The sequence below is a fragment of the Diplotaxodon limnothrissa genome, linkage group LG16, assembly GCF_057381915.1.
Source record: "Diplotaxodon limnothrissa isolate DT_005_m linkage group LG16, D_limnothrissa_male_GT1.1, whole genome shotgun sequence".
Taxonomy (NCBI): domain Eukaryota; kingdom Metazoa; phylum Chordata; class Actinopteri; order Cichliformes; family Cichlidae; genus Diplotaxodon; species Diplotaxodon limnothrissa.
In genome coordinates, this window is record NC_140611.1 from 10350347 (window position 1) to 10494525 (window position 144179).

At 40.6% G+C, this 144179-nt stretch overlaps 5 protein-coding genes across 6 annotated transcripts; 3 read left to right on the plus strand and 2 right to left on the minus strand.

Moving 5' to 3' along the window:
• Positions 1-3235: 3235 nt before the first annotated feature.
• LOC146615769 (GDP-Man:Man(3)GlcNAc(2)-PP-Dol alpha-1,2-mannosyltransferase-like) lies at positions 3236-8471 on the plus strand. Its single transcript, XM_085374363.1, has 6 exons — positions 3236-3298; positions 3578-3799; positions 4106-4308; positions 4676-4844; positions 6025-6644; positions 6805-8471. Exons 1-6 carry the CDS (start codon positions 3249-3251, stop codon positions 7086-7088), a joined length of 1548 nt encoding a protein of 515 aa, XP_085230489.1. The 5' UTR covers positions 3236-3248; the 3' UTR covers positions 7089-8471.
• A 689-nt stretch (positions 8472-9160) lies between these two features.
• On the minus strand, positions 9161-30864 carry nek5 (NIMA related kinase 5). The gene is made up of 24 exons (XM_085374618.1): positions 30849-30864; positions 28067-28194; positions 27422-27518; positions 27245-27342; positions 24267-24350; positions 23440-23510; positions 20322-20408; positions 18409-18463; positions 18034-18147; positions 17566-17652; positions 16837-16933; positions 15540-15652; positions 15142-15200; positions 14122-14286; positions 13337-13415; positions 12966-13079; positions 12728-12808; positions 12475-12576; positions 11408-11488; positions 11118-11216; positions 10695-10869; positions 10484-10594; positions 10242-10380; positions 9161-9455 (listed from the first exon to the last, which is right to left on the minus strand). The coding sequence occupies exons 1-24, from the start codon at positions 30850-30852 to the stop codon at positions 9161-9163; spliced, it is 2535 nt and encodes an 844-aa protein (XP_085230744.1). The 5' UTR covers positions 30853-30864.
• Positions 30865-31573: 709 nt separating this feature from the next.
• On the minus strand, positions 31574-52763 carry itm2bb (integral membrane protein 2Bb). 2 transcript variants are annotated; one of them, XM_085373923.1, is made up of 7 exons: positions 52532-52763; positions 36401-36532; positions 35208-35276; positions 33991-34134; positions 33505-33615; positions 32658-32808; positions 31574-32407 (listed from the first exon to the last, which is right to left on the minus strand). In XM_085373923.1, exons 1-7 carry the CDS (start codon positions 52613-52615, stop codon positions 32319-32321), a joined length of 780 nt encoding a protein of 259 aa, XP_085230049.1. In that variant the 5' UTR covers positions 52616-52763; the 3' UTR covers positions 31574-32318. The 2 variants fall into 2 exon arrangements, with proteins under 2 accessions (XP_085230049.1, XP_085230048.1); XM_085373922.1 differs by having other exon boundaries at positions 36374-36532.
• Positions 52764-55279: 2516 nt separating this feature from the next.
• Positions 55280-58777, plus strand: med4 (mediator complex subunit 4). The gene is made up of 7 exons (XM_085373924.1): positions 55280-55407; positions 56129-56195; positions 56791-56961; positions 57316-57373; positions 57479-57565; positions 57650-57781; positions 58160-58777. Exons 1-7 carry the CDS (start codon positions 55337-55339, stop codon positions 58330-58332), a joined length of 759 nt encoding a protein of 252 aa, XP_085230050.1. The 5' UTR covers positions 55280-55336; the 3' UTR covers positions 58333-58777.
• A 1375-nt stretch (positions 58778-60152) lies between these two features.
• sucla2 (succinate-CoA ligase ADP-forming subunit beta) lies at positions 60153-90386 on the plus strand. The gene is made up of 11 exons (XM_085374118.1): positions 60153-60245; positions 63139-63334; positions 66304-66403; positions 67733-67895; positions 71999-72127; positions 76301-76439; positions 81613-81774; positions 82900-83042; positions 83179-83299; positions 86785-86873; positions 88165-90386. Exons 1-11 carry the CDS (start codon positions 60162-60164, stop codon positions 88237-88239), a joined length of 1401 nt encoding a protein of 466 aa, XP_085230244.1. The 5' UTR covers positions 60153-60161; the 3' UTR covers positions 88240-90386.
• The last annotated feature ends 53793 nt before the right edge of the window (positions 90387-144179 follow it).

Here is a 144179-nt window from a genome sequence, read left to right on the forward strand (position 1 = left end):
GCTCATTTCTTTCATTTCTCAATAGATGAGATACATTTATAAATCATAAATTAACTGCAAGGCTTTGAAATTTCACATATTTACAGATCCTAAGTCACAAGTAATTTTTGCATTTGTATAAATGTACAACCTGGTTTTGCTTGTTCACAGGCTGCAGTGCAGGAGGGGCACAGTAAGTGTTGGTTTTTGATCACTGTGGGGTGCACACAGCTGGTATTTTTGAATCTACTCAAGCATGAGCGACATTGCTTTTTGTCTCCTACATGGCAGCAGGTGCTTTGACACCTCTGAATGTGAGTGGGGCAGGTTTGAGGGGATCCGTCAGGCAGCAGGTTTACACCCGCGTCCGGGAGCAGCCCTCGGGCCACATTTGCACCCTTCTCACAAACAGAGTCACTGAGGGCTTCCACTACAAACTACTGCAAACACCCTACCCCCACTCCTCCAAAGAACAAAAAACTCAAAGTCAAGTGTCATTGCAATGTGTCGCTTCCTGTTATCCTGATCTGAGAAGGTGTCGGTTGCTAGTAACTAACTAAAGTTGCTGTTTTGCTAAATTATAATTGCAAAGATGCTCGGCTCGGACCCCAGAGATTTTACCTACAGGAAAAATCACCAACATAAACTATTGATTAATCATGTTTTGTTAATTGGGGTACTATTTACTAAATGTTTATCAAAAAAGGCTAATTTGCATCATATAATATGGACTGATCTTGGATAAACATGCAGCGAACCAACAGAGACTCATAGTCCATAACCAGGAATAGTCCTAACCTTTGTGCTGTTTGTGCTTCCAGCTTACATCATGACGTTGTATTTACACTAATATTCTGATGGATTTGAATACTGCACCTTTCATAAGTAGGCCCAGACTACTTCACCCACCAGGGAGTCAAATTTGTTCACGGTGCCCCAAATTAACACTTTATATTGTAAAATGAACAATATGTGTTTGATTAATAGTCTATATTTGCCTTATCTGACTTAAAAGCTCCCTCTTATCTCATCACCACCACCATCACACTGGGATTCCCCTGGAAATGTCTCAGAGTAAGCCTACTGAACCTCTTCAGTAGAGGCACTTCATGTTTCTAACAAGTTTTATGAAGCCTGTGTCGCCTCAGGTCTGACCTCGCTAGAAAAATTTGGACTTTCAGGCACAATATCCCATTGCCTGTTAGTATCACATTAGCAACTCTTTGCTACATTCAGAACGTACTCTACACCCAGCTGGTAAACACTAATATGCATTCATAATCAACTGACAGTTCATACTACATACTACAGTTGTAGGTGAAGACACTGGTTTCTCTTCAAGACATTCTGTTCAGCCTGTAGTAGTGTCAGATTTTATACACAGGTTGTTTTCATGTAAGATCTAAACCTGGAAGGTAACAAGTATCGTACGACTTCCAGGACTCTGATTATAAATATCAAAAACCATATACTGATTTAAATTTGATATCTCCCTTTCCAGGTTGGCTCCTTGTGCATCTCTTGACCACTTTCATTTTAGCTGCACTCGTGGGCTTCAAACTTGCGCAGCATGGAAACATGGGTTTCTTTTGCAAACTGACCCAGTTCAGTGTGGAGGAGCATCACTGGTAATGAGACTGAGATCTCTGGCTTGAATCCTGAAAACTAAAAAGTCTGCAGTGGCCAGAAGGAAGCAGAACAAGTCAGAAGCATGACTGGGAGCATATAGGGAGAGATGATCAGTGTGAGATTCTACTACTGTATGATCCTGAAGCACCTACAGCAGAACGCTGTGAATTTTATGGTCCTCCAATAATAATAATGTAAGATAAATGTGAAATCATTAAAGCAGTAGATTAGTGAAAGCATTACATTCCTTCACACAAAGCAACAAAACACAGAAACACAGCATGTTTCCTGTGTCAACAGCAGGTACCTATTATCCATTATATAATCATACAGTATGATTGTCACCAGATTGGTTCATATTTTTTCTACAGACACAGGAAGACGCTCCTGGTTTTGAATGCAAAACCCAATCAAATCTGTGTTTCCTCCCTTGAGATGCTCTGGCAGGCCTTTACTGCTTCTCTGTCTGCTTGTTTGAAGGTTTTGTTCTTAATCAAGGGAGAAATTCTCCAATCATCCCCTTTAGCTGTCTTCTGTGCTCTTTCGCACCTTTTGGAGTTGCTGAGTTAGCCTGTTCAGAATCAGAGTCAGAAATATTTTGTTAATCCCAGAGGAAACAGCATGGTCACAGTTGTTCCACAACAGTAAGAAGAGTAAGAAATATTATTTGCAATAGTGATAAGTTAAAGTATCAATATTATATATAATACATTATACTATAGAATAGCTTTAATGTCTCTAATGTCTCTAAATCTCTGCCTAAATAAATAAATAAATCTGGGTAAATTCCCAGATGATTCCAGATGACCCCCCTTACCCCCCTGGAAATTACACCCCTGGCATTGATACTCCAATCAATACTCTAAAATCAAGTTCAATATATAGCCCACTGAATTTTGTAAATAATTAATTTTTGGGGTAAATTAAAAAATACAAATCAAACACACACTATGAAATTTGTGTGCTGTAACATCTACTAAAAAAAATCTCTCTTTTGATCTAACAAATTATTGTAGAAATAACTGTAGAATGAGTAATCACAGTGATTTAGTGGTCATTAAATTGTGTTCAGAATTTAAAAATACTGATTTATATTTATATTTATCCGGTCTACATAAGCTGCCTTTCTAAGTTAAAAGTATTGGTATTGTTATTGCCAATACTAGCCCTGTAGTTACTTGGTATTGGATCGATTCTAACCTCTGCAGTATCGCACAGCACTACCGACTGCTCTCCCAGCTTTAATGAAACTTTGAAGTGTATCATAAACAGGAAAATGATATTAGCCTTCAGAATAAAAGTTGTGCCTAACTCCTGCACCTAACAAATTTCCAACAGGTGCGACTTTTACTTTGAAGGACAACTTTAATGGTTTCTCGTTTGCGGGCACTCTTCACAGTTTCCCTCAGGGAGAAGCGAGTCCCTCTTTACTCACAAAATATGAACTCAAAGTTCACCACCCAGTGTTTAATGGTACATTCATTATACCCGCGCAAACTCCCCTCCTCTGACCTCCGTTGCTACTCAGGAAAGTCACGTGTCGATGACGTGTACGTAAACAAAGGCTGAACCAATCACAGTCGGTGAACTCCGGCAGCTGACAGTTACTTCCGCTAGTGTCACGGAGTTGTGTTGTCAAAATGGGACACGACAACCACCACTTATCTCTGTGTTTTTGCGATTTAATGAGGTATGTGTTGCTTTATTTGCAGTTCAGTGATAAAATGGTGTACAAAGAGCTGGTGCTAAACCCCCCAAACAAACAGGAAAAGTATTGTTGAGACACGCGACAAGCTAACTTTTGCTTAACTAGCAGCTAGCTGACTTATCATTAGCCTAATCAACAGTAATAACAGATTTACTGTCGCCTGTCCGGTTGTAACGATAGTAACAGATTAATAATTATCTTGAGTAGAGCTTGTTTTTAGTGTCACACATTGCCAGTCCTCTTTTTTCCGTCCCTCCGCAGGCTGCTGTGGTCGCTGCTGGTGCCATGCCTCTACCTGAGCCTGATCCTGACCCTCGTCCTCCTTCTGCTCCTTTTGGGGGTCCGCATGTGGCTGCAGGGGCGCCGCAAGGCCCGTCGGGCTCAGGATGATGGCCCGGCGGTGGCTTTCTTCCACCCCTACTGTAACGCGGGAGGAGGCGGGGAGCGGGTCCTCTGGTGCTCCCTGAGGGCCCTCATGCACCGGTAAAATATTTTAAAATAATTTTAAGGGAAAGTATGTTTCATGTTTGTTGTTGTTTGTAGGTTGGCGAGGAAGTCACTTCTCTTCCAGCTCTGTCCTTGATTTCACAGCTATGTTTGGTTGAAACTACCTCTACTATTGTCTCCAAGACCCACAGACCATCTAGTGAGACCATTAGATCAGCTTCTTTGCTCTCTAGCAAATAGTATAGTACAAGTGACTGCTTTTAAAAACATAAGCTGACCCTCAGACCACAGAGATAAACCCTAAGTTTAAACACTAATGTAGAGTTTCTGCCTTTATCCCAGATATCCCGGCGTCTCCTTTGTGGTTTATACGGGTGACCAGGGAGTGACGGGTGAGCAGATTCTGGAGGGAGCCCGGCAGCGATTCCACATCACGCTGCCTCGATCAGTCACCTTTGTCTTCCTGCGTCACCGTGTACTCGTGGAGGCCAGCTCTTACCCTCACTTCACCCTGCTGGGTCAGAGCGCAGGCTCAATGTTCCTGGGTAAGATCTGGGCTAAAATGGAGAGACTAAATAAATTCAAGTACTTATTTATATTACAGTAAGATTTTTTTTCTTTGATTTAATATATGGGAACAAGATGATGTATATTTCTAACATTTTCTTTGTAGTCTCCACCCTATTTTGCTAACGTTTCTGCAAACATGAAACACATGATGTGTATGTGATTCCTTCATATAGATGTGATCCAGTGCTGTGGATCATATGTCTTTAATTTTACTGAATTTATTCTTTTCTGTGGGATCAACAGGTTTGTAAGTTGAAGTGACGCAGTGTGTGTGTGTGTGTGTGTGTGTGTGTGTGTGTGTGTGTGTGTGTGTGTGTGTGTGTGTGTGTGTGGTTTTTTTAGGGTGGGAGGCACTGACGGCCTTCATTCCTGACCTGTATGTGGACTCGATGGGCTATGCCTTCACCTTGCCGATCTTCCGCTACCTGGGAGGCTGTAAAGTGGCAAGCTACGTTCACTATCCCACTGTCAGCACCGACATGCTGTCTGTGGTCAGAGAAAGGAACCCAGGGTAAAACTGCATTTAGACACAGCTCCATTTAATCCAGAGCTTCCCAAAGTATTAGCGCCCACACAAAGGCAAAGCAGGAGATGAAGCATAGCTGAATGTGTTTCCAAACCACCTTCATTCTAAGCCAAAGACTAGAAAATATGGTGAAGCATGTCTGCCCTTTGGTTTCACCTGCACAAGTGCCGAGGTAGGTCTCCCTGCAGAATTGGTTTTCCCTTCGTCGGGAGCAGCGCTGCGCTCTTCAAATCACGGACAAACAGTATTCCACATTCTTGATTTTTAGTTCACAAACACTTGTTGTAATGACTAACTACTCCTGACATTTTGGAGATGTTAGCTCTGTATACAGTAAAGTTACAGTGGGATACAAATAACATCAGGCTGATCCTGCCACGATTTCTTTCCCCGGTTCAAACAGTATCCCACAGCTGTTGATGTTTTTAAACCCATTTTGCACAGAGAGGCATTTTTTGAGAAGTGTATTGATAGCAATGTTGAATATTATTACACAGGAACTAAAAACAACTACACGTAAAATAATCACACCGTGACGCCTCTGCCTTTCTAAATGGAGGGACAGTAACTGCGTGTGTGTATGTAAGCGTGTAAAACCTGCAGATAGTCAGATTAACATTTTGTCTCTATCTGCCATTCTGCAATTCATCTCATGTAAGCAATAACGTGGCGCACAGCGTGACGTGAAAAAAGGCACATACCTTTGACGTTGCGTGAGGAACTCAGTATTCCTTGTCCACACTAAACGCAAAAAGGGAGTTTTGAAAAAAAATCGCAGTTTTCAGTGATTCGAAACGCTGTTTACGTGTGGACGGAACAGCTGCGTTTTCACAAATACCCGTGTAGGTGTGGACGTAGCATAAAAGAGTTAGTAGTTTATTTCATTGCTACCTGTAATTTGAGTGGTACTCATGGACAGAAAGAGTAATTGAAAAAAAATCATCCAGCCTTTCTGTAAAATGAAAACAGAGAATTGCTACGTACACGATGTGTTCAGTGTGGAGTGTGTTACTAGATTTGCCCTAAGCTATTCAGTTGTGCTGTATGAAAGCGTCCCAGGCATTTGAGGCTAATCCAATCCTGACCTGTAAATGTTCTGTTGTGTGATTACTCTTGCCCAAAAAAAACAAAAACCTTACCTTTCATCTTCGTCTTTATATTTCAGATTCAACAATGCTGATTTCATCTCAAGAAACCCAATCCTGAGTGCATTGAAGGTGGTGTACTACTGCTGCTTTGCTCTGCTGTACGGCCTGGCCGGCTCCTGCAGTGACGTCATTATGGTGAACTCCACCTGGACGCTGGGACACATCCTCGCTCTGTGGCGCTCTCCGAGCCTCACCAGCATCGTCTACCCTCCCTGTGACATCAGGGCCTTCCTAGATGTCCCGCTGGAGGACGAGGACGAGATGGAGGGCTGGGAGGAGCTTGGAAGAGAAGAAGAGGACGGCGGCAGAGGGGACAGGAAGCGCCACTCCATTGTGTCGGTGGGTCAGTTCAGGCCAGAGAAGGATCACCAGCTCCAGATCAGAGCATTTCGCAAACTGCTAGACAGGAAAGGGGACGGCCCAGGGGGGAGAGAGTCTCTACGGCTGGTGCTGATTGGCGGATGCAGGAACCAGGAGGATGAGGAGAGGGTGTTGATGCTGCGGGGACTCTGTCAGGAGCTGGGCATCGCCGACTATGTCGAATTCAAACTTAATATCCCCTTTGAGGAGCTGAAGAGAGAGCTGGTGGACGCCACCATTGGTCTGCACACAATGTGGAATGAACACTTCGGCATCGGTGAGGACAGCATGTGTTACTAAAACCGTAAAAAGTATTTCTTTTTCAATAGTACTTACTACACAGTTTTCCACAGAAATGACCCAATGAAAAACTTAACAGTACGACTTTTGTATCAGATCAGCCGGTCTGAACATTAATCCTCCATCTTTGTCTCCAGGTGTGGTGGAGTGTATGGCCGCAGGCACCATCATTCTTGCCCACAAGTCTGGAGGTCCAAAGCTGGACATCGTGGTGCCGTACGAAGGCAGGCAGACGGGCTTCCTGGCTGACAGTGAGGACAGCTATGCAGCTGCCATGGAAACCATCCTGTCGTTGTCACCAACCGCTCGACTGGAAATGCGCCGTAACGCCAGGGACTCTGTGGAACGATTTTCCGACCAGGAGTTTGAGTCTTGTTTCCTGGCTGCCATGGAGCCTCTGATGGGTACTCTAGAGCGATGAGTTAAAACAGATGAGGTGCCGAGTCCACCAGGGACCAGAACGTTGTTGGTCTTTTAAATAGTGCTACACACATATATAGGATTGAACAGTGAGGGTCATGTGTATGTTTAAAATGGCTTAAGCTTGAAGGTTTAAGTGTGATGGGGTGGATCATTTTCAGCATAATAATCTCACAAAGCAAGTCAACATCATCAAGACACATTCGGGGTGGACACCCAGAGAAATAATTGGGATGAATAAACAAAACCAACAAAGAGTGTAGGACTGTGCGTGTGTCAAACTTGTGTGAAAGTCTTCAGTGACAGCAGAGCTGGAAGCACGATGATGGGAAAAAAAATCGGGTGAAAAATCACATTCTGTTCACCTCCAAACTGAGTCATGTGTTCATATGACTTTACATAAAAAATTACAAGACACCTTGAGGTTCAGGAAATATCCTCTTTAATCTCATAATTATAGCTATTATTTATGTTCTCTGTCATATTTGCTCCAGGAACAATTTAGGCAATCCGGAGATCACCTGGGTTTTGTTAGGATGTGCAACAATGGACACTCATAAAAGCTAAAAAAAAGACAACAATAAGGTGAGGTCATCGGAAGGTAAAGCTAGGTAACAATGAAAAAGAACATTAACGGAGTTCTCACATAAAGACGAGAGAGGTGTTAACATTCCCGGATGAACGTTTAATTCCCGTGATTTATTTTCATCCTCATATCTTTACAGTTTCAGATTGGATGTTATCCACATAACTGCTTCGCCCCATATGTGCTAACAACCTTTTGTGATTAGTAAACTAAAAATACAGATCGAATCTGGTAGATAAAACTCACAAGACACATGCAAATCCAACAGCTCTAAAGAGCTTTCACTGTTGGTGGAGCTAAGGCTTCTGTGTTCGTGCTAAGCTAAGCCACACTTGCTGCATCTCTGTGCTGAAGAGAAAACTGATTGTGAGAAAGACCACAGGAACACTCACGTTTCTCAAAATGTATTTCGTTAAATAATTTAATATTGCGGGGAGAGTGACATTCCAAGCTCCAACACTTTTAAGCGTGTAGAAGTGATTTATGTCCAGTTAATACTGATATAGTTTGATTTTATTTTTTGCAGTGGCGTGATGTTAGCAACATGCTTGTAAATGTACGTGAAGGGAAGGGTGGAAATGTTGTCTGATGAAGAATTTCTTGTAACGCTTTCTGTGTGCACAAGAAGCACTTAAACCCACAGGTTTGTGGTTTTAAACCATGGCCAAAGCACTCTTAATTTAAATGTTTTTTCAGCTGTTGTATTCCTGTTTGTGATGAGGTCCAGGCATGGAAATATTATTATATGTAAAAGGCTGACTAACCTTTATTTTTAAAGATGAATTAGAACTATTTAAGTCTGTCCATGTAAAAAGGCTGTTTGGAGTTTGTTTCACTTGCAAACTGCAATTAAATTAAATAATGCTGCAATAAACGAAACACTTCAGATTTGTTGTGTGCTGCCAGCCTGTTGTAAAAAAAACACACATGAAATAAACGAGACGAGATATCGTGCGCAAAAGTAAAACATTACCAAACATGATTAAAAACTCATCTGTTAAATGTCATATATGAGACCTGTACTATGAAGCCAGTTTAGCTGCTTAGCTGAGTCCTGCGGTCCATCACCATCAACCAATAACATGTCAGTGAAATAATGTCATATTATAGTATCATGGAGTGTCCGATAATTCCCATTTGTATTAATTTAGTAGTGCTTTTCCCCTCTTACAAGCCAAAGTGCCTTAAATTTCACAAAAACTCTTGTGCTTTTAATAGTGTATGTTTCCTCACACACACATTCACGTAACTGCACATTATTCAGGCTTAACATCTTATTCCACTGGGCTATTTACTGGAATAGGTTAAAGATAACTGAGAAAGTGTGACTTGTTGTTACGCCAGATAAACAACCTAAATTAACAACAATCCTTCACAGAGTCATGTATTCACATCATGAAAACAATCACTTTTTATTATCAGATTCCAGTTACTCTTACATTTTTGTCCAACTCTCACAAAATCAAAATGTTAAAGTTTGCAGGCGGTTAAGGAGTCTGAGGCTGCTCGTTTGAAGCTGTGGTATGTTGTCTGTGGGACTCAGGCTCAGCAGGAAATACCTTGAACGATCCCGCTTCTTCACTTGAATTCTGGACCTCTGCTTGGATTTGTTGAGGATCTCCAGAGCTCACTGCACCTTCATCCATCTCCTCCTCCATCCGATCAGCTAGTGGTTCGCGTTCCTGCTCCTTTTCGTCTGAGCTCGTGTCCTCCATGACAAACAGGTTCCTCATGGAGTCTGCCACTGCTTCTCTCAGCTCATCCTCTGACTCCTCAAAGTTCCTAATGAGAAAGAGTGGAAAAAATTAACACTTAATGACATGTAAGAGTTTAAAAACAAACACACATTGACCAAAATGTTTGATGTAATTAAGTAAGATTTGTGATGTTGCAGAATTGTACACTGCTGAGTAAAGATGGGTAGAGGCTTTTCGACTCGCTGCACATTGTGGCTCAACCTCTGTGTAGAAATGTGATTAAAAATATGAAGCATTGCAAAAATCATTGCTCAATGTAAAAAGTAACTTTGTTGTCTATAATACATTCATATCTTATATATCTGGTATTGTTCTATTCCCCCCTCTGAAATTCAGAGACATGTAAAGCTCCGCGCTGTTACATGACGAGCAACACTGACGAGCAATTTTTGGTGCATTTTTTCACTAAATTGTTCTGGAATTTATGACTAACGTGTCCAAAGTTATAGTTGACAATCTGATTCTCTTTCATTTAATCCTCTAATTCAGGGGTCCCCAATCCCAGTCCACGAGGGCCGGTGTCCCTGCAGGTTTTAGATCTCACCCTGGGTCAACACACCTGAATCACATGATTAGTTCATTACCAAGCAACTGGTCCATCAGCTGTGATGGATCAAGGACACATCTAAAACCTGCAGGGACACCGGCCCTCGTGGACTGGGATTGGGGACCCCTGCTCTAATTTCTGTACAATACTGTAATAAACTGATATCTGATAACTGTAACTCCATCTGGTTCAGCTCACTGTGGCAGCATGGAGTAAAAATACGCAGTATATTTAGAATGTGAACAGAAGGAAGTGTTGACTTACGTGTCATCATCATCTGACCTCGGCTCCAGACGCTCTTCATCCATCTCCACATCAGACTCCTCCTCTCCTTCACCATCCCTTTCCTCCACTTTGTCCGGGTTAATTTCCTCCTCTGTTCCGTCCTGCTGTGTCTCTAAATCTTTTTCACATTATAGACATTCCAGGACCACTGAGAACAGCACATTTCACCCTTTACACTGCTGGTTTCAACACCCATCAGATGTGAGTGTGTGATGTCTCACCTGTGGCCACTGAATCTAGAGTTGATGATGTGAGCTCAGCCTGAGCCAGAGCTCTCAGCAGGGTGTTAGGGGGCTCGTCAATCCACTGCCTACGACCTGCCACTTCCTCACCTTGTCCAATAGATCGACATTATTCAGAGAAGCAAAAACCGACTAATTGTAATAAACATTTTGAGCATCACCACCCAGCTGTTCTGTGGGTATGCTGCACCTTGTCCAGCCTCGACCGCCGTGTTGTAGACTGAGTTGATGTCCATGTTGCCGAGCGCGTTCAGCAAAGTCTGAGGAGTCCTGTTGCTCCACCCCCTCCTCCCCTGTAGCCAATCCTTGAGCTTCAGCTGTGCTCCTTCCTGGAAGGACAGAGTTCGATTCAGTGGATCCACTTCCTGCATGGAAAAGGAACGTAAGAGTGAGAAGAAGATTGGCAGTTAGAAAGATACTAAAGACTATATTTATTATATTTATATTTATTTAATTAATTATTTCACCTTTTCTTTCATTTGGCTTTGATTGATATCTTGTGTAATTTTATTATATAGTTCCTATGTACAGCACTTTGTGTCAGCTGTGGTTGTTTTAAAGTGCTTTATAAATAAAGGTGATGATGATGATGATGATATCTTCTGTCTCTCACCTGGTCATCCTGTTTTCTTCCTTCCTCTTCTTTCTCCTCCTCCTCCTCGTCATCCCTTAGCTTTTCATTATCTAATCGGATCTCAAACATGATTCCCCTCTGTAGACGTCACAAACCCCCAAAAAGAGCAAAAGATACAGTAGTCTTCAGTGCTTCAGATGTGTCAACAACTTAAATGCCACTGTTGAATCTGGAAAGGTCTTCAATATTCAAATAGTTTGAATGCAGGTATACAAGTAGAATTACTGGACTAAACCTCTGCAGAATTGTTTTTGTTGGTATAAACTCACTTTGTCTTTGTGTTTTCTCTCCAAAGCTCTCATCTGGTCTCTGTTCTCCTCTCTGATCTGCCTCAGAGCTGCTTCAACATCCTGCAGAAACCAGACACAGAGAAAACTACAGTTATGAATTCTTCTGTAGAATGAATATTGTATCCCTAAATATGTGTGCAAACACTACAGTGATTGCTTTAAAAATAAAGCAGAATATACTGTCAGAGTATGGTTATAGGGTTGTAATAGTTCGTGAAGATAATACAGGTATATGCCATGCAGCCACAGGGTGTGATTTGCAAGGAGAATGGACCTTTAATCGATCTACAGTACAAACAACACTTTGTGCACTGGCAACGCTTTGATAGTTGAAATGATATTGCAAAGACGTGAACAATCTGGATTCTGTTCTGTTCCAACTTGTTGTTTCAGAGTCAAAACTATTACATTATTAATATAAAAAATTAAATAAAAAGATTTAGAGTGTCACATTTTACAGGACATTCAATACAAATATTTACAGTGGGTGTCCAACGCATGCCTGGTCATCTACATCAGCATTCCCTAAAAAGGTGAGATCTATAGTCTCGTATTTCATTCCATTGTATTCATTCAGTTATGCACGGTGTCTGTTGTCTCACATCCTGCAGTTACAAAGCCTTGATGTGAAGAAAGGCTACAGTTTGTTAGTTTGGCAGCTGATGGCGACGCTGCTGCGATGGGCTGTTAGAGAGGAACGGTCAGTGGAAAGACCAACCCTAACTTGACCATCATACACTGCATTCACAAGTTAGAGCCTGCAGTCCATGATGGTGCAGAACATGTTACAGAGATATTTTCACATATTTATGAAGTGTTTGTTGCTGGTCTGAATAAATGTAAAGCCTTGCCCCTTTTCCTCTCTGGAGGTTTGCATATATGAGTAAAAGAGGGGCACTGCACTGCAAATATCACGCTACAGGAAAGCAGAAAATTAACTGGCCTCTGAAAGAAATTAAATTAGCTTTAGAAAATTGCTTTATATTACTAAAATATCATCAATATGAAGAAAGTATTTGTGATTCCTATCCAGTAATCTATTTCACCAGTGCAGGTGCTGCTTCCTGGGGCTCTTTGTTGTCGACAGATGGTTCTATGTCCTTGGATTGCTCCAACACAAAGGTCTCGAGTTTGTGTTGTGGCCTGGCCTGAAACATGACAGGATGAAAATATGTTAATGCTCTTCATTATTGACTGAGAGTTGCTATTATGTGTATTTTCTGCAGAAGGTTGATTCAACCTTTGAAGTGACCCAAAGTGTAAAAGGGTAAGTTCAAGAGTTCAGGAGTTTGTACGTACCTCTGCTTCAGCTCTCATCCTCATCTGTTTCATCTCCAGGTGATATTGCTGTCTAATGAGATCGAGCTGACGCAGGTACTCCTGCAACCACACACACACTCTAAAAGCTACTAGAAAACATTCCTAGGAGAGTTTTTCTGCATTTCTTTATTTCTGTAAACACATTTTTGTCCTTCATTTAGATACTAAACATAACTGCTCACTTTAATGGCTGCTGTGTCTTGTGAGTGTGTCCCACCTGCTGACCCCCTTGTCTCTTGTCCAAAGGCATATGTTGGTGTTCAGGTTTGCCCACCTCCTGCTCTTGACCACCAGGCTTGCTGTTGCGCTCAGCTGTACATGGACGCAGACCCTGAACAACAGAAAAGCGAAGGCTAAAGGTAAAAGTGGCTAATCGTTGTGAAAACTGTGCCACTTTCATTTCTTACAGTATAGTCTTACAGGTAATAAACTCTACTGTGCATTAGTACAGTTTAATAGTGAACAGTTTTGATGTACTTGTGTTCCACTACACTAACCACAACACTACAGCTCCGCTTATAGTTAATACACTAATAGAAGAGTAGATATTCCAGCAACAGTGTGTGGAGGCACAGAGCTTAGTCCTACCAGCTGTTTCTCTGCTCTCAGCTTGTAGTCGTTGGCCTCCTGTCTTCTCTGCAGGTATTCATTTCGAGCGGCAGCCACACTGACAGAAGAAGATTAACTGTTACTTTAGTTCAATTCAATTGTATTTATATAGCGTAAAATCACTGAACAGGTGCTTAAAGGTATTTTATATTGAAGGTAAAGACCCTACATGGGTTACAGAGAAAACACCAACAACTAGATCACTGTCTTTGAGTAAGCCTTTGGCGACAGTGGGAAGGAAAACTCCCTTTTAACAGGAAGAACTAGGCTCAGGGCATCTATCATGACCTGTTGGGGTGAGAACAGGAAGACAGGGCAGGACCGTTCTTCTCCCTTGCAAAAAACTCTTATCTACTTGAAAGCTGAACAGCTGCTGACTGTTTTTATGAGTCGCTGCTATTTACATAAAGTGTGCTGCTAGGTCCTAGTATGAGTGCAGTTCCAAATTTATGGTCGTCTGGATGAAGGCTGGTCTAGTTTTGGAGACTTTTCCCTGATGCTAGGGAATCAGAGCTAACCAAGAAGATATTTTACCGTTTTATCCCATTTAAGTACTTAAAAAGAACCTTTAATGGCTGTATGTACAGCTGAAACAAATCATCCATTAATGAAGAGGAACTCAATTGACAGCTATGCTACTGTAATGATAGCTGGATGTACTTTCTATCCTATTGTTTTTATTGGTTGATTTAATTTAAAGTTTTTACAGAAACTGTTTCCTGAATAATTGTTAGCTACAGGTGTACTGGTCTTTGGTCACTCACAGCTGATATGGTTCCACAGAACAAGGAGCAGCTTGGTCTTCACATTGCTCCTTTGGTCTTTCCACAGGAGGAAGAGGAAGAACATCCTCTTTGTTCCTCCTCTGAAAGGCATCCAACTGGGCGTGGTAATGCTGGTAATGGCTGACAGGCTGCTGACCATTAAACCTGTAATTAATATTACATATTATACATGCATGATAAACCATCATCATTAAGTGAAGCTAATGGTTGATTAACCAAACCTGAGATCTGTATCTGTATGAATGATAAGAAACATACAATAGAGGTATAAGAAAGTACATCCTTTCAATTCTAAGGTTTTACATATCAGGACATAACTTGATGAGCTCTGGAGACTTGATGATGATGATTTAAATCAAGCACATTTGATTAGCAGCACATGGCTGCTACTTACCCACTTAATTCCCTCTGCATCAGCTAAGGGTCTACTTTGTCATACACTGCTTCTGCATTTTGGCTTAATTTTTGTTAAATATATAATGACATGGTGTAATTTGTCTATGTTCAAATCCAGTCTGGGGACTTTCTGTGCAGAGGTTACATGCTTTCCCGTGTCTGTGTGGGTTTTCCCTGGGAACTCCGGCTTCTTCCCACAGTCTAAAAACATTCTTGGGTTTAGGCTAATTAGTGATGCTAAACTGGCCATACATGTGAATGTGAAAGTGAATGGTTGTCTGTCTCTCTGTATTAGCCCTGTGACAGACTGATGACCTGTCCAGGATGTACCCCAGCTCTCACTGTATGAAGCTGGGATGGGCTCCCCAGTCCCCCAACCCAAACTTGAACTGGATAAGCAGAAAAAGGATAGATGGATGTAATATGTCATGTTCATATGAGGCTGCGGCTAGCTATTATAAGCTCTAATTTTTTTTTACAGATCATCTTGAAATAAGATGCACTTAAAGCTGGTCAGGTTACACAGCTGTAAACAGAAGTGTCAATATCAGGCGGGAATAGGACCAAAGGAGTTACTATGCGTTCACATCATTCTGAGCAAACCTTTGGATCCCTGGAAACTCTCTATTGGCTGCTAGTTGTGCTTCTCTACGTTGAGGAGGCTGCAATTACAAACAAATGCAGTATTAATACAACAGAAATACAAGAAAAACTAAAGAACTGTATTATACCGACTGAGCTGTGCTTCCATTGCTTTACTGCAGCTTTGTTAAAAGAACAAAGAATTCCAGTAAAGCAAAAATCATGCTTGGGTGATACGAGCTCTACTCCAAATCTGAAAAAGCACCTACTAGCTAAGTACAGCAGTTCCACACCACTGGAGGTACAGTAGTTAAAAATAAGCTAGCAAGTCAAGCAAGTCATTAACCGCTGAAACTTACAAAGTTACTTTTTTATGGTGGTAATCAGTGAAACTGTGGATATTGTTTCCATGTTATTACTTTATGGTGGGTGGGTGTGTAGGCTTTGAGAGGGACTTTCCAATCTGGTTTAGCAGGCACTCGCTTGTTGGCATTCCCCGGCCTCTCGGCTACTCTAGCCTTCTGAATCTTACCTGGAAAACATGAGAATCTTGAGTTAGAATAACAAGGAGTGGGCTGTTTTTTGCTGTCTGTGAGCACAGAGTCACACGCTGTGATTGTTGTTGATGGTCGCTGTCTCACAGATAAAGTTCACTTTTCTTGGTTTCTGTGTTTTTAATGTGTCACTTTCACACATGACATAAATGTAGGTTTATACGTGTATACAGTGGGGGGGGGGTTTACTGCTTTGACAGTGCATGCAGTTTTTCATGCACTGCTTTATCGATTAAAAGAAAAAGACTAAACCACTCACACAACAGGTAAAAATAATGTGCAAGTGTTGAGACAAATAAGTTAGGTAACCATTGTGAAGGAGAAAGTGAAAATAAACACCCCCTCAGTGATTTGTCCTTGGGCTGTGCGCTGATGTTATCAAAACACAATGTGAGCCAGAATGTAAGGTGATTACATTTAGTCCAATCAGGTTCCAGCTCTTCCCCAACAGTTACTGAGTGATACGAGCGGACAGGAGTTTCCCTGCAGCTTATCAGATGTGTTGAAGGACAGTCGTGGTGTGGGTAAGCTACCACTGGGTGTCACTACAGTATACACAATTGAAGACTCAGAACAGAACTGAAATTATTAAGAGATTCTCTTACTGCTCTTATACCTGAAGGCTCTGCTGATGTTTATCTAATACAACTCTTAGTGCTTGTACTATAAAAAGTAATGCAAAAAGTTTTGGAAAAAAACACTCCTGCATCATAGACAGTGACTGGAAAGACACCACAGGGAATTATGTTTGATATGTGCACACAGCATACAGAGGCATCCCTACAGCTATGCTTTATGTTCTTTAAATTATTTTGAAAGTAAATTAAAACATATAACCATCAATAAACACATCAGACTAACATCTGAAGCCCCTGAATTCGATCTGCACCATAACAACATGGTCCAAGTCATAATGAACTATCTTGAGCAACACAACAGAAAAAGAAGTACAAGCAGAAGTATTGCAGCAGATGGTCTGGGCTGTAAGGAGTCTTGACCTCAACATCATGGACACAGTCTAGGAATAGAATAGGCAGAAGACACTGACAGAACCTAAATCAGAAGGGGAAAAAAAATCAAAGCATGTTTTCCAGGAGATGTGTGAGGGAAAAAAGCTGCCTTCCAAGTAATTTAAAATTTTGTATTGTAAGTCCAGCTGCACCTGGTGTTTTTGCTGCTCCCCCTCTTGTTTTAACTGGTTGAGACCCCACAGCTTTGTTTCTATGCAACACGGTGTGGCTAAACTCCTCTTGCATCACCTGCTCACACACAAGAAATCACAAAAACAGAAGCAAACCTGCACATTCATATATGTATTTATCTGTCAGAGATTTTTATGACCAAGTCAATACCTGGAATTTACAAACATTTAAACTAACACACTATATCATTTTATGTAATGTGAGATCTGTTTGAATTCATGACCCGTGAAGTTCTGTCTGAAAAACAAAACAATTCCTGAAATCTGAATTATCTAAAATCTCAATTAATCTCAATTAATATTTAGTAATGTTTCAATCTGTTTGACAAATATATTGGGCACTGAAAAAATATTTTAAAATATTTATAACTAAGTAGTTGTTTAGTATTATGCCCATATAGTACTATTTTTTAAGAAATTTGTTTGCTGTGCTTGTATGATCTTGATTGATTGATTGATTGATTGATTGATTGATTGATTGATTGATTGATTGATTGATTGATTGATTGATTGATTGATTGATTGATTGATTGATTGGTTTATGTGTTTGATTTTGTTTCATGAATTAGTGACAGTGCTAATATTATCTTATTCCTAAACTATCTTTTTTATGTTGTAAACATGAACAATTTCCTTTTACTGAGACGATTTGATGACATCAATAATCTGTGAACCAATCCGATTGCAAACCTGAGTATCCAGGTGTTTGCTGATATGTTTCTCCAAAATAGGACGTCGGAGGACTGAAGTGACTGAGGGACGGTCTCGTGGGTTGACCTGAAAAAGAAAGAAAAAAAATGTTTGCTTTCATGTGTATGCACAATTAAAGTACAAACTCAGCGCTTCCTGGGAGATCCAAAGGTATTTTTTAGCAAAGACACACCATCTCGGTCTACCAATGCAGTCTCTTTCCTGTAGGAAGCATCCAGACTAGCTGCTCCAAAGTGACATCTTGGTCGCATGACCAAACCACTTCAGATATTAGCCCAAAGGAGCAGTTGTTCTACTCCCTGCTAATTACAGTCTGACTCATTACTAATTAAGTCTGAGTCAAAAGACCAGCTTCATGTTCATACTTGTTGGTTTTGCACACTTGTTTATCTAACTCATATCCACAGACCAAATGAAAAACCTGGAAGTGACATGAGAGTGTCTGACCTTAAAGAGCTGGGTGACCAGCAGGCGTAGGTCGTAGGAGTAGCGGCTGGGTACTGGGCTGTAGCGCCCCCTGCAGATTTTACTGACAAGCTGTCGCAAGCTGCTGGCCTCAAACTGCAGGAGACAAGTCGACACAGGCACACACAAATACCCCATGGGATATATATATGCAGCACACAGAGAGTTCATGTAAATGTCTCTACTTTGGACGACCAAAACAGATTCTGTGTCAGTTTCCTATTCGGTCTAATTCTGATTCTCTTACTGCACTCCTACACAGAGGCCAGCATTGGCGTAAGTGTTAGCATTAAGACAGCATTAGTGAAGCTGAGTGTGTGAAGCAGCTTTGGGTGTGCAGGGCGTTGGGCATCTTACTGGATGTTTTAGGGTACAGAGTTCATACAGGACACACCCCAGAGACCAGATATCCCTGCAGGAAGGAAACACACACACACACACACACACACACACACACACACACACACACACACACACACGGACCAAGGTTAGAAGGAAAGATTTCAAAAGCAATCGGACATCATTTTAACCACATCAACTTTCTAGTGAGACATAGACTTTATTACAAACCACTCTCACCTCAGTGTTGATTTTTGGGGGTTTTATTTACTAAAGTGTGTTTGCAAAGCATGTTAAATTATTATTTCTGATACACCTCACCTGTATAACTCAATATTTCCTTGTGAAACTTAAGTTTCCAGTCCGCTTGAGCTGAACAACACCACAATCTTAAGAGCACTGAAGCAGCTAATCAGAGCATAGCTGCCAATAGTAAAAATTCTTTTCAGGCATTTGCTTTCTTGGCTCAGAGCCAAGCGTGGGGTGTTTGTCCTCTCGCAGTTTGGTGGGACCTTTTAAGCGTTGAGAAGTTAAAGGCATTTCTGTCTTCTTCTGAAAGGACAGCTTAGGAGTTTGGAATTAGTTCATGTCAGTAGGGGTGTCAGCCATGAAAACTGTGTGTGTGTGTGTGTGTGTGTGTGTGTGTGTGTGTGTGTGTGTGTGTGTGTGTGTGTGTGTGTGTGTGTGTGTGGGAAAGAGGAAGGAACTTTGACCTCAGTTGTATCAAAATAAGACTGCAGAAGAGTGCAGCAAAAACACAAAAAAGAATGGAGGAAGGACGAATCATCAGCTTGAGATGTTGCATGTGTGAGTTTGCTTTTGGCAGGCCTGTATGTGTCTCTCTGTGTATGTGTTTCAACACATTGACACGAGTGAAGGTGCTGCAGCCTGAGCAGATCATGACTGGAAGATTACAGCACCGTGCTCTATTATTACACCCACAAAGCTAATCCACAGCCACAGGTTCTAGCAGGGAACCTCCTCATTCTGGCCTCAGCTATTTGTTTAAACCCTCCCACATCCAATCACAGCTTAGTCCCCAAAAACAAGGTGTAGCAGGGATTTCAAGATCACAATGATTTCACCAATGATTTCCTGGAACAAAAAAAGGTTTTAGGCTTCAGTGGCTGATTCCGTGTGATGCACGCTGCATACTTGTGTTGCGGTTTCCTCAAGATAAAGATGTCTTAAAAATAAAAGTCAATTTTTGAGACAGTAAATTTTAAAACAGAGCAATTTAAAAACTGTGTTCTTCGAAAACTGTGGGCCTTTAAGGATAATAGTTTTAAGGGTTAGAAGGATTTTTTACTTTCAAGAGACTGAAAAACATAGCAGAGGACTGCAGGGGACTGTACTATGAAGAAGGAAGTTTGTACTATGAGGTTTTCCTGTACTCCAAAACAACTCAAAAACCTGGGACCAAAACTAAGAAAGATGATAAAAACTACATTGTGACATACTGTTTCATACTACAACATTTAAAAAAGCAAATATTCACATATAAATTATCAGAAAATTCTTTTTATGTAGTTTCCTACATAAGCTGCTCCTAATAAACAGACTTTACACTCTGGCTCCACTGCTAAAAAAGATCAAAGTTAATGACAGATCAATTTATTTGTGCAGACATTTAGATGTCTGGTTTCAGAGCTGAACACAACTGGAGCTTCAGCCCCACACATGTGAGGTACAAAACAAAAACACAGTTTTACCATATCTGCTCTATTTTTGTGCCCCTCCTTTAATTGGTTTGTATAACTTTTTCTTTAAACATTAAATTGTGGGCACAACAAGCCTCTGTAGCTTATCATGGAATAAAATAAATATCCAAAAAGAGGTTATATTATGGAGCTTACTGGTTGCACAGGTATAACAGAACAATCTGAACAGTACGATATATATATATCATACTGGCAACCACACATACATACGTCTTGTTGTTATAGGGCCGATTCTCACAGATCTCTGGGGAGAGGTAGTACGGTGTCCCAACACAAGTCCTGGCCAGCTCCATGGTACTACACAATGTACAGAAACAACACTATTAGGATAAATAAATTAACTGTAAATACAAGTTTATATGCATGCTATCAAAGAACATACACTAAATTACTAGTGGTCTCATAAAGCAATATGGGTGTTTTTCATACAAATGTTTTTTTAGTAAGGGCACTCAGTGAAAACAGTTGGTTGAGGCAAAGTCTTGAAGGAAGCATTTGTTTTTGTTTTTTTGGTCAGCCATGTAAGATGGAAGTCATCATTAGTGGTGACGAGAAACATTAAATATATGTTCTGGAGAAAAGCAAATGAAATGACTTTCTGGAAAAATGTAAACACAAACAAGACCAAACATAACTTTAAACTGAAGCTCCTTTTGTCAGTGAGTCAAAATGTAAGAACATGAAGCTATGAACCTAAGTGATCAGGAAAATATGTATCATAAGTTATCTAACTGGCTAATTAGATTGTAGAAAACTTGTTTCTCTTCTTTACAAAGACTAACACGTAAGTCTGGTGTTTATTTTTTAGCCATTTTCACCTGCTCACTGGTTATTTTCTCTTTTATGAATTGTTTTTATGGGAAAATCCCAGTAGATCATCAGATTTTGAGGTGCACCTAACAAAGTGGTTGGTGAGCGTATATTCACCAGTAATTGGGACACGGTGTTTAGACCAGTGTTTGTGTGAATGGGTGAATTTAGCATGTTGTATAGATTGTTTTGAGTACTCCAGGAGAGTAGAAAAGGGCCATATAAGAATAAGTCCATTTACCGTACATTGCCTGCACTGAGATCGAAGAACTGGATTATCAGAGCAAACTCTGCTGTTAGAAAATAAATCATATGTAAATGCAAGTTTTGCAAAAGCTTTAATATAAGAGCTTTTAGCCTTCTCCCCTATCCGTCTAATGTGAACCATTACTTTAATTATCTGCTGTATTTTGTTACTGGGGAAAAAACGAAAAACACATTCGAGTTAATTGGCAACTAAGCTTAATGGACTGCCATTAAAGAAGCATGGTTTGCACAAGTAATAGCATTTTATAGGCTATTCTATATTGTGCTGGGAGCCAAACAGAGTGCTTTCAGCCCTGGGGTAATATGATGACATTTCCTGGTACCTGTTAGGATTCTGGCTGCTGCATTGTGAATGAGCTGAAGTCACCCTACTGATGATTTGGATAATCTGGCAAACAGAGCATTACAGTAATCTATCCTACTCGATATGAATGCATGGACCAATTTCTCAGAGTCAGTTTGAGACGATATTGATGCGATTATCAAAACTGAAACCCAGAATGACTGAAAGACTCCAGACTTGCTCACTGAGAGAGACAGAGTGGATAAATACGAAAGCATTTTCTGTCTCTGACTTTTTGGAAAAACAACAAATATTTCTGTTTTGTTTCTATCCAGCTCTAGAAAACTTTCCAGACATCAAGCAGTTAATGTCATCAGTGCAGCTCATTAGTTTGTGAATGGAGGTTAGTTCATCAGAGGAAAAGGATAAGCACAACTATGTGTCATCTGCATAAGAATGGGAGGATATCTTATGATTCTTCGTGATAGTATCAAGTAGGAGTACGTAAAGGTTAATCAGCAATGGACCAAGGACTGAGCCTTGAGGATCCATCCATCCATGCAATCAGGAACCTGACCTGGTAAACCCACTGTGTCATGAAGCCTTTGAATTAGAATGTCGTGGTGCTGAAAGCAGGAGTGAGTTCAGATTGTATCTTTAGCACCATTATTACATCCATACAATATTGATTGTAAATAAGGTTAGTACGTTGTTAAAGCAGGCCATACAAAAGGCGTCATACGTTTTTGTGCTCTGAGTGGATTTGAACCCTGATTGGTACTTATCATAAAGACTGTTAAATATATATTTACTCAGTTGTTTGTAAACAAATTTTCCAAATTTTGTGAAAGGGAAGAATAAAATATTAGAAAAGGGAAATTATGTCAATATTATTTTTCTTAAATAGTGGTGTGATTATTACATATTTTAGAGAAACAGGGAAGATGCCAGTATGTGGAGAACTATTGATACTGACTAAATGATTTGTAAAACATGAGCTACAAATTTGAATAGTTTCATGGGAATGGAGTCAAGGAACAAGGTGTAGGACTTGATGAATAATTGCTTCCTGATCTTTAAAATTTAAAGCTGAGAATATGAGGCATTGCTAGGTAAATTACTGTAACAGACTAAGATATTACCTATGATATCATGAACATTGCTCTTGTAGAAAGAAAGAAATTTGTCACATTTATTTATTGAAAGAAATTCAGTTGGTATGGTTTTGGAGAGATTAAGTAGTTTGTCAGTGGATGAATATAGAAAAGCAGTATTAAACTGGTTTTCAGTTCAGAGATGTAGAGTTGTCTGGCTAATTTAATTTTGTGTATCAGTAAAATATATTTTTATAGAATAAAAAATTAATTTGTAGTTATTTTTTTTTTCTGTATTTTCTCTCAGCTCTCCTGCAAATCTATGAAAAACACCAGATAGTGATCTTGAAGTGAAGCTAAAGGATAAATGAATGTCAGTCGTACAAGTGGAAGCTGGCTGAACTCCTACAAAGCGTAAATCAAAACCTGCTGGTGGCTCTCATGAAAATCAGTCAAAGAATATTCTTCGGCATCAGGACTCATTCTCTGCGAGCCATGATTTTCTGCCCAAATGTTCATCAAACGTCCAATTGCTGAAACATTTTAAACATGTTTGCTATTTTCAGTCATGTCTAAAAATTATTGCATGCACAGACTGTTATTTACAGGACATGGATGTGTTTTTATCATTCTCTGCAAGCAGCCAAAAAAACTACAGACAGACCATTATTTCCACAGCCATTTGTTTACATGTCCGGGACGACGGTTTGTGGAATGATAATCAGTTGTTTGGAAGTCATCCATGTTTTACAGAGGGCTCAGCGACAGACAGCTGCACTGTCTGTGTGTGTGTGTGTGTGTGTGTGTGTGTGTGTGTGTGTGTGTGTGTGTGTGTGTGTGTGTGTGTGTGTGTGTGAAGATGACACTGACTTACTTATTCAACATTCTTGCGATTCCAAAGTCACCCAGCTTCGCTTTCATCCCTCCGTTGGTTAGGAAGATATTCTAGACCAGAGGGAGAGCAAGAATGAAAGGATGTCTGTGTTCAACAAGGATGGCACTAACATTGTGTGTGTGTGTGTGTGTGTGTGTGTGTGTGTGTGTGTGTAAACGGATAAGACTGATGATAGACAGTGATGGCCATGAGTAGTCTGTGGTCAGTTGTTTTGAGATATTCTTGGAGCTGGCATACAGCAAGGTCTTTGTTCAATGCAAAGCTGACCTCAGGACAGTTCAGCTGTACAATACTGTGCAATGATAACACTAGATAATTATAAAACTCAACCTCAGTCTCTGTGGGTAATGTTTACCACGTAAATGTCCAATAATGAATATAATGCATGATGTAAACTCTGCATTGTAAAGCTCAGGTAAAGTGATGGTACTTGTTCAGTTTGGTTCTGACAGGTGACTGTGATCACAATCCTTGTCTTTAAAAATGATAATCAGACTTACATTGGTTGTTGTCAGGACACAGACTACAGAAATAAATAACAGGTCTCGTGCATTTCTTTCACATCTTAGTCCAAAATCTATATGCAAATCATAAAAACATATAACTGTTCATGAGGAGGTGAATGCATGTGCAAGTTTGATCACTATTATTTGAAAAAACACCATTACTATATAAGGCCACCTGTTTTGTGTAATTTGTTGAAAAGTTCAAAATAGTTTACAAATACTGAACACAGACAGAACAGCTTGTTTTGAATGAATTAGCTTTATATGTAATTGCAGGCTGTAGTGAAGCAGGTTAAATACTTGAGCTTTGATGTCTCTGTGGAGAATCTTCCGGTCATGGATGTGTTTGAGGCCCAGACAGATCTGAACAAACCAGTCGACGATCTAAGAAACATGCAACTGTTTTATTACTGTGACATTTTCATATGGATAGAGAGCAAATTACCACCTAATGAAGAATATAAATGAAAACCTCCACAATTAATGTTCCGATTAGGCATAACATTGTGACCACCTGCCTAATATTGTGTTGGTCCCCCTTTTGCTGCCAAAACAACTCAGCCTAACAACCCATCGAGGCATGAAGGTGTGCTGTGGTATCTGTCAGCAAGATGCCAACAACAGATCTTCTAATTGTTAAGTTGCAAGGTGAGGGCTCCTTGGATTGGACTTGTTTGTCCAGCACATCCAGATGTGCTGGACAAACTTTGAAGCCTCACAGAGACATCAATGTCCAATTGGTTTGAGATCTGGGGAATTCCGAGGCCGAGTTAACATGTTAAAACCCTTTGTTGTGCTCCTCAAACCATTTCTGTAACCATTTTTGTTTTGTTGCACATTATCCTGCTGAAAAGGCCATCCGGGAGTACTGGTTCAATGGTGCGGTTGGTCTGCAATAATGCGTTGGTAGGTATCTCATATAAAAGTAACATCAACATGGATGACAGGACCCAACGTTTCCCAGCAAAACATTTCACAAAGCATAACACTGGTTTGCCTTCTTCCCATAGTGCATCCTATTGCCAGGTGTTCGCCCAGGTAAGTGAGTCACACACACCCGGGCAGCCACATGAGGTAAAAGAAAACATGATTTGTCCAATGAGACCCCGTTCTTCCATTGCTTCATGGTTTAGTTCTAATGCTTACGTGCGTATTCCTGCCACTTTCGGTGGTGGGCAGGAGTCAGCACGGACACCCTGACTGGTCTGCAGCTATCCAGCCCCACACACAACAAACTGTGATGCTCTATGTATCTACAGTGGCTTGCAAAAGTATTCGGGCCCCCTTGAACTTTTCCACATTTTGTCACATTACAGCCACAAACATGAATCAATTTTATTGGAATTCCACGTGAAAGACAAATACAAAGTGGTGCACACGTGAGAAGTGGAACGAAAATCATACATGATTCCAAACATTTTTTACAAATAAATAACTGCAAAGTGGGGCGTGCATAATTTTTCAGCCCCCTGAATCAATACTTTGTAGAACCACCTTTTGCTGCAATTACAGCTGCCAGTGTTTTAGGATATGTCTCTACCAGCTTTGCACATCTAGAGACTGAAATCTTTGCCCATTTTTCTTTGCAAAACAGCTCCAGCACAGTCAGATTAGATGGACAGCGTTTCTGAACAGCTGATCTTGCCACAGATTCTCGATTGGATTTAGATCTGGACTTTGACTGGGCCATTCTAACACATGGATATGTTGTTTTAAACCATTCCATTGTTGGCCTGGCTTTATGTTTAGGGTCGTTGTCCTGCTGGAAGGTGAACCTCCGCCCCAGTCTCAAGTCTTTTGCAGACTCCAAGAGGTTTTCTTCCAAGATTGCCTCGTATTTGGCTCCATCCATCTTCCCATGAACTCTGACCAGCTTCCCTGTCCCTGCTGAAGAGAAGCACCCCCAGAGCATGATGCTGCCAAACATAGCGTCTTGCATTTTGGCCAAAAAGTTCCATTTTGGTCTCATCTGACCAGAGCACCTTCTTCCACATGTTTGCTGTGTCCCCCACATGGCTTGTGGCAAACTGCAAATGGGACTTCTTATGGTTTTCTGTTAACAATGGCTTTCTTGTTGCCACTCTTCCATAAAGGCCAACTTTGTGCAGTGCACGGCTAATAGTTGTCCTATGGACAGATTCCCCACCTGAGCTGTAGATCTCTGCAGCTCGTCCAGAGTCACCATGGGCCTCTTGGCTGCAAACTCCTGTGAGTTTAGGTGGACGGCCTTGTCTTGGTAGGTTTACAGTTGTGCCATACTCCTTCCATTTCTGAATGATCACTTGAACAGTGCTCTGTGGGATGTTCAATGCTTGGGAAATCTTTTTGTAGCCTAAGCCTGCTTTAAATTTCTCAATAACTTTATCCCTGACCTGTCTGCTGTGTTCTTTGGACTTCATGGTGTTGTTGCTCCCAATATTCTCTTAGACAACCTCTGAGGCCGTCACAGAGCAGCTGTATTTGTACTGACATTAGATTACACACAGGTGCACTCTATTTAGTCATTAGGGATCAGGCAATGTCTATGGGCAACTGACTGCACTCAGACCAAAGGGGGCCGAATAATTATGCACACACCACTTTGCAGTTATTTATTTGTAAAAAATGTTTGGAATCATGTATGATTTCGTTCCACTTCTCACGTGTGCACCACTTTGTGTTGGTCTTTCACGTGAAATCCCAATAAAATTGATTCATGTTTGTGGCTGTAATGTGACAAAATGTGGGAAAGTTCAAGGGGGCCGAATACTTTTGCAAGCCACTGTATGTAACCAGCATTAACATTAAGCAATCTGAGCTACAGTAGCTTGTCTGCTGGATTGGACCACACAGCCCAGCCTTCGCTCTTCACACGCATCCATAACCTTGTAGCTGGTTCACCACTGTCCCTTCCTTGAACCACTGTTGATTAGGTACTGACCACTGCAGACCAGGAACACCCCACAAGAGCTGCAGTTTTGAAGATGCTCTAACCCAGTCATCTAGCCATCACAATTTTTCTCCAAACCTTACACCTTGAGGGCTCTTGCTCCCTAATATATCCCAGCCACTAACAGGTGTCATGATGAAGAGATAATCAGTCTTATTCACTTCACCTCTCAGTGGTCATAATGTTATGTCTGATCGATGTGTGTTTGTACTGTTATTTCTTGCGTGCAGTAATAACAGAGACTGAATGTCCTTCAGTGTGTTTGTGAACATATTTCAGTGCAAAACTATCACAGTGAGGAAAATCTGATCAGCCTTTATCAAATAGCTAAGGCCAGGGTGAGGTATACCTGCTCCTCAGTGAAAGGAACTCCTCTCTGTATGTTGATTTTCTTCATCAGATCTCCTCCATCACAGTACTCCATCACTATATAAAGGCTGCCTCTCTCTATACAGACATCCAGAAAACACTTTAACACTGATATAAACTGATACATTACATCTTCTACTCTGAAGCCCACACATACCTTGAAAGGACCGGATGAAGGTGACAATGTTTGGATGTTTCATCTTTGACAGCAACGTCACTTCTTTATTGGATGATTCCTTTTCCTTTGCTGACATCTGAGCAGCAAAACACACAAAAATAAAAGGAGTAATGTGTTCTTGGGAAAAATACTTCTAAATAAGCACTAAATATAGTTTAGAATTGATCACTTGAGCTCTAATGGTTTTATCTGGGCTGCAACTAACCATTCATCATCAGTGCTTTTCAATGTAAGTATATTATTTACTGAAGTTACTCTTGTAACAAATAACACTTAAGCAACACGATTTTTAGCTGAGAGATGTAGAATGTCTCAAGGGCTGTAGTGACATACAAAAGACATAATCTAATGTACACAGTGAGAAAGACAGCTTATTTAAGACTTGTCTTAGTCTATACTGACTGCAGAATATGAGTTGTTTTACCATAACCTGATTCTACTTCAAATTAAGCTGGTGCCTGTATATTAGATAAGCTTAGTTTGTGCTTGAAGCATACATTACAAAGCTGAGACACTACAAAGCTGCTTGAATGCATGTGTAAGTCACAGAGAGCAATATAGTGTGATCGTTTTCCTGATCCCAGGCAGCACTGCAGGTAGTGAAACTGAGCTATGCTGCTGTACCTTCCTGAGGCTGATCTCTTTGACCACACACTGTGTGTTTCCACCTCCCCCTTTGTCTTTGACCAGGAAGGCTTTTCCAAATGCACCCTGCCCAATCTGTCTGATAACCTCATAGTCGTTCATTGCCCCTGGAAGACAATATGAGGGGCAAACAGTTTAGCTGATGAAACACAAACTCACTGAGACTGAGTAATAATGGAAAAAAAAAAAAAAAGTAAAATAGTAAACTTTTTGTTCTCATTTTAAAAATTAATGAAAATGTTAAAACGGTGGTAAAACAAAATAAAATAAATGCGTGTAAGCTATTTGCCTATGCCCTCGCCTTAAAAAAAACGAATCAGTATTATTAACCCTTTCATGCATGAATTATGGCAACCTCAATCAGGATTTTTTCTTTTGAAAGTATTTTTATTCATCTTTAGGGCATGAAAAAAGATTTTTGAACTTCATTTTTTTAAAACATGTACTATTCAAAGAGTTTTTTACATGTCCACGTAGGTGGAAACCTTGCTGACCAGTGGGTGGCAGGGTATGGAGCGACACATCAGTGTCCAATGTAGTGGTTTATGTGCAAGTATACCATCAACACTGACACAAATACAAGAAAACAGACTTTGAATAGCTGTCCACTGTTGTGACCACTATGCGTGACAGGGTTAAACAATTTGGAATAAGTTTAAACAACTATTAACGCCTTCATTTTTCTTAATTATTAAGTCGCCGTCGAACACAGACGGAACTAAGGCCGTTGCCATGGAGACTGAAACACAGTCTACTAGCATTCAATTTAGCACGTTTAACACAAGTTCACCAAAGAGGAGGACAGTGCTCACTTTTTCTCTCTTATAGCGACACAGAAGCTCTGCACTTACCCTTTCAAAAGTAGCAAAAGCAGAAGTCACATTGCGAAAGAAAACGGCTGCAAATTACTTATAAAGTCATTAGAGGAAGCGCTTGTCTTCAGAAGTGTTGAACTACGGTAAGCGCGAAAGGAAACCACGCAGAATGCTGGGAGTAGTAGTTTTTGTAGGCGAGTTCGCCATTAGCTTTCGCCTTTAGATTTCCCAAGCTGCTCAGCAGTTTCATTTTGTAGTGTTGTGTTACAGCACCTATTATTCATTAATTCATTCGTTCATTTTTATTTGCGCAGTAAACTACTTAAACTGCAACACATTTGGGCCATAAGGGGATTTCTTATTATTATGTTAATGTCAATTATTATTATATAAAAGGTTACCTGTTAAATGTATTTGTTTATAATTTCGTTTAAGTCTAACTTTCAACAGGTTATCTATTAAAATGTTCAAAGCAGCTGTTGCATGTCACTTCCTGTACACTCTAATTACGCCTGTTGCAGTACCCGACCTAGACTCGGTTTTATTTTTACACATAAACAGGACACGGACACAGGAAGATTATTTTCTATTGTTTGCTTTATATTACTTTCGATTACTTGCTGGTATACCTGCATTGTAATGTTATCTAAAAATCTTATGTTTACCTGTATAATTTTGGATGTTTTTTTAAGATAAGAACATTTATTTATACTACGTTTGCGTAGTTATTAAAAATGTTTCAGTAAATAGATGTAGTGGACTGGGTGTCTGCCACTTGGGATCAGAGCCAAAGGCGGATCATGTTTCTCTTGTCAGATTTTAGCATTCACACCCCAGATTGATATTCCAGGCAGTCATCATGTCTGTAGTTATTCATGGTGCGTGTTGCTCCGTCTGAAAAAAGGTGATGTAATCCTCTGAATAGCTCCAATATAAAATGGATCCTCACATCTTCAGTTATGAACGGGGTATTAGGTAATCATATCTCCAATTGTAATGACGGCAAAAACAAACTGATAGACGTGTTCAGGATAGATGCTAGACCTTTGGAAAAATGTGTATTTGTGAATAAATGTGAAATGCAGCAAATGTAAAATACAAATCTCTATATGTACTGTAAAAAGCAAAAATCCCCAAAAAAATTATATATTATTGAAAAAAAAAAAAAAAGTAGGAACTTTGGTTGTTTAACTATTACTTATTACTCTGGTGTAGTGAGAATAGTTATAGGGGATGTCTTTACCAGTAGGAACAAAACTTATACCCCCCTTTTACATTTCTGAAAGCTGGCCAGTGGGTCTTAATTGAGTCTTTTCAGGGCCAATTCTTGCCCCTGGGCCTTATGTTTGACACCCCTGATGTAGACCCACAAACAGCCTGTAGGCTCCTGTTTGAGGGCCTCAGGCTGGCACAGGTTGGTAAGAGGAAAGCAGCTCTAAAAGACCTAAACTGAATCAGTACAAGCAGGCACAAGTTGAAATTAGCAAACATGAGTGAAACAATAATGAAGGTTTAACACGTAAAACAGACATCAAAGAAATCTAATAGTTTTTCAGTCCAGTATTTAGAGCAGATGTAACTGTACGAACCTCAGCTTTTATGACCTGTCTGCAAACACCTCCCTGCTCCATCAAGGTGACTTTCCATCCACTGCTTTCCCCATGAGCCCCCTGGGTTAGGGCTCTCTTGATTAGTGCTTTAATCATAGACAAATTTCCACCAGGATCCTATGACACACAGGCAGAGAGCCCACTGTGACAGCTGATCTATGTTAGTTCACTGAGGTAACGACTGCATGTGATGACACCGCTGTAAACAGCATGGCCACTGACACTGTCAGTCACATTCTTTATCATGAGTTATGATCTGTATGATGAAAACAAACTGTGTGGTGAACAGTACACTGACTGAAGAAATAATCTGACCTTTCATTAAAGTCAAAGAACCCATAAAAGATGTAGCGCTGATGCACCAGTGTGGCCCACAGTGGGCTGCCACAAACGATTACTTTTGTGATTAGTCGACTAATCAGGTCATGCATCCATTGGACGTAAAACGTACAGCTTATTGCACCAGCAGCATCTGCTCTTATATAACTATCATTAGCTTACAGCTTTAAGTGTTTAAGGTCTGTGCTAACTAAAAATAAAGACAAGATGATAGTTTATTAAATTTTAATGAAATTTGCAGATTGTTTCGGTGAAGTTTAATAAACTCAGCCGTCTGCTCCTTGCTATCTAAAATATAACAGGACACTGGAGTATATTCTCGAGCATCTCACACTTCTGAGAATCAGTTGTCTGCTTGACGTTTATTCAGCTGTGTAAAAACTATAACTTTAATCTCAGCCAAGCCGATTTACTCTTAAATCCTACTACTTATTCCTGCGTCTTTTGGGATCTTACAAAGCTTCAAACGATGTGTCGAATATTAAATTAGTCGTCGACGATTTTAAAAGTCAACATAATCGTGACTAGTCGACTAATCGCGGCAGCCCTAGGCACACTAAAATAAACATGTACTGCTGGTTTCAAGTAGTCTGATCCTTTGCTCAATAACAGAAATACAGTCAAAATAATTATTAGTGTATATACACCAATTAAAAGTTTATAGGATTTTTCTGAAGCTTCTGGCACAGAAACACACAACACGCCATTTATAGTTTCTACCATTTTCTTTATTCTGTATGTCTGCTTATGTTTATAGATCATATACACAAATTGGTACAAGAAGAGTTATCCAAAAAAAAAAAAAAAAAATTACACATTCATAAAAAGACAGACAACCCCCGTGAAAAAGATTTTAATATAAGCGTGTTTTTATTTCTCTGAGCTGTCTTTCATCTGAATGAAAATATTGTGTTCTTCGGTCAGATTTCACACACTTTAAAGCTCAGCAGCAGAAGCGCGCATTTACACTCTTATTTTAAGATCATTTTCCAGTTAAGAAAACAAGTGCAGTGTATTAACAGCTACAGCAGACAAAATACAAAAAAAGTCTTTGTGGACTGAGTGGTATAAAAGTCGCCCTGTCTTAAAATGTTATATGTGAACTGAAAGCAAGGAAATCTCATATTTACCCACGTCTATTAATGAAGAGCTTGATACTATGTTTGCAGTTAATTTGATTAAAATAATTTACTTTTGTATACTCAGCTGGCTGTAAGCTAATTTATCTCTGAAAATAATTTCTGTATAGAAATTGGAAAATAAAACAAAAAACGCAATGCTTCACTTTTTTTTTTTTTTAATTTTAGGATCACTGAATATTCACCCAACAGCATCACATTTCACCACGCTCACTCACTCAAACTACCTGAAGTAAAGAACAGGAAACAATAGACAGGTGCGGATTAAAAACACAATCTCACTGCACGCCAGTGACTTTAAGAGCACGTCGTGAGGCGACGAGGCGTCTTAAGGCTCACAGATCAGGGTTTCCACCACAAACTGACTCCCAAAGTGACGAATCTTGTGGCAGTTCAGAGCCTCGCGCTTCTGCATACCTGTGAGGTGATCAGAGAATCTCTTATATAAACTTGTATGGCTGCATTTCGTGTCTCATGTTGCTGAAAGAGTACACAGAACTTCCAAACATTCAAATACACAGATTAAAGGTTGCAATGATTTACAATCTCTCTTAATGCTTGCTAAACATTTGTATGGCAGTGCATTTTGTCTTTGCCTTTCCTGTTTGGCATCTGTAGTCTTATATCTCTGTATGTTTAAACCTAAATGAAAGCCTGACATGCTTACCCAGAATCCTGTCTCTGCGCTGCAGTTTGTAGGTGTCTTTGCCTTTGCAGAGGTTGTTGATGAAATAGCCGAGCTGGTCGACGTGCTCCAGGCGCTCGGTCACCATCATCTCCTCACGGACCAGGTAAGACTGAGGCAAGTAGGTGCCAGCCTGGGCAAAGGGAGGAACCAAATGCAAATTATTTAAAGCATGGTGCAAATATGTAAGAGCTTGCGCTTTTTGGGTCTGTATTTCAATTTTTGGACATCTCTTTTCTTTGAGGAGTGCCAGATTCTGCTTAATCGTCATTAATACTGGAACCTGTATTAATAGATCCATGGCAAATATCAATTTAAAGCAGGCAGCTTGGTGGTTTCAATTCATTTATTTTGGTCCCAGCTGTTTGGAACAGTTTGAAGTGTTTTACACGAGGAAGACGTTAAAGCATCTTCCCCGAGCATCAGTTAGGAACTAGTTTCCTTAACATGTCTGGGAAAGTATGGAATGGTAAATTTGAGCATGTAGGACAGCTATAAATCATGTCATCTAAAACCTAGATTATACTCCATAGTGGATGAAGGAACGGACAGAAGGAGACCTGATGACCGAGAAGCCATTCCTGTTAAAATTCTTTCTCATGGGTAGTTGGTGCATTGTAATGTAAATTCTGTGGGGACAAGCCTGCAGGTTAAAAGAAAAACAAAAGAAAAAAAAAAAAAAAAGGCAAACATGTAGACATCCACACAGACCCTCAAATTCACTGTCTGATGATGAAACTGTTACTTGGACCTCAGCAGATTTATGGAAATATAATCCAGGCTTAAGCCAGCACAGGAACACAAATAGGTCTGAACCCTGCACAGTTACCTTGATATTGATGAGAAGGTCCAAAAAGTCTTTGGGAGGCATGACAATGGAGGTGTTGAGTGGGATGACATAGCACTTGTCCAGAAACAGATCCAGGTAAGCAGTCAGCCTCTGAGAAAGAAGGAATACAGTTAGAAAACAGAAAAGTAACTGGTATTTGCTTTTTTTTTTTTTTCTTCTTTACCTAGTAACGGAATAGAAAGCTGAGTTGGTTATCTTTAAAATCTAAATGTTAAATAGCTAAATATATCTGCATACAGTTTCCCATAAAGGTGCCTATGCTGGGAGATGGGTAAATCATCTCAGGCTGAATTCCTACTGGCTGGTTAGCAGACACTGCATCACTCACAACTCACATGTTCTTCCTAAAATTCTAAAGCTGTCAGAATGTTATTCCAGGTGATGTTTGGTCTACTTTGAATCCCTCTAAATGTGCAACCGTAGCTTTGCGTCAACATCACTATTTCCATCTTTTCAAGTACATACCCGGCTGAAGTCGTGGACGATGTCAGCTGGGTCTCCATCTTCAAACTCGGGCACTGGCACACTGATTAGCTCCACCTGCTCTGTCTCCAACACCCGGATCGTCTCTGACATCTGACGCATGTGGTTTGGCAGCTCCACCTCCACCTATGAACCAGTGCGTAACATTTTTAATAAGTTACAGTCACTGGTTACTCAGTGAAACGCTTTCCTTCTACCTAAACATAATTCAGAATTGTTTTTGGATCAAGTCATATTTTCTTAAAAAATACTTTTGGTACAGAAATAAAACCACATGGAGCAAAGCTTGGAGGCCTGTCAGCTCATACACTGATTTATGGCAGTGATGCGAAACTGACTAGGCTCACTTTCCTAAAAGAGCCCTGCAAGCAGAGGTCAGTTAGTCACCAACTCAGGACATTAATCAGTAACTCAATCGGTAATGATTAAATGAAAACAATAGACACACTGAACCAGTGTCACATACTGAACACAAACATATAAACACAGGCCTGTGTTGCAAGGGAGTTCATCATACTCATGGTATCTCGTCCTTGTCTGGCTTCACCTACCCTCGCATCTTCAATTAGACCAACCAAATAACGCTTGGGGATTTTCAACTCGATACATAACCCAGAGTTTCACAATCTAACCACAAACCCGTTCACACATGAAAGAGCGAGGAATAAGGAATGTGCTAGAAATGATGACATAATTCTTCACAATCTTATTTAAGATCGCCAAGTACGAGGCTTAGGCTCAGGTTTACAGAGCAATGATTTCGATTTGAAGATGCCTGCAGCAAAAAAACCCAATTTTCCTAAAAATGTGATACCTGATGGGTATGCAGAGAAAACCAAAAGCTTTTTTCTGTCTCTAAAACCAGCTGGCCCTTCTGTTATCACTCTGGGGTCAAGAAGTTGTTTGTTTGTTTTTTTAAAATAAATGAGCAAAATACTCTCCAGAGAACTGATCAGTGGGTCAGTGGGTAGTGATTTCGTACCCGCTGGTCTCCAACCTTGACATATCATGCTCCAGAGCAAATCAGGTTTCCATCTTGAATGGCCACCATACTGATGTAGTCCACTAACAAATCAACCCCTGTTGTAACCCTGATAGCCGAGGGTTAACCCTGAAGCACCTCGCTGAGCTCCCAAATCCTGCTTCATAACACAGGCCTCTGATAAGGAAAAGATACTATATCCAGAGTTTTGCCATACCTCATCCTCCTCCTGGATCATGAAGTCTTCTTCGCGGTATTTGACGCCACAAAAAAATACTTGGCCCTCCTGTGGTTAAAAAAAAGAAAAAGAAAAAAGGAGACAGAGATGTGACATTTTTGACAAATAAAGCGTAACAGAACATACATCTCAAATTTGAGGAAGTCTTATTCCCAGTGAGTCCTTCAGTTTCGTCTGCTTCACAGCATTTTGTTATAACTAATAACATCAGTTTTTGACGTTAAAAGTTTAGTTCTCTCTGGAGAAATGCATAAAAACAGATACTTCTGTAGACACAAAGTTTTTCTGAATTTAGAAACAGCGCATGTTCGCATTTCCTTAAGGAATGTAATGTGACAGACATGGAGACAATTTGATTCTCTTTAAATTTAGAGAGAATTTGGATTAATAAAAATAGAAGAGGACATTCAGCCACATCACAGCCATTTACAGAATAGTAAACAGGAAGCCTGTTCAGATCAGCGACGGGTTTATTCAGTCTTCAGCTACAAAAGATGAGCTCAAGTTGATAAACTCAAAACAGCTTGGTCTAGTTTGTGTCTAGAACTGCCACTGTGCTGTAGGCGGAGCTTAACGTGACAAGAACAGCTGGCAGTGGCGTACATGCTCTGACCTGTCGCGCTGTGTCAGTTCACATTTACTTTTGCAATTTCTGATCCAAGTTTCATGCCTTTTCTTACCCATGTCATGAACAGAAATTAAATTTGAATGTGTTTTCTTCAGAAAGTGGAGCTGAAATGTGTTTAAAAGTACATATAAATTTGTACCATGTGCTTTGCTCTTCACTGTCAGTGTGAGCTGCAGGAGTACAGCTGAGCACGGCGCTTTAAATAAGGGTGGTTTTGTTCATGGAAGGACAATAACATCCTAAATTATATGCAATTTTGCAGTAACATACATATGCATGTTTATGTTCATCACTGTCACTGTTTTAAACAGAAAATGTGGAAACTTATATATTCCATTATGAAGTTGATAAAGTGGTGTCACCATTGGCCATTAGTTTTTAATCATAGATGATCAACTCTTCCTGAGCCACCGCCATCTGTGACATTCTGTTGTAATGTTGTTAACTGCATTTCTACCTGTCTGCTTTCATATTTAACAACGCACCATTTGCTCCATGCGCTGTATGAGATACTTACCAAATTGTCCTCAGGCTCGCTACTCACCTCCATGACATAGTAGCGATACAGGTAGGCACCTCCGACCACCACTCCAGACAGCATGAGGGCCAGACCGAGGCACATGCACCAGCACCAGGCACGAGACTGGTGACGCACCAGCACCGCAGCCTCAGCGTCCTGCAGGAGAGGGCAAACTACTGATTAGATACGATTAAGTTTAACTGCCTCCAATTATACATTCAGGGATCTGAGAGAATCCCCCAAGGATCAGTACGCATCTGGTTATTATCGTTAAATACTTGTGATGATTTTCAACACATACCTATTATTTCAAACCCTCACAAATGCATTTTCCTGAGTTTTTAAGCATTAAGCATTCAAAACCACCCTAGCCTTCAAGGCAGGGCCTCCTCCCAGAAAACAAATACACTGATGAAACTGCAGCTGGTCTGGGGAGAAGCACTTTCTTAAGGATAAACGCAGGGAACAAAAATGCTGAGTACCACATATGAAAAGTTTACCATGCTGGACCTACTCAGGTAAAGTCTAAGTTCATGTAGGACAGTGCACGCACCAAGTACTGCGGTTATATAAATGTACTTAATAGCACTCCACATTACATTAATTGAAAGCAAAAATCAGCAGTATGGGTTGAATACTGTGCACATTTTGTTGTTTTGTTTTTTTAAATAAATTCAAATGCACTTAGACTCAAATAAAAATCAGAACCCGTCCCAACTTTCACCAGCTTTTCAGCCGGGAAAATATCTTGAACTACGTCAACTATTAATCCAGAGGCCAGGGTGTGAGATGAGGAAAGTGTGTGTGTGTGTGTGTGTGTGTGTGTGTGTGTGTGTGTGTGTGTGTGTGTAAGAAAACAAAGGCTTTCTTGAGATCAGATGAAGCAGGCTCAACATCTCTTTTCAGACTAACACAGCATCAGGGTGACTCATCATGATGCGAATCACAGAGGGGGGAAACAAACAGAGAGAGTGAAAAAATACCTAAAAATGTGAAAAGAAACGAAAACAGAGATGAAAGTGTGGCTCTCAACTCGTTCTGTTATTACTTCACTGGAATCTTCAGGAAAGAGGAAACTACAATAAGATCCGATTTACATTTTCTGTTTGTTGATTAGTGACTAAAAGGAGTTTCAATCAGGTAGAAACTTCTACTTGATTTGCATTTTCTTCTTCTCTCTCTGACCAGTGGGCAGTAAAAAAAAAAAAAAAAAAAAAAAAAAAAAAATCTGGGCAAGGTGAGGAAGCATGTTTTCTTGTTCTGGTTTCTCGTGTCACTGGAATGATCTCTTCATGCTATGTTCTTTTATTAGATTTGAATCGAGTTGCAAAGGCTGGAAGAACCGATAACAAGAAGCACTGAAGCTGTCCTGGTAGCTTTAAGGCAGCAAATGTTGATTTTTTCCCCTCCGCTTTCTTTTATTTACCAGTTTCCAACCAGTTCTCTTGTTTGCTCCTGAGCAGCTATTGTACAGTGGCATTTAGAGCCCCCTTTTATTGAAGTCCAAATGTTAATGTTTTAAAAGGAAGAAAACACAATCCACATTTGTGGAGAACCTTGCACGCGTTCGTTTGCTGAGTAGCAATAAATGCCGGGACACTTCAAGGGGCAGCTTTACCACCAACACAATAATACTGCCTTTGTGAGGATGAGAAGTTGTTATATTTGCATCAGCTGAAAGTCACGCTCTGCCAGAAGAGGCTCACCAAGCTGCAAGCGTGGCAACATTACTACATGATATTGCATGCAAGTCCAGCTGGCATTTTTGTTTTAATAGCGATTTCTGTTTATGCCATAAAAGTTACTTTCTCTGAACAACGTAACAAAGGAAGCTGAGATTCTAACGTGAGCCGAGAGGAGAAATGAAGATTATGGGATTATGGGCAAGTAATTCAACAGCTATGAAAAGAACAGGGGTTTTAGCTGCAAACAAAACCTACACTGTGTACTCCAGCCGGGCACGTTCTTTTAGGATAAAAACCTCCAACACATTTGGGAACACGTCTGAAGTACAGCTGATCTGTTGCTTTCCTGTGAATACCATTTTCTTTTTTTAAATTTCCTGTTAAGTCTGAAAATAAATTGTGCGGTTTCCGTTACAGAAACACAGACGAAAACATTTCATAATCTTTTTTTGTGGCAGTTTTGGGGGTGGGGGGCACTGATATTACATAATTATGCTTTATGCTTGCTTTCATAATTAACCTGGTTGACCAAACATTTTAACGTAAAGACAAATTGCTCACAGTGCTGCACTATGTAAAAGGCCCATCCTTCTGTCTTAACTAAAGCAGAACATCCAAGTCTCCTATGTTCATATGTAAACCACGCATGTACACCCATGCAACAATTAAATGATCAAAAAAGGCTAATATTTAGCATGCATTTCCAGACAGAGTGTGTTTGCTAATTTCCTAAATCCTTATTGGTCTAGAACTGGTTCAGTTCAACAGTGTGCTGTATACAATAACACAAGGGTTGACAGGAAAATGCTTATTATTATTATATAATCAAACCCAGGGGATATTATGGTTATTAAATCATCCTGGTTAGACCAAGGTCAAGACTACATGTGTAAATTTTATAAAATGAACAAACACAGTCTTTTGTCACACTGATCGTAGTTAATGGTAAATGGCCTGTATTTGTATAGCGCTTTACTAGTCCCTAAGGACCCCAAAGCGCTTTACACAACCTGTCATCCACCCATTCACACACACATTCACACACTGGTGATGGCAGCTACATCGTAGCCACAGCCACCCTGGGGCGCACTGACAGAGGCGAGGCTGCCGGACACTGGCGCCACCGGGCCCTCTGACCACCACCAGTAGGCAACGGGTGAAGTGTCTTGCCCAGGGACACAACGACTGAGACTGTCCAAGCCGGGGCTCGAACCGGCAACCTTCCGATTACAAGGCGACCTCCCAACTCTTGAGCCACGATCGCTAATCACTAAAATGTTAAAGTTGTTTTTTCATGTTTTAGTACTTGAACTTAACACATTTATACACTGGATAAAATTTTTTAGGACATCCTCATCTTTTGTGGCCTGCAGATATACTGTGTCATCACAAAACAAGACTTGTCAGCATGAATTATCTGCTTTGAGAACAGCTGACTTCCAGTTTAAAGCTTGTTTTTACATTTTTGATTGGTCAGTGAAGCATTACCATGCATTTCAGCATATCGGGTAGAGAAGAAGAGTGTTAAGAGCCTTTTCTGTTTTTTTAAAGCAGCAGCAGGGTGGCTGCTGAGAAATAGATAGTCAGCCCTTTCAGATCTACAAGTCAAAGTACAGAAAGCAGGAGAGGACTCTTAGAATGTAACATTTTTCCTGGAATGAACAGAAATACCGGTAGCGATTAAAAAAAGGAACCAAAAAGCAGACGTTAGCATGAAACCAAATATGCGGACAAATAAGAGGAAGTGGGGGGTGAGACCGTTTAAAAAGTACACACTGGCTGACAGATCAGCAACATGTTAGTGTCAGATGCAGTCAGTTTAATACCACCACTGCCTGGCAGAAAGACACCAAATTGGGAACATTTCCTCAGGCTTTTCTCCATCAGCTGTATAGCTGGGGTCACCTCTGCTAAATAAGGGGTTTGCTCCAATCACCGACATGTCTTTTTGGTTTTAAGGGAAGGGGAAAAAAAAGTTAGCAAAACATAAAAAGCAGAAGTCTCTATAGCAAACAGAACAAAAGAGTTCTGAGACCTTCAAGGAAGGACGCATGTATTGCAGTTTAATTAAAAAACATTTACTTTAAGGATCCTGATTCAATATCACGAAAGAGACTTAACCCAAGCAAAAAGCTCATTCACAGGTACTCACAGCTCTCCACAATTGAACAGAGCAGAAGGAAGGAAACTAAAGCAGGAAAGTGTAGAGTAGTGCTGTCCAAAAAGGGTGTGAATATTGGCTCCAGTGGCAAAGCTGCAATAAGTTTACTAAGGGTGAGGTTAAATAAGGACTGATGACGACTTTCTCCCTGAAATGGTGAAATGCATGTTACTAATAACATATATGTCAGACCTGGTCTGCGGCTGAACTGCAGCTGACCGTCTATGGTTGGTTCATGTCTTTAATGAAGGATGAACTGCATGTGGTAACATACAATCTGAAAACTGCTCGCTACTCTCCAACAACAATTTAATGCACAGACCATCAAGCATGACGAGGAAGCATCAGTAGCAAGTTCACCAAGTAAAAACGTTTTCAAATTTCAAGACAAAGTTTGTATCAGGACCTCTGCTGTGGAGCACTGCTATGTCTTTTTCCAGTTTTACAACCATCTCTTAAAGTCTCACCAACAACAAGACCCAACAGGCCTTCAGACCAACGTTTCATAATTCCAACACACGCACCCTCATTATACCACTCCTATGTCAACACGGGAAAGCATGCCGACGTCATGAGAACAATATGTACAGTCAAAAACTCTACACTCAACACTCAAAATTTGTATCATTTCATCATTATTTGAGGGCCTACAGATTATTAATTGTATCATTACATTTAAAAATGTTTATGAAGTATATGAAACTGAAACATATCTGAGCTGGCCCAACTCTCAACACAAACATCTTTTTATACACAATGATATTTTTGTTTCTCAGTGCTGTCTGGTTAAACGACACGTCCTCTTTTGTTCTTAAGCCAGGAACGACTTATTGTGTAAGCTTTTTGTTGTGGTTGGTGGTCACCAGTGATGGGTGTAGCACATTCCAAAGTGTGAGGTTAATGTAATCAGATTACATTTCAGTACCTGCACATGTTTCTACAGTAATATAACTCGCAATCGCTTTGAAATATCTTTGGGCTGGATTTCGACTGTCCTTTGTGTTACCATTTTTGTGTTCTCGTGCAAACACTAAAAGAAAGATTGTGTGTCCTCATTAGGACAGGGATTTGTGTTGCAGTGTGGTTTATATTGTTAATTGTGTACAAAGTCATTTATAGAGTAATGCAAAAGCAATGCAACAGTAGTGCAATAAGTTACTTTCTCTGGTAAGTAATTAATGAACATACAGCCTTACTTTTGAGAAAAGTAATGAGAATTGTGTAATACACTACACAATAGGGCACTCTTTTTGAGGAACAAACCCAACACTGGTGGCCACAGAAATCCCAGGTTTGAGCTGCTGCTGTGAGGATGAAGGCTGCTGGTTTACACTGTGCTGAAGTGTCCTCTGGGCTTCATTCACAACACCACAGGGATCAATGACGGTGTTTGTGTGTCTTTGAGATGAACCTACGGGCTGACCACACTAAACCCACCACAACAAACAAACATTTTCCAGTTAATTATGTTTGTGGATTCACATGGTTAGAGCTATTAATCTGTGTGTGAAGATCTTTAGAGTCATTGTGGCCACAAACCCTGCCTGCCCCCCCCCCCCCCCCACAAAAAAAAACAAAAACAAAAAAAAACAACCAACAACAACAAAATAAACAAACCCAGTTAATTTTCCAGAATTAAAGTTGACAGCCAGGAAAAATAAATGATGTTTGTGCTCAGTGGTCAACAAGTAGTGGAAATCCTACAGAAAAGCTTTACAGTGTTGCTTAGTTGTTGAAAGTAAAAGACGATCAAGTCTCCAGAAATAAATCTGAGAAGTTCTTTTTGCCTTTTACACCTTAATGTAACACAAGACATGAAGTAAATTAAACTAGGGGATCAATGTTGATATTTATGCTTAGCATAAAGATATTAAATGTATGACAGTATAAAGATGAGGAGGAAAAGCTCATTTGAGAAGCTAGAATTCACTGAAAAGCAAAAGTACTTTTGCTTTGAAAGCAACTTCATGATTAAATGTAAACCACTGGCAGCCGTGTGTGTGTTTATGTTCAATTCATTACTATTACTACTATTTCAGGAATATTTTAGTTATGCATATATTCCATTTCTGTCAGGCTTTGGTTACCTATTAATGCAGTTCTTTGTCTTTTGCAGGCATACTGAAAGCTTTAACACTTTTTCAGTTCACCTCAACAAATATGTTTCATGTTCTGTATTGTGGCATTTTCCTTGTCAATAATCAATATGCAAATAAAGTACTATTTAGAACTCCCTGTGATCCTAAGCACGATTCAGTCTTTCAGTAAATGTCTTAAGCGGATAATGCTGTCCATAAGCATCAGTCTACCTGAGGACGGCTTGTGTTTCCATCTCTGTGGATACAGGTGAGTATCACTGTCCAAGGCGGGTTTTATTTCAGTCTACACATGAAACTTTATCTTCACCTCTGAGCTACATAGCGTATCTGTGAAGGCAGTAACTGGGTAACGTTAGGTCGAAAGAAGAAAGAGTAGAAAGAGTGTAAGGAATATAAAAGAAAGCAGCAAATCTTTGTGTTTAAAAAGCCAAAGTCAGCAAGTGTGTCACACTGGCTTAAAGGAAAAAACAACAACAAAACCCACTGCAGAATAAGAGCACTCATGTCCAACGTAAAGAAATTAAAAGAGTGTGGATTTTCTAATGGAAATAGATTTAAAAGTAGCTCTTGGTGTACTTACAGAAGCATTTAAGGGAAGAGCTGAAATCCTATTAGGGGTTCATGAAGTGTATTACCATTGGCTGAAGTGTATTACAGGTGGTTAAATGTTGATCCTCCACCACACAGTGTATTTATAAGTATGTAAACATACATTAGGACTTAGATATGTGTCACAGATATAATACTAATAGCATCATGGTGGGACGCAACCCTACACTTTTTCACTACGTTAAGCAGTGGCTGTGCACACCATTCAGATAGTGTGCACTATGTAAATGTGCATGGGCTTCATAGCTGCTGTCATATATATGTGCCTGCTTAGTTAATCCTCCCTCTTCTTGAGTTTCAGTGGTCGGCAGCGTCCTGTGGGAGGCAGCTAAAGCTCTCTGGCTGAGTCTCCATCTGACTGATTACACTGTAATCCTTTTCAAGCAGCCCACGTGTCTGAGACACCAACCAGAGAACAAACAAGCAGAGAGCAACTGAGGAAAGGTTAGGTCTGTAATCCAAATCTGTAATTAGGTTTACTGATGAATGTGAAGGTGGAAGAAAATTTTTTACTGGCACATGTGGAATAGCTCCTTCTCAAAACTGAGAGAAAACATTATTTTCATTCGATTGTTTGCTGAAAGACGTGATAGACGGAAAAGAAAATCAATATTACGTAAAAAGGAGACCTTTTAAATCTCAACAGACTACTAATGATAATGATTACTTCCATAGCTGATTATACTGTCGTCAGACAGGGCAGGGAGGTTCACCAGGTTTCATGCTGAAATTAGGAATCAAAGCACAGCAAGTATGTACATGAAGCTCTTAACCTAAATACTGCAATAAAGTTTTGCTTCAAAATGCCCACAACGTCAACAAGATACAACCACAGGTTCCTTTGAGCATCTGCATAAACAGCAGGTGTAAGCATGTAACTGCTCCAGCTCAGCCTCTATAAAACCACATACACTCAAAGTATATGACACCCAAACTGTGAGGCTCGGCAGATACAACTGCTCAAACATTTAAAGACTGAATTCATAAGATAAGAAGAACTTTATTTATCCCGAGGGAAATTCTGTTGCAATTAAAAGGCTCCTCCAAATGCGGCCGACAAATGTGTCCTTCATTTCCCTGGACTTGAAGGATGGGCTGGAGGTATTCTTCGTGGCCCAACGTATCCCACAATTCATAGCGTGGCCCAGCCAATTCCAGGTTCCAACAATAAAGCGGCAGCTACTTAGTTTTAATATTACTCTTTCTGGGTCACAAAATTTTCAAGATATCACCCAATATATCGGGTGATATCTGCTCGATTTATCAAGACATCACATATTTGCAAAAGTGCTATGCCGTTTTCATACCCTGCGCAGTCTTTCGCTACTGTTTTATTTGTTCCTGAGTAAATCGGTGCGGCTGATATTAAAGTTATAGTTTTCACACAGCTGAATAAATGTTACAAAGAAAACTGATTAAACAGAAGTGTGAGATGGTCGAGAATTTACTCCAATGTTGTGTTATATTTTAGGAAGCAAGGAGCAGAGGGCTGAGTTTATTAAACTCCACGTCCACACGTATTTTTGAAAACAGAGATTTAAAAAAAAAAAATCCCATCCACATGTAAAAGCCAAAAACGAAGTCAAACGGTGTCAAGAACATGCCAAATCCTAACCGTTTATGTTGTATGTTGGCCAATCAGAAGTCTAGGAACCTGGAAGGAAAAGAGTAAACAGGATTTTAACTTTAAGCACTTCTGAAAAGTTTTTGGTTTTTCTGGGAAGACTGCTAATTTTGTGTTACTTTTAAAGTGCCTTCATCATTTCAAATGTTAATGACTAAAAACAGTATTTTGGCTGGTGTTGACTCACAACTTAGAAATGGACAAAATGCACACAACATACATAAATAAACATTTAATTTAAAAAACATTATTTTATTCAAAATCGACGATGACGTTGGCGTCGGGATTTGGGTTGCGAGAGCGTCTGTGCTGAATGTAGAAGCCCCGTCCGAAGTTCACTCTGACAACTCCGTCTTTCTAAATGGATGAACAGTATCTGCGTGTAAAAACTGCAGATAGTAAGATTAACAGCAACAGTATTTTGTCTCTATCTGCTGTTGTAGAAATTCATCTCATGTAAACAAAAACGTGGTGCACATCGTGACGCCAAAAAAGGCGCACAACTTTGACGTTGCATGACTAAATCTCAATTTTCCTCGTCCACGCATAAACGCGAAAACAACGTTTTTTGAAAATCTCTACCTTGGCAGGAGTTTTTAAAAATCTGCGTTTTCAATGACCCAAAACGCAGTTTGTGTGTTGGCCGAAAGGGCCAAATGCATAGAAAAATCTGCGTTTTCAAAAATACCCGTGTACGTATGGACATAGCCTGAGACAGCTGGTGACAGCAGTGTATATTTTTACAAAGTACCAGAACTTTGTTTAAAGTACAGTAGAAAATGTTCACAAATGAAATGCTACAACTAGAGATTAAAAAAAAAAACTTAGCACTCTTTATTTTCTAATACTGTCTAGTTTCGTTGATGTTCAAAAAGACTATATACGGGAAAAGGAGTCTAGTTTCATAATCTTCGGAATACAGTGGTCCCTCGCTATAACGCGGTTCACTTTTTGCGGCCTCGCTGTTTCGCAATTTTGCATGCTGTTTTTTTTTTTTAACAGTGCATTGTGTTCTGCGTCCTGATTGGCTGTAGACCATTGTCAATCAATCTCATGCTGCGTCTCCTGTACAGTACAGTATGTGTTCAGCTGGTCAAATTTACATAAATCTTCAATCGCTAGCAGTGTGACTCTGAAGTGCTGCACTGTATGTTTGTAAGTTTTCTCCCAAACAAACACAACAATGTCAACGAAACGTTTTGGACCCTCAAAGGCACCTGCGGGTTCCTTTGGTTTCATTCTATAATACTGGACTTTTTTTCTACGAAGGTTTGAACTTTGAGAGTGTTTAAACAAGAGAGAGAAGTGTGAAAATGTTCATGTGTGTCTGAGAAAAGTGTATAAAGCTTATAGTGAGTTGTTTTACAATCTTAAAACATTTTGCAGATTTCACCTATTGCAGGTTGTTTTTGGAACGTAACTACCGCGATAAACGAGGGACCGCTGTATACTTCTCTTATCTGTACTTCAGCTTAGACACTTTATTAGCTGACACGCACAGGCCAAAGTTCAACCTTATCATCTATTTCACTCATCACAGAATGAGAGGATGAAGACGCACACTGAGACGGTTTTGACACTTTTGCAATATGCATAGTTTGAAGACTCATTTCTTCTATTTGACAAATCAAACTTATTATCAAACGCAGCTGCAGAAGCCATTTTGTAGCACAGTCAGTACACAGAGGTTGCACGACGTTGGTCCCAGGAACTTGCTCATTTATAAATAAATGGGGGAGTGGTTTGGCTGCTTTGTCTTGATTGTTACTTTTTAAAAATGTATTCATTTAAATTTAACCTGACTTGAAGACAAAAGTGGTTTCTCATCACTACAAAAAAGTCTCTTGGTAGCTGGCTGTGTTTTACTTATTTAAAAAAAATATAATTTAAGTCGTGCAAACTTTTTCTCAACATATAATTGAAAGTAAAAAAAAAAAAAAAAAAAAGCCCATCAAGTCAGGAGAACTCAACGTTTATATTTAAGCACGAAATTAAACACTAGACTCTTCTGAGAGTGAAATTTTCAGCGCAGTGGTTTCCTCCTGTGATGTTCTACACTCAGCTTGACACGGCTGCAGTTGATTTGAGGACAGAGATGTGAAAGCTGATCTTTAATAAGCACCACCCGCAACTGCTGTAGCACTACAGCCTGATTCAAACACTGCCGCTCACCAACTGTGAGGTAAGCACAGGTGCTCCTCCATCCAAAGTTAAGCTGAGGTAGCTGGAAGTTATTTGCCTTACCATCTAAGCAGTTTTCGTCATTTAAAACCAAATTATCATATATTGGCCTTGTTTTTCTCATCTTAACATTAAGTACTAATAATGTGTTTGTTGTGTAAATGTGCCTTACAAACGCAAAACTGCACTGTCTCAATGACAATATCTTAATGTGATGAAAATCCTGTAGTGTGCTGTTGAAGCACTTGGTCAATAAAACTGATAATTTATTAAATAGAAAATTTTTAAAGAGAAAATATCTAACTGAAGAACGCTCTAAATTTGCACAAAGCGGCAATTTTGTAAAGCAGACATAATAGTATATTTATTAACACTTGAAATAAACAATAAGTGGACAAAAAGCATAAAGATTTTACTAAATTTGCAATAATTATTCTGCCGACTTGTAAGTCAAACAACTGTTTCAAACGTTTTAATTTGGGGGGGGGGGGACCAATCTGTTGGCTAAAGCTGAATTTACCATCTCAGACTCAGAAATATTATGATAGATTATTTTCTGTGCATTAAATAATAGGATAAATTGACTGTATGAGAGGTTTTTCACTGGACATGAACAAAGTTCTGGTTTTGGACACAGGGTGCTACAGCTGGTATTAATACTTGCTGAGTTTCCTAATGTGTTTACGGTCACCTGTAAATTATTTGCAAGGTTGCTATAAAACACACACACTGACATCGTTCTATACCAAATGCAGTGTATGGTGGCTACACAGCAGCTGTCTCTTATATAGCAACTAGGAACAACACCGAAAGTATAAAGGTGCAAGTCCAGCACTATGACTGTGCATGGCTCACAGCCATCCTGTATAAAAGAAAGACTGTAAACACAATCAGGCAGACAATATAAAGGGCTGCAAAGCCACATCACAAACAGCACACTGCTCTGTAGGTGCGGTCATGGCCTTCAGTTCAACTGCTGTGCAAGGATGTTTCTATCAGACCTTAACAGGTTAAACAATCCCCAATAATCCTGAGTGTGTCTCATACTAACGACAGTCACTGAGACAACTATAGAGGGAAAATAGGTCAAGCTAAATATTTAGGCTAAGCATATCTTCATGCTTAGTTTAGCTGTCCCCGAATACACCACAAGTGCTCAAGCAGTATCTGTGGAGCCAAACAGGCTTGCAAATTTGTTCCTGTTATACATGAACCTCTATGAGTTTCATTCACATGGCTTTTTGCTGTCTGGTAATACGCCAAGTCACTTTGTTAAAAAACATCTATTTACTCAGAGCAGATACATAATCAAGCACCTTTAATTCATTTCCAACCAATCTTAGAGAAATTTGTATTTGATGCAAACACAGCTGTATCCATCATAAAACATGCTGATAATTGTTATTCAATTTATCTAAAGAATACTATAAATTTTCAAGTTTACAAAAGTTCAATATGCTGTTTTTCTGCTCATAACTGAGCTAAAATATAAGAAGAATGAAAATGAAAGGGAAGTCAGACAAGAGTTTATCAGACAGATAGTGACTCAGAGAGTAAAGAGGAACCCAACAAAAAGAGAAACTATCAAAATTCAAGTTTTTTCTTTGGCAAAGTATGTCTTCATCACTCAATATAAGCCAGAACATACTCACTGCTTAGTTCAGCTAGAGTCAAGATGATGCAAATACAGCCTTTAATTCACAAGATCTATTCACAAGTAGTAAAATTGGAAAAATGTTCTGTAGCTGAGTTTGTGATCATCAGCAGTTGCAGGTGCTGGATTTTTAACTGGATTGCTGTCGATCTTTCACCTACTCAGCCTCCAGTGGCAAGCAATCAAAGTTTTGGTTAGCTATTGGATCTCTATCATTCCCTGTGAAACAAGTCTTCCACAGTTCAACAGTCTGCTGTTGTCTGGACCGCTCTTTGCTCCTGCAGACATTCTTTTGTTTAGTCTACCAACCAACAAGGAGCAAATGGCTGATCTTGTGAGACCTCCTACCATACATAATAATCATGTGGCATTCTCCCCAATCAGTAATGATTAATAACTGTATCTGAATCCAAACATCCAAGGAAAATTCACAGCTATAACAGGAGGCAGGAATGACCAAAACATCTGATGAGGGCAGAACGGGATGGCTTACAGACAAACTCACTGTCTCCAGCCTGTCAGACCACAAGACTCATGGCACATTCAAGTGTCTGCCATCAGGCCACCTTGTATCAGCAAGACTTGGCTCATCCCGCACTTTAAAGCATCCTAGCTCCTATTTTTGTATCATAACTCATCTGTTGTTTACTAATCGGCACATATGGCAGTAAACCAGCAAGCTGCTACATTTACAAGATTTGCAACTCACTGAACTACAACAGTGTCTGTGTTCACATGAGCAATGAGGAAAAGAAAACAAACAGGAGCCAAGACCTCAACAGATTGACTATTTTTATAATCAAATAACCTCCCCAACACACATAAACACAACTGGCAAAAACATAAAACATTTGCTAGCTCCTGTTTGGTCCTGTGCGGTCTGACCAGTAGAGCAGATTCCTCCCTCAGGAAGCAGAGCAGCAGGAAAATTTCCATGAAGGCAAAATAGATGACGGTGTGATAAACTCAAGCCTGCTCCATGAGAGATTTTTTTTTTTTTAATAATTCTTTGATTTCTAAATATGTTAGAAAACACTTTCCAACATATTTCCTTGACTACAGAATGAGGTATGGGTATGGTGAATGGTTTTAATGGTATTTCTAATGATAATGCTTATCAGTCCATTACTTTAATGGTATTTTTATCGGTACTTTCTGAAGAAGAAATGAATCAAATTAAAAACAGAACTGAATTTACATCACATCATGATTTTTTCCAAGCTATTTTCTAAACTAAGGCTAATGTACTGTATTAGCATACTGTTCCTCTCAGCAATTTTTACACATAAACAAAACAAAGTTCAACACGTTTAATGAGGGATTAGAGAACCAGAGGAGCTGTTAAAGACTTAATAGTCTTTCACTTATTCAGCTAATATTCATCCACCTATGACCACTACTCAGGGGTACTTAAATCAGATTAGATATGATCCAGTGCTCTCTCACTGCTACAGACAGGACTGGCTTCGCGTGCTGGATGCGGGTAATAAAACTTCCTGTTCCATCTCTGCTCCTGTCCACTTCTGTTGGTGGTTTGGGATAAATGGATTTTTTCTAGTTGCGATTAATTTAAATCAGCTAACCGTCTGTTAAAGCAGCTGCTTACTAATAGCTTTAGCCTGCAACGTTTATATTTTATAACCACTTTTATCAGTTTTTGGATCCTGTTAAGCAACAAGACACACACCTCGTTCCTTGACTGTAGAATGTTTTTTTCTTTTTTGTTTTGAGGGCATGTTAATACATTCGAAAACAGATCTGATACAGTGCAGAATTTTAAATCGTGTCTTAGAAATTTAGTAAAGCATCCTCATTTATGAAGAACTTGTTGACTTTGCCAATGATAAATCAATCATTAATCACTATCAGAAATGTCTGTTCTTCCACATGAGCACCGGACTTCCTCTACAGCTTTATCCTGTTTTGTTCTGATTTCCTCAGTTTGAGATATATTGCTTTATACAGACACTTTATTATATATTTGCCACTTTTTGACATTTTATTTAAATGTTAACTCTTTTTTTTTTAAACTTGCATTGTATTTTATTGCATTAGACTTTTACTTATTTAGTGCCTTCACTTTAGTTTTCTGAACTCTTTTGAACTGTTGTTTACAGGTTGAGTTCATTTTTGGCAGTTGTAACAAAGAAATTTTCAGACTTTCGGGACAATAATGCACTTTGTTAATTTAAATCAAATTAGAGGATAGGGGCTGATATCTAACTCTAAAAAAAAACAAAAAACAAAAAAAAAAACAACAACCAGAGGATACAATCTACTTTAAAAAAGGTTCAGTAAAGGACTTCAAAGGATTACATTTCAACTAAATGCTACTGAACCCCACGCACGAGGCACATGGCACAAAGTCTTCATTTGCTCTCTCCACAAGTGCTAGAAAATCCCCCAAGACACAACCCCAACCGAAGTGCAGAATCGCCTCTTTTCTACTTCAATCCCACTGAAGGAGCACATTAAGCTCTGATTATCAAGATTAAAAAGATAAAAGTCTGTGACACTGAAGCTCAAGACACAGGGGGGTGGGGGGTTGGAGGTGTATGCCACCTTCATACAGTCTAATCCCACAATAACCAAGCAGGCAGATTGTGTGAAAGTTTCCAGCTAATGCAGAACTCTCACCACGAGTCAAGATAAGATATTCTCACAGCTTCTCATCGAGAATTACACTTTGTGGTTTGTCACTCATTGCACATCTTTGAAACTACAAGCAGCTGTTTGCGTTTGCAACTCCAACATGTAGCACGGTTGACATCGCAGCGCTCTCTGCATACAGAGAGAGCCCAGACGTCCTCAGTCAGAACGAAACAGAAACAACAGGCAGCTCCTTTTACAACAGGGTGGAGGCCAGCGGGAAGATCTTGTAGACTTTACCGTCTGAGAGGCAACACGCCTCAGCAGCCCACACATTCAACTCCACAAGTCAGCTCGAAAGCAGCTGAACAAGCTCCTTCGCAGGTTGAGATCACACAGCAGTCACAGCCACTCTGCAACTCCAAAACTGTCATTTAGTTGCACTTTTCTAGTGAATATTGTGTGAAATGCACTGCAGTGTCACCATACTGCACAGCACTCCTTTGGGTTTTTGCATTTTTATTTTTTTATTTTTTTCCGGGGGGGGGGGGGGGGGGGGGGATTTTCCAACTTATGAATGACATTTCTAGGACACTCTACATACATACCTTTCAGACCACAGAGGTTGGCGAAGTGACAGACTCTTATGCCTTCCTGTGAAGCCTTTCCTTCCTAAGCCGTCATTAATTGCTGAGAGGTGCAGACTAAATATAAATAAATTTGCATGGACTTTTGAGTTTAGTGATGGGGAAGTTCCCACCTATTATGCTTTCTCTTTTGTGAGAGTGGCACCTTTCACCAAGACGCAATAACATAACATCTGCATTTTCTGTTGTGTTTTTTTCTTTTCTTTTTCCCCCCCTCAGCACATTTTCACGTCCTTGAAGTCTGAGGCGAACTGATTGCAGAAAAAGGAGGAATAACTGGTGAGAACACTGACAACTCCTGTAATACGAAACCAGATTAAAACCCATCTTAAAATTTGTCAGGTAAAAATCTACACGTGATTTGGGGTTAAAAAAAACAAAAACACCAAAATCAAATTCTGTTTATTGACTGATCGGTTTGGAAACTACACGCTTTAACCAGCTAGTATACTTGCTGACCTCTAAAACGACATGAAAAGTCAAGCAAAGCTCGTTCCTGCACTTTAGAGCCCATAAACTTACATTAATGTTTTCAGAGTATTGCCAGACCAACTTAAAACGTGTAAATATTATATTTATGTGGCATTTAGTCAGTGTATAAAATAGATTTTTAAAAAATGGAAACAAGTAGAAAATACCGGAAACGTCAAGAGTATCAAAGGTGAAAAAAACAAACGCCACCTGAGAAAGTAACGTCCACCGAACTCTGAATTATTTGACGTTAGTATTTTAAAAACATATTGTATGATTTTAAAATGTATTATTTAAAACTGTTCAAAGAGTGGGGAAACTGAAATATATCAGGAGCCCTGTTAAACAACAGTATTGTGTCTCTACGCATTTATGCTTAACTGCGCCTTTTCCCCCACCGAGAACCTAGTTTGCCGTTAGCCATTTTCTACTCACTTTGTCCTCCTCGGGAATAAGAGTTTCGGCGTCCTTCTTCACATCTTTCTGTGCCAGAGCCGTGTTAAATGATACCTTGACCATCTTGAAACAAGTGGTGACAATCTCCGACAGAAAGTGGGAAAAAAGCAACACAACAAAAAGCAAACAACAGCAAAGAGAATTTGCTCCGAAATAAAAAGAAGTCGCACTTCTTCCCCGGCCAAGTCTGTTGTTGTGATAAGAGCGACGTAAAGCTAGACTTAGAGTGACCGCGCTTCCGGCCTTCAAAATAAAAGCATATCCACGACGATTAGTCTGAGACGTTCCGACATTTGACTGAAATACGAAGCAAAATGGCACAATCCAAGCTTAAAACTTAGCTTACAAGCAACATCAATGTGAAACTATGTAAACATCTGTATCTACGTGCTTTATTATACCTTATTATACTTGCTTTTATTATGCTTTATTTTATAGCCTCTTCTATGTACGACATGTATTTCAAAACGATTTACAATAGGCCGAGAAGCACAGGCAATGGGAATGCAAGATAAACAACAAAATAAAACAATGCAGAAAACAATAAACGAAAAACTCAGTTAACATATTTAGTACTATACCTACTTAAAAGAACATATAAATGGCTGTTAAATAATAAAATAGATAAATAATACAAAAAAAGCAAGTAATAGACTAAAATGTTTTATTTAAATATAGAACATTAAAACTGTGCAAATATTATGAAAGTGATTAGATCACGACTGTTGCTCTAGTACCTAGAGCTGTCAATAAATATTATATAATTTACTTCCGAAATGTAATGGATTACATACACTAAACTCAAGACTTTATTACTATGACTATAATTTATAGAGTTTATTACTTTGCTGGGATATATTTGCATAACCAACCCATCAACACCAAAGAGTGGGGTGGGGGGGACAATCCGAGCTACGCACACACACACACTGATTAATACGGTAAAAGTAAGGCAGGGGCGTCAAATACCCAGGGACCAGAATCAGTTGCCAAATACTCTCCAATCTGGCCCCTGGGACAACTTTTTAAACTGTATTTTCATAAGTTTTATGAGTTTTATTACTGATCAAAAAACTCCCCCGTGACCACTCACCTAAAGTAAATAAAGAATGAAAACACAAATGACACGTTTTTACTGTTGTTATTCAAATTCATCATTTTTGCAGTGGCCTTTAAAGGAAAAATACAAAAACAAAAATTCTTTCAACTAACAAAAATGTTCTGTTTTTATAAGTAAAAGACCATCTGTGCCATAAGCTAATGGAACTTTTTCTGTATTAATACATTTGGATGTAAATTTTATACAATTAACGTAATTAGTGGAAGTAATTTATGCATTTATTTCTTACGGTTTAAGCCCAAATAGTTGTGCTGAAAAACTTTAGTATTTCTCTGTAATGCAGAAAAACTGAGATGTATTGTGTTGTTAAACTTTTTTGCAATGACAGAAATGACAGTTAAGATCAAATCTGGCTTTATATTTACACAAGGAGTTTGATATCCCTGCCATAACATAAGAGAAAATAAGAAAATTAACATAACGACACGAACTTAAATTATGACTAAAAACTGGTAGTGTGTTAAAGAAATAACATTCAACATAAAAATCCAAAATTTAAATAATTTAATGGGCTTCAAGGAAATATACACATTTTTGATTTACAGAAAAAAACAGAAGAACTGTCAGTTTTACCTGATGAGCTATATAATGAATTCAGAATATATCTTATTTCTTTGATTCAAATATCTCAACAAACCACGTGAATAAAATTAGGCTGTAATGTGAGTTCTCATCTGCGAAAGACAATATCCAACCACGAAATACAGAATCACAGTACACAGCTTGCAAGAGAAAAACGTTTTATGTATTTTATCTTTTAATTACTGTGGCACTTTTCCCTTTTTGTATAAATGCTTGCATTACATAAACTTTTATGAAATTTTAAGCAGGTTTGCACTTATTTTGACGGTCCGGAAGTTTCTTCAGTTTCGGTTTGCGCTGTCTACGGCCTGACCGGGGGAAACAGCCTACATCTGGGAAACGGCTGTTTCCCCCTGGTCGGAGAATATGGGAACAAAATAAAATAAAGCTGTGTGAACACATTTATATACAGTGACAAAACAAAACAAAAGATTAATACAATTCTTTCTCGCCAGCTGGAATGTGTGATGTGTGATATACTAAAAAAAACACACACACACACACAACAACAGTGAAAAAAGGATGCCAGAAGTACTGTACTCATTTTTATTTTCAAGCGCTTGAATCGTTACTTGAATATTTCCACTTTATTCCCCGTCATAATAATATATATATTATCAACCTTTCCAACTTAATGTACTCCTTATTTTTTTGGTGTTGCTTTTCGCTTGAATGAAGGTGAAATACGCTGATAATAGAAACAATATTTGATGCTCTTACTTGTGTAAATGAGAGGTAACCTGTAATTAAAAACATAGGTCTGATAAATAAGTGCAGTGCATTAAAACGTTAAAAAAAAACAGGAGGAATTTATTTGGAGTAGATGAACTGAGTACAAATTATTGAGAATTATAGATTACATTATAGATATATAAATAAGGCACCATAAGTCTAGGTTAGAATATGACTGCCAATAATATTAATAACGCCAATAAATGCTACGGAAGTGAGAACAGGAGTCATATCTCTAGCATACCCTAGAGACCAAAACGCAAATTGCCCGAAAACAACAAAGACGACGAAGAAGAAGATTTTGGAACGTCATTTCCTGTCTTGCGCAAACCAGAGGAACGAAAGTAAACATGGCGGCGGCGGAGAAATCGACGAAGGAGAGACTGCTGTCTGTGCTGGATGATTTGGAGGTTTTATCCAGGTAAAATTAAACTTCGTGCGAGCGTTTTCTCGTGTCTCGTGTAAACTGTTTGGTAAGCTATCAGTATTTTATCTGTGAAGAGATAAAATACTCGGAGCCGTGAACTAGCACCCCCAGTTTGTGCTGATTACTAGCAGACATGCCGCTCATTGGCCGAGCCTACGGCTTTTCTGAAAGAAAGATAACGAGCTCTGGGATTTGAAACAACCTGAAACACTGTTCTAATTTTTCTGTTGGAAACTGTTAGCAGTTAGAAGACTCCATTTTATAAAACAAGGTTGTTGAAGAGTTTGTAGGTACTACACTCTACGGCTAATAGTCATTTTCAAAAGGAAATATGTCTGTGAAGGTTCTCATTCATCCAGGTCATCGTAGTCTAAGGAGCTTGGAAAGAAAAGGGTCTGGACTTCTTTGAGACTGGGACTCTCCACCATTGGACCCTTAGAACTGAAGAAGCTTCTCGGATGAGAGGTGAAACGTCTTCAAGCAACTCAAAGAAGTCCAGGCGCTTTTCTTTCCAAGCTCCTTAGACTTTCAAAAGGAAACTACCACAAGAATGGCCAAAATGACTAATCAGAGAAACAAAGCGAACATAGGCGTACAGAAAACGATCATCAGTATGAGCTTTAAAAAGTAAATAAATATATAAACATAGAAATTTGATTTGTTGGATTGAAATGTGGTTTTTGACCATTTTTAATTGTGTGTGTGTTCATTTCAGGGAGCTGATAGAGATGCTGGCATTGTCCAGGAGTCAGAAAATGCCTCAACCTGGAGAGGACACGCAGGTAACACCCCACTCAGCCTTTAGTCGACACACGGAGATGTAAACAAACTAATGACCATCACAGTGGCTGTCAGACCATGCGTAGTCCTAGGGTTAGTGGTGATCAAAGGCCTTCTAGAAGCAAGTCTCACTATGTGGCAGCTATTCTAAAATGTCTCCAGCTATATATTTGGTCAGTGTTGTGAAACACTGTCCAGTTTGATACTTGTCTGCCACTCGGTGTCTGTATTTTTCCAGTTTCTGGTACTTGATCTTCAAGTTCTTTGTGGATTTGCACAGTCTTTTGTTTTTTGCTGTTTTAAAGTTTTGGTGAGACATGATCACTGATACAGGATCACTGTTTCTTTAAGGACAAACCTGTGCTTAATTGCTAAGCATAATTTTTTTTTAAATTTAAGCATTTAATTTTAATGCTGTCACATTTGAAGATATCTAGTTCCTTCCAACTGATTTTCTGTCGTCCATAAATCTTTCATAGCTTTTGAACCTTTTATTGTGTTAGACATGAGTGATTTTAGTTAGTTACACTAACCTGTATGAAGCCTATGAAATAGGAAATCTTTGATAACAGAATGTGTTGATGCTTTATCCATAAGATCCTGGAGCTGTTGGTGCAGAGGGACAAGGAGTTTCAGGAGCTGATGGAGGTGGCCCAGCAGCAGGGGAAGGTTCACCAGGAAATGCAACTGCTGGAGAAGGAGGTGGAGAAGAGAGATAGTGACATCCAGCAGCTCCAGAAACAACTGAAGGAAGCAGAACACATCCTGGTGGGTTTGGCTTGTCTCTTGTTGTATTTTTTTTTTTATCCAGAGCAGGGCAGCGCTGACAGATTGAAATAAATGCTCAAATGTTTTAAGTATGCTGGTGTAGCTGATACTGTGCTCTTACAGCAGAGGTGTTCAGGGTTATAGTGTTGCTATTGTAATGTAAAGGGGCCTATGATTCTCTTCTTTTTCTGATATACCGTGTTACAGATGTTCATATTAAACATGGCCAAGGTTTAAAATAATGAGGCCAGCATACGAATAGTCATAATAAACAGAAACTACATCTTCTTTAAATTCTAATATCATGTGAGAAGTGATAAAGAGGATTGATATATTTCTGTGTATCTGTTTCAGGCCACTGCTGTTTACCAGGCAAAAGAGAAACTGAAATCCATCGAAAGAGCCAGGAAAGGTGAGGGAACACTCCCGACACGTTCTGGTGAAAGCTTTGTTTGATGGCTGGTTTTCTCTTTGATGGCTTGCCCATAAATTGACACTGTTTACATGTTCTCTGCAGGAAGCATCTCATCAGAAGAAATCATCAAGTATGCTCACAGAATCAGTGCCAGTAACGCTGTGTGTGCTCCTCTCAACTGGGTGCCAGGTATGTGCCAGGCTCTCTGTATCTCACACTGGGTGTTGGTAAAAGTTCATGTTCAGCTTCATTCACTGTTGTCATACTTGACAGGTGATCCACGCAGACCGTACCCTACCGACCTGGAAATGCGTAGCGGGATGCTTGGTCACATGGCCAACCTGTCCACCAATGGTGTGAACGGTCATCTGCCAGGAGACGCGTTAGCTGCTGGGAGGTTACCAGGTAAGTTCAGCTGAGCACTTAAAGGAAGGAGTACCCATGCCTCCTGGCAAAGAGATTTTAGATGAGGTCAGAGGTTTGTTACGGTGATTTCAAAATGTATCATTTATCAATTTATCATTATCCATCCTTATCCATCCTTTAAAAAGTTAAAGGATGGATCCATTATTTTTCTTTTTATCAAGTATAAACACTGAACACAGGTTTTATTTGTTGCCATTCAGACTGCATCTACATCAAGCTCTGTAACATAAGAAACTTGGCAAAAAGTACCAGCTTTCAGATACTATATAAGGGAGCTGAGAGAGAGGCTGAGATAAGTAGTGTCAGTCAGTGTTTGGCGTTTCACAGAATAATCACTTTTCTCTCGTGTCACCTCAGACGTCCTGACGCCTCATTACCCGTGGCAGTCGTCTGATGTCTCAGTGGGGATGCTGCCCCCTCACCACGGCAATGACTTTGGCCTGGAGCCTCCGGGTCACAACAAGGAGAATGAAGATGATGTAGAGGCCATGTCCACAGATTCCTCCAGCAGCAGTAGTGACTCCGACTAAAAGTGTGTCTCAGAGTCAAGAAATGCTGAGACGTGTGTGTGTGTGTGTGTGCGCGCGCGTGTCTGTTTGCTCGACTTAAAGCTCACCAGCGAGCAACATCTGAGCAGGCATCTTCAGCTTCAGTCATTTATTGTGCCTTTGAGAAATTTATTTTTTAAAATGTACCCTTTTTGAATATTAGTGAGTTTATGGTGTTAGTAGGTGGATTATGTTCCCTTTGGACAGAACCAGGCTAACTGGCGTTATTATACAGTTCAGTGAAACTACTGTATAAACTAGAACTAGCAAAAATGAAGAACGTGTCATTCTGGACTCCTACATGAAAGAAGACAGACCAAAGAATATCCTTCAGAAAACAAAGACAATAATTTGCCTTCTTTTGCTCTTTGGTGACACCGTGTGTGTGAGAGACTTGATGTCTAATTTTAGTTGGTCACGGTCAGAATGTTTGCAGTGTAGTATAAGTTGTGTAAATATGCCTGTAAATACTCAGTCTTGTAAATAAATACTTTTTGAATACAATTTTTTTTCTACTCTTTTTGTGTCTGGATTTGTGGATTTGTTGTTTTGTTATTCATGTTTAGGAACACCAACTTTCAAATGTTCCTGAACAGCATTAGATGGAAGCAGATACAGTCAGAGGTCATCTCATCCATTACGATTCAGTACATTTCATGGTGCAAGGTGTTGGCTGTATGTTTTTATTTATCAAATCTTTGAAAATCTGAACTGACACGTGCTGGAACACTATTTCTCACTGGAAGTGGAAGTAGAACATAATGCAAAAGAGCAATAAGTACATCAGGGCCATCTTGCATTTGACATCACTTTTTTGAGTGGAAAGATAAGGAGATAATAGAGATACAAGCCAGAAATTAGCACTGGGTAGAAAAGGTTTAATTTCTTGTTACATACAAGTGGAACTAATGTCAGAGTGCAACACGATGCCTACATGTTGTTGTTGTTTTTAAAATGAGCCATGAGATATGACTTCATTTATTCATTTACAAGTTTATACTTGACACTAAGAATTGTATTTATTTAGGTTAAAGGGCGGAAGGAGTCTTTATTTACAGTATGTTGAGGCAATGATAGTGCTGCCTTCAGGAGCTCACTGTAAAACACTATGTTATTGTATACTATGGTTAAAGATTGAAATAAAGATTTGTTTTTGCATTATGCTATTAAAATTATGTGATGTAGCCTATTTGAGTTTTTGCAGTGTTATGAAAAGGGGAAATAGTCACGAAGTGGATATTTAAAACAAATACATTTAGCTACTTTTTAAATGCTCATTTTTATTCTTTAAAGTAAGTACGCATATTTTCAGATATTTGAACACACACCAGCAGTATACTACCCTAACCCTGAGTCCTTCATCCTAAGCATTGTACAATGGTAGTAATAGGGCCAGATTAATAAAAAAAAAAAACAATAACAAATTGTGTTCATTTTCAGATTTTGGTTGAAAATTTGACATTACATTTGAAAAACTATTTTGAGGGGGAAACATAAATCAATTCTGAAGTACGATTTTACTAGTTCATCTACGCAAGGCACTTTGTAGAGGGCTTTAATCTCTACATTTCGACTTTATTCTCAAAATACTAATTCCTAGTTTTTACAAAAATAGTGTATATATATATATGTGTGTGTGTGTGTGTGTGTGTGTGTGTTTTTATACGTATGTATTTTCTTTTTTTATTTGGCCATAACATTCCTTTCATGGGACTGAACGTTCCGACAGCATTTGAAATTACCAGAGGGGAGGGCGTCTTTGGAATCGCACTACGCGTGCGCGTTCAATCCATTTTGCTGTAGAGGGAGACATGGCGACGTCCCTGATTTGCGGCCGTTTGACGGCTAGCCTGAGAACTTCAGGGGCTAGAAACACTATTAGCTCCGCTTGTAAGGTAAGTGTGTATCCACAGCGGAAGACAACGTTTGGGCTTTCATGGAATGTGTCTGTTATGGCACCACACCTTCCCCGAGGGTTAAAAGTTCTACGAATCTGACAGGGTCAAATTTGACATTAGCACAACTCGATTGAGTTTCCGTTATTTTGGCTAACACGCTAACTAGCACATAGTTAGCACGGCCGGCTGTCAAATCTGCAGATTAAGCAGTAAACGGCCAAAGAATCACTGTGCCCTTAGTCTTTTCTGTAGCCGTACACTTCGTGTGGCTGTGAACGGCATTCTTGGTGGAGGATATGCTCAGTGAAGCTCAGTGACCTCCACCGGCAGCTGCTACAGCTTCCATCCCAGCGATTCCTCCCCCATGACATCTGTCCCGCTGGGTCTTCTTGGGAAGTTATCTGGCCAAATCCGCTCAGGCTCGGAAGCATAAACAGCTTTCACTGCAGAGATACGCTGTAAATATACAACGGGAGGAACAGCAAGATAAAATGACGGAAGAGATCTAACCGGGAAGAGCGCGCAATTCAACCGGGAGTCCATTACACCAGGGCCCCCATAAGATAGAGCCTGACCAGCAAAACTCTGAATACTCTACACTGAGCAGAATTACGTTATTTATGTCGTATTGGTGGGAGGCTTTGGGTCTCGACATTCCAGCCTAAACATTGCTGCAGACACCTGACACCACAGGACAAACTCAGTGGTCTCATGGCTGTGCTCTGGCAGTCCGGAGCTGTTTTGGAAGCATGAAGAGGACCCACACAGTACAAAACAGCTGGTTTTAGTGTTTTGTCTTATCGGTGGTAAACGTATCAGCATTCTTAACAGAAGTCTTTGTGACATCTTAGGTGAAAGTTTGAAATGCTTGTAAAACTTATTTTGACACATTCTGTTCAGATAACATCAGCAAAGCTTTACATTTGTTTTACTAAAAAGGTATCTGCAGGTTGTTGAAGCTCTCTAAAAGCACTGAATTCAGTTCTTTTGTCCAAAACTCGGAATACGCTATTTAGTGACACAATATTAGCATTTTTTCAGCTAAAAAATTTATAGGATACTGGTTTGAAAGATGGCTGAAAGGTGTAATATAGATCAACGAAAAAGAACGGTGATCTTTAAATTGTTTCATTCTTTTTAGGCTACCTGTCAGGACTCCGTTTGCCTACATTTGTATTCATCAATAGGAATTTTTGAGTTATCCATCTGGAAATGTGATATAATGTATATTTTAATTGCAGTATTGTTCTGGGTTTTCATTTTGGATGGTGTAACAGTGAAATAATACATGTGTTACACTTTATGTGGTTGCAAGAGGGACTTTAAAAGTCTTACTTGAGTAGCCAACAAAAAGTCTTCAGTTGCTCCCTTTTTTTCTGTTCATTATAATCTTGATAGTGTGTGCACACCTATTAGAGTTAATAATGTCTGTTTACACACACTTTTGCTTGTGATATAATTTTATATAGTGTGTAAAGGTAACAGAACAAAATAATGTTTGACTAATTGTCTGGTATCTGAAACCTCAAAAACCGCGACAGGTTTAGTTCTTCTTGTTCTGTTTTAGCTAAACACTTACTTCAGTCACAGGTACGCCATACTGGTACCGGGGGGGGGGGCCTTTTGGCCTTCAGAACTGCTTTAATTGTCTGTGGCACAGATTTAACAAGTGGCTGGAAACATTCCTTAGAGATTTTAGTCCATATTGACATGGAGCATCACACAGATGCAGATTTGTCAGCTGCACATTCATGGTGTGAGTCTCTTGTTCCATCACATCCTAACGGTACTCTGTTGGAATGAGATCTGGTGACCGTGGAGGCCATTTGAGTACAGTGAGAGCTTTTAAATGGTGATCAGTTTGTACTTAAGGCCCCAGAATGTTCCAAGAAAATATTCCCAACACTATTATACCACCTCATTAGCCTCAGCTATTGAAACAAGGCAGGATGGAGCCTGTTACGGTTAGCTTTGATGCTATCATCTGAATATCACAGCAAAAATCCAGAATCATCTTTCTGTTGACTGCTTTCGGTGAGCTTCACTTCCTGTTCTTATCTGACAGGAGTGGCACCTGGTGTGAGTTTCTGCTGCTTTAGTCTGAGTGGTTATTGGAGCTACTGTTGCCTTCTTGTTAGCTCAAAGCAGCTGACCATTCTCCTATCACCTCTGACATCAACAAGGCATTTTTACCCAGAGAACCACCACTCACTGGATGTTTTCTTTTTTCAGTAAACCCTAGAGTGCAGATCAGCAGTTTCTGGTACTCAGACAAAGCCTGTCTGGCAGCAGCAACCACTCCACCGTCACAGTTACTTAAATCGCTTTGTGTCTCTGGTGTGATACTGAGTTTGAACTTTAACAGGTTGTCTTGACCATGCCTATTTGCCTAAATGCTGATTAGATATTTGTGTTAATAAGTAAATATGTGAAGCAGGTGTGCCTAATAAAGCAGCCAGTTGTCTTCTTTTTTTTTTTTTTTTCTTGACCAAAAATGAAATGTTGGATTTTTCTTTTGGTCCACTGATTTAGTTGAGGAAATAAACGTGATTGTCTAATGCCCAGCTGATATGCTTTGAGTAACACTTTGTTTCACATCCTTGCTGAAGTTTCCAGTGTTGCTTTTGTGGTCCTACGGACTGTGAACGATTCTCTCTTCCTCCAAGGATGGTTATGTTTTGTGTTGTAGGAATTTTATCTCGTGGGTTTAGTGTCTGCGATTTTCACATGTTGCTCTAGCAATATTGAGCAAAAGACAACACAATGATGTGTCTGCTTGTTTTGAGTTAAAAGAGATTGTTTATTTGTAGGTTAGATTGACATTTGAAGATGGTAGATGTACTGGTTTTAAGTTCATTGCTTCCTGCGCTTGTTCTTTCTGTCCCTTCAGGTTCTTGGTGGTTCTTCAGGTCTGTTTGGCGGCCATGTGTCCCAGCCCCAGCCCCCTCACGTGCAGCAGCAGCAGAGGAACCTCTCACTACATGAGTACATGAGCATCGGCCTGCTGAAAGAGGCCGGCATCTCTGTGCCGGCCGGCATGGTGGCTAACTCCTCAGAGGAGGCGTACGCTGTGGCCAAGCAGATTGGTAAGGCTGAACAAGTCGTTAACAAGCAAGTTCACTTTCACTGTCCTTTACTAAAGGACAAAAAAAACAAAAACAGTAGTTCTGTTATTAGAACAGTTTAAGTGATTTTTAAAGACAATGTCCAACCTCAGTCAAGATGCACAGCTTCACACTTTAATGGATAAAGAGGCACTGACATTTGAAGATGTTGTATATGCATTTAATTACAGAAGCCTTTAGAAACCCAGCAGGCTAAACTTCAAATGCTTTGATTGTGAACTGACTGTGGCAATATTAACGTTTTAAATAAATCATAATACAACCTTGTCTGTAAGAAGCCAAATTACATTAGTACTGTTTCTATTCCAAACAATCTCATATTGTATAAGCCATCACTTTCACAAACTTGACTTAAGTACAGAAGTCTTAAATTTAGAGTCGCTGTAGTTAAACTCTGTTCTGTCAAACTTCAGTCTGGAGACCTTTGAATTTAGCTACCATGTTAAATGCAGTGGGCTTTAGTAGTGTTATGAATGTTTTATCTGTTAATGGTCCACCACCAAGCCACTGTTGTGGATTTACTAGTGGTGATTTTCTTTGGTTGGTCTTATATGAGCAAGAAGAGCACTTTAGAGCTATGTTTGAAATGAAAAACTTTAAAGATGCCGGTGTTAAACATTTTGACCCCATTGCTCTGCATTAGACTTGAAAGCATTTAAAGAGATGGAATGAAAGTTTTGACTTTAACCACGCTATTACTCTCTGACAAACCCAGTGGCGCGACTATCCATTTATGCTGCTAACTCTTTCATCACCCCTCTGGACCTGAATGCCACTTGGAGGCTTTTCTAACATTGTTTGTGTGTGTGTATGCGTGCGTGCGCGCGTGTAAGAGTGAGACAGACAGAGAAAGACTCTCGCACACCCAGTCTATACATAGCCATCTCCTGCTTCAGTGGTATCAGTTGACACTCAGCGTGCACAATTCTTGGATAGAAAGAAGATGCACCTGTTGGAATCAATACACACCCTGTTTCTTGTTCATTGTAAATAACATGAAAGGAGCTGCATGCCATGTTTTTTTTTTCTCCTCATATGTTACTCCTACTTTGCCTGTGTGTGAAGTTATATTCCTCTATCAGTAAGGAGACATGTGATATGATAAGACTTATTTAGCTAAGCTGGTCCTCTACTGCTTTTTTTGGGGGGGGGGCATATACAGTATGTTGCAAAAGTTTTTAGCCACCCCTAATTTCTTTATTTTGCTAGGAAAATGGGAAGCGTTTGCAGTTATTTATTGACACATGTTCAATCATACATGGAAATACAGTATATAAGCCAAAAAGAAGAAGCTTGAAAGTCAAAATTTGGTATAAAGACCTTTATTCTTCAGCACAGCTTGAACTCTCTTAGGAAGATTGCTTGTCATGTGTTTCAGTAGTCTTCAGGAATTGTTCTCCAGGTTTGTCCAAGGACATTCAAAACTCTTCTTTGCATGTTTTCTGACATTTTTTTTCTGTTCTCTGACAAGATGATCCCACACTGATTCAGTAATTTTAAGGTCTGTGCTCTTGGGAGGCCACTGTCTGTTTGTTCATACAGGCATGCTTTCACTGGATTGGCAGTGTGTTTGTGGTCATTGTCATGCTGATAATGAAGCTATTGATAGTCAGATGTTTTCCAGATGTTAATTTGCAGTGGATCAAAATCTGATGGTACTTTTTCATGATTCCACCAATTTGACAAGATCTCCTGCGTCCCTGGATGAAATTCAGCTCCAAAACATGACGAACGAAGCCTCCACTATGTTCTATAGATGGCTGTAGACATTCACTGTTGTATTTTTCCCCTGTATATATTAATGATGATTTGAACCAAATATGTGAAATCTGGACTGATCTCTCCATAAGACCTGCTGCCGCTGATTTTCAGTACAGCTTTTGTCTGATTTTGCTGTTTATGTTCTTTAAGAATGACTCCTTGACAGCTACCCCTTTGACTGAGACCATTTCTGAGGAGGCTTGCATGCCCACATTTGTGAATGTACTAACTCAAGAATAAGACGATGTAAAATTTTTATACGATAGGTGTATCTGCTAGGAGGCTGAGTGGTTCCACTGGCTGCTGCCACGTCTTCTTTTGTCCTCCACTTTTCTAATTTCATCAAAATCTTTAAGAAATTTTACAGACTGCTCTAAAGAGCTTGTTTGAGACAGAGGATGAACTGTGATAGGGTGTGGCCAAGGCCAAGTATAAGATAAAAGGAAATGATTAAACTGAGCTACCCCCCCCCCCAGTCCCAGAATGAAACTGTGTATTGATGAAAATGAACAAAAGTACTAATTACTGGAAAAAAACTGAAACATGCTGTGTGCTACAGCATGCCATGCTGTTCTTAAAGAAGTTAAAGCTAAATGTGTATATAATTTACTATTATCATGAAACATTAGCACAGTTAGTGATAAGTTGCCACCTAGATTTGAAGAAAACTGGTTCAAAAGCCAAACTTGTGAACAAACCTTCAAATAAAACTCAACTATGACCCAGAGCTTTGTGTCACTGCATATTTTTGAAACGGTCATGGGTGCGTTAGTTGCCAACTGGAGTCCTTCCTCTCACTTTTAAACTCAGCCATTATTGCAAAAGCCTCATGGTGTCTTGTAAGCCTTTGGCCATATTGTTTATGCGTGACAGGAGAATAAGATCAAATTAGTCCATCTAAATGTTGCGTCACTACAGAAAACATACAAATGGAGGTCTGTTTCTGTTAATATCAAAATTGAAGTAGAGCAGTGATTGGTACATTTATGTATAAAGCAGCAAACACACATTTGAAATATGTGAGTGTAAATATTAACAGAAAACCAGGATATTTTTTTTACTTGATATTAACAATGTACAAACTTCATTTCTGGCCGGTCTGTCATGTAACTGATTAGTTACTATGACATTTAGTGCATTTAATATCACTGTGTGTGTGTGTGTGTTAGGTTCGAAGGACCTTGTGGTGAAAGCTCAGGTTCTGGCTGGCGGCAGAGGAAAAGGGACGTTTGAAGGTGGACTAAAGGGAGGAGTGAGGATCGTCTACTCGTAAGTAACCCACCCTTTATAATTAAACAAAATAAGTCGTTACTGGCAACAAATCGGCTAAATTACGATTGTCTATATGTAAACACATCTTAGATAAAATCCTGTCCTCACTTACGCGTGTACCAAAGAGTATGTTTTGCTGCTTCACAGTAAAACCCATGTTTAAGATTATTAACATGAAACAGGATCAGCAGGAAATGTTTGTGTTGGCCATGGGAGTGGAAAGATTGTAGGAGAGATAACGGTAAATAACGATCACCCTAGCTCCTCATCATGTTGTGGCACAGAAAGGAGGAGAGGAGAACACATACATGAAGAGGGAGGTGGAAGACACCAGGGAGTTCAGCTCCTTCTGTATGAAGAAACAGTGCTGTGTTTAGAGACCTTAATGATGTTTGACCATGTTTACATGCTAATCAATTTAACCTACCCTACCTTGAGTAGTGAATATGCAGTCATTTGAAGAATGTTTTCCCACGACTCTATGCACTTCTGTGAAAAACAGCCTGCGATTCGATAGCTTATAAAAAGATCTTTAGCAACAATAACGTAAAAAACTTGAAGTCATCACAACTGTGCTATCATGAACTTTGACATGCTAGCTACGGTCTGTAGGGTCTGACATGTAGCTCCTGTGTTTTTTGTAGTTTCTTAGCATTGCTAAGTCTGCACTTGCTGAGGATTTTCTGGGCTGTTTCCACTGCTGGAAAATTGTGAGGGGTCTTTCTCATGCCTACAGATTGTAGAGCTGATTGAATATCTGAGCTGCTGTAGTCATCAAAGTGCTTCATTAATTTTTATTTAGCACAGCTGACTGCTGTGTAATTGGAAAATGCTGCCTACTTGGCAAAGTGTCTCCAGTATGGCAGCAACAAACTGCAGTAATACTGAAAAATGGATGAAAATGAACTCCAGACTTCATCTGAAGAACAAAATAATTAATTGGACTATTCATTTCCTCTTAATGAGTTTGACAAGCCTGTTCTATTGTCTGTTTTCAGAAGTTACTGCACAGACTTTGCATACTGTTGTTTAGAGGACAAAGGCTGTAAAGAAAGGAAATTAACTTTTTCTGCACCGTACAATACACGGAGCAGATTACACTTACAACCTTGGTAACTGTGTCCATCCTCATTCTCCTGCTTACTGACTAGCTCAGGAAAGTAGTGCTGACAGATATGATTTAAATGTTAATAAACTCAAGTATCTGTTTAATAATTTTAGTTTGTATTGTCCTTACAGGTTTTTATCTATTTGTTTCATAAGTTTTCTAATTAACTTGTTATGCATTAAAAAGTTTTCAATTTCCTGTCTTCTCCTCATCTCCAGGCCAGAGGAAGCCCGAGACATTTCATCTCAGATGATTGGTCGAAAGCTGTACACCAAGCAGACCGGGGAGGCGGGTCGTATCTGCAACCAGGTGTTCATCTGCGAGCGCAGGTACCCACGCAGAGAATACTACTTTGCCATCACCATGGAGAGGTCCTTTCAGGTGAGGGAACACAGGCGCACCCACAAGAAGCCAAATGATGTGTTTGCTCAGCTGAGAACGATGCTTTCACGGGAAATGAATTTCCTTAAAAAAAAAAACAACAAAGGTGGAAAAGTTCAAAAGGAGTGCTCTTAATGCCCATTTCTTTGTGTTTTGTAAATCATGCATTAACCTTTCAAACAAACCTTTAGAGGAGATGATAAATTTTTTATGTTGAATGGTGTTCAGGCTTTGCTCCTCCCCTAAATGGTCCCAAAAAATCACAGATTTAGTGTTACTAATAACCCATCAGTCTCTGTGTAGAGCCCTGAGCCCTGGCTGAACGACTTGACACGAGCTGTCAGGCGCGACTGCCATCGAACTGAGCGCAAGTGGAAAAAGGACAAACTACAAGTGTCATTCCAGATGCTGAAGGACTGTTGGCGTCAATATCAAAGAACTGTAAAAGATGCCAAAAGAAAACACTTATCTGACATTATTTTGTCAAACTGCCACAACCCGCGTGTTTTATTTAAAACTATTAACTCTGTTCTTAATGCACCGTATACTGACTGTATTGAGCCCTCATCAGAAGCCTGTCAAAATTTTTTACACTTTTCTCCACAAGGGATCAGATCTCTCCTTGTGGTCATGACCTCTCACTCTCTGTTTCCTGCTCTGCTGTCTTTGATAGGTTTGAGCCTGTGACTCTGTCCTTTTTAAAGGAGACTGTTGGTCATCTTAAGCCTGCAGGGTCTCCAAATGATGCTGTCCCTCCTCGACTTTTAAAAGAGGTGTTACCTACAGTTGGTCCTTTGGTTCTTGAGCTGGTAAACCATAGTCTGATGTCAGGTATTGTCCCTAAAGATTTTAAACATGCAGTAGTCAAACCCCTGATTAAAAAACCTGCTCTTGATCCTACGGTTCTTGCAAATTACAGGCCTACCTCCAAACTACCTTTTCTTTCCAAAATTCTTGAAAAGGTAGTTTACAGCCAAATAATGGCCTTCCTGGAAAAGCAAAATGTTTTAGAGGTTTTCCAATCTGGTTTTAAACCCTTTCATAGCACTGAATCAGCCCTTTTAAAAGTTTTTAATGACATATTTTTAGCGACTGATGCTGGGGACTGTGTTGTTCTTGTGCTTTTAGATTTGACAGCTGCGTTTGATACCGTGGATCATGCCATTTTATTCTCTCGTTTGGAGCACTGGGTGGGCATTAGGGGCACAGCACTGGAGTGGTTCAGGTCCTACTTGACGGGGCGAACTTTTTGTGTCAGCCTTGGTGACTATGTGTCGTCCTCCGCTCCCCTCTTGTGTGGTGTCCCACAGGGCTCAGTTCTAGGCCCCCTCCTCTTCTCTTTATATCTGCTTCCTCTTGGTTCTGTACTGAGAAAGCACGGCATTCCTTTCCACTTTTATGCTGATGACTGTCAGATCTATGTCCCTCTAAAGAAAAAAGGCAGATACCTTACACAGCCATTACTTCAGTGTCTCGATGACATTAAGACTTGGATGTCTGTTAACTTTTTAAAATTCAATGATAAAAAGACAGAGGTGATGGTTTTGGTAGCTCCACTGAGACCCCCAATGTGTATGTAGATTCCCTGGCACAGTATGTTAAGCCAACTGTCACAAACCTGGGGGTCAAAGTGGACTGTGATCTGAAGTTTGATAATCAAATTAAGGCAGTGGTAAAATCTAGCTTCTTTCACCTCAGGCAGCTGGCAAAAATAAAGCCAATTCTTTCACGGCAGCACTTTGAGACAGTGATCCACGCCTTTGTTAGCACTCGGCTGGATTACTGTAATGCACTTTATATTGGGCTCAGTGCATTATATATTAGTCATCTACAGAGGGTGCAAAATGCCGCAGCTCGTCTTTTAACAGGCACTCGAAAGTTTGAGCACATTTCCCCTGTTTTAGCTTCACTTCACTGGCTGCCCATTTCTTTTAGGATTCATTTTAAAATTCTTTTATTTACTTTTAAAGCTCTCCATGGCCTAGCTCCATCTTATCTCTCTGAGCTGCTACAGCCTTATACACCCACCCGCTCTCTCAGGTCAGCTGATCAGCTGCTCCTGAAGATACCCAGGACTGGGCGTAAACTTAGAGGAGATCGTGCTTTTGCTGTAGCAGCTCCAAAACTGTGGAACGAGCTTCCTTTAGAGATCAGACAGGCCAGTTCTTTATCTGTTTTTAAGTCACTCTTGAAAACCCACCTCTTTACCCTGGCCTTTGACACCACGTGAGATGTTGGTTTTTTATTTTAGTTGTTTTTAGGTGATTCGATGCTGTTTTATCTTGTTTTTGTTTTAACATAGGGCTGTTTTTAATTTTATGTTTTATGTGTTTTATTTATTTATTTTGCTGTTTTTTGTTATTCTATTGTTTTAACTTATTTTCTGTACAGCACTTTGTTCCTGTGCTGGGTATTTTAAAGTGCTTTATAAATAAAATTGGATTGGATTTGTTAGAGGTGATTAGTATTAGTCTAAGTGTTAGGGAAGGTACACTTACACTACAGTAATCTCATGATGTTTTTGCGTGGCATTGAATGAGCTCTAGATCATTTTAGTTGAGCTGTTGACAGTCTGCAAGCCTAGTGTGAAAAGCTCAAGCTGCTGCTGTTTGTTTACTTAAACACATTAAACACATTACTCATTCATTTAAATTAAGATCTGTATCATAAGAAAAGTCAGCTCTGAAAAAATTAGAGGCAATTTATAAACTACAAAAATTAGATGTGAAATTAAAGATTTAGATGAGATTAACTGTTGTTTTTGTAATGTAACTGTACATCGCACCTCCCCTCCACATCTTTTCATTCAGATGACTAAATTAAGCAAAGCACACACAGATTCATCTGTCAGTGCTTAAATGCATCTTGACTCATCTTCATTGAACTCATAAAAAAACAAAGTTGTGATTCAGTTAACAGATTTTGTCCACTAGATGGCAGCACAATACTGAAGATAAAGTCAGTGTTTTTACATGTGTTAAGAATTTTAACACTTTCACTGGATCTTTTTCAGGGTTCAGTGAGTCTGTATGCTTGACTGGATGTTCAGGTTTTTATTCATAATTAGGCAAAGCTGCTAACATTTGAGTCGATTGTGTCTATAACTTGATTATAGATCATGAACTATGCGGTGAGCAAGAATTTTATGTGTTTAAAACGTTTTCACACTGTTGTATATAGTATATAAAATTCTTATTGTAATGTATTCCACATGTTCTTACTGTATGGAGAAAGGGATAAAGATGCTGCTCACCACAGAAATTCCTTCTTAGTATTTTGCCGTCATCACAGCAGAAATAAGGAGGTCTCAGCTCAGGAGTCTTTGGAACAAAACCTTGTATTAAACAGGGTTTGTGATCTGAGGAGCCTCCTTAGGATGTGCAGTCATGAAGACTTGTGTGGATAACCTTTTTATTTTTTTCTCTCTATGCAGCTGTGTTTATGAAGCTGCTGCAAGCAATCAGCGCGCTCAGTGATTAGCCTATTGACAATCAGATGAATGTGAAATTAATAAGTATTTTCATATTTTATAAACTATTTAGTGTTGCTTTTCTAACAACAATGAAAATTACTTACTCCGGTCTGAGAGTTTCTTCTTTTTCCTGTTTTACACGACTTTAAATAGAAAATCTGAGGGTTTGAGAAAATAATCTGAAGATAAATGACATGATTATAAAATTGTTTATTGTTGTCTTTTGCATTTTATTATGAGGACGGTGATTTTACTGTGCAGGCACAGACTACTTTGTTGCTTTTGTTATGAGAGGTTTGAAGACATTGGAATTTATTTATTTATTTTTTTCATGGCAATAGCATCTTTTAGTTTTTACACAGAAAAATAGGAAGTCTGAAGGATGTGGCTTCAGATTTGATTTAAATTACAGGAAGAGCAGCCAGGTCAGTAAAAAAACAGAAGGTAATTTTGATTGTAATTATTGGGAGAGGATAGTCAAAACCTCCTTGCATAAAATCACTCTTATTAAATCACCCGTTTACTTTGTAAAGGTGTCTATCCGGGGCTTAGGTTTCACAGATTTCGAAACAAAAATGTTGCAGTAACTCTAAGATTTTAAATCCCCATCCCTCCCACTTGTGTCCCACAGGGCCCTGTGCTGATTGGCAGCTCACAGGGTGGCGTGAACATCGAAGATGTTGCAGCGGAAAATCCAGATGCCATTGTGAAGGAACCCATCGACATCGTGGAGGGTATTAAGATGGAGCAGGCTGTCAAGGTGCGATCAATGGTAGATGTAATAAGTCACGAAACAGACTTGAGGTGCACCCACTTTGTAGTTTGGGCTGCAGGAAGACTTGGAGGAAGAGAAAGGGGAGTGTGTTTGTGTGCGTTCATGCTGCAGTGAGTGCCAAAATGTCTAAATCAGAAGGGGCTCTTTGCTGTTTAAAGAAGGTTAACTCTTATCTAAACAAGGTCATTGGTTGGAGAAATTGTTGCATTCTTCTTAGCGTGTTTTTGCACCTATTTTTGATATAATTAAGGTTTTTCGAATTTTTAGTTTGTTATCCGTTAATGACAAATTTCCGCCCATCATCCCAAATTTTCCTCTGAGCCTAAGTTATAATCATTTTCCAGGGCTTATAGAAAACAACTGATATTTTTTCATGTTTACAGTATGAAATTGGTGCCTGGTTTAGAATAATCATACTTTTTTTTATTTTTCAGTCTGATGTTTGCCTTTAAAATAATCTGTTAGAGGGAAAAAAAACCCTTATCCTGTTTTAGATGATGTGCCAAGCAAGATAAATAATGCTCCATGTTGTGCTTTATTTACAAAGATGACTCTACAAACATTCAGCTGGAGCTTTTTACAGAATCAGATTTTCACATGAGATGTACAAACAATAACGGCGATGAAGAAAGAAATGTTATCAGTTAATTTTAAAATAGTCTCAATAAGACACTGGCTCTAGTCCTTATGAAGGAGTAAGCTTGTTTTTTAAGGACAACAGGTTGTGTAGGTAGGGTTGGGTATTCCTGCGGTGCATCAGGATAATATCCCCAGTGTTTCACTTTTGTCAAATTACAGCCTTATTCCAAAATAGATTACATTCATTTTCTACCTCAGAATTCTATTCACAATACCCTATAATGACAAAGTGAAAAACATTTTCTTGCAATTCTTGCAAGTTTATTAATAATATAACATGTACAGAATTTTTCAGTCTTTGCTGTGACACACAAAATTGAGCTCAGGTGCATTTCCCTCGGGATGAATAAAGTATTCTGATTCTGATTCTGACTATGTTTCCACTGATCGCCTGTCGGGTGTTTGTACAACATTACTAGAGTCCACCTGTGGTAAATTCTGTTGACTGGACGTTGTTTGGAAAAGCACACAGCTGTCTATATAAGGTCCGACAGCTAAAGGTGCATATCAGAGCACAAACCAAGGAATTGTCTGTAGACCTCTGAGACAGGATTGTATTGAGGTACAGATCTGAGGAAGGGTGCAGAAAACAGCATTGAAGGTCCCAGTGAGCACAGCGGCCTCCATCATCTGTAAGTGGAAGAAGCACCAGGACTCTTCCTAGAGCTGGCCGCCTGACTAATCTGAGCCATCAGGGTAGATGGGCCTTAGTCAGGGAGCTGACCAATAACCTGATGGTTTCTCTAACAAAGCTCCAGCATTTTTCTGTGAAGCGAGGAGAACCTTCCAGAAGGACAGTCATTTCTGAGGACTACACCAATCAGTGCTGCATGGTAGAGTGGCCAGACAGAAGCCACTCCTCAGTAAAAGCCACATGACAGCCCCCCAAAATCGTCTGGTCTGAGGAAACAAAGATCAAACGCTCATCACTGCCCATCACCTGGCCAATACCATCCCTACAGTGACGCATGGTGGTGACAGCATCATGCTGGGATGTTTTTCAGCAGCAGGAACTGAGAGATTAGTCGAAGTCGAGGGAAAGATGAATGTAGCAATGTACAGACACATCCAGCGCTCAGCTCTGCGACAAGGTTCATCTTCCAACAGGACAATGACCCTAAGCACACAGACAAGATAACAAAGGAGTGGCATCAGGAGCACTCTGTGAATATCCTCAAGTGGCCCAGCCAGAACCCAGAGTTGAACCCAATTCAACATCTTGGAGAGATCTGAAAAGGGCTGCCAACCAACGCTCTGCATAAAGTCTGATAGAGCCTGAGACGTTCTGCAAAGAAGCAGATCATATTAAAAAAAAAGCGCACACACACACACACACACACACACACACACACACACACACACACACACACACAAATGACTTGAGGCTGTAATTGTGTCATTATGTTTGTTTCATCATCACTATTGCTGTCATTATGGGCCAATGTGGAAGAAGTGAAGCGCTGCAAATATTTTCTGATGCACTGTGGTCTACCTTTTGTCAACAAGATGATGCTGCAGTGTTTGTAATGTAGCTGCTGTACTTTACAGCTACTTGAGCAGCTACTTGTGAGAGAGTGAGAATGTTCCTGCTACATGTACCGAACAAGTAAAAAGCACTAGGGGGAAAATTCAGCACTCTTGAGCTGAGCGCTCAGGTGTGTTCACTCAATCACACTTGGATCATGAACTCCATTAACTGTAGTTTATTTCCAGATCACCTGAACAAACTCAAAACATTACAGCTTTCACAAAACTATCATGTTTAATAATCATTATCACGGCATCTGCACGTTGCAAAAGCTTCTTCTTGACCAATCTTAAAAAAAATGCGCTTAACACAGAAACATGATCTTAATAATAATTTCAATTAAAAAAAAAAAAAAAAACTACAAAGATGAAGTGATCGCCCTGTAGCCATGACACGTTATGTCTGCTTGTTTCCTGACATAAATCAACTTGGAATTCATAATTACAGAAGGCTTCATCAGGTTCTCCCTCTGTTTCTTCTTACATCAGCAGGAGTGCTTTCACAGTTGCAAGCTGTATCTGGACGGCTCTTGTTGGGTTTTCTCACGGAAGCTGCCATCAGTCTTTTACCACTGTAAATATGTACTGCTCAAAATAAAATGAAGGGAACACTTGATCATCGCAGTCTTACACCAAGTCGGTTAAACCTCTGGACATCAGTCTGTCCAGTTAGGATGCACAACAGGACAGACCCAGTGTCACCTGCTTTGGTATAAATGAAAGTAACAATGGCTTCTTCCCCTCAGAAACATTAAGCACTGATTCTAGACTTGAGTTCTCTAAAAGCAAAGTTAGAGGAATTGTAGTAATAAGAAAATCATTCAAACAGAACACAGTTCATGAAGAAATTATTCTAATCACCTTTAAAAGAAACATGAATTTCGTTATTTTTCTATCAGCTGACTTTCAGAAGCTAATGCTGGAGTTCTTTCTTGTTTTTGGTGGACTTGATTTATTTTGTTTACAGATGTACTCATTTCTCCACCCTGTCTCACTTCTGACTGTCTTTCTTTTCCTTTCCACTTTATTCCTGTTCCCCTGTTGCTGCACATCTCTTTGGCTCTGAATATTGAATATGTTGGTTGTCATAGTGAAAGCAGAGACTCAATATATTTGACAGAGAGAAGAGGTGTTGATTGCAGGGCTCTCAAACTAGATGGAGCGGCATTGATATTCCTTCGCTGCATTTATTTTTGTCCGCCAAGACCACATTTTTCAAACAACGTGATGTTCTTACAGACCCAGCAGGCTTTCCGTGCTTCTAATGAGACCTGTCGAAGCTACTGTTTCTGTTTGAAATTTCACTTTTGTCTTAATGTCGACAGGATTAAGCTCTGTGGGAGCAGTGAATGAGACAAAGTGCTACATATGTGACCAAGAAAACCAAAACAATGAGCTGAAAGATGTTAAAGATATCAGGACAGTTAGAGGAGATGCTTAAATCAAGCTATAATTCTTATGCCATTGTTGATAATGATCAGAACTCCCTTTCTCTCAGTGTACAGAAGTTTTACTACACATTTAATTCCTGACAAATCTTAATGTAAGTAAACCACACAAGCTCAGTGTTTCTACGTGATAAAGAAACGCTGCAGTGGTAAGTAAATCTGTCAGCAAGACTTTTTCGGCAATGACCTACCAGAACTTTTTCTGTAGCTGTACACTTTAATTTAAGCTGCTTCGTAGTTATAAAACAGAAGATATTTGATCATTCAAAAAAATATGAAAATACTGAAAGTTTATTTCTTTCTAATTACTTAATTACTTTGTAGCGAATGCTGTGAACCTAAAAGTATAAAATTCCTCCTTCACATTCTCCAAAGCCGGAGTACAGTCTTTTCTCAAGCCGATTTTGGCCCCTGGGCTTTATGTTTGACCCCCTGATCGCGGCTATAAACATGTATTCTTTGGGCATTTCTCTGCCATTTGTTTGAAAATAGCTCGCTGCTGATTTTTTTTTTTTTTTTTTTGACAAAGTACATCTGTCTGCAGGTTGCTCAGAAGATGGGCTTCCCTCCAGCGTTGATGAATGAGGCAGCTGAGACCATGGTCAAACTGTACAATCTGTTCATTAAGTATGACGCGTCAATGGTCGAGATCAATCCCATGGTGGAAGACTCCTCTGGCATTGGTAGGCGCACACACATGCACCTGTCTGTTTCTGTCCTTGTAGGGTGGTGCTGGGTCTTGTCTAGCCTTTTCCCCTAACCTAACCCAGCTGTTTGGAGTGATGTATAGCCTGATCATGTGGGCAAACAAATGTGTTTACAGTTGTTTTGAGCACATTTTAAGCTTTCAGTAGCAGGAAACTGTTAAAATCCATCAGAGATGCAACCTGAGTTAGAACAGACTAATCTTTCCCTTCTGAGTCATAACATCACTGTTCCACTCTCTATCACACACATTCTGTCTCATTGAATTTTTAATCATGTGGTCTGGAGAACAAAAAAGAAAACATCCTCTTTGAACACAGAGATGAAGTCAGAGTCACTGTTAGGTTAGGAAATACAGCTTGAAAAAGGAATATAATGGCATTATTTTATGGTATTTTAATAAATGTAAAAACTAGGGGTGCAACGATACACAAAATTCACGGTTCGGTTCGGTTCGATACTTTGGTGTCACGGTTCGATATTTTTTCGATACAAAAAAAATGTTCATGCCTTTTTAATTTGTCATTTATTAAAATTATAAATATATATTTTAACTCAAAAGTACAGTTTTTAAATTTAACCCTAACCCTTGTGCGCGTTTTTTATTTTGACAGCGAATACGCACCTGCGGACCACTTATGTGCAGCCCTGGTTATTTAGCTCATCATATCGCAGCCACAGAAATTCTTTTGTCCATGAAACCATAAAGCTGCACTTTCTTTTTGCCTTATAGTCTGATTTGTCATAACTTCTCCGTTTTGTGGTAAGCTTTTCTTTGGCTGTCACTTCTTCACCCTGACCTGTCTTATTTGGCTCAGCAGAACTGAAATGCTTTTACACACGTACTCACATAAGCTCAGCGATTCTCTGCGCGATCAACCTCTCACATGTTTAAGCTTGCTGCGGGAGATTTCACTTGTCATGTTTGCATAGTAAGCTAACGATTAATAAGACGATGTCAGAGGAATTGGTGCACAAATTATCATCACTCACAGATCAGTGCTGTCGCTCTCTATACACAGTTCGCACGATTGCAAAGTGAAAGCAAAAAAACAAGCGCAAATTCAAACGCGACTTCAATATGTCACATATTGACAGTGGCTCACCGATGCCAATGACATAATTACCCAGCTACATTTCTGAAAGAATGCAAAAGCATTGACATATATTTTTCCTACAATAGCCCGACGGGCAGGGAAGAGATAGATTTTGGTAGCTCGACTGAAAAAATCGCTAGCTCCGGGACGTCGGGCTAGCGATATTGCAAGCCCTGTATCTGATTGAGGAATCACTCATCTTTGGAAAAGAGAGTTTATTACAGAGAAATGGCGCTTTCCAAAATAAAAGCTATACTATCCGCTTCTTCTGGGCTATATTCTCAGCAGCATAAGGAGAATCATGTGCTAACAGCTGTCTAAATGACTCGGCTAAAGTTAGTAGCATGCTTGCTTGTTTTTGTCTGCTTCCACTTGTCTTTGCACTAGGATGATGTCGGCGTAAATGTGCAGTCATATTCGTTGTGTTCCCACTAGTGCTTTCAGGTTAATCTCGTTGAAATGACCTTAACGCCACAACACGGCAAATCTCCGTTAACGAGCTACCGCCGATCGCTCCGTGCATGGGGCTAGACGGCCAACACGTTAACGAGCTAACTGCGCTAACACACTAGTTCACACCAATGTAATTGAGCATTGCATGGCACATTCAACATACTGTTTTACTTTAGTCCATGACTCGCTTACCTTCAGGGTCATACGTCACATGAAAACCAAAATAATTCCAAACGCCAGATCTGAATGAGAGTGGGGGAGGTCCATGTTAAAAGGAGAGCTTAACTTCTGTCTCGCTAGCTTGCCCTGCGCTCTTCCTTCTGACTATGCTGTCTGTGTTGAGCGCTCAGTGGATCTGCGCTCGACAGTGCAGCCTAGGCGGAGTAGTCGAACGCAGATTCACTGAGCGCTCAACACAGACAGCATCGTCAGAAGGAAAATTGATAAAATAAATTACAAATGTTGTATTGTTCGATACATATGCGTACCGAACCGAAAGCACTGTATCGAACGGTTCAATATCGATACGAATATCGTTGCACCCCTAGTAAAAACCAGTTTGGTCTTACCGAACAGTTCAGCATGTATTCAAATGAAAAGCATGCAGGTGCCCAAATTTAGTTTTGGAATTTTTTTTTTTTTTAAGGATTTGTAAATCTGGTAATCTAAAAAAATGGCCATTCATTTCATTGATGGCATTTCGTAAAAATTAATTACATTTTTTTTATGTCTTAATCCAAAAATAATATTATTAAGGAAAACAGTGGTGAGAGGCTGCTGCAAAACCACATTTATTGCAATGAAGTAGCATATGATGATTACCTTGGACATGGTTGCTTTGAAGATGAGGATCAGACCTGTGACCGGTCACAGTTGGCTGTCACATTAAAGACCTTTGGTGATAAAACTGAATCAAGACACTGCTATCAGTTTGCAACTGAATGGGGTTGTTTTGTGATAGTATGCCATTTAACTGTGATAAATCCCTGGGAATCACAGACCTGTGGTCATCTCCATGCACAGAAATCACCTTTAATAAATAGTGATATAGTTGCTTCAGGACGACTGTTTAGTTGGGAAGTGACTTGGTGCTTGGTAACCTTAATATAACCAGAATACAAGCTGCCCGGTGACCAGTTGAGTCTCCTACTGCAAAGAGACTCATCAGCGAGTTCAGCTCATTGGCAGACTGACCAAATCTTTTGGCAAATGTTTGCAACCCTTCTTTAAAGTAAAATATTCAATGCAATCACTGGGCAACCACCATTTTTTTGTTTATTTGTTTTTTTTGCACAGGTGGATTGATCATAAAAGCTCTGCTAGCTTTTGTTTTACCAGGAAATGCTTTCATGGTGATTATAGTAACAAGCGCTGTTGCTGTGAATGCTACACAGCAAAGAGAGGCTTTACTTCCACATTAAACTACAACTCTTCACTGCTGTTGTGTTATCAGTCATGTTGTTCAGAAAAATATGTACTTGGACTGAATTGTGTAATCATTTTTGTCGACATGAATGTGCCTAGGCTCTCTTTTTTTACTAAATATAAGTGAGAAGCAGCATCAGCTTCTTGCTGCATTTTTCACTCTTTCACTCTTTTCCAAATCTTCCGGAAGATTGGTTGGAGTTGCACTTTTTTTCAGCTGCACAGTCATGTTGCTCAAGAGGGTTGACCCTGACAGACATTAACCATACACGACTTGTCAGTTTAATTGTTAGTTGGGGAATTTACCACTTGACAAATATCAGGATTCTTTAATTTCCCGGGCCTAGTTGACATTAAAGAAAAATGGAGCCATGCTAGTCTTGCCCAGGTTTGCAGTCTTGCTGACTGAGATGTGGTTGGTATGCTTGTGCAGCTCTTGGCCTCTAAAGGTCATTTTCATTTTGCGGAACAGACTAATTTAGCTGGACTTATGGGTCTCTGGCAAGGAGGAATGCACTGGGGTTTGTCCATGAAAGCATCCTGGAGATGATGAGGAGATTGATTTCAGTCTGAGGTGTGCGTGTTGTTCTGTCAGTGAGTCAGAGTTAATGGCTTTGCCTGATGCACAGTGATGAGCTCCTCAGGCATGAATCACAGCTCTCAAACACAGTTGTGAGGAAAGGAGACCGCTGACCTTTGTGCCAAACACTATGCTGAGCGCCTGATGAGCTGTTAGGTCCTCCTTCTGCATGATCATTCTCATATATATATATATATATATATATATATATATATATATATATATATATATATATATATATATATATATATATATATATATATATATATATATATATATATATATATATATATGAGACAAGGAACATCCAAGAATACATTGGGAAGATGGCCCCAACTGACCGAGTGCTCAGTGAATACCTCAGGCAGCAGAAACCCAAGAAAGAGGAGGGAGACGAGGAACCATCATGGAAGGACAGGCCCCTGCACGGTATGTACCACCGGCAGATAGAGGAGGTGGCTGATATCCAGAAATCCTACCAGTGGCTGGACAAAGCTGGACTGAAAGACAGCACAGAGGCACTAATCATGGCAGCACAAGAACAAGCTCTGAGCACAAGATCCATAGAGGCTGGGGTCTATCACACCAGGCAAGACCCCAGGTGCAGGCTGTGTAAAGATGCCCCAGAGACAATCCAGCACATAACAGCAGGGTGCAAGATGCTAGCAGGCAAGGCATACATGGAACGCCATAACCAAGTGGCCGGCATAGTGTACAGGAACATCTGTGCCGAGTATAACCTGGAAGTCCCGAGGTCAAAATGGGAGATGCCCCCAAGGGTGGTGGAGAATGACCGAGCTAAGATCCTGTGGGACTTCCAGATACAGACGGACAAAATGGTGGTGGCTAACCAACCGGACATAGTGGTGGTAGACAAACAGAAGAAGACGGCCGTAGTGATCGATGTAGCGGTTCCGAATGACAGCAATATCAGGAAGAAGGAACACGAGAAGCTGGAGAAATACCAAGGGCTCAGAGAAGAGCTGGAGAGGATGTGGAGGGTGAAGGTAACGGTGGTCCCCGTGGTAATCGGAGCACTAGGTGCGGTGACTCCCAAGCTAGGCGAGTGGCTCCAGCAGATCCCGGGAATAACATCGGAGATCTCTGTCCAGAAGAGCGCAGTCCTGGGAACAGCTAAGATACTGCGCAGGACCCTCAAGCTCCCAGGCCTCTGGTAGAGGACCCGAGCTTGAAGGATAAACCGCCCGCAGGGGCGTGCTGGGTGTTTTTTTTTTTATATATATATATATATATATATATATAAAAAAGCTCCTTAGCTTCCTTCACTGTAGTTTGAGTGAAGCTCAGAGTGTTTCTTTTTCCTTGTACTCATAATCAAAGGCAGACATTTTAACAAAGTGTAGCCAGAAATAAGTTGTCCTCCTGAATTATTCTTTAATAAGCAAAACTCTTTCCTCAACATATTCAATTATTTGATAATTTCTGAGGTGATATGCATTTAGAAAAAAAGAACTCAGCTGCACATTTACATTCCTGGTGCCAGTGCCCCATGGCATGGCTCTCTGGCAGATGGAGAGATGAGCTGACATTGATCTTCTTCTAATGTCAAAATCTTATGTGTCTCCTTGTCAACAGTAATGTGCATGGATGCCAAGATCAACTTTGACTCCAACGCAGCGTACCGCCAGCAGAAAGTGTTCGAACTGCGGGACTGGACTCAAGAGGACCCGCGGGACCGGCAGGCCGCCACGGCTGACCTCAACTATATCGGTCTTGATGGAACCATCGGCTGTCTGGGTCAGTCCAAGCGAAATGTCAGAAAAGCTATTTAGTAGTTTCATTTTTTGTGTTTATTATAGCTTTTGAACCTATTTGGTGGTCATTTTGAGATATGTTCTCAGTTGTAATCCTGATTGGGTACTGCATTTCCCATAATGCTCGGTTATGCCAGACAGAAAATGAACGTTATAGGTTATAATGGTAACCCAGAGATATTAATATGACCAAACTGGACAAGATATGAATATCTATAGATTAAAAAAAGGAGCTTGCTAATTTGTCTGCGATATCCTGCAGTCTGTCAGTCTCCTGTTTACTGTCTTTTTCTCCCTCAACTTTCTAGCCACCTCAACTCCATACACGGCATCCCACAACATAAAGCCACCAAATAAGACACCTTGTGGCCTTTTAGTGGAACTGTTTGTTTTTCTTGACTTACTTTAAACAATGTCTCAGAAACAGTTCACAGGTCCAGCTGAGCTGCTGTGTTGTGTCCAGTGCTGTGCTAGCTTATCTGACACAATTCTGTCTCTTAACAATGAAAAGCAGATCATACACTGTGTTTTTTCCCCTCTTTCTTATGTCTTTAAAAATATCCAAACTCAGTAGCTTGTTGTTGGCTCTAACACTTTCTACTGGCTCAAAGTGCGAGGGACTCATAAATACAATGGGGTGGTATTTTACAGCACAGTGGCACCCAAGTCTTGTTTCCATGTGTAAAAACTATTTTTAGTGAGAGTCTGTAATGTTTTGTCATCATTTAAAGATTTCAAAATGGATATTAAACCATTTCCAACCACTTTCACATAACATAAGGAAGAAGTACAGTTAGTTTCAGACCTAGAAGTACACACCTGAGCTGCTTTAGTTCAAAGTGGTGCATCAGTATCAGCCATTAAAACCTACCAGCCTATCACCAATTGGCTTTTTATAACGACTATCAGACCAGACTTTGAGTGTAAAGACAGCACTGTCGTAGTAGGAGCTCTTTTAGTTGTGATTTAAATGTAATGCGTTTCCATTTAATGTCAGTCTTATTATCAATGAGTGTTTTTGGGTTTTTTTTTTTTCCAGTACATATTCAGTGCAAAAGAAGAAAATCCTCTGCCTGAATCATTTGACCAGTGGCTTTGTCTGTTTTAGTAAATGGAGCAGGTCTGGCCATGGCTACCATGGACATCATCAAGCTCCATGGCGGCACACCAGCCAACTTCCTGGATGTAGGAGGAGGAGCCACAGCTCATCAGGTGACGGAGGCCTTCAAACTCATCACCTCTGACAGGAGGGTAAGAAGATGCCAGCTTCCAAAGGCTGTTCATGGTTTTAAACAGGAAACTGTTGAAGCCCGATGTAGCTCACCCCTCTGAGCTCGTCAACATTCAGTTTTTGATGAAGTTGTTTCTTTTTTCTTTTTTTCCTCAGGTTCAGGCTATCCTGGTCAATATCTTCGGAGGAATTATGAGGTGTGACGTCATCGCCCAGGGTATCATCATGGCTGTAAGAGACTTGGACCTCAAGATACCCATCGTTGTGCGGTTACAAGGTGAGGAACAAACTGCTATTTTTTTTTTTTTTAATTTTCTTAAAAGGATTTAAAATGTGGCATTGTATTCATTAACTTGTTAAATTGAAGCTTTGACTTTATCCTTATTTGAATTTTTACTGTTGTTAAATAATTTCCCATGAATTTGATGGGGGATTGATGCCTCCCTCCTTCTGAATGTTGAACAAAAGGATGACGACCTCAGACATCTGGTAGCAGCCAGTTGAAGTGATTTGGGAAAAGGATCAGAGATTATATATATCTCATCTGCACTAGGAGCCCCTCAGGATCCCTCCATGAGAAGATCTTGCTGAATTCAGGGATGTCTGATCTTAGTGAGCTATGGAATGCAAGGAAATCCCGACAACTCTCCAGCACAGTATCTCAGATTGAAAACAAGTACAGATATTTGTAACGCAGATTTCATTACCAACCTGACCAACAGCCTAAACCTTGTTTTAAAAGGAAATGGAAATAGACAGGGGTTTGGGCCCAAACACAGTGTTGTAATGTTCTGGATCAACCACAGCCACAGGCTCCCCCTCCAGTGGAAACACACACTCTCCCCCACCTTGTCAGGCGGGTTAACTGGCAGCAGCTGGCAGTGCTGAGGGGGGGGGACTCGTGTCCGTTTCATTTGATGCTTCCTACTTCAAAGTCTGGCTCCTGGAAACGCGCAGAAAACGACAAACACAAATGAGCTGTGAATTATTGTGATATCGTGTGATATATGCATATGTACATTCATACTCTATATTATCAAAGGAGGCCAAGTGTTGAATACAAAGACTTGCTGGTCCTTTGTGGCCTTCCAGAGAGCTGAATCCCTCACTGGGTGAAATTCCTCTGCCAATTTGGTTTTCTCATCTTTATTCATTCGTCAGTGCAAGGCAGTGAAATTTGCAAGCACAAAGAAATGGTGCATGCTTGTATTTGGAGCCTAAACAGAGCTGACATTTCTCAGTTTTCCTCAGGGTAACATTTTCTGCTCCTGTTTTCTATTTTGGAAACGAGAGGATGTCACCTCAAAATGCTGCTGCTGAGGTTTGCGTTCCAGCGCCAAGACTGTAACTGCACTGCAGCTTTAGACACGTTACGTGAATTAAACAGGAGCGCTGCCTTCTGTTTACATGTTTAATCAGTTTTTTAAAAGTTATTCTTTACACATTTTATAATCTAAGATGTAGAAGCGCTTCTGAAGTTGGATTGGAGTCATTAGGTAGTTCTGTCTTATATCTCAGTTAGCACCTCTGTGGTCTTGTCTGCAAGTGTAAATGCACTGGTGACGAACAGGGCAGGTAGTTTTGGTGTTTTTTTTTTTGTTTTTTTTAATTTTAGGGAAGCTTTGCATGTTGAGTTTTGACTGAGTATATGTCAAAGACATGGTTTGATCACCATTATAATAGTTTCTGGGTAGCTGCATAGTCAGAGACCCAGGCCCTTGCTAACTTCTGATGCACACCCATTCATTTTGTTCTATAAGCCTGAAATATGACAGAAATGACTCAGTTCTGAAAAGCTTCAATTGTTACTGCTGATTGGCTTTCAAAGGTTAAAAAGTTAATGCCACCCTCCTTTTCTTTTGATTGGCTGCTCCTTGCATGCTGTATTTTTTTTATTTTTTATAGGATGTTATGATCAGCAGTGTCACAAGGCTTTGGATGATGACTCCTTGTTGGAGTCACCTGAACAGAGATGGACTTGGGCTGCTTTAAGGTCACTTTGTATAAAATCTGTTTCAAAGAGAAAATAAGATATGGGTGAAAGGTTCAACAACAGAGGAAGTTGCCTTCTTTAGCAGAGTACATCCTAGTTCATGGTTTGCAGCAGATGTTTTCAGTTCCTTTGTAGTGATGTGTGCTTCTTTAGAGGTTTGGACATACTTAACATACTTGCACAATTAAAAAATTGCTCATTAATATTGGCCATAGCAGAAACTTTGTGTGTGAAAATACTCCCTGAAGAAAATATAAAATACACAAAGTTTTTGGACATGGTTGAATGTAACTGAGATTTTGTTGATAACCTATAGCGATGTGATTAAATACTGTGGTTTGTTTTTCTACCTTCAAAATGAAGTTAATTGACTGAGTGCGGTTGATACTGTAAGGCTTCAGAGTACTCAGTCATTCAGTCATCTGAAACTAAATACTCTGCTGTTAGTCTAAAACTCTGAAGACTATTTGAATTTTAACACCCTGCAGTACAGGGTAAGATGGACTGCAGCAGATGCATTTGATTCATTTGGCAAGAATTCCTTCATGTATGCTTCATCTGCTTTTATCTTCTAAAGTTAGTGGTAAAGGGTAAAAGAAAGTAGTTGGAATAACTTTCCAAAGCTATTAAATTCTGTCTTGTAACCTCTTAAACATCTGCGGTGTTTTTAACTTTGATAAACTTTAAGCATCACACTGATGAGCTTGAAACTCAAATGCTTCATGGATTTTAAGTCAGAGCTACAAGTAGCACCTCTGTAAGGCTCTACATCAGCACAAAGACGCTTTTCCTGTGAGCCAATCCACAAATGTGCGTGTGACCAAATGACTTGTTAATCGGGGCCGGACTCGGATACATCAGATGGGTCACAGCTCCTAATTCGACTCTGGAAACTTGACTGGACCACGTTCTCCTTTCAAAACAGGAACATGCTCTTTTTTAAAATTTTAATGTTTTTTTTTTTTAAAATAATAAATATACTGTGTGTGTCTGTCTACACACTGACAAGTTACTTTGGTATGTTTATACATGCTCTTTCGTGTCTAAGACTGCTTCCTGGTTTATCCTGGATTCATGGGTTTGTGTATTTGTGTCAGTGGCTAATTCTGTAATGTGTCTGCTTTGCTCTGTTTGTAATTCTTTTCTGGGTTGTGAGGTCTGTCTGTATAATCAGGCATTAAAGCAGATGTTGTTGATCTCCATTGATTTGTAAAATAAGCCTCCGTTACCATTTTTCCCCTATGGTTGTATCTGTGGTTGCCATGGCTGCACACCAGCCACAGAGGCAAGCTGAAAAAAGTTGAACCATGAAGTGTGAAGGCATCCACCAAACAAAGGAGGAGGCAACGGCTTGCTGTGTGACAGCAGCTTTAATAAAAACTGTCTGCTGGGAGGTTATAGGGCAGTTTTAGGGAAATTGAGTTTTCACTTTGGTCCGGCGAACATTTTCTTTTTCATCAAAGAAACTTCATCAGCTCTCCAAACTTCTGGAAAGACCTTTTAGACATTCAGCTTTGTTTTTCCCGAGTGCAAATGGAAACTGTGGTCTGAGGGTGGACAGTACAGGAGGCACAGGTATCCACAGAAAACCACAAGGAGGTTATTAGCTTCCTCGAGGTTCAAAAACATTCAACAGCATCCAAATGAATGTTTGCCGTATCAAGAAACTCTCAGTTCTGACAGTGACACAGCTGTAGGGTGGCCAAAGGTACTGCTGTTTTGAAAAACTGACTTTTTTTCATTTATTTTTTTTGTTTGTTTGTTCTCAGGAACAAGAGTGGACGACGCCAAAGCTCTGATTGCTGCCAGTCCGCTGAAAATCCTGGCCTGCGACGACCTGGACGAAGCTGCAAAAATGGTACGCACAAAGACCCACGTTCAACTCAAATGCTCACGTCATAAATGGGGAGAGCAGGGCTGACATGTACCTGCCTTTAGATGTGTCGCTGTATGCGAGGAGGCGGAGGGTGTGTGTGTGTGTGTGTGTGTGAGAGAGAACCAATGTGAGGAAAAACGTCACTTTACATTTATAGCACAAAGTAACCAGAAAGCAGCAACAGTGTGAAAGCGTATGTGAGAACAGGGTTGGGGAGCAGGTGTGCCGGGAGGCAGTTTGATAACATTTTATTAAATCTTACTCTGTTCTAAACACTTTTCACATCCAATTAAGCTGCTTGATTAATTGCTTAAAAGTGGACTGATTCCAGCTTTCATGTAATGATTATATATGTGGAAAATGGTTGTATTTGATCTAAAAACAGGATATTAGTGATGAGCAGGATCAGCTTTGTTAGATATGTGAGTTAGCGAGGAAATGAAAGCCTTTGTTCTGTTCTTCTGGAGTTAGAATACAAAAGATTTTCAGGAAAGATGAGAAAGAATGAAAACCCTTTAGATTGTTGTGAGTGGAGAGTCCTTGTTGTTAGATTAGGAAAAGAAACGTGTATCAGTCACCTGTATTAGTAGTTGTCGTGTTTGGTATTTTTGTTCTGCCAAAATAACTAAAAAAATTTTTTTTTAAACTTTAGAATTAATATGATTTTGGAGAAAATTACTAGACAAGTATGACATGATATGGCATGAAACTGCAGCGTGTGTCTCAGTGCACAAACCACAAGAACAAGACTGCACATGTGCAATCAGCTGATTAACATGTGCAGCTGCTCTGTGACTGTTCAAGTAGAGTTTGAGGTGTGCGTGTGTCGAGAGAAAAATATGCGTCTTCTAGATGACACTTGGGCGGCCCACTCCCACGGTAAAAGTTCTAGAAAAAGTTTTAGAAACGTAGAACGTCAGCGGCTAAGTTGGTAGTAATGATGTGAAGTGAAGCATGACTGCTGTGAGTGATGGGGATGTCAGCTGTCAAACCTGAAGTGCACTATGTCTCAATCCTAAATTGAAAGCAGAATACCTGCATAACACCTGAATTTCAGACTTTTCAAGCACAGTCAGGAGGAGGATTGGGATCCCATTGAAACAGTTGCATGACTTCAGAGACCTGTATCATTTGTGTCATCTGTTCTGTATTGACTGTCTTAAAAAAAAGGTCTCCTTTTTAAAAACACGGGTTTGTTGGTTAAATAAAGGTCAATTGTAAAAGTATGTTATGTTAAATTTTATTTCATGAGCCCACTCTGCTCTGTCCACAGGTTGTAAAGCTTTCTGAAATCGTCTCCCTTGCAAAGGAAGCTCAAGTGGACATCACTTTCCAGCTGCCCATCTAAGAAACCCAACCTTTCAGATCTCTTCCTCCAAGCACTTCCTCTCTCACACCCCTGGGTCAGCCTATCAACAACACGCCACTCCACTACCCAATCAAACAGCAACATGAGCTAGAGAGAAGACACATTAGGTTAGCCCTTTGTTGAACCTGTTTCTGGCTCTGTGGCACAATGACACGACTCTGAACAGCCCCCCCCCCCTTTTACTCAAAGTCTCAAACCCAGAGAATACCCTTAAGTTGCACTTGAGTCGATACGCACAAACCTCCTCCTTCTCCTCCTCGTTCTTTTTCGCTCTCTTCCACCCTGAGAGGGAGACTCGCGGTGAGCCTTTCTGTCTTCTTTGGTACTTGTTGCGAACACTTCCTTTGACCTACTTTGAAACAATAATAGAATAAAAACAGTAGCTTTGTCTTGTTACTCGGTGTTCAGGTTGGGGCTCTTTTGAGTCGGATCATTTCCTGTTTCCAGCTGAATGCTTGTGAGTTGGGACCCACTAGTGCTGTCCATTACACGGTTTAGCACGAGTGCCTTTCAATCTCTAAATAGGAATGTATTCCTCCATTCACGATTTTCTTTGTGTGTGAGTGAAGAGCTACAAACACACAAACAACTTGCTGGCAAGCTTGACACTGGCATGAGGAAACAACCTCAGTTTTCTCCTTAATGGAGAATCAGCAGCATTGATTTAATATTGGTGGGGTTTATTTTCCATGCAGGCCTCAGTGTTATTTCTGTACCTCCTGTAGGCATGAGTTCCTCAGCCTCCTTCATTACTCCTGACACAGCAGATGTTTCCTCCTTTCAAAACTGCACACTCGGCACGGACGGTCTTCGGGTTTATCTCTGACTTTACCTGAAGGTTTGAACGGCTCAATCCGGTTTAACCCGGGTTTGAACGAGTCGCATTTGTTTGCCTGAATTATTAGACACCAGACCTGCGGGCGTATCGATCGACGTCAGGATCTGAGCGAGTATTGATGAGCGGGCCTGGCGTTTGGGCTGTGCCCCAGCTGTGGTGGAGCTCGTGTGTGGGTATGTTGAACACAGGTGATACATCACAGCTAACTTTCTTTTTTAAAATAAATGAATTATTCAGTGTTTGTGTTGGGCACCTCAAGTTTTGCCAGGAAGGAACATGGAGATCAAAAGTTGAATGATCTCAAAGTAAATCAAGAGAGCTTGGTGTACGTTCCTGTTCCCATGGAAACTGCTCCTGCTTACCTGCCAGGTTTCAACCAGATGGAGTTCACATCTTGTGACCATCTGAAAATCAAAAAGGCCGTTGTTTTGATGTCTTTCATGACAATACTTTTAAGATCTTTGTTTTGAGCTGCTAATTAATCCAAATAAGGAATTTGAAGTATTCCCGGGCAGTGTGAAAATAATTAAACAGAAAATGCAAAAAGTTCTCAGTTGCAGTCTTCGTGTTTTAATATTGAGATTATTTTCCAAATTGAAACTGCACAAAACAGGAGGACGCAAGCACTTCCACTGTCATCCAAACAGTACTTGCTTATACTGTCTAAAGGGGGCAGCCAGGAAGTCTGAAGGTTGACGTTCACAAGTCACAAGTTTTTCCGGTTGAGCTCAAACTGAAGAGGACAGAAAAGTCACTGGTTCCGATTGCAGGTTTATCACCGTGTTCAAAGTGGTCATTGTAGGCAACTTTCTTGTTAAATGAACTACTGCCATAATTCCCCCCCCCGGAGCATGAAAGTCACCAGAAATGGACTGATGACTGCTGAAGACACTGGAATTTTGTGTCGTTCTTTATTTATCTGCTTTGTTCTCTCTATGGAATAATTCACTGGTTTAGACCTCTGCAGTTGCTGCTCCCGTGTGTTCAGTCGTGCCATCGCGCCACAGTCTATTAGCTCCTTTTTTTGTTTCTGTTTGTGAAGTCAGAGTCGAGGTTGGGGTACTCCAAGTCAAACTGTAAAACGGCTGTAGGTTTTTTTTCCTCCTTCCCTTTACTCCTCCTCCTCCAGCTCTCCAAACACAAGCCGACATTGTGAGTTGTACGTCATTTATTTTATCTTGTAAATAACCAGACTGATGTTCTCGCTCTGTAAAATATTTATGCTCCTCACAAAGAGCACAGCAAAGGAAGAAAAAGAAAAGAATAAATACAGAGAACACCAACTTTTCCCTGGTTGAATTTCTTGTCTCCGGTGTGTTTTGTCTTGGACACTGTACAAAGCTGAGCATTTATTTTGGTTTAATCTTCTTACCAAAAAATGCCTAATTGGTGCTGAATGTAGTGGCACCATAAAGCCTCAGAAGCCTTTATTTAGTTTCCTGTTAAAGAGCAACTGTTTAATGTTTTGTATGAGTTTGAAATCGAGAACCTGCAATAGTCTTGTGAGATAGTGGAGAATACTATTCATACATCCAGGCCTCCACCCATTTCTTCTGCTTATCCGGGGCATGGGTCACAGAGACAGCAGCCTAAGCAGAGAGGCCCAGACTTCCCTCTCACCAGCCACCACCTCTAGCTTAGTTTGGCAGGAGGTCCTCGGTGTGCCAGGGACACCTACAGCCGGAGGCATTCTACTAGGCTGGCTCCTTTCGATGTGGAGAGGCTCTATTCTGAGCCCTACTCAGATGAGTGAACTCACCACTTTCTCTAAGGGAGAGTCCAGCCACCTTTTGAAGAAAGCTTGCTTCTGCTGATATCTGCCATCTCGTACTTTCAGTCACTACATAAGCTCATGACCATCGGTGAGGGTAGGGTTGTAGATGGACCGGTAAATGGTGAGCTTCTCTTTTATGCTCAGCTCTGTCTACCATGACGGACTGGAACACAATCCACATCACTGCAGGCATGGCTGCAAAGTGTCTGTTAATCTCCCCTCCCCCCTCACTCGTGAAGAAGACCCCGAGATATTTCAACTCCTCCACATGGGGCAGCAACTTGTTCCTGACCCGGAGTGGGCACTCCACCCTTTTTCAGCTGAGGACCATGGCCTCAGGTTTGGAGGTCCCAATTCTTGTTCCTGCCGCCTCGCATTCTGCTGCAAACTGCTTCAGTGCTCGCTGGAGGCCACCACCTGAACAAACCAGCAGGACAACTGCAAAACGCAGAGATGACATTCTAGATGAGTGTTGGTTTGATCAAGCGGTTTGGAGAGGTAAAACCTGTTCCCTTGTTAGTCTTTGTTGAACTGATTCCAAGTATACCAAAAAGAGTGGCCAAATCAGTGTTGGATAGGATGAATGCACTGGTGAGTTTAGCAACATCAAAAGGTCTGGAAGACCAATGAATTGGACGATTGCAGAATTCTTTCCTGGGTTAAGATAAAACCTTCCACGACAAACAGCCCAGTCAACAGCTGTCGCAACTGCAGGTGGCTCATTGTCAAGAGACACCTTCATGAGTGGAAATGCAGAGGGTTTACAACAAGGTGCAAACCACTGGTTACAAAGGATACCAGAGGATTAGACTTTGCCAGAAAAAATAAAAAAGATTCTGCACTGCTCTGGAAAACAGAGGACAAATGACACCAAGTAAGTCACAGTTACAGAAAACAACTAATATTCACTCTAAATTTATCGAATTACCCACGCTGTACAGCCTCTATTCATGAATATACAGATTACTGTCAGTAGGAAAAAAAGACTTTTTTACTTGTTTGTTTTTTTTTTTGTTTTAATGTTACGTACCCTTTTCTGTAATTTTGCTGAGGTTAAAAATGTTCTCAGAATGAGTTAAACTATCACAAACAACAGGGAATATGTTTTCTAATGTTTACCTGTGTAATCTCAGTCCCATCTGAATGGTGTTTTAAACTATGGTCTTTGTTTGATGCTATTTTCTAACAATTCTGCTCGGTATGTAGCAGGATCATTTTGGTGTTTAAATAATAATAATTTTGTAAGCATATTTCCATTTGTGTTGGGCCTGTAACGACTGAGCGAGCGCTCTCTGATTGCAGGTTCTGTCAGAGTCACCCACGCTGGCTGTAATGGCAGGTTGATTACCTGAGTGGGTGTTTCTTGACAGCAGGTTAAAATGCTTTTGACTATGTTGATGGAAAACAACACATGATGATTCAAACTCTGGTCAAGTAAAAAAAACAAAAAACTGGAGGAACATTCACACATGGTTAATATTTGAAGATTACCCTGTTTTAGTTTTTTAACAAGGTAGAAGTTTTCCAAATGCATTTAAAAAGAAAAGACGTTTAATGTGGGCACTTTGTCGTCTTTCAGCTACCCTGCTCTGAAGTTGAGAAAATCAAACATCAGTCAGGTCAGAGGACAGAGACCAGTTGAGATTGTAGGACACGAAACGGATAAGGAGTTAGATATTTCACACACTCACACTGAGTTGGTCAAGACCCAAAATGGAACTAAAAAAGAAAGAGTGTGTCCTATAGTCAAAGCTTGACCAATCAACTGTTGAATAGGTTTACAATAACATGCCAGATGATACAAGTTTAAATCATAGATGGTATAGAAGATGGATGAAGTTTATGGGTCTGAAAACTGAAGCCAACATGGAAAAGCCTTAAACTTGCATTCTTCCTAATGACCAGCAGTGGGTTGCAGAAAGCCTTCCAGTTTTATAGAAGTCTACGAGCCTCAGCTTCCTTGTTCTCTTATCCCAGTAAACTATGCCGGCTCATTGGCTAATGGCTTGCCAATCACAAGTCGAAACACTCAGCTTGAGGCTTTATAATGGGACTTCAAACCATCCTGTGTTTTGTGCCGCCCATGTTTAAGATCAACAAATCTATTTATTTAATGATAGTTATGTAAGTTCATGCTTATTGTATCCATAGCAACTAAGTAACAGCCAGGTGCTAATAATCAAATGCTCTTCATTAATTCATTATCAGTGAGCGTGTTCACCTCTGAAATTTTGACAGCTTTTAGCTTTGCACAGCAGCATCTGAATAAATCAGACTTCTAGAAAGACTTAGGACAGATGTGGCCAAAGTAGTGCTGTTTAGCTATGGTGCACAGCACCGTGTTTGATGAAAACCAAACGCAGTATATCAGCACAAGCACCTCATACCAACTGCAATGCATGGTGGTGGAAGGGTGATGATTTGGGCTTGTTTTGAAGCCACAGGCCCTGGTGACCTTGCAGTCATTTATTTGACCCAAATTAGGTCGTGCAGCACAGATCGTAGACATACATCACAGTTGAAAAGGGAAAGAATCAAGGTTTTACAATATATTAATCAAAGTTCAGACCTCAACTCAATTGAGAATTGAAATGCTGTAGTGTGACCTGTGCAGAAAGAAATGTTTGTAAAAGAACTGAAGCAATGATGTAAAGAAGAGTGGGCCAGCAATTATTTCAGGGTACTACTGCTCAACGAGGATCTGCAAGATACTGAATCATAAGGTGTAGTTAGTTTTTCGCAGGACTGCATAGAGTTTGGTGAAAACATTCTTTCTTACATGACTATTGTTCCTTTGCAATTCATATAAACTAGCGTCAAAGGTTTTGGACTACTGACACCAGATCTTCAATCAGCAAATTTGGACAACCTCTGTTATATTTTTATGAACACATATTTAAAAAACAAGGGTAGTAATATCTTCCAATCAGTCGATAAAACAAGAATAACCGCAATAACTACAAGCAAGAGTTTGTACTGTCACATTGTGAGTTCATTTTCCTGTGTGCATGTATGTGTCTGAGTGTGTTCTGGCTGGTAACGAATCTAAATAAAACCTCTACAGGAACACACCAGTTAATCTGTGAAAGATGCCAAAACAAGCAAAAAATATAAAATCACTTCTTAAAGAATGACACACTGATTCATAATGTGCAGTGTGAAGTCATTTACTATACAGTTGGTCAGACAGCTGCTAAAATGCAGGTGCTTGACGTTCACAAGCAGCAGATCTACCAATCAGTCAATCTGCACACAGCCACACGTGCCCTCTTCCAGTTCAGGCAACAAGCTCTAGCAGTTCTTTGCTGCTGAAATCCACAAGGGCAGCACTGTTTTAATATGGACGGTGAGATGAAGTCACTGCTTTAAAGCTGAATGTGGATATGGCCTTTGAGCGCTGGAAGGCCGTGTCACTGTAGAAGAGATGAAAAGCTGGGTTAAGTCATCAGAGGACTCCCTGCTGAGTTCACATCTTCACTCAAATTAAACCTTGCCAACACAACACACACTCACACTGAGCTTTGAAGTCTTTATATCTCTCCCTGCCATGTTTCTCCAGAGATGAAAAGTCTGCGGAGGCCAAAAATCTTGTGATAAATGGACCTTTTTTTATTTCTAAAACTAATTAAGAGGGAAAGGAGGGGTAAGCTGGGCTCTGATTTGTCATGGATGCACTGTATGCAATATGGAACTAAAATATGAAACTCGATGACACATTTTTAATTTTCTAAATGTGTGTTTGTGGGTGGCAGGCACAGCGTCTGTGCTGGAGCCGGGACAAACTGCACTGAATCTGTGTCATGAGTAATTTTAGCTGTAATGGAAAAATGTAGCAGTACCTTACTAAAATCACTTGTGCAGTGTTTAATAAACTTACGGCGGGTGGTCAAAGTAAAACAAATGCTCTCTACGATCTAAGTCTAGCTTTGTTCATCTCAAAACCAAACCAACACTTTTAATCTGGTGTTGTTTTTCCTTTTTTGTGTATGTGTGTGGGTTATTGCTAAGTCATTCAGTTCAACCAGGAGAAGGTTGGGTTTTTTTTAACTCTGTGCATAATTTATATTTGTCTTTGGTATGGAGAACAGACCCCAGCAGAACATGGAGCAGGCATCTGTGGCTTGAGGTGGGTTCCAAAGTGGCCTGCAGATGTACAGCAACTTTTAACAAACTAAACGCAAGGATTACCAAAGTCTCTAAGAGTAATATTGTAGGTTTGAAACACATTACATATATGAATTGCAACATAATCAGTGAGACCAAACGGTAGAAAAGGTGGGTTATGAGGAAAAGCTCATTCACATGAGAAAAAAACTGGGGCAGTAACTTCCTTGTGACAGGGAAGACACAATTATGGCATTTCGTTTCAGTTTTTTGCTTTCAGTGAGATTGAAAGTGTTGAGAGGGGTGGGAAGTCCCCCAGCTTATCTTTCATTACATCTGAGAGAGGATCAAAGGACTTAATATCCAGCTTTTTTATTTAAAGTGATACAAAGTGCTACAGCATTTTATCTGTATGTGATTATGCTAATAATGAATCCTGCTTAAATCTGCTCAGAAACAAAAATAGATCTAATCAAAATCTAATCAGATGAATGAGAATATAATCATCAGAATGAAATGTTTCTAATACCTGAGTTCTTGAGTTTGGTGTGAGTTTGTACTGTGCTGACATGGATATTTCAATGGAGAAGTTAAACACGGTGTAGCCCAGATCTTGTCTGAGGGGGAGAAGCTTTAAGTGCTCGGTCAGAATGATTAAGGAATGTCTGACTTTACCATGTATCATTTATGAATTTATTTTTGCTGTATAATTACAAACTCTGTGTAAAGCATCTTGGTATGAAAATAAAGCAAACACTTGCGAGACCTAATCATAGGTGTAACCATCACACATGTATCAAAGTAGCTGAGTATAGAACACAGAAAAACATGAAGGATTTTTTTTTCTAATTCTTCATAGTTCCTGGCATGAGCAGAAAACATCATCTGAATCCAGCCCTGGGAGATCACAGTTAGAAATTACAGCAAGAAATGCCAGAGAAAAACCCCTGCATGAACCACAAACTCATTTTATATTTTCTGGCTTTTTCTCTGTGAGATTATAACCTTTGAGAGTTTGTCTGTTTCCTGCTGGATTACATTGCATTCAAAAATTCTAAATTGTTGCCTTTATCTTTTTAAATTATTGTGAAACAGAAAAGTTAAAACCCTGTGTTTTATTAAAATAACATCACCCAAAGGGTTGCATACATCTCCTGGTGGAGATGGAGATGTGTCTTCAAACAATTGCTGCAGTCACTCTCACACAGACTGGTACTTGCGGACTATTCTGTTAACATAGACAAGTTGCCAACATGTTGTAATTTGTCTGTTTGCTATGGGGGACGACTTAACTGTTTGCCAATGGGTCATATTCCTATAAAAAAGCAATGTTTCTAAGTGCTTATGCCATTTTCCTGTCAACTAACCATCCTGTGGCAACAACATCAGTATTGTACATCAGTGTCTAGACTTTGGATGTAAGTAGCACATGTTAATTTAATTTATTTATTATATAATGTGATTTTCTGTGTACATAGACAACTCCTGGAAGAACTGGACTACCTGTACAACCTGTAAAACCATTCCTGTTTTAGGGATTGTGCCATTGTTGTCCCTTTAGTGCACCTGTTGCTATAGTTTCATCAACATTTTCATTAACAACCCCTCTGCTACTTAACCCAATATCAATATCCCACAAGTTTACTTGACTTGATTCCGTACTCTGATTAAAAAGTGTTCCTGTAATTGTTTTGAATTTCTGTGTATGAAGAGTGCAACAGATTTATGACTTTCGAGGATTTTTTTTTTACAGTCAATAAGCAATTTGACCCCATTAATTGAAAACAGCCACCAACCCTTTGGAGTCCATGTTGATTTTTAATCTATCCTTGATCTTGCATGCATGTATCCTATGTAAGCTAAATCACAGCGTGATAGCAGACTGATCAGGTGTCTTATTGCTGTTTTAACACTCATTTTGCTGTAACAAGACAAGACACTTTGAAGACAGCAGCTGAGTGCAACTGGCTGCAGACTTGCTCCATGTAGTGGTAAGACTACACACCTTTGGAGCAGGAATCACAAGTTCGATTCCCACCTGGTATCCAGTAAGGGTCCTGGCTCGACCCCCATGCTAAAAAAAAAAAAAAAAACAAGCCCTGGAATTGTGCGGCTATGTCTGCAGCTCGGACACAAGCGTTTCACTACATGTTATACTTTGTATAATTGTGTACGTGACAAATAAAGGTTGTTTGTTTGTTTGTTTTGAACAAACCACGTGAAAAGCAACAAGAACTTCACTGCACATGGCTGCAGTAAAAATCTCCAACCACTGTTTTCCATAGAGTGACTGCGGGACGAATTTGCTATTCATTGACTTTCATTACTCTTCTCTCCAGAGCATACCTCCACCTCTCCAGGCTCTTTCCCACCTGCTTCCTACTCTCACTACAGAACTCACCATCATCTGCAAACCTCATAGTCATTCAGGGTGGACAATCCCGCCACTTCTCAACATGTGCTGCACCAGCTTCACATACTTCTCTGACACCTGACTTCCTTATACAAAACCACACTTCCTCTATTAACAGGTCTATAGCTAGATCTTCAAGAATGAATGTGGGTCATATGATCTACAGATGATAGCTTGGCTATCTATGCTTAAACTAGTTTTATTAATTATTTTTTCACCAAAACCAACTGTTTCTTCCCTCCTACAGTGGCTGTGACTTCAATCACATCCCAGTTGTTCTATTTAAAATCTACTGTGGTTGTGTACAGAAAAAAAACACTGTCACTGTCCCCAAACCTACAGGCCTAAGTATATTAAAATACTATAAAACCGGCACCGACATGATGCATTTTACTGACGAAATTTGTGAAAATCTTAATTCTTACAATGGGTTATTTTTACACATTATGCCATGGCCTAAAATAAAAGGCTTCTCCACCACTGATATTTGAAGTGTCAGCACGGATCACATCAGGGACTCCCACTCTCTCAGCAGAGGCGACCGTGCTGCTGCTCACACGTGAATCCTGACGCCTCTGGCTGGTCATTGCTCACTTTGTTGCAGCAGAAGTGAGGGAAGAGCAGCAGGAAGGAACCCTTTAGAGTCCGGGTTGATTTTTAATGTGTCCTTAATCTTGCATGCATGTACCGTGTGTAAACTAAAACAGAGCCTGATGAAAGTTTGTAAATTAAAGAATAAAAACAATAAACCTTATTATACAACTAGATTGTAAAATAATGCTGTGAAAGATTTAAAAAACTATAAAAAACCCCACGTCTGCTTCCTTCATGCTGGACATATATATATATATATATATATATATATATATATATATATATATATATATATATATATATATATATATATTTATCAATGAAGGTTTTAGCTTTGTCTTTGATCAGGGAAATGTGTGTTTGTTGACCAAATCTATTGGAAAAAGTGAATTTTACATATTTTTTTCATTTTACAAAAGAACTTCAGTGATTATCACAGACTATATTTCATAACTTTATGTCATCTTCTATCCTGTCCTCCTTCTCTCACCCCAACCGGTCGGAGCAGATGGCCCCGCCCCTCCTTGAGCCTGGTTCTGCCGGAGGTTTCTTCCTGTTAAAAGGGAGTTTTTCCTTCCCACTGTTGCCAAAGTGCTTGCTCATAGGGGGTCATGTGATTGCTGAGTTTTCCTCCGTATGCATTATTGTAGGGTCTACCTTACAATATAAAGCGCCTCGAGGTGACTGTTGTTGTGATAAATAAAACTGAATTGAAATTGTTATAGTGGGATAGCGAAATGTGGAGGCTAGTCAGTGGTGCTGAAACAATGTTTATCTATTCCCATGTCAGAATCCTAGAACTCACATGCTGTTATATTAGTGTGTGATTGCCTGTTGGACCAATGGAGGACGCAGCTACGTAAGCTAAGTTATCATAATTATTATTTAATGGTATTTTCATGGTTTATACACTTGCACTACTGTTTGCAGACCTATATGAGTTGTTTTCAACTAACTGTTCCAATTTTAGCAAATTTGTAAAAATTTTGTTAAGGTATTTTATTTAGGAAATTCATTGGTTTGACAGCTTTACAGCATAAATAATGGATCTCTTAACTGTTACAGTAAAAATGGTTGACATAAACTACACAGTGATATTAATCTTGACTTTTTAGTGTTCTGGTAAACAAAACAGCCTGAAAAACCCCCCCACAGGTTTACAGTTATCAGTATTTGTGTAGAAGCACAAAAACAAAAAGTGTGCCGATCTGGCCTATCTCTTTTATTCGGAAGCTGTCGAATTTGAGTGCATTTATGTGTATAAACCTGACACCTCTACAGCAATCTGAGAAATCCATCTTCTCAACTTTCAATTTTCAGTCAAATCCAAACACATGTTTTCAAAGACCTCTTGCTGGGTGGGAAACCTGTTATTTTCATCCAAAGATATCACTTTCAGTACCATTAGTTCAAGTGGGTTTTTTTCTCTTTACATATTATCTATTACCGGTAGATGATTGCTTTCTGCCCCAGTTGTCACATAAGTGTATCTGAGACATATAGGGTTCATAACGGTCCAACCTCTTATTTCAGCCACAAATCCACTTCTAGTCTGTCACTGTTTCCAACATTAGCTAGTATTTTGATGGTCAATCTGCCACTGACGTCACTGCTAAAATCTGAAACAGAAATTGTTTTGCACCACATGTTTACTTAAAGTCTTATTTCAGTGAATGCTGTAAAGCATGATAAGACTTTGGTTGACTGGTTTGTCACTCTGGGCAGCAGAGTTATTTATTATTGCCTGATACTGATCGCTGTGTGCAAAATACACAGTATTCCACTTCCAAAATACCAGAAAAACTTTGCATCACCTTTGTACTCTATTGTTAAATTCAAAATTAAAAAAAAAAAACTTAAAGACTCCTGTAGGGCTCAGTGATGGGGAGACCCTTATATCAGGAGAGGAAAGTCATAATAAAAGTGTCACTCATTCAGCATGCATAAGCCATAAATGATGAAGAAAAGGGTCTTTTAATTAGAAATGAGAGAGAATGGAGAAAGAAGGCTGACTGCTCAGGTGAACCCTCACTGCTTTAAGACGCCCGTTAATAAATAACTGGCATTATGGGATATCTATGTAGGGCTAGACATGAGGTGAGTGATAGCTGGCCACTTTTTGAGGTTTCCTCTTGGTAAAAAAACCTACATTTTAAAGAAAATTGATCATTATTTTACAATAAGGTTTAAATTTCATATACTTAGATAGGAACACAATTTACTTGTGGACACTGGACAGTTGAATAAGAGTAGACACAAACATAACCTTGATTTCAATGAATGATTTAATTGGATAATGAAAAGTCAATCACACTACAATGCAGGAAAAAAACCATTTTTGCCTTCGTCTTTTTTTAAGCTGTTAATTTTTCTATTTTGAACACACAGATTTCATGATGCAGATGATTATCGTGCATTGCATTACAGAGCGGCTGTGACTGTGGGCAACATTTTGTAATGTTTTATTATAACTTCCTACTATAAAGTGGAATCCAAAGCAATTTGCTTGATTTTGCTCTGATTATATGTTTATTTGTGTTGATACATGTGTATTATTTTTCCAGTGAATTTGAAATGTACTTCTTCTAAGTCACACACACACACACACACACACACACACACACACACACACACACACACACACCACTGTAGATTTCTCTTTTTGGCTTAGTCTGGAAACTTGGTGAAATATACTCATTTTCATCACAGAACGACAGCGTGTTTTTTTTTATGAATGGACTAAATTGACCAACAACTGCCTGCCACCTCCATCCCACCCAGCTCGCTGCAGCTGACTGGCCTTATCACAAGTTAAGTAAATGAACTGGCAGCAGCAGCAGCACAACTTCTGTAAACTCTGAACCTTATCAGAGCACGCCAGCTGAGAGCAAGCAGCCAGGGAGCCAAGCCACCTGTATTCACACTGCTGGAACTCCATCACTGTCTGCACCCAGTGAGGAGATAGCAGGGAGAGAAAGGGAAGTGAGCAAGAGGACGAGAGGAGGATGAAGCACAGATGGAAAGAAAACTGTTTATCTGAGTTTTTGTGACCTAATAAAACTATCAAATTCAAGCGAGGCTCATCATTTTCAGCCGGAATCAGTTGAGATGTTAAAGTGAAAACTGTTTTACATCAGAACATTTGCTGCAGACAAAGGACACAGTTCATTTTAGTTCACAGTACACGGCCTCACTGATGACGAAAGCCCTGAATACTGACACACAGTCAGAAAATACAAGCTGATACACAAAAAACCTCAAACAACCCGAGGCACGTCTTGATTCATGCTCAATCATCAAGGTATGTAAATCTCAAAAGGTTGATTCTGTTCATCTGGACGTAGCATTTTCAGTGGAAGATATGTTTTGTCACTCATCCAAGTGACTTCTTCAGTCTCACTGAAGACCTCACAGACTAAAGAAACTACTGAAAACGCTACGTCCAGATGAACAGAATCAACCTTCTGGGAGCCCGAGGCACATTTACAACATAAAAGTTGCACATTAGCACAGCTATGCAACCCAGTTTTAATTGGAAACAGGCTTTTTTTTTTAAACAGCAAGGAGATATGTTGTTTGTTTAATTTAAGACAAAAAAAAAAATTAAATGAATGAGAGGTAAAACTTGAGGGGGTAGGGACAAATAAGTAAATACTTCAGCCTACTCCTTTTCAAACAAATAATGGAATGATATTTTGTAATGATTGTGAAGGCACATGTTTGAAATGTTTGAAATAAAAATGAACTGAACTGAACTGAAGATAAATAATCAGATCTGGTGCCTCTCTCTCTCTCTCTCTCTTTCTCTCTCTCTCTCTCTCTATATATATATATATATATATATACACACACACACACACACACACATATATATAACTATATATTTCAATGCAAGTGACTTCTGATTAATATCATAATATAATATCATCTGTACAGCACATGACCTTTGATTTGGAGGAATAACTCTTAAAGAATCTTTATATTGGGGATAATTGTAATAATAATAATAATAATAATAATAATAAAGATTTATAATAATTATAATAATCAAGATTTCTTTGGGATGGGCTAAAGATGACTTTACGCAGTGGTCTGACTCTCCCATCACCCAGACTTTTGTAAAAAATTCATGTAATGTCTGGATGGATTTAAAAGTTGTGACCTTGCATAAATTTACCAAAATATCATCAAAGATAAAGCCAGTCTTATGAAATACTGCAGGATGTTAAGCAGCACCCATTTTGGCTTTAATGTTCTACACTGGGAGCTTGTCCTCACATGTCAGTGTGGGCTGGTTAAGCATGAAGTCAGTGAGCCACCTACTGAGGCATGTGCCCCTGCCTGCCTGAGCCCACTTCCTCTGTTTCACCTTCTTCAGGATGAAGCATCCTTGGCAGTGCTGTTCCTCCTTAGTGCAGCAGCCCAGCAACCCTGCACACAAGCCTAGTCTGAGCTGCCTGAAGCCTGTCCCAGCACCCCTTTATCTCTACTGCTGAGGACAACTGATGCCAGGTCCACGTCTATTCCTCTGCCTGGGTCAGCCAGGGCTGGGTCTAAATTCTTAAATTCTTCCCCACTCTGAGGAGGAAGGTCACTAGGGCCCAGACTGTTCCTGCACCTAGTATTAATACCCTCTAAGAGACTGGCTTGCCTGAGCCCCCATGCTTACTGTGCCAGCTTTCTAGCTGACTGTTTTTCTTGAGCTCCCTGAGTACCCTGAGCCCCCAAGTATCTCTGAACTGAAAAAGCTACAGAGATCCAGGAGCTCCTGAACTTGCCGAGCTCGAGTGACTAGAGACAAAGAGCCTTGATCCTTTTGAGCAATGTGAGCTGGGTCATTACATCCAATACTGACCAGACAGGATCGGATTGTGGATATGGTGAACTTTTGGTAGCTCTGCTATTTTTGCTGCTGTTAGCCTCGGTTAGCTGCTGTTGGCCTATGTTAGCCGCTGTTAGCGTTAGTGAAATTGTCTTTGAAGTGGATGTGACATAGCTGAACTCTGATGCTTAGTTAATAAACTCTCATATGATGCAAGAATGCAAACAAACTGTTATCAGAGGGAAATTGGGATTTTTAGGCTAATGTTAGCTTATAACCTCCTTTTGTTGTTGTTTGCTTGGCTCTTGTCAGCTGTCCGGAGGTGGGAGGGTCACATGTATAATCTACTGATGAGACATAATTGTGACAACATTGGAAATAAATGAACATATTTAAGCAATTTTTTCTGTTAGAGCTATGACTTTAATCCAGGACATTAGGCTTGAGGAGTGGAGGAAGAGTTTTATGAAGATGTCAGTGGCGTTGTCACTTTTCTTCATGTTTTTGCTTCTTAGTTCAAGGAGACCTACATATCTTGAGGTTGAAGGTTCGGGCATTCATTTAAATGCCCCTCCAGTGCCAACACGTTCTCATCCCAAAGCGTAACATTTTACGCTAGGTGACAAATCGTCAACATATTACGTTTTTGGGCACCCAACACGTTCCTACATGACGACATCGGAAAACTGAGGACCTATGACAACCGTTTGGACTCAATCTACACATGTTTACTCTTCTCCTTCAAATCGCTTGGGAAAACACTATTTAACGTCATTAAAGTGGTGGTTAAGCTTAGGAACAAGGTTATGGTTAGGGTTAGGGAGAAGGTTAGGTTTAGGGCTGGAATACAGGGCTGGAACGTCTATTACCGCGGGACCGTCATTCCACTGGATTTCTGCCATAACCCGGCGCGTACCATAAGAACGCGGAAGGTCACCTTTCGCGTTCCTCAGGAACGCCGCGGGACGTGACAAAACGTCGGGATGTTACGCCTCGGGAGTGAGAACGGTCTGCCAGTGCACATGAATGCCTACAGCTTCTCTTCCATCTTTGTTGTGACCATCTGTTGCTGGCCTCTAGCCATGTGTTTAAATTGCTATTAATCTGAAGGGAGATGTCCTTCACGGCCACTGTATTAAAATATGGGGAAGGCTCTCAAAAATTGCAAACCCGTTCCTATATATTTTTATAAATTAGTTATAAACTTATGAAAATGCATCTGTTTGTTAGAAAATGTATATATATATATATATCATATATGAAAATTGTATATATATTTATTAGTCATTTTCCTATTAAATAACCTCAAAAGATCATTTTAAATTTGTTTACAGTCTGATAGTTGATTTTTGGATGAGCAAGAGCTGGATACGACCTTCTGGCTGTGCCATGATTACAACAGTCAAGATGAGACAAGGTGAAAGCATGTTAGCATGAGGTAAAAATAAATGATAACCACGTGGTCCTTTTGAAGTGATTTTGGGTTGTAGGAAGCATTAATGTGTTACCTTGGTAAGTAAGTCCAGAATTTACAATAATATGAGCAGAGACCTGATTAAAATCTGTCAAGGATGCTATTAGTGGGGCATCCAGATTTCTCTTTTTCAGGAGTGGCCTGCAGTTTTTAATGATGCTGGAGAGATGCCTGTGAGAAATGAGCAGTTTATAATTTGCAAGAAAACCACTGCCGCAGAGCAAAACAGCTTTTCAAAAGCTTGTAGGCAGGGTGCCTAATGAGCAAGTAAATGTTTAACATGCCAAAATATTTCTTAGAAATTTCTATTAATTACACCAAATTCAGAAATGACCATAGTTTTTGCACATGTTTGATGCCATCCCTGCTCGACTGAGTGGATATAATATTAAGTTTCAGCAAAGTCCGCTGACTTGGTTCAGCATTACTTGGCAACAGGGAAAGTGAGGCAGGTTGTACTGGTGCATTTGTGACAGCTACACATGAAATGCCTTCATACATGCCATGTCCATGAACTGACAGATTTCCTTGCTGAGCTCAAAAACTCTATTGAGAATTTTTATCCCAACTCAGCCAACGGACCTCTGTATGATAAGGAATGTTGGCAAACTCTGAATCTATTTCCCACATAAAAGACTGAAATTGACGGTGATTTAACTTTTAGCTCAGATAAAATTTCGTTTGCGTTACGGTGATCATTACATGCTCCATTTTTAGGACTTTACCACCAGAGATGGGCTGTAACGCGTTACTGTAATCTGATTACTTTTTTCAGGTAACGAGTAAAGTAAGGGATTACTATTGCAAAAACGGTAATTAGATTACCGTTACTTTCCCGTAGGAACGCTGCGTTACTGCGTTACTAAAACCTGATTTTTTGCGAGAATGTCTCATGACAGTGACGTAAGCGAGTGCGCCGTTTGTAACAACAGCTGTGTGCAGATCAACAATGGATCATATATCGATTGTGGGAGAGAGTATGAGCGTGCAGCGTTTAAAGCGTGGAAGTACTGACCTTACTTTGAGTTTGATTCCATAAAAAGTGACAAAAACATTAGCGTCCATCGTGCGTGGGAAGAAAACTTCTTTTTACAGTGAAAAAAACCCCTAAACTTCCAAGCAAGCACCGAGTGCGCTATGACGTAATGGGAAACTCACAGAGAAACTCGCGGATTCTTCAACTGACCGCTGCGGCACACCTGCACCAGGGTAAACCTCCGCCTATCCTACTCCTGCTTTACAGGTGAAAATAGAGCAACAGGACCGCTGAGTCTTTGATGTTATTTATTTCCTGCTGTGTTTTACTTGCATCTATTTGAAAGATTGAGTGTAAACACAAAATATATATATATATATTTTATGTGCTGGAATGTGCAGAAAATAGGTTTAAATGTTAAATAAATTTCTTCCAGTCAGTGAATGTTGCATATAATTAAATTTTTGCTTCATGCATAAAGTCAAAAGATTAAAACTAATAAAACAAGTTTTAAAAAGAGACTTTTCCATTTGATTACATTTTGTATGATGGATTATGCAGAAAAAATAGAATTGGGCTGAAAGATCTATCACTTTATCACCTATTCAGGTTGTAAATCGTGTTTTTAAAAAGTAACTAAGTAACTATGTAATTAATTACTTTTGAAAATAAGTAATCAGTAAAGTAACAGGATTGCCTTTTTGGGGAAGTAATCAGTAATTAGTTACTGATTACTTTTTTCAAGTAACTTGACCAACACTGTTTACCACACAGCCTTTCCTGGTGTATGATGCACTGATATGCTGTTAACTCACCGGTACAGTTCTCCTCCTGCATCTTTACTCGCATCCTGCTGACTAGTCTGCTTTTTTCACCGCATAACACTGGCGCTCCATCTGTTGTAAGTCCAACAAGTTTGTCCCAGGGCAGTTTTTATGTCAGTTACACTTTGACATACGTTTTTAAAAAATGTCTTTTCCTATCGTTGTCCCGTGCATCGATTTAATGTTCAATATTTCCTCTCCACGGATGAAGATGGCCAGCTGTGCAATGTCCATCATGTCTATACTTTCAGCAGCAAGAGAGTATGCAATAAAGTTTTTGCTTCTTTCACACAACTGTGTTCTTAAATCAGTGGCCATCTCACAAACCCGATCAGCAATCGTATTTCTCCTCAGGCTCACATTTGCCAAAATCTGCGTTTTGTCTGGACACAAGACGTCGCACAGCTTCATCATGCAGCTCTTCAGAGTGGCTGATTTGGCTCCTCTGCTACAGTAAAACTTGCTTTCACAACAGCTTCACGTTGTGATTTTGCTCTGGTGAAAAAAAGTCTGCTGAAATGTTAGATTCTTCCTTAGCTCTTCTACTTTCTGTAGTTTCTGCTCTGCATTTAGGTTTTTCAGCTTATGCTGACCAGAGGTGGGTAGTAACGAGTTACATTTTTCTTTGCCCCCCAAAAAGGTATGTACAAAACGAAGGAGAACAATGCCGGTCTGTACAAAGACAGACTTGATGAAAAGTCAAAGAAAAGATACGAGGAAAAAAATCAAACCAGTGAAAGGGTCAGACCCTTACGAGCACACAGAGAGACAAAATACGTTAGCGTGCTGCCCAACTTCACCACGCTCATATTTATAATTTTACGGTTCTTGGAGTGAGGGCATACACTCGTGAAGTTTAGTAACTTCAGGTCACTGCAACAAGCCCCAGTTTACCGACGGATGGGTACAGGACCTTGAAAGGCACCGTGTAGAACGAAAGACCATCATATGTATCATAAGTTTACCAGTCTCACAAGTCGTCTTCATGAATACACATTCGTTAACCGTTTATTAATAGGACCTTTGAGCTCAACGGTAATTAATTAGTAGTGGAAATAATTTCTGGTAGCATCACAGAAATGTAGCAGTGACAATAATATTGTATGTTGTAATCGTACTGGGCAATTAGTGATACAAAAAACCTGTTTTATCCTGTGAATAAAAGTATATGTTTTTGTCAATGTACCATGGTTATAAAAGAAGCGAAACACAATATTGTGTCAGGACAATTTACTATTTATGCACAATAAACAAAGGAGCATAGCGCGACAATTTCTTTTCAGCGCCAGACTTGCTTGTAACCTATATCACCAATTATGTTAAGAAAAATGACGCATTAACTACAACAGCAGACTGACCTTTGTGGAAATGCTTGGAGCAGACTAACCTGTGAGCTGGAGTGTTCTGGGATGTTATATTTTGTCTTTGAATGGCTGCAATCCAGGCCACCCGTCACCTCTTTGTTACTTCGGAAACATGGCTCGAACAATTTCTCTTCAACGACGTAATCCGATAACAACCGATCTCTTTACCCGTCGGCTTCCTGTGGCTGTCATGCGACCGGCTATTGCAGTTAATAATACAACAGCTTCTTGCCATTTTTTGGGTTTCTTTTTATCGCTGTATAACTGATTTCAATTGAAAGCCTGCGTGCACTAGTACCTCTTGCCACGAGTTCCCAGAATTCTTTGCGGTTTTACCCCTGAATGACGTCACATTTTCAATCTCTATATGCAGCTGAAGATCGCCTCGACCAGCCGCGAAAGCTGGAGTAAAACGATAGTCCAAAAAGGGGCTTAGCGTGAGACCCAAAGCCCCCAGGGGCGAGGCGAGGCCAGCAGCAGGAACAAAACTGGACGGCCAACAGATCGGAACACAAGATAAAACAGGGCAAGACAAGACAGCAGCTAGGCAGGTGTCTCGACTCTTTGCTTAAAATCAGGCAGTTGGTCCCTGAGAAGGTGCGGCAGCAATCAAACCCTACAAACAAAAAAGGCAAAGATAACCTTAATCGTCTCTAATTTACAAATACTAGCAGCTATAATATAAGCGGCTTACTCCAAGACTGGAGGCGCTGTACTGTACGGTGAACGCAACTCACGCGTCTCTCCACCACAGCTGGAGTAAAGAAAAGAGAAACAGCCGCGCTGTAGCGGGCCGGAGAATTATGACTACTATGGACAATGGACAATGCCAGGCATCCTCTGCACACGGCCATTAACAACCAGAAGAGTCTGTTCAGTGACAGGTTGCTTCTCCCAAAGACAAGAACTAACAGACTTAAAAACTCCTTTGTCCCACAAGCCATCAGACTGTTTAACTCCTCTCTGGAGGGGAGAGGGAGGGGAAACAGGAGGACAAAGGAGGGGGGAACAACTAAGCTGTAGTGCCTCTTCACCTCACTGTGCAATACCCTTTGTGCAATACTTTTGTAAATAGTCAACAGTGCAATAGACCTCAATACTTGAAATGTGCAATTCACTTGTATTTTTATTTTTTATTCCTATTTATTCTATTTATCCCCTTCGTATATTTTATTTATATTGTCTCTGTATTTATATATATATGTGTGTGTGTGTGTGTGTGTGTGTGTGTGTGTGTGTGTGTATGTATATATATATATATATATATATATATTCTGTAACTCTGTAACTTCTGTCGGTGCTGTGCTTTTTTGGAAATCGAATTTCCCAGAGGAACCCACCCGAGGGATTAATAAAGTTCTATCTAATCTAATCTAATCTAATCTACTAGTTACCGACTTCTGAGACAAATCAGAGGTCGAAAGGAGGCCTACCTGTAGCAGTCACACAATCCGATCGTATCGGTAAATTAACCAATAGGCCAGCATTTACTGCTGTATCGCACCAGAAGCTCGGGAGGAATGATCCAACAAAAAAACCGGCTTCCCTTTATACAGGTAAACACCACCCTGTAATCAATATGCAGGTGGGTTCCTAATTAACCATACAAGGATACAAGGAGCGAGTGCAGCGGAAAGAGAACGAGGGTGGTAGAGCGAGCGAGAAAGAGAGAAAAAGAAGGGCGAGTAGCCCATCCGGCTACATCCACATCAGGTAGATGTAATTTAACTCCAAGCAATGCTTCGGGGCTAATATAATGAGATGATCTGAGGACGATCTTTTAACTGCTCGCTGGTTAGCTAGCGTGAGCTATAAGCTAACAGCTAGCATGGTTAATGACGCTAGAGTTCCACGCACATGCAAACAGCTCGTCTCTACTGCTTTAACTGTTAAAACACAAGGCAATACTGCGGGTGACAGGGTTTGTTATGTGAAACAGCAGCTTGTTTAGTTTAAACAGTCTGCATTAAGCTGGGCAAACACTGTGCGATTTTTTTCAGTCACGTTATTCAGCTCCTGCTCAAACTGTACAATTGAATCTCAGGGGTTAGAAGCTCATAGGTCACGATGCAGGGTCTCACACGGCCTGATGCTCTGATGCGACCTGAGTGCTCAAACTGTGCATTCATAACATGAAGCTTATCATACAAAATCTGTCTCTCGCTCTCCCTCTCTCTGTCTTACAGACACACACACACCACCACCGTCAACTTTGCCAAATTACTAATGGAAAACATTGACCAGGCAGCTGTGATTGAGCAACAATGTCCATCCAGCTCTTTTCATGGTTGTTGTAGTCATGATAATTTTGTGAGGCCACATTGAAAAGCCTTGGATACGGAAGCGTAGTACGGAAGCATAGAGCTGCCACCCAGGCAAAAGATAAATAGAAAAGTGAAAAGTATATTGTTCTAACAATATATCTTTCACGTTTGAACAATATAATATCACGTTATTACAATATACAGAATTATCACGTTCGTACAATATAAATATTATATAGGCTACATCACAGCTCCAGTCACGCTTCCATCACCGTCTTTCTTGTCTTTTCACAGAGTAACAGCCAAACAGGAGGATCTATTGGCTAGCACTGCTTAGCCTTGCACGCATTCTTATTTTAAACTTAATCTGGAATTCATTGCAAACTGTTTGTGCGGGATATGAATGACAAGATTTTGTTTTTCTACAAGAGTTAGTAAAAAATATCTCCAGTGTGATCAAATCTTCTTGCCAAACATCCGCAGCTTTGCAGTGTATACAGCACTATAATGACCAGACCTAATTCTTTTGAAAACCTTACATCTTTCCACAGGTCTCCACTTTATCAGACATCACCTAGACACAGAGCTGGATGAGGCCAGCACAAACAGCGGCCTAACCAACTAAGATGATGGATCCATGGGGTCAGGAAAGCCAGAAGCAAGGGAGCTGGAGAGGTACCTTTCATGTCCATTCACTGGAGGTGTGGATCTATTGCATGGCGTTCCTCATATCAAGAAGCTGTCCATCACAATCAATAGCTCTTCCTGCATCTGGAGCTTGTGAAGGACTTCTCAGTCATGCAGGACTCCTGTTCACTGCTAAACAGTTACAGCTGTTGTAAAAAATGTTGTAAAATTCTTGAAATTAGAATTGTTGTGCCTTATTTTGTTGATCTTTTTACATATATTCCTTTTGAAAATACTCAAATTTGTATATTTATTTATTTTTGTTTGTCTGATAGCATTTATTTATAAAATAAATCGGACATTTCAAACAGTTACTCGCTACTTGAGTAGTCTTTTCACCAAGTACTTTTTTACTCTTACTCGAGTAACTTTTTTGAAGACTACTTTTCACTTTTACTTGAGTAATAATATTTTAAAAATAATGCTACTCTTACTTGAGTACAATTTTTGGGTGCTCGACCCACCTCTGATCCTGACGTTTTGTCTGGTAGATTAAATTCCTTAATTACAGCCACATAAGCTCCACTAATAAGACACATGGTTTACCAGCAATGTCTGTAAACATATATTCAGTCACCCACTGGCGCTGAAAGGCTCTTTTTTCAGAATCAACTTTTCTCTCCACCATTGTGAGCAGCTAGCTTCCTAATAACAGAAGTTTGACTTGATTGACGCGGGACTGTTCCAAGTTTGCCTAGCGTTCAGTAAGGAGGCTGCAGCACTGCATTATGGGATCTGTAGTTTGTATATTATTAGCAGTGTTGGGTAAGTTACTTTAAAATAGTAACTTAGTTACATTACTAGTTACTTCTCTCAAAAGTAACTCAGTTACTTCAAGTTACTCGTTACTTTCAAAGTAACTAGTTACTAGGGAAAGTAACTTTGGTTTTACTCAGAATTCTCTTGTTAATGTGTTTCTTCCATAACTTTGCCAGTCTTCTAGCTTGCTTACTTGCCACAAGTGCACTGTGCCACCTACCAATAGAAAGGAAAAGATAATGTGCATATTTCCACGAGAGAAATCCCACACCTGGACCGTCATTGACTGCTGCCATGATTCTAGCCTACGTCACAGCGTCATGTGCGTCTTTTACATCCAACACAAAAACTGCAGTCGTGGTGCTTTCGATTGTACTCAGAACTCGGAAATTCTGCCTTCTGAATAGGAAGATGTAGGCAACACCAGACTGCAGATGAGCTGCATACAGGGCTGGACTGGGACAGAAAATCGTCCCGGGCATTTTGACTAGAGACTGGCCCACCATTATAGGAAAAATCATAAAGCCTTTGAATGAAAACAAACGCTGTTGTGACAGTGATGTGCACTGTTTTGATGGTATATATGCATCAATCTATCAATCGTTTGTTGTAAGATTCAGATAATTATTTTTTAAAAGCGAGACATTTTAAATGAGAATAAGAAAGAAAAGTATTTCTTTGTGCCCCCCTTTCCCTGTTAATGCCCTACATGCCCCCCTGGCAACACTTTGCTAGATCCGCACCTGCACAGTTACCAGCTGTCAGCTACCTAAAAAAGGATCCTGGGGTTATTTGTCTCTCAGAAACAGTTCATAACTTCCCTTCAACTCATTCATGTCACCTAAAAGGTAAACCTGTTTCTCCATCACCTGTTCAGCTCTGATGATCCAGTAAGGACATCTCCTGGTTTCATCTTCATGTTTCCCTCTCACCACATATCCAAACTGACATCCTGACCAGCAGCTTTTTTGCAGCTGTGGCTCCAGCAAACATCAGCTGATACTAGAAATTAATATTAAATAAATTCTAACAATAGCTGATCAAGCTTAAACGTGCTGCTGTTGTTTAGCGCGACATCCGCTGGTTTCCTCTTTCGGCGCAAAGTGAGCGATAAACAAACAAGAGAGAAAAGCCGATCAGCTGATCATTGATCAGTTTAATGATTGAAGTAGAAACAGGAGAGGGAGGGGGAGAGAATGAAAGAAGAAGAGGCAGCTGTGCAGCGTAAACACAGAATAAGTCCAGCTTTGTGCCTTTTCCATTGTAGCTGAATTACGGGACAAACTGTTCCTTTTCACCTCAATAAGAAACGCGTAATATTTTCTCTGAATACCAGACGGGACGGCTGGCAACTCTAATAACTTATGAACAAAATAAAGTTCAACATCATTAACTTCATAGCACCACCCAGCTGTATAGAAACTCCGTCATGCTAGCTAGCACGCAGTACGGAAAAAGTCAGAATAACGAAAATAAACTCCACCTAAACTTGGTTCATATCTGACCCAGAGAGACTGCAGGTCATAACTTCTTACCTGAAGTTCAGTTCACACTTGGACCGGCGGCCGCCTCGGGTCTCTTTTCCTTCTGTGTCCCTTTTCCTTCATCCACCTGCTGGCTTCCACCACTTGCTAATGTTACTGAATCTGTGGAAGCTCCGCGATAGCCACCACACGAAGTAACGAGTAACGACCCTATCTAAATCCCAGTAACGAATAACGCGTTCCTGGTTTTGGCATAATAACTAGTTACCGTGCTCGTTACCACAATAATAACGTAGTTACTGTAACGCGTTACTTATTAACGCGTTAGTCCCAACACTGATTATTAGCGCCTCATATCGCCGGGCCATGCATAACAATATTAGTACATCTATATAAAATGATCTCGGGGCCGGATATAAATGTACGCCGGGCCGGATGTGGCCCGCGGGCCTTGACTTTGACACATGTGGTTTATAGCATCCTGCCATGCGATTGCATTTGTCCCTAACCATCGGGAACCCTCACGTTAACTTTTATCAAATGGTAAAAAGTTAGCATCCTTCCACTGTGTTTATGTTATGCTAACGTAGCTGTGTCGCTAGTGATCATGTAGCACATCATTATATACCAGCTAGCCCAACTTCAGTAACCCTACAAACGTCACTGCTGTTTAGTTTTCTGTCTTCATTCATGTTGAAAGTGATAGCAGAGCTGCACATTTTAATTTTTTCAGAAATCTCTCAGTCAGAACATGCTATAGGTGGAAACTAGCGAGCTAACTTCCTGCTAACTTTTAACTCTGTTAAATTTAATAAGTTCTATTTTAATGGATGATTGGATGTTTTAACTTAATTGTTACACCTGGTAAAGCAGCAACACTGATTATTTTATTAAGGATGAAAGAATTTAGACAGTTTTTAACTCTCAGTGATGCTGCAGTGTTTGTTTAACTTTGGGACCTGAAGTTGACAGTGTTTTGGACCCAGATTACTCCGTGAGGCTCCTGACTACAGTAGCCATAATGCTCCGACAATCCATCAAGCTGTGCGGCTTTGTATCTTAACAAAGTCATACTAAAACATCGTTTGACAGATTTTTGAGCGCCGCGTACCACATAAAATCGTTTCGAGGTCAGTAAGCACAACCAGAATTCATACATTATAAGGCGCACTGTCGATTTTTGAGAAAATTAAACGTTTTTAAGTGCGCCTTATAATGCGGAAAATACATTAAATACATTTAACCACAAAGGTGTCAGCAGTGATTATCAAAAGTATGAAGTAAGGCTGGAAGTTCTCCAGCCAAGACATCATTGATCTTGTACAGTGTGTTTGATCAGCTGTTTAAGACCTGTGACATTTAAAGGGCTTTGTGATGTCATTCATACATACCCGAGTAATGATTTGTGCAGGTATTTTTTAAATTCATCTTCCATATGTGTCACAGTGTTCCTGTACATATTATACATATGTCTGGTGTGTTTTTATTACAGATAAGTCAGTAATTTGTTGATCAAAGACACTTTCCCCCCCTAGTTTTGCCTGTCTACACCACCACTGTTGATTTGGTGGATAAATTAAATAGTCAAGTTGTGATTGATGTTCAGACTTTCAGCTTTAATTCAAGGGCTTTAATAAAAGTATTGTGTTGATTGTTTAGGAATTAGAGTCATTTTTATCCATAGTCCCTGATCTTTAGAGGCTCAAAGTTATTTGAGTTTTTTCACTGTTATTTTAAATATGTGTCCTAAAGAGATGCTTGTGAAAGGGAGGGAGACGGCATTAGGCTGGAAACCCCCCCCCCCCCCCCCCCCAACACCACACATGAGGGAGAGAGAGTAAAAATTCCAGGAGTGGCCAAATAAACAAACTAGTGCATTTAGAAACAGAGTGAAAGCATAGCCCAGCTTAGCAACACCGAAACACCCGTCGCGCCGTCGCGCCAGTACTGCTGAGCGGGCTGCACCTGTGGGAGAGAGTGACTGTGCGTCACACTCGCAGCCCAAGTTTTCTGATCCCGGACTTCATGACCTATGCACTACTGTGAGTAACTCTGTTTTGCCCGCCATTGTGTTACCTGACTCGGATAATTCCGTCACCTTATGTTTGGACTCCAGAGACACTGTACAGCGAGGCACCTCAGTGTCAGATCATTCACCGGTTGCTCTCGCTAGTAGCCTTTGTGTTTTTGAGCCCTCTGATTCTGGTAATGCTCACAGTCTGTCTTGTAGCACCTTGGTTCCTGGAGGAACGTTGTTTCGCCTCACTGTGTATTTTTAAACTGTATATGGTTGAAGTGACAATAAAGTTGAACTTGAACTTGAGTATTTGCTTTGATTTAGCTGATATGAATGTGTCACCTGCAGATAGGGTTGCCAACTCCCTGAAAAATAAATAAGGGACACCTCGTGGCCAGGGCCGGGCGACCCAGTTGTCTTCACCCTTCCCAGTGTGGTGAATTTTCTAGCTCTTTTTTTGTGTGTGAAATTATTTTTTTAACCATTTGACTTGAAGTTGATTTAAGTAGATGCATATTCTATTCTTTGTGATATGAACACATGTGAAACAAATGATCATTTAGCCATTTATTTTTAGCTCAAAATTACAACATTAACACAATAAAACAGGTCTCTTTCTTAAACAGAAGCCTGTCATGCTTAACTTTTGAGAATATAAGTAAATCTTTCTTTAAAAGAACTCTGTCCTGCTTAACTTAAAATAATAGAAAACAATAGAAAGAAAAATATTCTTGTAACAGTGCACATTTAGTGCATTTAGTACAATTGGCTTCAGTTGAGGTATTATTTCAGCTTTTCTAATGCTAATCAGCTGCTCCTGTTTGAAAACCCGCTTGTTCCCATGATTACGCATCATAACTCATCATCATTATTCATCTATGTATTACTTTTATGTATTAGTCATCAATTTGTTGTAATCATCTATCCTTGCAGTTGTTTATTACACAAAATAAGTTATATTATCACACTTCTGGCCACATAGCGCTGATATTCACTGCACATGCCCATATTAACTTTTTCCAGCCAGGTGTTTTCCTTTTCCCATTCTTCCCTTTCTCTGAGGGGAACAAACATTGCTGCTCTAATGCTGGGCTCACACTGTGCGATTTTAGGCCCATTTTGAGCCGATTTTTGAGTGATTGGACCGATTTTGGCCTTCATCGTGCGTCGTGTAGTATACGTGGGGTAACGAGAAGTGATTAACACCTCACGACCAGCTCCCGATCATCAATCGCTCGTGAGGGTGTCACCGCAGGCGCTCACACTGCTCACGCGCAAACACGTAAACGTCCGTGAAAAAGACGTTGCAGCACGGCTGTGCAGCGTGTGATCTGGACACAAGCGATGGAGGCACAACTTGGAAAACTTTGGAAAGCTCATCCGAGCCTTTTCGATGTGGCATCACAAAATTATCACGACCACAACAACCGTGAAAATAGTTGGATTTACATTGCTGCTCAATCACAGCTGCCTGAACAATGTTTTTCATTAGCAATTTAGCAAAGTTGATGGTGGTGGTGTGTCTGTATGAGTGAAAGACAGAGAGAGAGAGAGCGACAGAATTTCTGTTATAACCTTCATTTTATGGAGACACAGTGTGAGCACTCAGGTCGCATCAGAGCATCGGGCGGTATAGTGTGAGACCCTGCATCGTGACCTACCAACTTCTAACCCCTGCGAGTCAATCGTGCAGTTTGAGCAGGAGCTGAATAACGTGACTGAAAAAAAATCGCACAGTGTCTGCCCAGCATTAGGTTTACTGACATCCGAGACTTGCACCGCAGTGTCGGCGTTTATTTCCCTGTTGGCCATGCTTCTTGTTGTGGTCATCTGTTGTCTTCCGGTATTTTCTCCGCAAGCGACCTTTCCTCGACCAATGAGATGAGCGGTAATCTGAATTGTCATACTCGAATTGTCATAAGTGTGCTGTCAGCTCATTGGTCACAAAGCAGGAGAGGGGCTGGGAATTATGTTTTCAAACAAAGTGTTAATTCCATAAACATTTATAGACTACTTTTGATTCTCACTGTATTACGGGACAAAGTGCGTCCCTTATTAGCTCAATACGGGACGTGTGCTTTTGTTTCTAAATACGGGACGTGTACTTTTGTTTCTAAATACGGGACGATTCCGTATTTTAAGGGACGGTTGGCAACCCTACCTGCAGAGATAGCTGAACCTAGGACTGTTGCTTCACACCAGACTCATCTACAGTGGGGCAAAATAGTATTTAGACAGCCACCGATTGTGCAAGTTCCCCCACCTAAAATGATGACAGAGGTCAGTAATTTGCACCAGAGGTACACTTCAACTGTGAGAGACAGAATGTGAAAAAAAAAAATCCATGAATCCACATGGTAGGATTTGTAAAGAATTTATTCGTAAATCAGGGTGGAAAATAAGTATTTGGTCAATAACAAAAATACAACTCAATACTTTGTAACATAACCTTTGTTGGCAATAACAGAGGTCAAACGTTTACTATAGGTCTTTACCAGGTTTGCACACACAGTAGCTGGTATTTTGGCCCATTCCTCCATGCAGATCTTCTCGAGAGCAGTGATGTTTTGGGGCTGTCGCCGAGCAACACGGACTTTCAACTCCCGCCACAGATTTTCTATGGGGTTGAGGTCTGGAGACTGGCTAGGCCACTCCAGGACTTTCAAATGCTTCTTACGGAGCCACTCCTTTGTTGCCCGGGCGGTGTGTTTTGGATCATTGTCATGTTGGAAGACCCAGCCTCGTTTCATCTTCAAAGTTCTCACTGATGGAAGGAGGTTTTGGCTCAAAATCTCACGATACATGGCCCCATTCATTCTGTCCTTAACACGGATCAGTCGTCCTGTCCCCTTGGCAGAAAAACAGCCCCATAGCATGATGTTTCCACCCCCATGCTTCACAGTAGGTATGGTGTTCTTGGGATGCAACTCAGTATTCTTCTTCCTCCAAACACGACGAGTTGAGTTTATACCAAAAAGTTCTACTTTGGTTTCATCTGACCACATGACATTCTCCCAATCCTCTGCTGTATCATCCATGTGCTCTCTGGCAAACTTCAGACGGGCCTGGACATGCACTGGCTTCAGCAGCGGAACACGTCTGGCACTGCGGGATTTGATTCCCTGCCGTTGTAGTGTGTTACTGATGGTGACCTTTGTTACTTTGGTCCCAGCTCTCTGCAGGTCATTCACCAGGTCCCCCCGTGTGGTTCTGGGATCTTTGCTCACCGTTCTCATGATCATTTTGACCCCACGGGATGAGATCTTGCGTGGAGCCCCAGATCGAGGGAGATTATCAGTGGTCTTGTATGTCTTCCATTTTCTGATGATTGCTCCCACAGTTGATTTTTTTCACACCAAGCTGCTTGCCTATTGTAGATTCACTCTTCCCAGTCTGGTGCAGGTCTACAATACTTTTCCTGGTGTCCTTTGAAAGCTCTGTGGTCTTGGCCATGGTGGAGTTTGGAGTCTGACTGTTTGAGGCTGTGGACAGGTGTCTTTTATACAGATGATGAGCTCAAACATGTGCCATTCATACAGGTAACGAGTGGGGGACAGAAAAGCTTCTTACAGAAGACGTTACAGGTCTGTGAGAGCCAGAGATTTTCCTTGTTTGAGGTGACCAAATACTTATTTTCCACCCTAATTTATGAATAAATTCTTTACAAATCCTACCATGTGAATTCATGGATTTTTTTTTCACATTCTGTCTCTCACAGTTGAAGTGTACCTCTGGTGCAAATTACTGTCCTCTGTCATCATTTTAAGTGGGGGAACTTGCACAATCGGTGGCTGACTAAATACTTTTTTGCCCCACTGTACATACTGCTACTAGCACTGTAGCCCCGCAGAACTGTTTTACTCAGCCTTTGGATTCTGAGGTTTCCCAGTCTGAGCTCAGCCACACACCACCAGTATCATCAGCTCTAGATGTAACAGTGCATGCTGAGAAACACATACCCCCTGAAACCGTGTGCTCTATAGCTAATGCTCCTCCTAGTGACTGTTTCATGTTCCAGCCTATTTTGTCTTTAGACATTCCTGGTATTTCTCAGCCAACTCCTCAACCAGCCATTGCTTTCGCAGCTCCTCAAAGAGTTACTGAGAATGAGACCTGTGTTGCTGAGCCAGCCAACTTAAAGTCTACGCCTAGCGTTCTGCCTGAGCCAGGTGACACAGAGACTATTAGCCATTCCTCTGCTATGAACAGTTTACTCTTTAAACCAGCTCTTGTATCTGTGACTCCCAGTGTTGTTCCTTCAGTTTCTCAGGCTGTGGTTTTTTCTGTGCCACAACTTGAAAGTGCTAACTCGGACGCTACCTGTGTAACCTCACCTTCTCTCGTGCCTGCTAAGCAGGAGACTGCTTCTGTTTTTCCTCGTGGACTCCTTGAAACTGTGTATTCAATGCCTGCTAAGGTTAAGAGCCGCAAGGTTTCATCTGCTATACATAGACTGGCAAAGGATTTTAGTTTGAGCACTGCAGAGCTGGTTGCACAGGTTAACTTTTCTGTTCCCTGGTCATGTCAGTTTGACTCTGTGCGCCATGCTTTTCGGCCAAGTTCCATGGACTCTTTGTGTGCTACGTCTCGGGCTACATTCTGTACAACTGTGTGTAGTGTTGTTTCACATCCAGGTTATCCAGATGCTGCTTGTGTGAGTTCTCCAGTACCTGTGACTGCTCCTAAACTCACTCTTTCTAAGGCTGCTAATCATGACATGGACAACTTAAGTACAGCAGAGTTGCTAGAACCAGCCCACCATAAGTCTCTGTTTGCTAAAACTGTGTTTGGCTCCACTAACTTGATTTTCCCAGTGTCTGTTACTGCTCCCGAACTCCGCTCTCCGCCTCCAGTTCCTGTAACCAGGGCAGCGCGGGCCTGGCTTTCCCTTGCTCCCGTATCAGTTCCTCGGGTGAGGGTGGCTGAGGTCCCGCTGGTCCCTGCTTCTGTCCCTAGCCTGGCAGAGGCGCCGTTCATCCCGGCACCCGTACCTGCCCCTCGGGTGGGGTTGATGGACGCCCAGCCTATGCCTGCGCCAGTTCCGGTTCCCTGGGCGAGGTCCACTGTGACCCTGCCGACTCCTGCACCCGTCTCAGTCCCTCGGGTGGGAGCAGCAGAGGTCCAGCTAGCTCCTGCACCTACACCGGCCCCCAGGGTAAAGGCAGCCAGAGCCCATCTCGTCCCTGCACCGTATCTGTTTCTCGGGTGGGGATGACTGGTGTTCGGCCAGGCCCAGCACCCGTTCCTGTTCCTCGGAGGAGAGCAGCCAAGAGTCAGTCACCTGTTCAGTCACCGGTTCAACTACCTGCTGTCCCACCATCACTACAACCACAACTACAACTTGCACTTCAATCGATAGCACAGTCATCAGCTCAGTTCATTGCTCAGCAACCCATTCAGACACTGCCCACCTCAGCTGGAAGCTTTGGTGAGCTTTCTCCGCCAGCTGGGGACTGCGTGGTGCTGACACACTTTGGACAGACTGTTTGCCCTGCACAGCCCCAGCCGTTGCATCCTAAGCCGACTGCGTGCCCTGTGCCGCCACAGTTAGCGTCCGCTGAGCCAGAGGTCCCCGCACCTGCTGGTTCTGCATCCGTTTCCGCTGGGGGTTCAGGAGAAGCTCTCCAGCCTTTCCTCGTCTCCGCTGGTGGCTCTGGTCAGCCCGGCCAGCACCTCCTCGTCTCCGCTGGAGGGTCCGAGGGGCCCGTTCAGCCTCCTGTCTCCGCTGGGGGGTCCGAGGGGCCCGTTCAGCCCCACGCCACGTCGGCTGGAGGGCCCGAGGAGCCCGTCCAGCTGCCACCTGCGGCCGCCTCGCCGTCGCCTGGTCCAGCCTCTGCAGCTCCGCCTGGTCCGGCCGCCGCCGGGTCTTCGTCTTCGCCTGGTCCGTCCCCGTCTTCGCCTGGTCCGGCCCCGTCTTCGCCTGGTCCAGCTTCATCAGAGTTTGCATCCTCGCCTGGTCCGGCCTCCGCCTCAGCTTCGCCTGGTCCAGCTCCAGCATCTGCTTCAGCCTCGTCTTCGCCTGGTCCAGCTCCAGCATCTGCTTCCGCTTCGCCTGGTCCGGTCCCCGCTTCGCCTGGTCCGGCCCCCGCTTCGCCTGTGGCTGCCACGCCACCGCCTGGTCCCGCCTCGTCTGGTCCGTCTGGTCCTGCCTCGTCTGGTCCTGCCTCGTCTGGTCCTGCCTCGACTGGTCCTGTGCCCACCGGGCCTCGGCCAGTACGCCTGACACTGGAGAGCCGCCGCTGCCTTCCGCGCGGCCGGCCCCCTGAACTGCTCCGTCGTCTCCTTCGCCGCCGCCGCTGTCTTCCACGCCCCCTGAACTGCTCCGTCGTCTCCTTCGCCGCCGCTGTCTTCCACGCGGCCGGCCTCCGGACCCGCTCTACAGCCGCCGCAGTCTTCCCCGCGGCCGGCCTCCGGACCTGCTCTGCTGCCACTGCCACTTTACACGTGGCCGGCCCCCGGAACAGCCGAACTGAACTGTTGCGCTGTCACCTCCCGGGTTGACCTTCTGACCTCTTTGGACATTTGCTTCCCTGTTTTGCCCTGTTTTGTGTATTTGTGGACTCAGTTTTGTTCTCGTGCTCCTTGTCTTTTGTTTGGTTTTGTTCCCTCCATCCTGGTCCCCCGCCTCCCACCCTGGGTGGGTTGTTCCTTTTTTTTCTTGTCTTTCGGTTCTCGGGTTTGGGCTGTCGGGAGCCAGCCCTTGAGGGGGGGGGGGGGGGGGGGGGGTGATGTCATGGTCCTGGGCCATGTTGGCCCAGTATTCTTAGTTCTCATGTATTTTTGTATTTTGTTCCTTATTTAGGCCATGTTTCCTGAGTTGCCCTGGTGTGTTGTTCCCCAAGTGTTTTCCCTTCATGACTCTTACCCCCTGTGTGCCCCTCTGGGTATTCATGAGCCCTCGTCTCTCTTTGTGTTTATTCTATGTTTTTCCCCAGCCCGTTATGTCTGTGTTCTCCCCGCGCTCTCTCTCCTCCTGTCTGAACCTCTGTACTTCCTGTTTTACTTCGCCCGTCTCCCGTCAGTGTTGTGTTCACTCCTGCCATGTCTCGTTATGATTATCAGTGTCACCTGTGTTCCCCATGTGCTCCTACTTCCCTCGTTAACCCTCTGTGTATTTATGTCTGCGTCTCCCTCAGTTCTGGGTCGCGTTCTCCCTCATGTTATGTGTGATTCCCCTGTGTTCCTTGGTGAGCTTTATGTTAGTTTTTCCCAGTTTAGTTTTGTATTTCCGGTCATCTTTTGTCAGCAATAAAGCTGCTTTTTGAGTTCATCCCCTGAGTCTGTGAGTTTTGCGATTGGGTCCTTATCCTGCCTGCCACACAGCAATCCATGACAGACCACACAAAACAACAAAGTGTATGATTACATTATTTCCATGGTTGTGAGAAAAACTTGTAATAAAACCAAGCTAAACATATCTACAGTCTATAGTCTACGTTCAAAAGACATCTTCATGAATGAATTGGGTTACAAGATTCAAGAACAAGAAGAGCAGACTGGTAGAAAACATCCAAACAACCCTGTTGTGACAAAGAAGTGTTAGGACAGATCAAACCCAGGAAAAAAGTAAAAAGTACAGAAGAGAGGAACAGCTGAAAAAAGTGGCAAACAAACTGAAAGTCTGAACTTCTATTGGATCTAATTGTATAATGATTTAAACTCGCAGAGTATGAGCTACAGTTTTCCCCGTTTTGGAGGAGGTTGTAGCTCAGGAGGTAGAGCATGTCACCTACTAATCAGAAGGTTGGTGGTTTGATCCTTGTCTGCTCCAGGCTGTGTGCCAAATATCCTTGGGCAAAATACTCCAAATTGCTCTCTGTTGCATCCATCGGAGCGTGACTGATAAATAGAAAGCACTAGTTCTACTTTTCTATTTAGAATTAATACACAGGTGGATTTTTGTTGTTGCATTTCAGACGTGCAGGATTTTGGCCGACGGTTGACCAGCTACCATGATGACTCCATCTCATGCTAGCATCTCTGCTCACGTAGATGCCATGGCTCGCGTGACTCTGTTTCATCTTCTCATCAGCTCTCTGCCAACATTCAGACAGTGATCGGTGGGATGAGAAAGCAGACACTGCGCCAGATGTTTCCTCGCTGATGGGATTGTAAAACCATCTGTTTAACATCGCCTCATCAGACGGTGCCTCATTAAATCATATTTAATAGTGTCACATTGGTTTGAATTTATTAAAGACTGTGAAAGACAGTGAGATGAAGAAGATCAGTAATGAAGATGCCTACGTTATGTATGAAATGCAATTACAGGTAAACCATCACTCACTAATTAAAAAAAGAAATGTCTAAAAAAATGTAGACATGCAGAATTTGGAGACAAAAATGCATTAAAATTTAAATATACCTGCTTTTTCGGTTATATGAAGTGGCAGTAAGTGTATTTTTGGCTGATTTTGTTCATTTTAGAGTAGACCCTGGATAGACTGTCTACTGTCCACCTCAAAGTGTGTGGAGAGGTCAGTGGCTGTCACATAAGGAGGCTTTTGGTTCCCCTGGGTTATTGCATCCAGACTTTCTAAACTCCTTTAATTTGAAAAGGCTGTATTGAATAATTTATAATAATCCAGGCTCCAGTAATGTGCTGTATACCTAAAAACATAATTTTAGATCATGGACCTGTAGGAGTTTGAATGCATCAGTGCTTTGATTTTTCTTTATTTTTAGAAGAAAAGGACATTTTGGAGAATGGCGCACAAGAGTGGTGTGGGGAAGTAGAAGCAGCACACACACACACACACACACACACACACACACACACACACACACACACACACACACACACACACACACACACACACAGACAGACATTCAGCTATCTTAGTGAGGTCCTTCATTGTCATAATGCTTTCCCTAGCCCCTTACCCTAACCATTAAAAATGAATGCCTAACCCTAACCGTAACCTAATTGTAACCCTGACATTAAAACCACATTTTGAGCCTCAAAAAGGCCTTAAGATTTGTGAGGACCGGTGTGTGTGTCCTCACAAGTGACTGTTGGTTCTCACAAGTATAGTAGAATGCAAATTTTCGTCCTCACAAAGATAGCTAGACAGGAACACGAACACACACACACACACACACACACACACACACACACACACACACACACACACACACACACACACGATGAAAATCAGAGCATCTGCAAATACATCAGAAAGACGGCCCCTGAGATGAGCTGCTTTAAGAATACCGTAGGCTGCTGAAGACAGACTGTGATGAGGAACAGGTGGAGGAACCTCTAATGGGCAACCAAGCCCCTACATGGGATCTTCCATTGACAGCTAGAGAAAGTGGCTGACATAAAGAAATCCTACAAGTGGCTAGAAAAGGGTGGCTTAGAGGACAGTACAGGCTCTGATCATGACAACATAAGAACAGGCCTCAAGCACCAGAGCCATAGAGGAACGAGTCTGCCACAGCCGACAGGACCCAAATTGCAGATTATGAAAAGCTACACCGGAGACTATCCGGCACATAGTAGCAGAATATAAGATGGGACATTGTACAGTGAAAGTCACAACCAAATGGTTGGACTAATGTACAGAAATATCTTCGGCACGTATGGACTCGAAGTCTCCAAGTCCTGATGGGGAATCCCACAAAAGATGGTTAAGAATAGCAGGGCTAAATCCTGTGGAAGTTCCAGACAGACAATCAGCTGCTGGTTAATCAACTAGACATAGTGGTGGCTGACATGGAGCAGAAGACCGCATTTGACAGGCAGACCTAGAAACAGCTAAAATACTTTGACAAACCCTCAAACTCCCAGGGCTCTGCTAGAAGACCAGATGGACTGGAGGTTCTGAAGTTTCCATTTAGTTTTCCATTTACACTTCTATAAATAAAAATTTTTCCACAAACTGCAGACAACTTTTTTTGTTTCCTTGCCAGCTTTAGTCAGGCATTGGAAAAATCTCATTAAATACATTTTTGTTTAATCTACCAAGATTAAAAAAAAATCTTCTTCTTCTAACTTCGCTACATTTATCTACAATAGTCGATCTTATTGGAAACTATACAGATCAAGTTGCAAAACATACAATGACCTAAAAAAACCACAGTGCCAAAACGATATCACAGTAATATTTCATCCAATTAACTTTTGTGTGAAATGCATTTTTAGCGTGTCTATTTATTTGTCTTAAAACGTGATAACGCCACAGTGACCTTGACCTTTAACAACTTTAACAGCTGTCCTCAAATCATCTTTGTCATCCAATGAATGTCTTTGCCAAATCTGAACAAATTCCCTCAAGACTTTTAAAACATAGCACATCCACAAGCGTGGGACAGATAACCAATCCGAAAAGACCCTAATGATTCTGTCCACAGCACAGGAACATAAAACTCAAAGGATCGATAAAGTCATTAGATATACCCTGAGGCCACACAAAATATTTCTGCACTCTGGCCTGTGAGACGAGTAGCTGCTTTCCAACCTGGACGCTCACTGAAAGCAACAAAAGGAGGCTGTTCAATATCATAATTCAGTGTGTCTCTGGCCAATAAAGGTTCAAGTATTTGATCGTAATGTGATTCGTGATAAGCTGTCATCCTCAACAACAGCAAGCCGTTTTCTTCAATGAAAAAGCCATTACACGCTGTCCTTCACTGGTCATCAGGGAAGCTTGTTCATCCTCTCTGGATCTCTGCAGGTGGAGGAGTGTGTGATGAGTCATTGCACTGTTTTTCTCTCAGCTTCAGTGTAAGAGAGAAGAAAGGGGTGACCGGACCCTGCCTTCATAAATATAGATAAATGAGGCTGCCTGCTGATAGAGCTGTCTCTCACACACACACACATGTGCACACATACACACACATACACATGGGTGTGCACATGTCCTTCTTTCAGGACTATGCTGACTTTCAAACCAAAGTTAACAAGAAGGACTGCCTTATGTCTCTGTGCGATCTCCATGGCCAAAACTCATGTGATCATAATACTCTTAATTTACCTCATTAATATTCAAATGTGTGCTTAATATGGTTTTAATTACCTTCTATGCATTGTTCCTGAGTTATCATTAGTGAAACAAAAATGGGGCCTAAGGAAGAAACGAAACACACCTGAAGGTAAAGTAATATTCAAGCACTGAAACTTTCATCGCCCGGGAGCGGTTTTGGCAAACAAGACAGGAAGGTGCTGAGGATAGAGCAAAGTCCAAAAACAGTACAAGAGCTCGCACACAAGGAGATAACTTTGAATGAACAAATACACATGAGGAAACCTAAAAACAAACAAACAATAAATAACAAAGAACACCAACTAGCAAAACAAACATGAGGAATACACACACGCTAGGAAGGAAAAGACAAATGCAAGCAAAGAAAGCATGGCAGTTATACAAATGAGCAAAGAATACAAGCTGGAAAACAAAGGACTATGCAGTCCTGTGAAAAATGAAGCATACCCTTACTGCCTCAACAGGAATTAGGAGAGTTAATAGCAGCCAGGCATTGCTAATCAAATGCACTTGGCTGCTCTTGACATGCCAGGAAACTCACCCCACGCTCAGACCATGAAAACCGATCAGTGAAATTGCAAAAAACTCAAGAGCTACATGTGAGACACTACAGGCCTTCGTTAGCATGTTAAATGTTAGTTCATGACAGAACAAGAAAATTATACAAGTTTGGAAGAGCGACCAGGAGAAATCGTCCTTGATAAGAACACGGCAGCACAACCTAGCTTTGAAAAGTTACATCTGAACAAACCACAAGACTTCTGGAACAATGTGTGTTGGACAGATGAGACCAAAGTGGAGATGTTGGACCACAATACACAACACCATGATCAAAGAAAACAAAACACGGCATATCAGGACACCATCTGTACACCATCAAACATGGTGGTGGAGGCGTGATGATTTGGGTTTGCTTTACAGCCACAGGAACTCGACACCTTGCTGCCAATGAGCTGATCACAGTATTCTAGAGCTAAATGTGAAGCCGTCTGTCTGACAGCTAAAGCCATGCAACCGCACAATGATCCAAAGCACGGCAGCATCTGCAACCATCATTGAACTGAAGCAACATTGTAAAGAGAAGTGGACTAAAATTCCTATATGAGTGACCAGTGTTGGGAAGGTTACTTTTAAAATGTATTCCATTACAGATTACAGATTACATGCCCCAAAATGTATTCTGTAACGTATTCCGTTACGTTACTCAATGAGAGTATTGCTGTGATTTATGACTGTTACTGAAGGTCCGCGGCTCCGAACCATATTAAAGGGACCTCTGGCTAATATGTCGGGCTCAGAGTTCGTAGCCGAAAAATAGCTTTACTTCGTTGTCTGGGTCAATTTTGCTAGCGAGAAACAGAGAGAGGCGTTGAAAGGCTGCTTCAACGGAACTTATTGTTTTGGAGGAAAACACGAACACAGTGTACAGTCGAGTCTTAATAGCTTACTTACAACTGGGCTCGTCAGGCACTCTTCTTGGCTGCAGTGGTTATTATTATATTTACATGCTTCCAGCTCCTGTTTCTGCTCAATGATAACTCCTAGTTTTCCACTGGCCGTTTTCTCCCTCCTCGCGCTCACAGACACATAACGGGTACGGCAGTCCATTCTCCCAGCAGCACGGACTACACTGCCCATGATGCTACATTCTCCCTATTAGCTTAGCACAACAACAACAAAAAGGCGCTCTCTCACCCAGGAAACCCGCAGAGAAAGAGCGTCACCCTGTAACCATGGCAACCGTAACGCTGCCACCTGGAACAACAGAACGTAGCTGTCAAACAAAACCCAAACAGTCCTGATCCGCCACAGTATAAAACAGGAAAGTACCGCCGTGTAATCCATTTATTTCAACAAAGTAACTGTATTGTAAATACCACCTTTTTAAACGGTAACTGTAACGGAACGGCAGTACATGTATTCCGTTACTCCCCAACACTGTGAGTGACTCACACAGCCACACAGAAAATAAATACATCAAGTTGTTGCTGCTAAAGGTGGTTCTACAAGCTACTGAGTCATGGACTACACAGAGTCCTGTGGAAACACGATTATCAAAATCAAAAATCAATCAAAATGTATTTATATAGCACATTTTTAAAGACCGAAGTACACCAAAGTGCTTTCCAGTAAAATCATGATACAGATAAAAATCACAATATAAAATATAAATTACAGATATAAATAAAAATAAAATAATTACATAATCTAAATGCAAAGCCAGATGTAAATTACCCTAATTCGCCTTGAATGCCAGGTTAAACAAATACGTTTTTAGACGTGATTTAAAAGACTGAATATGAAGAGGAAGAGTATTCCATAACCTGGGTGCAGCAACGGCAAAGGCACGGCCTCCTCTGGTCTTCAGCAGAGACCTAGGTTGCACTAAGAGCAGTTGGCCCGATGATCGTAGTGCTCTCTTAGGGCTATACAGACAGAGGAGATCAGCTAGGTAGTCAGGTGCCATATTATTTAGGATTTTATAAGTAAACAATAAAATTTTAAAATCAATTCGGTATTGTTACGGATTCAAATATTGGGGATGGATACAAGAGGAAAAACCAAAATAACAACACTGGTCCGGCCGGGTTGAGTCAAACGATGATTTTAATGATCACACGCGTGGGAGATGGACACCGTACACAGACAGCATCAGATCTCACCTCAAAAACCACATCACAATAATTTTATGAAATCAGGGTATTAGAACGCCCCCTCATGCGTAAGACAGGTACAATACAATCAATATTGACAGTTATTTGACACAGCAAAGGAACATTCTCTCCTTCCTGAGGACAGGCACTGACTCCCGCCTCTCTCCTGGAGCCAACCGTCCCCTGTGGAGACACAACATTGCAGCTACAAGGATTTCCAAATTTGTTAAGGCGATCAGTGTGTAATGCTCTGAATCAAGTATGTAATATTAAATGAATGTTGTTTAATCAACTGCGACTACTTAAAACATAACAAAAAGATATAACTAAATGTAAAATCACAAAAAATAACATGATATCAGTGTTGTGTAAGCGCGTGCGGCCTTCCATGCTCGAAGCCTTTCCCCTCCATAGATCAGCCAGACATTCGCGCTGACTGTAGCTTTTAACCCTTATTAACTTGAGCACAACTCTATAATGAGCAACAAACTGCAACATGTATGAGATGATCATGTTTACACCTGCAATGAAAGATCATATGATTATTCTGGCACCTGTAAATAGAAGATTAACCTGAGGTTATAGCAATCACTGTAATACAAATGTTAATGTAATGTCAAAAGCTTCAATAAATGTTCAATGCAACGCTGGTCATATGATTCTGATGTACTAATAATGCCGATACTAAAATAGCAGAAAAAACACCCCCTAAATACTCCCACAGTATTTAATAGGAAGCCAGTGTAAATTTGCCAGAACAGGGGTGATAGAATCGTACTTTCTAGTGCCGGTCAAGAGACGTGCAGCGGCATTTTGGACCAGCTGCAAACGCTGAAGAAGAGAAGATTGTAGGCCCAAGTAGAGAGAATTACAATAATCCAGTCTTGAAGTGATGAAAGCATGAATGAGTTTCTCCAGATCTTTGTGTGGTATATAAGGTTTAGCCTTAGAAATTAGGCGTAGTTGGTGAAAGCTGGTTTTTACCACAGTAGAGACCTGTTTATCTAGTTTGAAGGAACTATCTATGAAAACTCCAAGATTCCTAGCAGCATCAGTGAGGTGGTTAGCAACAGGCCCGAATGTGCCAGTCAGTTGTCCCAGAGGCATATTTCTATCAAAAACAATAATTTCTGTCTTCTTTTCATTTACGTGATAACCAGTCTTTGACATCCCTCAGACAATCAAACAGAGGATGTAGTGAAGATGATCCCCAGTCAAGTGGAGGTAGATTTGAATATCATCAGCATAGCAGTGAAAAGAGACATTATGTTTTTCAAAAATGGAGCCCAAGGGCAACATGTACAGAGAAAACAACACAGGACCCAATACCGAGCCCTGGGGCACACCACAGCGAAAAAGGGCAGAAGAAGAGGAATATTTTCCCATCATGACAGATTATATGTTGCATATACATGATTATATTATATTTCATGTTTATACTATTTTATGCTGCACACTGCTACCACAGTAATCACATGCCTGTGGTTATCACAACATGACATAGGCTACTTCAACAGAAAACACATACATTATGTACAGCAACAATAAAGATCAAGCCTGCACCTTCTGATTGAAATTTTAAAAAATGTTTTTGGAATAGATTAATGAATTAATAACCATTAGAAAATCACAAAGTAAATAATAATCCCAAACTTCCCCAATTCAGGTTTATTTATACAGCACCAGTCACACAAACAGTCACCTCGAGGCAATTTATAGTTAAAGACCTGACAGTGTTCTGCAGAAAACTCCAACAATCAAACGACTCCCTGTGGGCAACCACTTTGTGGCAGGAAAAACTCCCTTTTAAAAGGAAGAAACCTCCAGCAGAACCAAGCTCAGGGAGGGACAGCCAGACTGTTTGAGGGTGACTGGGAAAAAAAAGGAAAATAGAGAATAGGAAGACAGGACAAACCACAGACTAAGGGAGATTGAAAGACATGCCTATAGCAACATAACTATGAAATCTTTCAGGGTCACTTGAAAAAGCCCTAACTATACATGTCACAAAAAGGAAAGTTTTAAGTTCAACCTTGAAAGTAGAGAGGCTGTCTGGCTATCAAGTCCAAACTGGGAATTGTTTCCACAGTAGAAGGGAAGAGCATTGGGAGGGGTACCTATGAGTGAATGATAAGTCATAAGTGTTGATACTGCTAGTAACAAAAAAAATATCCATATCTGCAGTGGATATTTAGCAGATCACAGCATGTATCTCTGGTTACTTTGATCCCAGTCACCATTGAGGGGGCAGGTGGGAATGGAAAACAGACTGACAACTGGACAGACAGATGTTCTTACCTACATGTGGCATGGGAAACACTAGCTGTATACAGTGAGAGACACACACACACACACACACACACACACACACACACATACACACACACAGGATACATTTTGAAATCCAGTTCAGATAGGTGAGTTCGGTGAAAATACTTGTAATTAATTCAACAGTTTGTGGTTATCAGAATATCAGTTGCAGGCTGCTGATATCTCTGTACTCTGTACTGAGACTCAAACACAAATCTGATGATGTAAATACCTGTTTAACTTGTTAAATGGTAATTTAAGAGACATTGCTGAGGATGGGGCCATCCCAGGGATTAAACAATGCTAACTTCTTATGTTAAATCATGCTAATGTAACTTCTCTGTCTTACAGGAAGCTGACTTGATCTTAATTTTTTTTTAAATATCAGGAATATTACTAAGTTAAGTTGTGTTATCTCCAAGGTGGAATTAGCACCTATTTGAAGATGGTAACCTCTTTAAATTGGGCAAAGTCTCCAACATGCAGCTGCACATCTCCTAACTTTTTCCAGTAAAGATGTCACATCTCTCCAGTTTTAAAATCCCCAGAAGTCAGTTTTAAAATTCTTGCTTTAACTTTTAAAGCCGATCACTTAGGTCTTCAGAGCAGAGATCAGTACTGGTGCCACTCATTTTAAAACACATGGAGATCAGGTCTTTGGAGTTGTAGTTCCAAATCTCTGGAATTAATTGCCCTAATTGCCATTTTTTATTGGAAAAGGTGATGAGAAAAGGCTTCATAAAAACAGCTAAAGGCAGAATAGGGGTGTAATTTTTATTAGAATTTGGTTAATTTTTTCCCTGACCTTGTGTTGTTCGCAAATCTGTTTTATTATTTAGCTTCTATTTAATTGTTTTTCTTTTGGTTTGACCAGTTGAAACCCTGTTATTGAATCTCAAATTCACATATATACGTAAACCTTTTTCTACCATTTTCCTATGGTCAGTTTCAATACAACTCAGATCATTTCAATTTATTGATATAACTTACAACAGTCATGTTATTTTATTTTATTTGTAAGGTGTAGAGAACCCCCCAAAAGTCCCCTATAATGGGGTAAAACACAAAGAAACCTTTAGCTGAACAAATCTCAGGGCTGGAGTGAAGGGACCGGGTAAAGATCAGAATAGAGAAACAACATATCCCACAGGTCCTGTGTTATTCCCATTGGTGACTTTTAGGAGGAGAAAAAAAAGGAAGGACAGAAAAATAATCTTTCTAAGGCATGACTCAGCCCATGGCTTCCAGAAATAGTCTTTCTATATCAGTGCCCATCACTCAAACGGCTGTGAGCTTTGTGAGTTTTGTGGTCGCAGTCGCTTCCCCGCTCCACGCTGTGTCTCTGTCACAGCTCCTCAGCAGGGCAGTGCAGCCCCTGCTCATTTTGGACCATTTTAAATTCTTGCCATTTTGGGGAGAGTTAAAATTAGCTCACCGGCACCCAGCAGCCCTTCATTCAGAAGTTATTACACCCTGAAGCAGCTCTACTCACCAAGTCGACAGGAAAGACAGAAAGTCCTTTTGTACAACGCAGATGCCGGGGAATAAAGATGACATAGAGGATTTGTCAAAGACCTGCTTGGAATAAAAATGTCATAAAAATCTGATACATACGTGGATTTGTGTGTTTTGTAAGTCAGAGCTGCTCTCAGACTCTGATAAGGTATTTGCCTTTCTAGATTTAGAAGCACAAACTCTTACAGCAGCTGAATGCGTCTTGAGCTCAGTGAGGGCGATGTGAAGATGATCCGTGAGGGTGACACTCTGCTGATATGAACCGGCACATAGAAGCTTAGATCTCAGTTATGATCACTTCTTATGCAAAATGAGGCTTGAATCAGGCTTATTTGTGATCTGCACAAACTCTGATCCATTTGTCCAAACAATTTGCAGATCTAGAGAAGACTGATAACTTTCTGGCAGTCATGGCCACTAGGAAAGAATTAGTAATGCCTGACTGATTTACAAAGGATTGCTGAAGGCTGCTTACTATCACTATGAGAAACTGATCACTGCTGTAGCCCCCTGTAGTTTATATGGAAGACACCTACATGTCTTTAAACACTTGCAAACTACCTGATAAGGAGTTGAGAAGTTGTAAAGAGTGAGATTAAAAGAAACAGTGCGTTTGCTTTCAGAGGCTTTTAAAAAGAACTCCTTTTAAAACATGTTGTTTGGTTGAAGCTGTGAGGTGCAGCTTTCACTTTGAAAGCAAACAATCTCCATTTCTGCTTTCAGTCACACTCTTCGCAGTTTCACAGCTGCTTAGTGAGTATGTGAGTGTTTGATGAAAACTCCAGGAGCCAATGTGTAGTGTGCTTTTGGTACAGGACGTTTTGTAGCCAATTTCAAGTCGAGTCAAGTGGCTTTATTGACATTTCAACCATGTGCAGTGGTACAGTACACAGTACACAAACCATTCACTCATCACAGGCAGACGAACACACACACTTCACAATTTAAGTCACTCTGAATGTCCTCCTTTTTATATCTAAGCTACACTAACACATGAGATAATGATGAATCTATATTTTATCAGCCTCAAACAGGCACACTTTCTAATAGCCAGCAGAGGGTGATTTCAGTAATTGCAAAAAGAAGTGCTTCCTATAGCACTCTATAAGAAAATGGCTCTGCTGCTGACCTCAGTAAATGCTCAGTGACAGGTCTCAGTCACAGTGAAGGTAATGTCTGTCTGTGTCTGTGTTAGCCTCTCGATGGACTGGCAACTTTTTGCTATAACAGTTTAAAACGGCTGCAGAGCTCCTGTGACACCGAGTTACGTGGACGGATGACCTTTATGTAAATTACGGTCTTGGAGTTGTGTGTAGTGTATTTTATTGTATATATGTCACGGTCCTGGGTCGGTGACCCAGTGTTTTGAGTTTCTTGTGTCTCTGAGTTTTTGTATTATGATCTTAGTTCTCTTTGTTGCCCCAGTTTATTCTTTAGCTTAGTGTCTTAGTTTGGCTTTATTGTATTCTCTTTAGTTTTCTGAGTATTTAGTTAGCCGCCCTCTGTGTCTCCCTGTTATTGTTCTGTGTTTCTTAGTTGCTCTGTCTCTCCTAGTCAAGTCTGCGTCTGTTACATTTCCTGTTTTACTTTGAAGGTCTGTGTCCTACGTGAATGTATTGAGTTTCGCTTCACTTCTGTCTTACGTCCGATTTCTCCCAGCTGTGCTCCCCTTCTGTGTCTCATTCCCCTCGTTATTTCCCAGTGTATTTAAGCCCTGTGTTTCTCTGTGTCAGTGTTGCGCTCTCCCTCCTGCTGTGTGTGATTCTCCCTGTGTCTCCTGGTGTACATTATAATTAGCTTTTCCCAGTTTAGTTTTGTATTGTCTGTGATCTGTTTTCCAGCAATAAATCTGTGCTTTTGAGTTCAAGTTCTGTCCCTGTGAGTTTGCGTTTGGGTCCAGTTCCTGCCTGCTACACAGCCAAAACATGACAATATAACGTCTGGACTTCTTTAAGTTGCTTGAAGACGTTTCACCTCTCATCCGAGAAGCTTCTTCAGTTCTAAGGTCAAATGGTGGAGAGTCCCAGATATAAACCTAGTGGGAGTAACCCCCCACAGAGGGACAAAAGGATCCCCTGATGATCCTCTAATCCACTGAGCCAAGGTGTGAAACTGGGTGTGGGTCCCAATCAGCCAGAGTTTCGGGTGTGTTCATTGTGAAACCTGGCCCCACCTTATCATGCGAATTCCTGAGGTCAGATGGCCCAGGATGTGAGTGGGCGTTAAGGCGTCTGGGAAGGGATCTCAAAACTGGATTATAGATGGCAGAGAGTTGATGTCGTAAACCCCCGCCTCTGTTCAAAGATGGTCGCTCACAGTGGACATAGATGGCTTCTTTCACTCCTCTTTCAAACCATCTGTCCTCTCTGTCCAAAATGTGAACATTGGCATCCTCGAAAGAGTGACCTTTATCCTTAAGATGCAGATGGACTGCTGAGTCTTGTCCTGTGGAGGTGGCTCTTCTGTGTTGTGCCATGCGCTTGTGAAGTGGCTGTTTGGTCTCTCCGATGTAGAGGTCTGGGCATTCCTCGCTGCACTGTACAGCATACACCACATTGTTAAGTCTGTGTTTTGGCGTTTTGTCTTTCGGGTGAACCAGTTTCTGTCTGAGCGTGTTGCTGGGTCTGAAATACACTGGGATGTCTGTTAGACCTCTGCCTCACCACTACATATTTCAAGTACAACGAAGGCTTTTACAGACAAAAACATGGCTGTGCCATGGGCTCCCCCGTGTCACCTATTGTAGCCAACCTTTACATGGAGGAAGTGGAAAGGAAGGCTCTTGGCTCTTTCAAAGGAAGAGTACCCAGCCACTGGTACAGATATGTGGACGACACCTGGGTCAAAATCAAGACACAAGCTTTATACAAATCATTCTTGTATGGTATTTTCTTTCTACTAATTTGTTTTTCCTTCCTGACCCTTGTCCTGATGTTAATTTCCCCAGTGTGGGATTAATAAAGTCTATTTTTCTTCTGTGGGATTTTATTTCAAATTTTGAGTCATTTAATAAGAACGTGTGGGAAATGCAAACAGTCATCTGTGAAAGAAGAATAAACACACACACTGAATGTAAATGTAGGACATAATCCATCTCACAATGCTGCTTACTTAAAGTCACTAATAAAACTCAAACAGGCAAAACATTTACCTGGAGTCGAGTGTTTGTATAATGTGGTGGACCTAAGATGAAGGGGAGGGGGAATGGACTGTGTCTTCTTGTGGAGCTGACTTGTATGTGTGTGTACAAATCATTTAGCTTCCTGATGGCGTGTCTTCCTTGCTGTATCTGGACTCTTTGCTCTGTTTCCCCATCTGAGGCTCTTATCTTCCCTCCCTTCTCTATCTCCTCTCAATGAGACGCATCACAAATGTAATAGTGCTGTGTCTATTCTCGGGGTGTGCGTCTCTGACATGAGATATTGGACTGTAATAACCTACGGCACTCTGCCCATCTTTGATTTCATGTTTCAGCTTCCTGTTCCTCTCAGCAGATTGGCTGCTGATGTTTCGGATGTCAGGATCAGACGTTGTTTATTGGGTCAAAAGCTTTGCTGCCTGGAAGTGTTCGGGAGGCTGTTACAGATCCCGAGAGGGACTCAAAAGCTGAACACTCAGTGGGTAAGAAAGAGATGAACTGTTGTCCACACTTGTTTTTAAATGTAATTAATATTACATTTGAATTTCAATTAGAAATTATACACTCATCTTACAACAACCTATTCCACTCGAATTCTCTCTGGGACTAATACAATGCTGGCCTTTGTGATTGTAGTTCTCATCTGGCCCAAGGCTTTCTACATGTTCTTTATTTGTATTTGAAAAAAAACAGAAAATGAATGAGTCACAGGGCTCAAGCAGATAACCACGTTCACATTGCAGCAATAAAAAGTGACTAGTTCTTGTCAAACTGCTGCAAAGAAAAGCCTAATTCTCTTCCTGTCATGAAACGCTGTGTGGCAGGCAGGAGATGAGGACTCAAAGTGCAGGACTCAGACTCAGGGGATGAACTCAAAACCACAGCTTTATTTGCTGGTCACAGAAAAACGAGCATACAAAGTAAACTAAGCTAAACTGGGAACTAATGAACTAAAACTCACAGGGAGATCCACACAGCATGAGGGACGACGCGACACTGACTCAGAGAAACACAGGGTTTAAATACACTGGGGAGTAACGAGGGGAATGAGACAGGAGGAGGGCACAGCTGGGAGAAATCAGGACTGACGAGACAAGCAAAGCAGGACACATTCAAATAAGACACGGACCTTCAAGGTAAAACAGGAATTAGCACAGATACAAACTAGACTAGGGGAGACAGCAACTAAGAAACACAGAGGGCAGCTACTCAATACTCAGAGAACTAAACAGAATACAAGAACACCAAACTAAGACACTACACTAAAGAACAAGCTAGGACAACAACGAGAACTAAGAACATAATACAGAAAACTCAGAGGCACAAGAAACTCAAAACACTGGGTCACTGACCCAGGACCGTGACACTTCCAGATTTGTCAGCCTCCTGCCTTACCTCAGGTGGAAGTACTGAGTAGAGAACACAGGAAGCATGGGGCAAAGGAGCACGTACACATGGGTGTAGTCCCAGAACTCACTGATGCTGCTGTATAACCCCATCACAAAAGCTTTGTGTTTGCGATCGTGAGATGAGGTTTTGGAGTTAGCCAAAGCTTAGACTACTTTCTTTCATTTCTGTGTTGTAGGGCCTTTCAGCCGTTCAGTGCCCATGCTGAGAAATCCAAATTGGATGTATGTAATCCATATTTATTTAATTATTATTATTATTATTATTATTATTATTATTATTATTATTATTATTATTATTATATATATATTTTTTTTTAATTTTTTTTTTTAAATGACAACCTGGTGACACTGTTGCCTCACAGCAAGAAGGTCCTGGGTTTAAGTCCACCATCTGGCCAGGGCCTTTCTTCTCTGGAAACTCTGGCTTCCTACCACAGTCCACAAACACACAGTGGGGCTAGGTTAAATCGGGAATCCAAATTGACAGTAGGTGTGAGTGACTGAATCGTCAAACAACAAGCCTACATAGACAGCATCATGAAGGTAAAAAGATATCGACATGGAATCACTAAACAAAAATTACTCTCTATGTACAGAAATCAAGAGGATCCACAGAGGTGCTGCTCCTCCCATGTCAGCAAGCCTCCACAACAAAACTCACTCTCCCAGCATTCCCTGGAGTCCTTATTAGGCGACATCAAGCTTACTTTCTGTGCACATTCTGCCCTTTGGTGACCTTTTACTTCTTTTTCCAACTTAAACTTACTTAATCTTGGTCGATATGTGAGTTTGTAAAACTGAGAAAGACTTTCTATGTAGGTAGAATTTTTTATTTTATTTTCCATTTGACATTTATTCACAGACATTTTTCTAGCTGTAATTCTGCGACTTCCCTCAGAACAAAGGTCACTCATGAATGTAAATATCTGGTAGCTGGTAGCAAATCAAGAGGAGATTGCGCTTCTCCGGCTGATTTTAAAATCTGTGATAACATCCAGGAATTTTTTCTAAATGCTCTGTAAACTCATGTGTGTTAATTTAACGAGTATTGCAGAACAGCCTGCTCTACATTTACCTCTGCCTGTAATCATTGTTTTAATGGCATCTCTTATACCACATAATAGCAAAACTAACATAGTATATGCTTGTGGCAGCAGACAGGGCTGGACTGGGACAAAAAATCGGCCCGGGCATTTTGACTAGAGACCGGCCCACCAAAAATGTGACGTCATTCAGGGGTAAAACCGCAAAGGATTCTGGGAACTTGTGGCAAGAGGTACTAGCGCATGCAGGCTTTCGATTGACTATGTGCACGTTAGCATATGCTACTTCCGGTGCGGAAACTCCTGTGGGGAGCTTTGTTTCCGGTGTCCTATTCGCACCTGGTTTATGGTCCAAAACAAGTTAAGCAAATGAATCAAGTGGCGATTTAAATTTCTATAGATGTCTTGGGCATTTATCCAATATATCTGTAAATGATGTTCATCAACTTGTCAATATTTTTCCCCCGTGCCTCAGAGCAAAAGAGAAAAGGGATTCAAATGTTATATTTCTCAGCTGTCCCTCGTTTATCGCGGGTGTTATGTTCTAAAAATAACCAGCGATCGGTGAAATCAAGTAGCCAAATTTATTTTTTGACGGTGCAAAACGTTTGGTGGACATCGTGGACATACAGCACTGCACTTCAGAGTCACACTGCTAGCGATCGATGCAGCGATTCTGTACTGTCACGTCACGGAGGAGATCGTCTGCAGCGATCAGGACGCAGGACACAATGTGACGTAAAAAAAAAGCATGCAAACTTGCACTAAAAAATCCGGGAAACAGCGAGGGGAAAGGTGAACCGTGTTATAGCGAGGGACCGCTGTAATTTTGAAGGTAAGTCACAACATACCCTTCGTAAATACTAATGCATAGAAACCGTTACCAGCAATCATTCATTTTTTGTGTGGCTTTTTTCACGGTTTGTTAACATGCTGTGTAGGTGTGTACTTGACTAGCTGATCTCGACATAACGGGGGAAACATCTGGTTTGACTATTCTTCACCTGTAGTTTGAATGCTGAACATTTGCCTGTTTAAATCATAAGACCAGTCACTATACAGAGATGTGCTTCTGAATGTGGACGATGTGTCTTCTGCTGCAGTAATGCAGTTCTGCTTATGTTGAGTGATGTAAACAACTGATCGATTTAAACGCTTTAAACGTCAAAATTTATCATTAGATTTTTTATGACACAACAGCGGTGAGTGTTCCCACCTTCTGCGCTTTGTAACTTAACGCAATCTTTCCGTTTTCGAGTTTTGGACATGATTTTGGAGTATACAGTATATACCATCAAAACAGTGTACATCACTGTCACAACAGCGTTTGTTTTCATTCAAAGGCTTTATTATTTTTCCTATAATGGTGGGCCGGTCTCTAGTCAAAATGCCCGGGCCAATTTTCTGTCCCAGTCCAGCCCTGTATGCAGCTCATCTGCAATCTGGTGTTACCTACATCTTCCTATTCAGAAGACAGAATTTCCGAGTTCTGAGTACAATCGAAAGCACCACGACTGCAGTTTTTGAGTCGGATGTAAAAGGCGCACATGACGCTGTGACGTAGGCTAGAATCATGGCAGCAGTCAATGACGGTCCAGGCGTGGGATTTCTCTTGTGGAAATATGCACATTATCTTTTCCTTTCTATTGGTAGGTGGCACAGTGCACTTGTGGCAAGTAAGCAAGCTAGAAGACTGGCAATCTGGCTGGATATCCAGTTACGGAAGCAACACATTAACAAGAGAATTCTGAGTAAAACCAAAGTTAATTTCCCTAGTAACTAGTTACTCTGAAAGTAACGAGTAACTTGAAGTAACTGAGTTACTTTTGATAGAAGTAACTAGTAATGTAACTAAGTTACTATTTTAAAGTAACTTACCCAACACTGGTGGTTATTATTATATTTACATGCTTTCTGCTCCCGTTTTTGCTCGATGACAGCTCGTACTTTTCCACTCGCCTTTTTCTCCCTCAGCAGCTCTGCCTCCTTTTCGACTACCGGGACATTTAAACAATGGATAATCAGTTTACAAACAAATTCAAGCTTTTCTCCTCAACAGAGAGCGTCCCCCGATTGAACAACAGCGCTGTAAAATAAGAAGAATGGCGCCTAATTACAGAGTTAATAATACAGACTTTGTAATATCTCACGTGTAGATTCATCAGCCAGATTAAGTGTTTACTGACAATTGACAGTGATAGCGCACATCATCATCACTATTCCAATCAATCTTCCCGCACAGACAAGCATAAACACACTCGACTATCACTAAATCAAATTTAACACACGTTTGTAATGACGCTAATTCAGTTTACAATAGGGTTCATTCGCTCAGTCAGCAGGTGGCAGTATCCTCTTATACTGGGGAGTAAACTGCCATTAAACGAACAGAAGAAGAAGAAAACCCCTGCACATGCGCGGTACGGATTGGGTAGACCCGATTTGTACGGTCCGACTTTGCACATGCGCAGTAAGGATCGGGAGTTCTGATCTGTCACTATCTTTTTATTTTTTTGTTTTTCTCTACATTATATTAAATGTTTCATTATCGGAAACATTTTAAGAGATACTTGTTATTCTTAACATCTTAACAGATACTCTGACATGTAACTATCGTAAAATGCTTCGACCGGAAGTAGACATCTTTCGCGCATGCGGGGTACCGATCGGGTTTCCGGTACGGATCGGTTTAGTGACAGCGCTCTCTCACCCAAGAAACACGCAGAGAGAGAGAGAGTCACCCTGTAACCATGGCAACCGTAACGCTGCCGCCTGGAACAACAGAACGTAGCTGTCAAACAAAACCTAAACAGTCCTGACCCGCCACAATATGAAACAGGAAAGTACCGCCGTGTAATCCATTTATTTCAACAAAGTAACTGTATTCTGAATACCACCTTTTTAAACGGTAACTGTAACGGAATACAGTTACTCATATTTTGTATTTTAAATACGTAATGGCAGTACATGTATTCCGTTACTCCCCAACACTGCATATATGTTTCAGCTGTATGTTTAAGTCTTTCTGCTTCAAACAGAGGTTTTAAAATTTAGCTTCCTGCGTCTGCAATGTTAAATTGTAGCTTAGTTTCAACGTGATTGTAAAAATATAAGATTATTAAAAAACTGTGATGTCAGCTGGTCATTGAGGGTCAGTATTGGTGAGTAAAATTTGCAAGACAGCGTTCAGATGTGATGACTGTGAAATAACATTAAGCAGCTCCTGTGTATTTACAGTTAAGGATTTTTAGACCAGCAAGTCTTAGTGGTGCTCCAAGCTTCTCTGATCTACTGAATCTAAGACTGGGTGGGGTGGGTTATTCTTCCACTTTCACTTGTTTGTGTCTTAAGGAGTCAATGCAGTGGTAACCAGAGAGTAACGCATTACTGTAATCCGATTACTTTTTCAAGTAACGAGTAAAGTAAGGGATTACTATTGCAAAAACGGTAATTAGATTACAGTTACTTTCCCGTAGGAACGCTGCGTTACTGCGTTACTAACACCGTGATTTTTTTGCGAGAATGTCTCATGACAGTGACGTAAGTGAGCGCAACGTTCGTGACAACAGCTGTGTGCAGATCAACAATGGATAATATATCAAGTGCCGGAGAGAGTATGAGCGTGCAGCGTTTAAAGCGTGGAAGTACTGACCTTACTTTATGTTTGATTCCATAAAAAGTGACAAAAACATTCGCGTCTGCTGTTCACTGCGTGGGAAGAAAACTTCTTTTTACAGTGAAAAAAACCCCCTAAACTTCCGAGCAAGCACCGAGTGCGCTATGACGTAATGGGAAACTCACAGAGAAACTCGTGGATTCTTCAACTGACCGCTGCAGCACACCTGCACCAGGGTAAACCTCCGCCTACCCCACTCCTGCTTTACAGGTGAAAATAGAGCAACAGGACCGCTGAGTCTTTGACTTTATTTATGTTCTGCTGTGTTTTACTTGCATCTATTTGAAAGAGTGAGTGTAAACACAAAAAATATTTTATGTTATGTGCTGGAATGTGCAGAAAATAGGTTTAAATGTTAAACTAATTTCTTCCAGTCAGAGAATGGTGCATATAATTAAATTTTTGCTTGATGCATAAAGTTAAAAGATTAAAACTAATAAAACAAGTTTTAAAAGGAGACTTTTCCATTTGATTACATTTTGTATGATGGATTATGTAGAAAAAGTAGAATTGGGCTGAAAGATCTATCGCTTTATCACCTATTCAGGTTGTAAATCGTGTTTTTAAAAAGTAACTAAGTAACTAAGTAATTAATTACTTTTAAAAATAAGTAATCAGTAAAGTAATGGGATTACTTTTTGGGGAAGTAATCAGTAATTAGTTACTGATTACTTTTTCAAGTAACTTGACCAACACTGGTGGTAACACAGATTAGAATAACAAAATGACTCAATTAAAGCTAAGAATGATATCATGTTCCTCCTGTCCATCAAGGAAGTCTAGCAGCTCTAATTCCTCTCCTCCTTTCTTATGTTTATTCAGGTGACACAGCAGTCATTGTGGTTATGATGCAGCACACAAAAAACTACTACTCAACATGTGGTGATAACTGGTGTGCAGTCTTTCAGAACATTGTCCTAAATGTCCATGTTTTCTACCATAAAAGTGTGAAAGAACTACTGCCAAATTTAAAAAACAGTGAGGCAATCCAAGAAATAGAATGACAAGCTGCTGCAGTACAGCAGCAGCAGCAGTGTCAGAAATGACCAGGGGACCCACGATAAGAGCCACTCCTCAAGAAGAACCCCAAACAAGCCCATGGAGATATGTTCAGCCCTGGAGACAACAAAAAGAAAGTAAAGCTTTCAACTTTAAAATTTGGGGGCAAGACAGCTTGATGCTCACAGTGACAGTGCTGATGTTTATGTGAGAGTAACTTCTTGGAGATTAACAAAGGATGAGTGTCTATACTAAAAATTATATTAAAAAACAATAAAGCTAAAGAGCATATATATAATCAGAATGATCATGACCATATTCCTTATTAAAATGATCTTTCATATTTTTTGGCTAAAAATGAGCCAGCACAGGACATGACATCACATAGAAGTCCCTTGAGCAAAAAGTGGTGCTTTCACCAATCTGTTTAACTGCAATAAGTCTGAGTCAGACTGAGGCAGCTCACCTCCCACAGGGTGATCTACACAATCGCCCTGTGACCTCAGTGATCTCCCAGAGGTTGAGGGTGCTGTATGTTCGGCCCACCCGTTGCCATCTTATTTTTACTCTAGTGTGACTGAGCTCTTGGAAGTCTAAACTACAGGTGTCTGTTGCTTATGATTTAATATGTGCACAGGATCGGTCATTTTTGTTCTTTTCCTTGAATATTCACCGTTTCCCATTGCCATTTCTTTCCTCTTCTAATTCACTTATTGTAATAAATATATACATTTTGTGATGAAATAGTCTAATAATATTTTTCCTAATGATATCAAACTGTGAGAGGAAAAATCCAAGTCATTAGGTGTTACTATTAATGTAGGACTTTAATGTTTGTTTATGTTTGTTTGGTTGTTTGTTTGTTTTTGCAGTTTATTGCTCAAAATGTTTTGTACAAGATATTTATGTTTTTCTTCAGGAAAAAAATCACACTGATATAAAGTCTCAAAAACTTACAATAACTCACAAAAACTCACGTATCAAATGTAACACACTAGACATTAAGGACTTAATTTACTTGACTGTGTTTAATATAGCCACCTCTTGGAAGCCACATGAGATTCAATTCAATTCAATTTTATTTATATAGCGCCAAATCACAACATAAGTCGCCTCAAGGCGCTTCATAGATACAGAGAAAAACCCAACAATCATATGACCCCCTATGAGCAAGCACTTTGGCGACAGTGGGAAGGAAAAACTCCCTTTTAACAGGAAGAAACCTCCGGCAGAACCAGGCTCAGGGAGGGGCGGGGCCATCTGCTGCGACCAGTTGGGCGTACTTGTTTTGTTTTGTTTTGCACAATGACACACAACATTGACTCCATGTAAACGATACTATTACTGGACAATTGTTTTATAATTGAGTCCGAGGCTGGAAAGATGAATTTGAGTAGTTTTTGTAAAGGACTGAAACATTGTTACCCCTTATATGTTGAAAATGCGCTTGTGTTGTAATTTGTGTGTGTGTGTTTGTGTGCATGTGTACAAGATAGAGACATGTCTGGAAGGGAATTTTATAAATGAGGGTGCTTGTTATACGATGAACCATCCAGTCAGTCTGTGAGGACCTGTGGTTAATGGGCTTCTCTCTTTTGTTTCACGCTTGCAGACATCACATTCGTCCTTATGTTATATAAAGGATGTTTTGAGCTTGTGGTGGCCAAGTTGGAGAAGGTGTTGTGAGTTTACAGCATAAGCTTATATAAATGCATCTGCTCCCCCAGCCTCTCGTCAAGGTTGCTGTCCATGGTGCTGATCAAAAGCTGGAATGATACTGTTGATACAATGG

Bases quoted from the DNA above. Each gene is read 5' to 3' on its own strand.
- LOC146615769 (XM_085374363.1), top strand. From the start codon at position 3,249: ATGGGACACGACAACCACCACTTATCTCTGTGTTTTTGCGATTTAATG. The intron at 3,800-4,105 runs GTAAAATATTTT...CCTTTATCCCAG, and splicing joins CTGAGGGCCCTCATGCACCG to ATATCCCGGCGTCTCCTTTG. The intron at 6,645-6,804 runs GTGAGGACAGCA...CTTTGTCTCCAG, and splicing joins GAATGAACACTTCGGCATCG to GTGTGGTGGAGTGTATGGCC.
- sucla2 (XM_085374118.1), top strand. From the start codon at position 60,162: ATGGCGACGTCCCTGATTTGCGGCCGTTTGACGGCTAGCCTGAGAACT. The intron at 67,896-71,998 runs GTGAGGGAACAC...TGTGTCCCACAG, and splicing joins CCATGGAGAGGTCCTTTCAG to GGCCCTGTGCTGATTGGCAG. The intron at 72,128-76,300 runs GTGCGATCAATG...ATCTGTCTGCAG, and splicing joins AGATGGAGCAGGCTGTCAAG to GTTGCTCAGAAGATGGGCTT.
- med4 (XM_085373924.1), top strand. From the start codon at position 55,337: ATGGCGGCGGCGGAGAAATCGACGAAGGAGAGACTGCTGTCTGTGCTG. The intron at 56,962-57,315 runs GTGGGTTTGGCT...TATCTGTTTCAG, and splicing joins AGGAAGCAGAACACATCCTG to GCCACTGCTGTTTACCAGGC. The intron at 57,374-57,478 runs GTGAGGGAACAC...TGTTCTCTGCAG, and splicing joins CATCGAAAGAGCCAGGAAAG to GAAGCATCTCATCAGAAGAA.
- itm2bb (XM_085373922.1), bottom strand. From the start codon at position 52,615: ATGGTCAAGGTATCATTTAACACGGCTCTGGCACAGAAAGATGTGAAG. The intron at 35,277-36,373 runs GTAAGTATCTCA...TTTTAACCACAG, and splicing joins GCGAGCCTGAGGACAATTTG to GAGGGCCAAGTATTTTTTTG. The intron at 32,809-33,504 runs GTAACTGTGCAG...CCCTTTGCCCAG, and splicing joins ACCTTCTCATCAATATCAAG to GCTGGCACCTACTTGCCTCA.
- nek5 (XM_085374618.1), bottom strand. The intron at 27,343-27,421 runs GTATGTGTGGGC...ATGTCTGTATAG, and splicing joins CTTCATCCGGTCCTTTCAAG to AGAGAGGCAGCCTTTATATA. The intron at 15,201-15,539 runs GTAATAACATGG...TTGTAATTGCAG, and splicing joins ACACACCCACCCACCATAAA to CCTCCTCAACGTAGAGAAGC.